The following is a 110,031-nucleotide window of genomic DNA, read 5'->3' as shown; positions in this document are numbered from 1 at the left end:
ACTGATTGCTTCTTGGTGTGTGGGAAAAAACTCACACACATTTGGTCACAGATGTCTTCTGTGTTGCTTGTTGTTGGTTGAGAGAGTAGAAAAAAAGCTTGAGTGAGTTTTTCCAAAAATAACAACCTACAATACTATAGCAGTGTTTTTAAATATGGGGAATGTGTGAATAAAATATAAAGCATTTCTTTTAGATTTCACTATCATCACCTCCTAGGGTCATCTTAAATTATTTTAATCATAAACCTTGCTGCTTATGCAGTATTAAAAGATTAGGTATGAACTCTGAATGCTTTTAGCTTTTACAACAAAAAAATGTAGAAGTTAAATATGAATAGAACTATCATTCAACAAAATGTTCCGTAATACCTTCAAATTAACAGCAATGATGTGATATACTCATTTAAAAATAACTCTCTATGAGTTGCCTACTATATGTTAGGCCCTGTTCCCATCAAGGGGATGCAATGGCAGAGACAGACAACAAGCAAATAAGGAGTGAAATATACCATGTGTCAGTTGGAGATAAGTGCTATGGGAAAACAGAGCAGGGACTGGGAGAGGGACAAGGCAGTGGTCTGGGGCCAGGCACGGTGGCTCATGCCTATAATCCCAGCACTTTGGGAGGCTGAGGCAGGCAGATTACCTGAGGCCAGGAGTTTGAGACCAGCCTGGCCAACATGGTGAAGCCCCATCTCTACTAAAAATACAAAAATTAGCTGGGTGTGGTGGCACATGCCTATGGTCCCAGCTACTTGGGAGGCTGAAGCAGGAGAATCACTTGAACTCGGGAGGCAGAGGTTGCAGTGAGCCAAGATCACACCACTGCACTCTAGCCTGGGTGACAGAGCAAGACTCCATCTCAAAAAAAAAAAAAAAAAAGTGTGGTCCAGGGCCAGGCCTGTAGTGGCTCACTCCTGTAATCCCATCACTTTAGAAGGCAAGCAGATCATTTAAGGTCAGGAGTTCAAAACCAGCCTGGCCAACATGGTGAAACCTCATCCCTACAAAAAATCCAAAAATTAGCTGGGCATGGTGGCAGACACCTGTAATCCCAGCTACTCGGGAGACTGAGCAGGAGAATCACTTGAACTTTGGAGGCAGAGTTGCAGTGAGCTGAGATTGTGCCATGCTACTGCACTCTAGCACTCTAGCCTGGGCGACAGAGGGAGACTTCTCAAAAAAAAACTGTGTGGTCCTGTAGGTGGCATTCACACAGCAACCTGAAGGAGGCGAAGGAGTGTGGCTGTGGCCATCCGCAGGGAGAGCACGGCAAGGGAGAGCAGGGCAAAATGAAGGCACCCTAAGTTTGGAGTGTGCTTCTGAGTTTGGAGTATACTTGAGGAAACACAAGGAGGCTGATGCGACCAGGGCAGAAGTTCAAATTCTACTCAAAAAATGAAGTAGAATTAGAGCAAGGGCAAAAGCTAACCCAGGTAATGATGTTTGCTGAAACTATCTTGGGATTATCTCCAACAGCTGCCCAAGGCAATGTTACTTCCTATGATATGGCTCTGTTGTCTGGGAAGACACCCAGGGTCCTTGGTCTCCTGTGGAGAAAATTAGCAACATGGACACACATGGAGTGGATTAAGGGGCAGAAAGTTTTATAGGCAAGAAAGAAGAGACTAGCTCCCCTTACAGAGGGAGGAGGGCACATGCAGGGAAAGCAGTGGTTTATGTTGGGAGGCTGGAGGAGGTGGTGTTTAATGATTTGACCAGGTGTGTCATTCAGGTAGCCCATCAAAAAACTGGCCCTCCCACCCCAGCCTTTTATTATGCAAATGTGGCTACCTGGCTGGTTGCCATGACACCTGTACATGTGGCAACAAAGAAAAAGTAGCAGGAACCACCATATTGGGTGGACCTGGCTCTTAGCCATCTGTATTTGCATATCAATACTTGCAGGTCTAGTTTTTCAGGAGGCTTTTTGTTAAAAGAAATGTTTTGGGGGCTGCTTCTTTATTAAACAAAAAAGCCTTACTGAGGACTCTTACCCTCTCTAGCTGCCTAAAATAGTTTTTAATAACTCCTGTAATGCCTACATACAGAACGTTTTACAGTTCTCCAAGTAGATTGTGTTCTTTTACCCGTCCATGCCATCTCTGTCTACCTAGGCAGACTCCTGTTATACTTCAAGTCAAGCTTAATTATGGCGTTCTCTGGAAAACTGGCCCCCATCCTGATTAGACAAGCATGCCCTCGTAGCACCTTGACATCCTATGCACAACCTATCCGAGTGTCCATTGCACTGCATTCTAGCTGGTGCTTTACTTCTCTACCTTGCCCACCGAACAGCGAGCCTCTTGAGGACAAGAAAGTTTTTTCTTTCTATCTCAGTATACATAGTACTCAAACACTTGTATAGACACAAAAGATAATTAAGAAATATGTATTGAATGAATAAATAGCATTGGCAATCACTCATAATAATGCCAAGTCAGATTTTAGTACCCCTTAGCATCCTTGCACATGATACCTGCTAGCAATCCTGAAGGGTCACTAGATGCCAGGCACTGAACTGAATTAGGCTGTCATTGGTTATTATCCATTATCTTCCAACAAGCCTACAAATTAGATGTTATTATTCCCATCTTTAAATGTAAGAAAAATAAAATTGGACAGGTTAAGTAGCAATATGTCACCATCTAGACCCAGGATTTTAACTTAGATCTCTCTAAACCCCAAACTACTCCAAGCTGTAAGTCAGAAAAATATATATTAGGAACAGCTTATGGTATACTTTAAAAAATTCTTTGATAAATTCTATTAGAGATTTAGAGAAAACCTTTTCACACTGTATTTACATTGCTTGACTTCATTGTGAATTTTCAAGGAAGAATGATTGAAGGATACCTCAATTGTTCAGCCACAGTGAAGAGTTTGGCATAATTTGAAACAAAGAAATACATATAGGAAGCATCTAGAATGGCATGAAATGATGGCAAAGAAGACCATGGACCTATACACATGTTACTAATCAGGAAAACATTCATAAACCAGGGCTTCTGTATTGTTGAATGTTATCCCATTTTTTTATATATGACATAGAACAATATTTACATATGTGTACGCTGAAAATAGATCCAAAGAGTATAAAACAAAATGTTTTGGTTATTTCCGAGTTACAGATTTTTTTTTCTGTTCTTGTCCTCATTTACTAAAGTCTCCACAATTAAAAAAAAAAAGAAATCCATGATGAGCTGGGAGTCATGGTGCACACCTGTAGTCCCAGCTACTCGAGAGGCCGAGGCGAGATGATTACTTGGGCCCAGGAATTTGAGACCAGCCTGGGCAGTAAAGCGAGACTCCATCTTTAAAAACAAAGAAATTACAAAAATAAAAAGATTGTGATAAAAACTTATAATAAGAAAATGAACCTAGTTAAAAGAGAAGCAGAAGATCTAAACAAGCACCTCACCAAAAATGACATACAGATAGCAAATAAGTCACTGAAAAGATGCTCAATATCATACATCATTAAGGAATTGCATATTAAACCAATGAGATACCACTACACATCTATTAGAATAGCTAAAATCCAAAACTCTAACAGCACCAAATACTGACAAATGTGAAGTAACAGCTCTCATTAATTGAAAAGCACAAAATGGTACAGCCACTCTGGAAGATAGTTTGGCAGTTTCTTACAAAACTAAACATACTCTTACCATATAATCCAGCAATTGCACTCCCTGGTATTTACTCAAATTAATTGAAAATGTATGTCCACACAAAAACCTGCACATGGATGTTTATAGCAGCTTTATTCATAATTGCCCAAACCTGGAAGCAACCGAGATGTGACTGGATAAATTGTGGTACCTCAAGACAATGAAATATTATTCAACACTAAGAATAAATAAATTGTGAAGTCATGAAAAGACATGGAGGAAACTTGATGCACATTACTAAGCAAAAGAAGTCAATCAGAAAAGACTACATACTATGTGATTCCAACTACACGATGTTTTGGAAAAGGTGAAACTACAGAGAGAGGAGAAAGATCAGTGATTGGTTGCCAGGGCATAAGGGGAGGGAGGGATAAACAGGTGAAGCACAGGGCATTTTTAGGGCAAGGAAACTGTTCTGTATGATGCTGTAATGACAGATACATGTCATTGTATATTTGTCCAAACCTGTAGAATGTACAACACCAAGAGGAAACCCTAACGTGAACTATGGACTTTGGGTGATAATGGTGTGTCAATGTAGGCTCATCAGTTCCAACAAATGTGCTACTCTAGTGGGGAATGCTGATGGTGGGGGAGGCTTTTCAGCGAAGGAATATACAGGACTCTCTGTAGTTTGCACTCAATTTTACTGTGGACCTAAAATGCTCTTTAAATAAATTCTATTAATTGTTTTTTAAGACCATGATGAAGAAGTCTGGTAGTTAAAATCTTGCAGAATGCAATCCAAGAATTCCTATGCTTGCTGTATTCCTTACCATTCTGGGAACAGAAATATTCATGATAATAATGTGCAGGTGACAGCAACTTTAAGAGATGCAGGAGAGTATGCTTCAGGATTTCAGTATTTGGAAAGGACAAATAAGTAATCATTTCAGAGAAAAAGATTTAGAAAACTACCTCATCTGACTTCAGACTTCAGTGTAAACCATGAATCTTAACAAATCAGCTGGCTAGGCTGGATGGAGAGCAAAGATCTATAGACATTTCCATTATTTCTGTAAACCAAAAAGTATCTGAGACAGGTCTCAATCAATTTAGAAGTTTATTTTGCCAAGGTTAAGGACACGTGCCCTGGAAGCAGGTTTGTGCCTTTCTTCAAAGATGATTTTGAAGGCTTCAATATTTAAAGGGGAAAGGGTGGATTTGGGGAAAGAGGAAGAAATTTTTTAAAAGGTATGGGTAGGTAAAAGACAAATGGTTTCATTATTTTGAGTCTTTGATCAGCCTTTCACCAAATACACAATTTACATGTGAAAGAAGGGTAGAGGAATAGTCACTTATGCCTTTGTCTATCTAGATCAGTGAAACTGCATTTTTACACCAGAGAAAGCAACCAGATATGCATTTGTCATTTGCCTCAGGTGAGTGGAAGGATGACTTAAGGTTCTATCCCTTGTGAAGATAGCCTTTGTGTTCTAGCCTTCATACCTGGGAAGATAAGCTATCAATTTACATTGTCAGGGTGAAATTCAACAGAACCATTTTAGGATAAAGATCTTGGGGCTGACAAGGAATTACTGAGCCAGTTATGAGGGAGGTGTGTAGCTTTTTGAAAATCTTTGAAGCTATCTTGTTTAGGAATAAAATGGGAGGCAGGTTTGTCTGACACAGTTACCAGCTTGACTTTTCCCTTTAGCTAAGTGATTTTGGAGTTCCAAGATTTATTTTCAATTTATCAGTTCATAAGATCACCAAAAATGTTCTATTTAACATCAGAATGAAGATAGGGAATAAGAGCACAGAGTTACAAGAAAGAATTCCACACATCCTTAAATTTGGATGGTTCTCAAAAGCGTTCTCTATAAGACCACATGATCATAGTATTCCTATTAGAAAGCTTTGAGCAGAGAACACAATGCAAAGAACTCTGTATTGCTTACATTTTGAGAAACTTACATCATTTGAATTATTTGGAAACCTCACTATGAATACCACTCCTTTGTTTTGGTTTCATCTGTCAAAGAATGCCTACAGATGCTAATTTCTTGGGCAACTTTAAAAAATTAGGTCAACTAGGAGACAATACGTAACTTTTAAGTAGGCTAGTAATAATTTTAAAACATAAACTATATAAAACCTAAAATATTCTGCATTTTGCCATTAATGGCAAAGACCGAAATTACTTTTGCACCAACCTAGTATTTATTTACTCATTTATGCATTCAGTAAACACATTGTATTTTTTTTTTTTTTTTTTTTTTTTTAAGGGCCAGGCACTATTAGGTAAGGAGAATTCTCTAAACAATAAAACTATTTTTTCTCTGAAGAAACTTCTGGTCAAATAAGAGATAAATACAGGAAATGGAAGGCAGTTATTTGTTCATTATATACTGATTTAAGGCTTACAGTATTTCAAGCTCCGTGCTGAGCACTGAAGGTACAAAGAGGCTCTGGATCATTATCACCAGATGGAACAAATGCTTTTCATACTAAAATATATTTTCGGTCAAGTCAAAGTAAAATTTCTGTAACTTCCTCAAAGAATCTTCTCAACCTACCCTCTCCTATGGTAGTCTTGGAGTAATGCTCAAATTGGAATTGCTTTTTAAGTTGTTAAAATTATTATAAGCCTTGGGCTTATTTATACTGCCTATCTTAAGTAGAAAACAACATCTTGGCCAGGCACAGTGGCTCACACCTGTAATCCCAGCACTTTGGGAGACTGAGGTGAGTGGCTGACTTGAGGCCAGGAGTTTGAGACCAGCCTAACTAACATGATGAAACCCCATCTTTACAAAAAATACAAAAATTTGCTGGGTATGGTGCCACACACCTGGCCTGTAGTCCCAGCTACTTGGAAGGCTGAGGCATGAGAATTGCCTTGTGCTCTGGAGGTGGAGGTTGCAGTGAGCTGAGATCATGCCACTGCATTCCACTCTGGGCCACAGAGCAAAACTCTGTCTCAGAAAAACACACACACACACCCCAAAAATCTTATGTGTGATAAATACTAATGAGTGCAATTTTTAAATTCTCAATGTTAGTAACAATACAGTGCTTTCCAGATTACAGTGCATTTTCACAGACATTATTTCATTTGGTACTCATAACCTTGGAAGGAAGGTGTTATTTATTTTCATCACTTGCCAAAGTATTAAGTAAGCCCAGTAAGGCTGAGGAACTTGCCTATGGTCTTTTAGCTAATCTTGGTTTAGAGAGCCAGATCTCTAAACCAAGTCTCACATAGATATCACAGTGACATTACAAAATCCTCTATATAGTATTAATATCTTGTTTTCCCAGTCTTGATAGAGATATTATTATTCATTGGCAGCTTAATTTAAAATATTTATATTATAATAATTCCTTAAATATGAAAGAGATAAATATGACAAAACACATATAAGAAGTATTATCGACTTCCCTGGAAATTGCCATTGCCTATAACCACATGTAAGGCCCAGATCCATGACATATTGTATGCTACAGAGTCACAGAACTCAAAATTTCTTAGGCATCAGTCGGCTTTGCAGTGAAAGCAGTCCTTGAACTGATATAATTTTATAATTTCTTTTAGTTAATTTCACTAACCAGTATGGGCAACCCAGGAAAGTAATGCCATCTAGCAGTAAAATCAGGGCAGATGTGATATACCTGCAATAAATGACAAAATTGTAGAATAATTATTCAGCCGTAAAAAGGAAGGCAATAGTGACACATGCTACAATGTGGATGAACCTTGAAAACACTGTGATAAGCGAAAGAAGCCAGACAGAAAAAGTTACATATGATTCCATTTACATGAAATATCCAGAATAGATAAATCCATTGCAACAGAAAGCAGACTGGCACTTGCCAGGGGCTGGGTGAAGGGGGAATGGGGAGTCAATACTAAAGGACATGTTTTATTTTGGGTGACAAAATGTTTTGGAAGTAGATGCTTCAAATGCACTAGATGTTGTACAAGATTGTGAATGTACTAGATGCCACTGAATTGTTTGCTTTAGGTACAATAAATCTGTAGGCACATCACTTTGTAATATCTATATTTACACAAAACATAAAATAAACCATATTTGTCCTGCCATGTGTTAACTAAGGCAATGTTCTAGGCACTACAAAAAACAAAAAAACAAAAGATGAAGCTGTGAAAGTAGTTTCTGTTTGTAAAAGACTGAATGGTGAAGAGTCGTAATGTAAATAATAATACTAGAAGATAGAATGTGGTAAGCGGCACAAGGGAGATAAAAGATAATTACTCTGGTCGGCAGGTGGTCACGCAGGAAAGACTCCAGGAGAAGTGGATTCTGATCTGGAGCTTGATGGTAACGGACACACTGTATGGAGAACCTCAGCTTAAATTTACATGTCCAGGCATCAAGCCCAACAAACACAACAGTGTGCATCTCTCTGATGCCTGTTCTAGCAGTGAGATACAGGCACCAATATTCTGAGAGGCAGCACTCACCTCGAGGGCGCTAGGCAAATCTCTGCAAGTGAATTCCCACCATGCTGCTTTGACTGAGAGCTAGGGGTAATCTGTGGAGTCTTTCCATGCAGAAGAATTCAAAATAAATTGTATACGGTGAAGCATAACTCCCCACTCTTTAAGTGTAAGCTGTACATAGTGACTTCTCTCCAGAGAGCACGGTATGGAAAAAAAAGAAAAAATTGAAACTTTACAGTGGAGGAACTTGATAAATACTAACTCTGCCAGGTGGCCAAGGTCAACATCATTAGTGATAAGTCAGCTTGATAGTTTGTATCCTTGACAAGTGATAAGAATGTCATTTCTGTGGTCTTCCTCCATGAAATTGATAATTCCCACTTAATCATGAGAAAACATTAGACAAATCCCAACTGAAGGACATTCTACTAAATGCTTGCCTAGTACTCCTCAAAACTGTCAAAGTCATCAAAAACAAGAAAAGTCTGAGAAACTGTCACAGCCAAGAGGTGTCTAAGAAGACATGACAATCAAATGTACTATGGTTTCCTGGATGAGATTCTGGAACAGAAAGAGGACATTAGGTAAAACTTAAGGAAATTTGAAAAAAGGATGAACTTTAGTTAACAATAATGTATTAATATTGTTTCATTAATTGCAACAAATCTACCATGCTAACTTAAGATGGTTGGGGGAACTGGTGCAGCTTTTTGGGACTCTTCTATCGTCACATTTCTTTTCTAAATCTAAAACTGCTCTAAAATAAAAATCATTTCAAGATATATATAAACACAAAATAAAAGCATAGATTTGTGTTAAATTTCATGCATTTAAAGAAATATAATTAGCATAAAGAACACCTAAGCCCATCTTAATTTCTTGGCATATGAAGCCACTTTGTATTCACATCCTAACCCTTTGTCCTCTCATAACCTATCTTGAACTTCATGTTCATTAATCCTATGTATGTTGTATATTTCTAATATGTAGGTATGTATCCATAACCAATTGATAAAGTATTAACATTACATATTTCCATGAATATCTAGAAGCACAAGTGAATAGAAAAAAATGGAAACATATTTGTTGCACTGGCATCAGTGCTTACTTCAGGGAAGATGGACAGTAGAATAAGAGTGAAGTGGAACTCTCATTTGACATCTTATTATTGATCTGTTTCAAGGATATTGCATTAATTTTATAACTTTTAAATTGGCAAGACATAAATATAAAGAAATATGGTTTGGTCACATCATCCTTCTGCTCCAAAAACCTTTTACAAGTTTTCTTCACTTCACACAGTGCCCTGCAGCCAGAAGCTCTCGTTTAATGTTTATGCATGCTGCAATTTTATGAGCACTTACCTTTAACATTCTTTTCCGTCCATTAATCCAGTAGCTCTCAACCCTGATTGCGTATTACAATCACTTGGGGAGATGAAAAAAAAAACCCCATACTGATGACCTGGCTTCTCTCTCAAAAAATTAATTGGAATCTCTGCAGGCAGGGTCAAGAGATCTGCATTTTCAGAAGTCCCTCAAGTATCTTCTCTCCTCTTTAATGGCCATATCACAGGCCAAAAATTTAAGCAGGCTTAACTTACCACTTGACGGAAGCCATCTGGATGGTTCTTGGTCTCATCAGCAAAATAAGTATCCTGTGTTGTGAGAAAACTACTAATTGCCAAATGGGAAAAAAGTGCTTGAAAAATTAAACAATGTTTATTTTTGTAGCAAATACAATCTTGTAGATAGAATGTGTCTAGGTAAAATATTTATCAAGCCCTTTATATTGTCATAAGTGCTTAATAGGCTCTCAAGAAATATCTTTTGGGTGAATGGATGAATAAATAAGTAAGCAAAAAATTTACCAGTGAGCCCAAATAAGCCAAGGAAAGTCTAACTGAAGGAAACATCATCTGTTCAAGATTTACTGAGTATCTACTATGTTCCAGGCCCTGTGCTAAATCCTAGAATTTTTGAGTTTCCACTAAGACACACATTTTTTGGTCTTTAATAGCTGAAGGGAAGGAGAGAAATACTGGCAACATGCATTTTGCCTGCAAACATTCCCTTATTCTTCTAATCTTTTTTTATGAGGAAAATGAATTATCACAGTACGGGGATATGCACCAATGCTGTCTCTAAAGAGTGAGAAAACGACACAAACATCCCAAGGAGAGGACAGAATAGCTGAAAGAGGGTAGGAAGCTGGAAGACAATGTCAGGAAGCAGAATCCTAATATCTGACCTCCGGCCTAGGGTTAGATATTTGGCAGCTTACACTCACTCTCCTTAACAGCTGTACATGTCTTTGGAGTCATTAATTCTAAATTAGCATTCCAAGCTTTCTGTGTGCTCCACTAAGACCCAAGCAAAAGTGGATAAATTATATTTAAGTCCCCTGAAGCTTCAAATCAGCAACACTTTAAGAAAATTCAAATAGACACTTTTGTCATTAATACACAGCGCCAGTGTGCTCCTGCCATCTGTTTTAAATTACAAGTGCTACAATGGCTATGTATTCTTAAATAAATATTTGAACCAGCTGCCAGGATGGTTTTATTAATAGCACATTTTTAAAGCATATAGTTTCAAATTTGATATGTAGCAGAAGTATGAAGATTTTCCAAAAGGCTAGAAAGCCTTTTTAAAGCAGAATGAAATGTGAAGGTCAATTATAGGACTGTTTTGTTTCTTTACTAAAACCAGAAAACTTTTCCCTTTTTAATTATGCCAGTTGACTTTTTTAGTTAGTGTATGTTACGAATCATCATCTTAACCTTGACTTGATTTTAACACAAAAATGTGGTGTGGTCATAGGATTAGAATGTTCTTTATAGTCCCATCCTTTTGTTCATTAAAATGCCAACTTTCACTTTTGAGAGAAGTATTCTCTGTCTTCTACCCTATTTCCCATATCATTATCTTCAGGAAAGCAACAATTATTGAAAATAAAGTAATGGAGGATGGAGGAAACAAAAAAAAGATAAATAACCACTAAGCAGTGTTGACTTTCTGAAAGCAGAATATGCACCCCAAATCCTTAACAAATAGCTCTGTTCTATGGATCATATGAGTAGCTAGCCATTAGAAGAGCCAGCTGTGACTTAAAAGAACTCGGAATCCTGGCTCAAGTGATGCGATTGGCTCATCTTAAAATCGAGGGATTTTTGTGTGCCCTATGTTGACTCTTTGTTTAAGTATAACAAACAAGTGTTAAGAGGTCTTAATTGCAGGAAATAGTACAAGTAATAAAAGCTTACTTTGAATAGAGTTCTAATTATAATATGTTTATTAATGGATAAGGCAGAAATAGCAACCTATGAACACATATTGCAGCTAAGTCTATAAAACAGTGATGTAGACAGAGCTGTATGTATGTATCTTTCTGGTGAAACAATTTATAAAGTTTAAGCTTTCAAAACCTTGTACTTTCAGAATATAGTGTGTACAGAGCTTTAAAAAGTGGACTTTAAAAATGTATATTTCCACTTCATTATCAACTCATTTAGTAGAGAAGAAACATGTCTCTAGTTCTGGATAAATAAAATGACCCTAAGGAGAAAAATTTTAGCAATTACATGGTATAAGCTGAGGAAGATATATTTTAATAATATTTTGTAGAATACAGTACAGGTTTTCCAAAGTAATATGGTTTTAGTATATAGATATATCCTGATATTCATCTAAGATACTTGTGCATTTATAGAGTTTTATAAAGAAGTCTAAATATCTAGATGAATAAGTGATTTTGTAGTCATCTGGGAATTTTGACATTTCAAAGCCTGAAGAATTTAAAATAGCCCCTCTCCTATTTTCAATTCATGGCAAGCACTACTAATTTTTAAAAAGAAATAATGATTTTCTATTACTTTTAATTTGAAATTTGGGAGAAATGTAAAAACATTTCTTAAGATAATGAGAGGGACTTGGATTCTGCCAACCAGAGATAGAACTGAGGACTAAACACAAAGCTGAGCTCATGAGAACTGATTAAGACGTAGCTGTTGAATTTAGTAGGCCTTTCATGGAATGGAGATTAACAAACAGGGTTTAGCTTAATTTCTGTCAGGAAGACCTTTATAAACATGTTTTCTACCTGTTAGAACAGGGGTCCCCAACCCCTGGGCTGTGGACCAGTACCTGGCTGTGGCGGGTTAGGAACTGGGCCCCACAGCAGGAGGTGAGCAGCAGGCGAGGGAGCGTTACCACTTGAGCTCTGCCTCCTGTCAGATCAGCAGTGGCATTAGATTCTTATAGGAGCGCAAACCCTATTATGAACTGCACACGTGAAGGATCTAGGTTGCACGCTCCTTATGAGACTCTCTAATGTATCATGATCTGAGGTGGAACAGTTTCATCCCGACACCATCTTTCCTCACCATCTACCCCATCTGTGGAATGTCTCCCACGAAACTGGTCTCTGGTGTGAAAAAGTTGGGGACTACTTTGAAACTGTGTTTTTGGTCACGGATCTTCGTTGCTGTTGTTGTTGGAGATAATCTGGAGACTCCTAGATGAAGAAGGGCCACATGATTGCAAGATATGATTGCTGGTTCCTCATAGCCCAAAATAATTATGCCACGACACTGCCTCTGCCATTCAGCATTCACTATAATGGTCTATTTGGAAGAAATGGAAACATTTTCTTTGCAAATTGTCCTTAAAATTTCCACTGTGGGCCAGGTGCAGTGGGTCATGCCTATTATCCCATCATTTTGGGAGACTAAGGCAGAAGGACTGCTTGAGGCCAGGAGTTGAAGACTGGGCAACACACTGATAGCCTCATCTCTACAAAAAATAAAAATAAAAAAATTAGCCAGGTGTGGTGGCATGTCTGTAGTCCCTGCTACTTAGGAGGCTGAAGCAGGAGGATTGTTTGGGTCCAGGAGTTTGAGGCTGCAGTAAGCTGTAATTGCACTACTGCACTCCATCCAACCTGGACAACAAAGTGAGATTTGTCTCAAAAAAAGAGTCTACCATGGTTGCTGGACACTTCAAAAATGCAGCCCATAGCATGTGCTTGTAGTCCCAGCTAGTTCAAGCCAGGAGTTCAAACTTGAAGCCCCAGGAGTTCAAGCCAGCCTGGGCAACAAAGCAAGATCTTATCTCTAGAAAAAATAACAATGCAAAATGTTTATTTGAGCAACCAGAGATAATAGCAGCAGTAAATTCAAGCTGATGTTATAAAGATGTCCTTTGTCATTTCTATACTTGGAGGGAGGAAAGTGTCTCACCTGAAATGAACTCCAGACAATCACAGAGAAACTGCCCCATTAATAGATTATTTCTTTCCTGCAAACTAAACTCAGCACACTGCCTTCCTCACCTGAAAGGAAGTACAGGATATTAGAAAAATGTGGGAACAGAACAGAAACTGAAAACTAGACTGCAAAAGTGTGCTGGCAAAAATCAGTTTCAACATAATGTAAGGGACACATTTGCCTCTATTGTTTTAAGGAGCTTCAGTTATCATGCTGTACACATGGTTGAATAACACGTACATGGTGCAATCATTTTGAACCTAGAGACAGCAGTTGGGCTGGTTTAGTCAATGGTTGATCAGCACATAGTGCTGCTTTCTGCTAATTGGGCACAGCCTGCCAAAGAATCAAGAAGGGTTATTTGAAGTGTGGCTATATTTTTAATGCTATTAGTGATATATTCTTTAAGACAGGCATGGGTCTTCACAATAGACTCAAGTATTTCTTCCTAGACAAATTTTAAGTGTTTAAGGATCATTTGGAGAGGTTTATTTAAAAATGCATTTGGGGCCCCATTGTAAGAGATGGATTCAGTGAGTCAGGGCAAAGGCTCCCTAAGAGACATTTTAAACAAACACTCCAGTTTATTCTAAGGCAGGTGGGCCTCAACTACACTTTAAGACATCCTTTATTAGAAGTATCTCTCTGAATAAATGCCACTTGAATCTGAGATGCTAGTGTTAAGCAATCATGCTGGGCTAAATTATTAAGAAAATAGGATTCTATTTAAAAAGGAAAGCTATATTTACTTACACCATTTCCAGGGATTAAAAAAAATTGAACAGGAATAAAAATAACTCAACTCTTCTTAAAATCACCTTTAAGGATAGCAATGATTTAGGAGACAGGTTCCTCATAATATGTTAAAATGAGGCTAATGTGATAGGTCATTAAAGAAAATTAATTAGTTCTTGAAAGCAGGTTTACTTGCTGAAACTAAAAATTGTATTACCCTTAAATTATTATTATTATTATTTTGAGACAGAGTCTCACTTTTATTATTATTATTATTATTATTACTTTTAGACAGAGTCTCACTCTGTCCCCCAGGCTGGAGTACAATGGTGCAGTCTTGGCTCACTTCAACCTCCACCTCCCAAGTTCAAGCGAGTCTCGTGCCTCAGCTTCCCAAGCAACTGGGATTATAGGCACACACCACCACCCCCAGTAATTTTTGTATTTTTAGTAGAGACAGGGGTTTCACCATGTTGGCTAGGCTGGTCTCGAACTCCTGACCTCAGGTGATCTACCCGCCTCAGCCTCTCAGAGTGCTGGGATTACAGGCGTGAGCCAGTGCACTGGGCCTACCCTTAAACATTTTAAATCTGATGAGAGATACTTACTAAAAACCAGATACCGTAATTTCTATATATCCTTCTCTTAACATTTGATAATTGAAAAATAAGGAAAAAGTCACATCAAAATGAACTTGTTAAATGAAAGATACAAATATTCAAAAGTAACGTTAGAGCTAAGAAATACAAGTTGTTGAATAAAACAGAAAATATTTATTTCAAATTATAATAGAAAAAATTGATATAGTAATCAATAATAATTCTAGTTTTCAAAAATAATTTTGAAGGCTGAGGCAAGAGGATTGCCCAAGACCAGCCTGGGCAACATTATGAGGCCCTGTCTCTAGAAGAATAAAAACAACTAGCCAGGCATGATGGTGTGCACCTATAGACCCAGCTACCCAGGAGGCTGAAGTGGGAGGATCACTTGAGCCGCGGCCTTCTAGGCTGCAGTGAGCTATGATTGCACCACTACACTCCAGCCCATCTCTAAAAATAGTATCAATAATAATTTTGGCATGGGTCTTCATAATAGACTCAAGTGTTTCTTTCTAGACAAGATGGAATATATATTATTTTATCCACATAGAAGTTTAGCAATAAGGTTTTGTTTGTTGTGTAAGTACTCCCATATGTATAAGTCTAGCATCGATGTTTGCACAGAGGTAGAGTGTAGTGAAAGTATGATGAAGGAAAGAAAACAAATGGCCAAGTGGAAGAATTTTGTTTTGTTTTTTTGAGGTAAAGTCTCTCTCTGTCACCCAAGCTGGAGTGTAGTGGCACGATTTTGGCTCACTGCAACATCCGCCTTCCAAGTTTAAGTGATTCTCCTGCCTCAGACTCCAGAGTAGCTGGGATTAGAGGTGTGAGCCACCACACCCAGCTAATTTTTTGTATTGACAAGTTTTCCCCATATTGGCTAGGCTGGTCTCCAACTCTTTTTTTTTTCCTTTTTTCTTTTTTGGGGGATGGGATTTCTTCATGTTGATCAGGCTGGTCTCAAACTCCCGACCTCAGGTGATCTGCCCATCTCAGCCTCTCAAAGTGCTGGGATTACAGGCATGAGCCACTACACCCAGCTAAAGAATATTAACATAAACTGAATAGCAGTAGGAGGAAGGCACTTGAGCTAGGACTTCAGACCAGCCAATGTGAAATTTTAAGCCTGGGTATGTACAAATTTCAATAATATGACTGATAAGGGTGATAGATACACATTCAGACATTGCCTCTAAACCCAATCCCTTTTGGAAAATGGAATCAAATCTCTGGACCATTTAGTCCCCCCAAAAAGCCTTGATTTTTCCCAGAAAGCCACTTTAGGATTCTTGAAGATTTGTTCGTGGCATGTTCTTGGCATGTTCCTTTGCCTCTTCTAGCTTCAGTCTTTTCTTCTGTAAAATGAAGATAAGAATCCCAACTTTATTCATCATCTGAGTGGATTAATGGAGATTAAGTACACAGAGTGCCAAGCACATGAAGGACTTAATCCATCAGAGCTGTCATTATTGTTGTGGATTCTTTTTCCTGGAAACATCTTTTATTCCCACATGGTAGCTTTGTAAAGGGCAGAGTCAATGCCCAGTTCTTAGACTCGCAGAAGCTCTGGGTTGGGAAGGATATTAAAGGTCACCTCTGGTCCAAGCCTTACCTCTCCATCCAGTGCCATGTCAGAACTTGTGATAGTTCAATGCAGGTTAATGCATTTGATTTGGCACCTTCCTTACCGATATTCTCCAAATAGTTGTTCAACATTTATTTAGAAATTTAAAAATTAGAATGATAGCAAAAAGTGTAATTTTCACTTCTCATACTTGGTAGGTTTTTGTGGGAGTGGCCTTTAACCTATTTTGTAACTTACTCCTTAGTGATTAAAATGAACTTCTCCTTAACTGAAATTCAAGACTCAGTTAATGCTTCCAAAGTCTCTTCTGCAGGACTGGATCAATGAATAAAAACTGACACTAAAACATAAGTAGCGATTATTCAATAATTAATACTAATGAATTACTAAATCTCTACATCTTAAAGTTTAAATACCAGTATATTTAGAATTTGTTTGGCTTCCAAAAACTATGCATGGCACGTGTTTTATTTTAAAAATTCAAATGCCAATGCGATATACCCTTTTTAAAGTGTTAATTCCTAATTTCTAAGTGTGACTGTATCTTCATATAATCTCTCTCTATGGCCATTAAAACAGGTTATTCCATAGATGAAATGGTCCTTAACATTTTATGGACAGAGATTTCTAAAGCTTGATTTTGTTGAGATAATCTTCATAGTTAATTAAGGACCACAGAAGACTGCCATGAGCAGCTGAGCTCAGACGTAGACTGTAGGAACACAAAGTCTAAAGGACATGAATAATTGTGTAACTAACTAAATGTTCAGGGCAGAGCTAACAAAACTCAGTTGTTCTGGGCAACCATACCATTTTCTCTACAGTTACTGAAAGTTGTGTGGGTGGGATCTATGGATAATTGCCCCACTTCTCCATTTCATTTTGCCTGTCTAAACATTGCATAAATAACTACTCGATAATTCGATGTTGATGTTGGCACATGAACAGACAGACAGAAAAGCGACTGCTCGTTTTAAAATTTATAAAGCCAATGTAAATAGCAATCAAATATCAAAGGAGAATGCCTAAAAATGTTCCTGTTTAAAATTCACAATAATGTTTAATTCACCTAATTTCAACCCACACACTTACGGAGCTTAATTCAAAAATACTTGGCCGGGCGCGGTGGCTCACGCCTATAATCCCAGCACTTTGGGAGGCCAAGGCGGGTGGATCACGAGGTCAAGAAATTGAGACCATCCTGGTCAACATGGTGAAACCTCGTCTCTACTAAAAATACAAAAATTAGCTGGGCATGGTGGCGCGCGCCTGTAGTCCCAGCTACTCGGGAGGCTGAGGCAGGAGAATGGCTTGAACCCAGGAGGCGGAGGTTGCGGTGAGCCGAGATCGCGCCATTGCACTCCAGCCTGGGTAACAAGAGCGAAACTCCGTTTCAAAAACAAAACAAAAAAATACTTTTGGTCTATATTTAAAATAATGTGACATTTGACAAACTATTCAAATATTAGGTTTAAAAATATACTCTTCCTAAATTATAATTTTAATACAAACTCTAGATCCACAACTTGTAGAATTAACTGTCTCTTCCTCAGTAAGCCATAAACACATACACATCCAAATATGCACATAGAATATGAATGCTAGGAAACAGTCTGAATATATCACGAAAGAAATATTTCATACATCAGGATAAATAAGCTTGAGTGGCTAGTGAAAAATAATTAAAGTTTAGCTTGTCTTTAAAATTTTACATATCTTTTCAAGATATACAAGAAGAAATACATCACCTACCTCTCTATGGAATGTGGTTAAACAGACATAATTTATAGCTGTGTCATGGCAGCCAAATGGCATAAATTCTTTAGATGCTGAACGTGGCTAAAATAGCAACAGCAAATTTCATGAACAAAGCAAAGTGGAAGAGCAAAGAAAAGAAAAATCTAATACGAAAAAGGTCTAATTCTTTCTGGTTGCCTTATAGCCCAAGAGAAAATGTAAAACTCTTCTTAAGCTCTAATTGCAAAAAGTTAAAAAAGAAAATCTATTTGTTAAAAAAAGTAGGCAAATGGTACTGAGGATACTTGAATTTATGACACAGTGCCCTCACTATTAACCACACCAACCATGGGCCACATGCATTTGACTAAATGTACTTGGTGGTTGATTCTAAAAATATCATAATTCAAGAAGTGTACAAGGAAAAATATTAGTGGAAAAGCAAAAGCAACAGGTGGAATATTTTACAAAATTGAAATGATACCACACAGATTAAAAAAAACCCACATCCAATTACCATATATAATTTCACTTTTTTGCTATATTCCAATGATTCTTTTCAGTCTTCTAACTTGGATTGCTTTTTATATGTTTCTTTTTTATATATTTTAAATTCTGGGGTACATGTGCAGAACGTGCAGGTTTGTTACATAGGTATACACATGCCATGGTGGTTGACTGCATCCATCACCCCGTCATCTACATTAGGTATTTCTCCTAATGCTATCACTCCCCCAGTGCCCCCAACAAAAGGCCCTGGTGTGTGACGTTCCCCTCCCTGTGTCCATGTGTTTTCATTGTTCAACACCCACTTATGAGTGAGAACATACAGTGTTTGGTTTTCTGTGCTTGTGTCAGTTTCCTAAGAATGACGGTTTCCAGTTTTATTCGTGTCCTTGCAAAAAAAATGAACTCATCCTTTTTTATGGCTGCATAGTATTCTATGGTGTATATGTGCCATATTTTCTTTATCCAATCTATCATTGATGGTCATTTGATTTGGTTCCAAGACTTTGCTGTTGGGAACAGTGCTGCAATAAACATACTTGTGCACGTGTCTTTATAATAGAGTGATTTATAATCCTTTGGGTATATCTCATTATATCCAACAATGAGATCACTTGGTCAAATGGTATTTCTGTTCCTAGATTCTTGAGGAATCACCACACTGTCTTCCACAATGGTTGAACTAATTTACACTCCCACCAACAGTGTAAATGCGTTCCTATTTCTCCACATCCTTTCCAGTATCTGTTGTCTCCTGATTTTTTAATGATGGTCATTCAAACTGGTGTGAGATGGTATCTCAATGTGGTTTTGATTTGCATTTCTCTAACAACCAGTGATGATGAACTTTTCTTCAAATGTTTGTTGGCTGCATAAATGTCTTCTTTTGAGAAGTGTCTGTTCATATCTTTTGCCCACTTTTTGATGGGGTTGTTTCTTTCTTGTAAATTTGTTTAAGTTTTTTGTAGATTCTGGATATTAGCCCTTTGTCAGATGGGTAGATTGGAAAAGTTTTTTCCCATTCTGTTGATTGCCAGTTCACGCTAATGATAGTTTCTTTTGCTGTGCAGAAGCTCTTTAAATTAATAAGATCCAATTTGTCTATTTTGGCTTTTGTTGCTATTGCTTTTGGTGTTTTAGTCATGAAGTCCTTGCCTATGCCTATGTCCTGAATGGTATTGTCTAGGTTTTCTTCTAGGGTTTTTATGGTGTTACGACTTATGTTTAAATCTTTAATCCATCTGGAGTTAATTTTTGTATAAGGTGTAAGGAAGGAATCCAGTTTCAGCTTTCTGCATATGGCTAGCCAGTTTTCCCAACACCATTTATTAAATAGGCAATCCTTTCCCCATTGCTTGTACTGCAGCATGGAGACCACCTGCTCACACTCTTCTCCTGGAGAGGGAGCGAGCCCCCAAATGCTCTACACTGTGTCTCCAGGCCTCCCCTCTGCCCGTCTTCCCTATCGAGTTCCTCCTACAACTCCACTTAATGGGGATCCTGGCTCCCTTCCCCAAAACCACCCTCAGTTTCCCAGGCCTTCTTTACTCTAGCAGGACCTGGGGGGCTTTTCCCACCAAGGCTTCCTGACCCAGTTCCTTCTGGGGGCAGTAACAGCCCCTGTTTCCTCCCAAGGGGCAATGACCCCTCTCCAGCCCCACCTCCTCCACCTGCTATCAGCCTCAATGTTCCCTCATACAACTAGGGAGCTGGCCTCAGATCCAGCCTGGTGCCCTCTGATCTGTGCTCTCCTCTAGCCCCTCATGCTTCCTCCTTACCATCTTCAGACCCTCCTCTCTTCCACTGTAGTGATGCCTTAACACCCCCTCCCCTGCCCCTGAGCAATAATCTCCCTGCCTACCCTGGTCCTGTCACTCAGCTACCACTGTCTTCAGCCACTATGCACCTGCACCTGGTATTGGGGCCCCTGAGAGGGGCCCCCATGGTGGAGGGGCCTGGGGCACCCTGCTTCCTTGCTAGCAGCCTACTCTCTGCAGCAGCCAAGGCACAGCATCCCCCACTACACCCTCCCAGCACTTTACAGGACCAAAGGCCCTGTAACCAGACACCCTCAGCTTCCCACTCCTCATCACTTGATCCCTCTCAGCGTAGTCCCCATAGACCCCCCAGACAGAGCCGTCCTTGGGTCCCTGCTCCTGTCCCCCAACCCTTTTCTCTCCCAGAGCCATCTCAACAATTCTCCCTTTTGTGCTGTCCCTCCTGGGAATCCCCACCCCTGGCCCTTCCCATTCTGATGGGAGCTTTAACCTTTCAGGGTCAGATGCACACCTATGCACACCTTCCTCCTCCCCCAACCCTCTCCTCAGGGAGTCTTCCCCAGCCCAGACACCCCATCCAGCCCTCCCTGCCTGGGACCACCAGTGGCAGTTTCAGCAGTGTGCCAAGTGCCCCTGCCTCACCAGCTGCCTCCAAAGCCCTGGTAGGCCCCAGCCCTGTGCTTCAAAGCCTATCAGCAGGGCTAGGTATGGGGGCAGGCCCAGCCTGCCATCTGCCTACCCTGGCTGGTGGAGAGGCTTTCCCCTTTCCCCAGCCCTGAGCAGGGCCTGGTGCTGAGTGGCCTTTGTGGGGTGGTGGTATATGGCCCTCTCCCCACCAGGTGCTAAGGGGAAGAGCCCCTTCCCTAGGTCTTTTATTTAAGTTATTTTTGCACAAATGACTCTTTTATACTTAATTAAACTTCATTGCTTCCCTTCTTAAAGCCAACAGGCTCAGTTTACAAACCTGTGAGCTACTGTTGGCTGCTGCCCTCCTCTCCAGTGAAAGGTACAAAGCAATATGCACATGCATCCTCCCCTGCCCCTCCAACAGCCCTCTGCCTCTGGCTCAGGTTGCTCAAAGCACAGATCCCCTCTTACCCGTGTCCTCAGGTTTGAAACAGCCTAATTTCAAGTTGTAGCCAGGTTTCCCCATTTCCTCTGGGATATAAAAAGCGGGTAAGAGAAGACCACCCTCTGGGCATCTCCTCTACACATTACACTGCCCCTTCTCCCCCCATCAAAATGCTCAGACGATGTAATGATGCAACTGAGGATTATGCAACGTGGTCCAACAAGAGCGGCCAACATGACCAGCTGTCCAGGGTCTGCCTCCTGCCTTTTCTTTTGTAAAGGCAAGACCCTTGGGAGTTTTAATTCTGTTTTGTACTTGTCTTGTGGGGCCTCCACTGCTTTTCTATGGGAGACACTCTTAATCTAACAGATGAGAATATTTTGAAACTCAGGAAACCATGCTATAAATAGATGTGCTGTTATCCAAGCTTTGTTGTTCCATTTATAGAGCACAGGCAGAGTAAACTTAGCATAATTCTTAAGGGCCATAGGATTTTCGGAATGGTTAATAAGCATTGGCTTCAACCTCAAGTCACCAGCTGCATTAGCCTCTAACAGGAGAGTCTGCCTGTCCTTTGAAGTTTTGAACCCACACATTGACTTCTCATCTCTAGCTAGGAAAGTCCTACGTGGGTTTTTCTTCTAATAGAAGGCTGTCTTGTCTATGTTGGAAATCTGTTGTTCAGTGTAACCACTTCCATCAATGATCTTTGCTATATTTCCTGGATAACTTACTGCTTCACCTTGTACTTTTATGTTATGGAGAAACTTCTGCTCTTAAACCTCATGAAGCAACCTCTGCTAGCTTCCAACTTTTCTTCTGCAGTTTTCTCACATCTCTCAGACTTCAGAGAACCAAAGAGAATTAGAGCCTTGCTTTGGATTAGGCTTTGGCTCAAGGGAATGTTGTGGCTGGTTTGATCTTCTATCCAGACCTAAAACTTTATATCAGCCATAGGCTGTTTTGCTTTCTTATGATTTGTGTGTTCACTGGAATAGTACTTTTTAAATTTCCTTCAAGAACTATTCCTTTGTATTCACAACTTAGCTAACTGGAACAAGAGGCCTAGATTTTGGCCTATCAGCTTTCCACATGCCTTCCTCACAAAGCTTCATCATTTCTAGTTTCTATTAAGTGAGAGATGTATGATTTTTCCTTTCACTTGGACACTTAGAGGCCATTACAGGGTTTGTAAGTGGGCTAATTTCAACATTGTTGTGTCTCAGGGAATAAGGAGGCCTGAGGAGAGGGAGAGAGAGAGGGGAACTGCTGGTCAGTGGAACAGTAAAAGCACAACACATTCTGATTAAGTTCAGTGTCTGACATTTGTGGCACCACAAAACCATCACTGATCACAGATCACCATAAGAGTTATAATAATAGGTAAAAAGTTTGAAATATTGTAAGAATTATCAAAATGTGACAAAGAGACGTGAAAGGAGCACAAATTGGGAAAATGGCACCAATAGGTTGTTCAAGGCAGAGTTGTCACAACCTTCAGTCTGTAGAAAACACAGTATCAGCAAAGCACAATAAAACAGCATATGGCTGTAATTAACATACCATTCAATTAATCTATTCAAAGTGTACAATTCAATGACTTTTAGTTGAATTATGCAACCATTATCACAATCAATTTTAGTATATTTTTATCACCACAAGAGAAACCTCATACATATTAGCAGTACTCCTCAATTCTGCCAAATTCTCAGCCCGAGGAGACCACTAACCTACTTTCTGTCTCTATAGACTTGCCTATTCTGGACATCTGATATAAATGGAATCATATAATACATAGTCTTTTATGACTAGCTTCTTTCACTTAGCATAATGCTTTCAAGGTTCATTTGTGTTATAATTCCTTTTATGGCCAAATATTATTTAATTGTATAGAAGCACACATTTTATTTATACATTCATCAGTTAGGGAAATTTAATTTTTTAGTTATTATGAGTAATGTTACTAAGAATATGCTTGAACAAGTCATATGTGCATGTATATCTCCATTTCCTTTGGGTATACACATATCTGAGAGTGGAATTGGTAGATCATATGGTAATTCTGTATCTAACTTTTTGAAGAACTGACAGACTGTTTTCCAAAGGGACTGTATTGTTTTGAAATCCCAAAAAGTAATGTTCAAAGGTTCCCATTTCTCCACATTCTTGTCACCACTTATTATCTATTTTTTTAATTATACCTATGCTAATGGGTATGAAGTGGTATCTTATTGGGGTTTTGATTTGTATTTCCCTAATGACTAATGATGTTGAGCATTTTTTTCATTTTTGAGGTATAATTGACAAATAAGAATTGAGTAAACAAGATATGCAACATGACGTTTTGATATAGGTATACATCATGAAATGATTACCATCAACTAATTAACGTCTCTCTCACCTCACCTAGTTACCTTTTATTATGTGTGGTGAGAACACTTAATATCTTACTCTGCTAAGCACGGCGGCTCACACCTGTAATCCTTGCACTTTGGGAGGCTGAGGCGGGTGGATCACCTGAAGTTAGGAGTTCGAGACCAGCCTGGCCAACATGGCAAAACTCCTTCTCTACTAAAAAATAGAAAATTAGCTGGGCAAAGTGGCAGGTGCTTGTAGTCCCAGCTACTCAGGAGGCTGAGGCAGGAGAATCGCTTGCGCCCAGAAGGTGGAAGTTGCAGTGAGCCGAGATTGCACCACTGCATTCCAGCCTGAGTGACGGTGGAAGACCCGAGTCTCAAAACAACAACAACAACAAACTACTCTCTGAGCAGATTTCAAGTATACAATACAGTATTCAGAACTGTAGTCACCATACAGGACAGCAGATCTCCACAAACTTTTCCGTACTGCAAAACCAGAACTTTGTACCCTTTAGCTAGTATCTGCCCATTTCCTTCACCCCGCAACTTTGTAAGCATCTTTTCATGTGCTTATTGGCCTTTGTAAGCCTTATTTGGAGAAATGGCTATTCAGGTCCTTTGACCATTTTTAAATTGTACTATTTGCCTTTTTATAATTAGGTTGTAAGAATATTTATAGATCATAGATACAAAACCCTTATTGAATATGTGATATGTTAACATTTTCTCTCATTCTGTAGTTTGTGTTTTCACTTTCTATGGTATACTTTGAAACATAAAGTTTTTAACTTTGTGATAAAGCCCATTTTACCTGATTTCTTCTTTTGTCACTTGTATTTTTGGTATCATGACGAAGAAAACTTTGCCTAAACTATGGTCATGAAAATTAACTACATTTTACTACTTTTCTAAGAGTTTTATAGTTTTTATTTTTACATTTATATCTATAATCCATTTTGAATTAATTTCTGTGTATTGTATGAGTAAGGGGTCCAACTTTATTCTTTTGAATGTCAATATCTAGTCATGCTAGCACTATTTGTTGCAAAACTATTCTTTCTCTATTAAACTGTTTTGGTGCACTTGTTGAAAAAACCAATTGGCCATAAATGTAAACATTTATTTCAGGACTCTCCATTCTATTCCATTGCTCTCAATGTCTATTTTTATGCCGGTATCACACTGTCTTGATTACTGCAGTTTTGCCGTAAGTTTTTAAATCAAGAAATACGAGTCTTTCAACTTTGGTTTTTTTGGTCAAGATTGTTTTAGCTATTCTGTGTCCCTTGAGTATCTATATGAATTTTAGGATCACCTTGTCAACTTCTGAAAAAAAAAAAAAAGCTATTTTAGGTTTTTTTAACCTAGAGAAATTGCTTTGGCTTTCTATGTCTCAGTTCCCTCAACTATAAAGAAGGAATAATACCATCTGTTTGCCTAGTTCATAGGGATATTCTGAAGATAAAGTAGCTAGTAAATGAGAAGTTTTAAAAATTAATTGTACTGAATACTTTTTTTAATAACTTATAGATGTTGCATGAAAAGAAAATGATTTCTCACACATGCAAATAAAATTAACATTTGGATAAGCCAAAAAAGTAAAACAGTGCTAGATTACTGAGGCAATGTGAATGGCTCTTCTCTCTGGGGGTTGCCTATGGCTGATTCTTACTGAGCAAGAAGGCCAGGCACAATCCTCAGCTCTAAGAATTTCATTATCATTTAACCCTCATAATGCCAGGAAGGAAGAACTAATTTTATCCCCATTTTACAGATGACCTAACTCAATCTTTCAGGGGTTAGGGACTCACTCAAAATTACACAGCTTGCTTAAAAGATGATCAGGCCTCAACTAGAGCAGGCTCATTACAGAGCTTTTGCTAACTCCCTCAACAGCATTACCTTCTGAAAGACTAAGATAATTTTATTTTTAACCTGACAAATTCATTCTAATTCTCAATATTAGAATGCAAATCTCAGGACTAGAAAGATCTTAAAGGCTTTCTATGCATAATAAGATGAGTTAGGATTTTTTACCTATAAGACTGGCAAAGATGAAAAGGATTGATAATACCAAGTGTAGGTGAGTGTGCAGGAAAATTGGCACTATTAAAAATCATTTGCAATGTGTACACTCATATTTTTTGGAATGACCATTTGGCAGTAACAATAAAAAATAAAACATAAAAATAGACAGACCTGAATTAGTTAACATTTGACATATTTCTGGGTATGGCATGATATTGAAAATAGGGGAATGAAAGTCTGTCTGTGACAGCCAACACTTATTTGGTGCTTTTCAACATCTTACATATACGAACTGATTTAATCCATGTAACAACGTAAAAAAAGTTTTTTTGCATTTTATAGGTGAGGGAAGTGAAATACAATTAGCCCTCCATATCTGTGGGTTCCACTTCCATAGGTTTAACCAAACCCAGATAAAAAATATTTGAAAAAAACACAAAAAACCAAAAAAACAGATGGTTGCATTTGTAATGAACATGTACAGACTTTTTCTTGTCATTATTCCCTAAATACAGTATAATAACTATTTACACATTTACATTGTATTACATATTATAAGTAATTTAGAGATTATTTAAAGTATATGGGAGGAAGTGCACAGGTTATATGCAAATACTATTTATTTTATATAAGAGATTTGAGCATCCATGGATTTTGGTATCTAAGGGATTTCCTGGAATCAATGCTCAACAGATACTGAGGGAATGACTGCATACAGAAGTTAACAAACTTGCCTAAACTCACACAGTGGGTGGCTTCAGAGTGTTTTCTCTTAACCACTATATCTTACTGCCCTGAATGCTAAATGTCTATCTTTCTCCCGCCACTCTAGAATGCTGCAGTCAAGGTTATACCTTCCAGAGAGGAGATGGGAGCCTTCTCTAAAGAATCTGACTAAACCCAGAGGAAAAAAAACCCAAAAGAACTCTCAGCAGCATTTCTCCAAAGAAAAGACTGAGCCAGATCACCTTACAGTGAAGCCCCACCAACAAACTCAAGCTCTTGCAGAGAGATTATAATCAGTTTTTTGTTGCTTCATCCTATGTATGAGCTCACAGTTGAGGATTACAAGACATCATCTTCCGAGAAATGAAACATAGGCTACAATAAATAAATAAATAATATCAGTGCAAAAAGTGCTATTGAGGCCGGGTGCGGTGGCTCAGACCTCTAATCCTAGCACTTTGGTTGGGAGGCTGAGGTGGAATTCGAGGCCAGCCTTGAAAAAACAGCAAAATCCCATCTTTACAAGAAAGAAAAAAATTAGCCTGGCATGGTGGTAAGCACCTATAGTCCCAGCTACTCTGGAGGTTGAGCCTGGGCAACGGAGTGAAATCCTGTTTCAAGAAAAAAAAAAAAGCGATTAGAAATAAAAGCATGATAGTTGAAGAATAATAGTAACACCTCAAAAAAAGTGGTAAGATAAAGTTGAAACGGAACAAACATGATGAAGGATAAAAAATAAAATGAAAAGGACATAAAAATTAGGAGCCAGTATGGAAAATCCAAAACCCAAAAACTGGTAGATCTTGATAGAAAGAGAGGAGATGAAATTATCAAAGAAATAAAAAAATTCTTGGAGATGAAAGATTGAAACGATCCATCATGTGACTAGCATAGTGGACAAAAATACATTTACCCTCAACATTTTAAATACTTTAACCCACTCACTTCTCAGCTGTATGGTCTCTAAAAAGAAGTCTATTGTAATTCTGATCATTGGAAAACCAATAAATAAAGTTTTATTCCTCTTTGTGGCTTACTTCAAGATTTTTTCTTGTTTCGATTTTCTGTAGTTTGAGTATACTACGCCGAGTTGTAGATTTTGGGGGGCTATTTATGCCGTTTAGTGTTCTCTGAACTTCTTGGATCTGTGGTTTGGTGTCTGTTACTAATTTTTGAAATTCTCAGACATTATTATTTAAAATATGTCTTCTACTCCATTCTCTTGTCTCCTTCTGGAATTCCAATTATGTATACTTCACACTTTTAAAAATCATCCCATAGTTTTGGATATTCTGCCCTGTCCTTATTATTCTTTTCTCTTTTTGAATTTAACCTTGGGAAAATTTTATTGACACATCTCCAAGTTTACTGATTTTTTTCCTTAGCCATGTCTGGTCTACTGATGAGTTCATTCAAGAATACTCTTCATTTTGTTAGTGTTTTTAATATCTAGCATGTCATGTTGGTCTTACTAGTTTTCATGCCTCTGCTTATATTACCCATCTGTTGGTGCATATTGTCTCCCTTTTCCATTAGCACCCTAAATATATTAATCATTGTTGTTTCAAATGTTCTGACTTGTCAATTCCAAAATGTATGTCAAATCTGATGCTTGCTTCACCTCTTCAGGCTCTGTTTTTTCTTGTCTGTCAATGGGTCTTGTAATTTTTGTTGAAAGCTAGATATAATATTCCAGATATTAGAAACTGAGGTAAAAGGACCTTTAATGTGAAGTATTACGTTACTTGGCTAGGAGTTGGCTGAGTTTATGTTGCTGTAGCTGTAGGTACCAGAGGCTTCAAATTCCTCTTGTGTCCTTGTTTTTGATTCCATTATCTTTGGGTTTTCCTAATGACATTAAAAAAAAAATAGCATCTGTACCTTGCAGCTCTTTCAGCTTTAGTTCACTGTTATTATGCGGGAATTGATGTGGTGGTAAGGTATGGGGGAAAGCAGCATTCTATACTCTTCTGATTACATTTCAATCTTTTCTTGGACCTGTGTCCCTGGGCTGTGATCGTTCCAAGTATTTCTTAGCATTTCCTCCACGCTTCTTATGAGACAGGAAGGATAGAGAGGGTTAAAGTTAGGTAATTGCCCTTCCCCCAAAGTGAGACCGGGCACATTTCAAGAGTAAACCTTTCCTTTTTTCCTGCCAGAGACTTGAGAGTTTTTTATTTTGTTATGTTTTGTGTCTTCCATGAGAATGTTGTGATATTCCTCAACATATAACCCACAAGAGTAGAGACCCTCACCTGACTGTATCCCCTAACGAGTTCCTCATTCACACGAGTCCACACTCAGCCTCAAGCAACTTGTCAGAATGACCATTTAAGTGTTCCTACCAGTTTATGGATGGTAGATAAGCTGATCTCAGCTGTCATTTTTTTTGTTAATTTCCTGTCTTTTCAGATTTCAGGGTGGTAGAAATTGCCCACAATTTTCTGACGGGCCAAAGAGAAGTTACTGATTTTCAGTTTGTTCTGCCTTTTCCTTGTTGTAGGAATGTAAATGATGAATTCCCAGCTCTTTCCATGCTGGAATTGAGAACACAAGTTGAAAAATTTCTAAAAGCTTCCAGAAAAGAGAGGGGAGAAATAGTCACATAAAAGGATCAGGAACAGGAATGGCATCAGGCCTGCTTACAGCAACACTGGAAGTCAAATATGGCAACTACTATTGCCAAAATGATAGAGCCATGCCTTCATAATTCTGAAGAAAAATGGTATCTAACATAAAATTCTGTAGTCTGCCAAATTATCATCTGGGCATGAGAATAGAATAAAAATATCTTTAGAAATTTTTAGATATGCAAATACACAAAAATTCTTATCTCCATCACCTTGCCTTTGGGAAACATTATGTTCAAAATGATCAAATAAGAAAAAAGAAAACTTGGGTGCTTCTGTCTTTCATAGTCTTGTGCAAGTATTTGAGTTTCAAAACAATATGCATGTAAAATGTTGATTTTTCTTTTTTTGAGACAAAGTTTCACTCTTGTTGCCCAGGCTGGAGTGCAGTGGTGCCTCTCAAGTTCAAGCAATTCTCCTGCCTCAGCCTCCCGAGTAGCTGGGATTACAGGCATCCGTCACCAGGCCTGGGGTAATTTTGTATTTTTATTAGAGACGGGATTTCTCCATGTTGGTCAGGCTGGTCTCTTAACTCCCAACAAGTGATCCTCCTGCCTTGGCCTCCCAAAGTGCTGGGAGTACAGGTGTGAGCCACCATGACTGGCCTCTAAAACGTTGAATTAAAAAAAAAATACTTAAAAAGAAGACGAACCTTTCTTATGGACTGGTTGAAAACTGTTTAGTGAGAACATTAACTGAAATCACCTAAATTAATTCTAGCTTGGAATGTTTATTTACTTGATAGAATAATAAAAAAAAGAGGCAAAGACTTATAATACAAATTTTCTTTTTATTTTTGTATTGCAAGTGATGAATACTTGTAAACTAGCCTTTTGACGTTGACTTTCAAAGGCTCTACATAAATGATTACACTGAAGAGACACCTTTTGGAATGTGAAATAATTGAGCTCATCACAGGAATAGGTGTTTGTGGCTGGGTTTTTTAAAATCCCAGAGGTCAATACATCACAGACAGATTAAAAAAGTATTAAATTTCAAAGTTGTGCTGTGGAAACTATTAAATGACTCTGGTCATGACAGAATTATTAACAATAAAGATTCAAGTAAACAGTTTAAATAATATTGTTTTATTAAATGAGCAAGGAAAAATGGTGCATTACTAAATCAATATATTATTTTTTATAATTTTATTTTAAATACATATTACCTAAATTAAATATTCCAAGAAAGAGAAAATCAGCTATCAAAATGTTTCCCAAAAACATCTTTCATTTTCATTGAGGAGATGGCAAGAATGAAAGCAAGGTGAACTCATCATTCCTTAAAAGCTGAGGCCATGACTTAATCATACTTGCATTCCACGACCATCTGACTGAGGAATTCTCTCCTCCCTCTCTATCCGATCAGCCTGTTTCTTTCCTTCATAGCACTTATCACTCCCTGATATTTTCTTGTTTATTTATTGGTTTATATGCTTAAAGTTTATCTGCATCAACCAAATGTGAGCCTAATGTAAGCAGAGCTCCTACAGTCTTGTTCACATTGGAATACATCCTCAGTGTTACCCAATGCCTCTCAGATTATTGATATTTAGTAAAAATTAATCAGCTGAGCAAAAGAATGAGCAGCTGGTAGACCTAATAACAATGTGCACTAATTAAATATTTTTTTTTTTTTTTTACAAATGTGGGGTCATCTTCTGATCACTGGGAAGAAAATTGCTTTCTAACAATTTTTATGAGTGATAGTTTACGATGCTCCTGGTCTTGAAACCTGAATAGACTCATGGTGGAGTTGTAGCTATTAGTAGCCTGGGTCTTCTGAGAAAATCTCAAATATTTTTATAACCATCCTAGTTACAGTGAAAGCATGGTTCACCCTGCAGCTACTGCATGAGATCTGGCACAATAGGCAATACACGGAATGTTAGATATTCAAAAGCACATAACTTATTTACTCACGTCAACAGGGCATTTTGCTTTATCACTTTGAAGCCAGGTTATTTCTGGTTTTACTTTCCTTGAAATTCTTTGATGGCTCCACAGTGACTATGGCAAAGTCTACAATGTTAGCATGGAAGACAAATCCTTCCAGAGTTGGCTGGCTTCTTTCTCACTCCCTGGTTTCTCTCTCATGAACCAAGCTCTTGCTGTAGCAAAGAGCTTCCAGTCCCTGAATAAGCCAGGTGGTTTCTTCCCTCAGCGCTTCTGCTCACCCAGCAACCTCTGCTTGGAAAGCCCACCCTCCTCTCCACTTAGTGGTTAAGACTCCACAAAACCTTCTCTAGCACCTTCTGAGGACAAATGACCAACCCCTCTTCTGGGTAAAGCCCACTACCCTCACTGACAGACTTCCTATAGGATCTGGCTCTAAGGTTACTCTGAACACTGCATCTCCCACCACTCTTTCTATTTTTTACTCCATTCACTGGCCTCTTTACAGTTCCTTAAATCCCCATTTTCATTTGATAGGAGGAAAAAATATTCCCTCAGACATTTACACAATGTGTTCTCTCCTGCATTCAGCTCTCTGCTCAAAGGTCACTTCCTAGGACAGACTGTCTTTGACCACCCCAAGAAATGCCTCCCTTCCTCATTTTTCTAACTAGAACTACCTCATCTCTAGCCTTTACCCTAACTTAATTTTTCTTTGTAGTACTGATCTAACATTATGTATTTAGTATCTGTCTTCCCTTCTAGAATATTAGCTCTGTAATGGTGGATCTTTGTTTTGTTTATTGCTGTGAATGTGAATGAATGACTGACTGAGTGGCACTTGTGGTACTTGATGACACATGTTGGCTTGAGATTTTGCTGTCTTCCTCTGCAGGGGTTGTATCCTATGTCTCTTAGTCTCCATTTCCTTCCTGGCACAGAGTAACTTTTTAATATTCCTTCTATGACCAAACGACATCAAGTATAAATTACCTCTAACAATTGTTCCCAACAGAGAGACTCTGAATCCATGTATACTGCATAAGGTGAAGAACAAAGCTATATTTCCACAATCCCTTTATCTAAAACTCAAGACCAGATGTGTTTCAAAATTCAGAATCATGTGTTACTTAACACCCCTGTCAGAGTCAGTATCTTGTTTTCAAACACATGAAGAGCTTTGCAACAAAAAATGTGAAGAGCCCTACTACATGTGATAAATAATGTTCAAGTTAGCTTTTGCTGCCAAGTGAGTTGTCAAGATAGATTTCCTATTGTGGGATTTTGGAAGTGTGGACAAGTAGCTGGGGATACGTATTACCATATGGAGATTGCTGAAATATCTCTATACTAACATGGGTTTCCCATAATCCAGAAGGTTAAGAATTACTGATTTAATACATTAGTTTAAAAAATCCATTTTTTCATTATAGCTAACATTAATGAAGCATTTACTTTGTGTCAACCTTTATGCTGAGCTCTTTAAATATGTATGTAAAACTATTATTTGTCCCATTTTATAGGTCAGGAAACTGTTTAGAAAGAGGTTTAGCATCTTTGCACAGGTAACTAAGCTGGACCAAGAGTGAAACTGCCTCACAATAAAAAGCCATGCTGTTACTTCATATTGCACAAGGTAAAAATTCTTTAGTTTTCCCAGTTTCTTTGTGATGCTGAGTCTTAAGAAAAGTCTCTGTAATTCAAGTGAATGTGAAAATCCTCAGGCTACAAGTTCTCTTTTGTAAAAAACAGGCTGGCTGTATGTAGTCAACATTTAACTGATATTTGTATAATGGAATAATATATTTTCTCAGCTACACCAATATTTGTAATGTTTGTAAAGAGAGATTAAGTGATTTCAGATAATTTAAAATATATACAGTCACACTAACTTGCCCTGATTTCCTTTGTAGAACCATGATCTGCAGAACCAAGGTCTGCTGTTCCCTGATAGATGAGAATAGGAATAGTAGAAGAGGCCATCAAAAGGCACTAATTATAAATAATATGTAGATTTTTAATTTACCTTTGTCAAGAACACTTTAGCTGCCTGAATTTTTTAAAGCCAGACAGAAGTTGATAAAATGTATTTGTGATGACCAAATTTTGAAATTCCTTTGGAATTACCAAATAAAGCAGTGATAGTTGGCATTAAGAAGTCACTTGTATAGAAACAATAAAGCTATATTTAAAAAGTCTTTGCATAGGGCTACAGTTTCACCTGAAGACACAGTGTTTTGGACCATTCCACACTCATGGGAAAGCCTCAAATTTTGAAATGTAGAGTAGCAAAAACACAACACACAGTCATTTCATGGTACAAAGCAGATACTATAAACATGAGAATTAAGAAATGAAAATAACATATACACTAAAAACATCACAACAGAAACAGGCTTTATTTTAACCAGACAAGTGAATTCTTCAATTAGCATCAACTTCTTCAAGACTTGAAGTTATGGAAATTAAAGACGGTGCTCAGAAGGCAGAGAAAGGAAGATTCATCATGGAGTAATTGTACTGTTTTTCAAAAATCCCTTTCAACAATAAGCTCAATACACAAGATCACTGGGTCTCATGCATTCCAATATTTGTACGTGACCCTCATTTGAAAGTTACCCATCAGTCTTAATGCAATCTTTCAAAAAGAAAAAATATATAGATCAATATAAATTATTTTTAATTTTAGAAACTGAGATTGAAATACAATTTTTAGTTTAAAATATTAAAAATGAAAAAAACTTTAACATTATTAAAGATGTCTTGCTACAAAGTTCCTAGGTATATTACATGTACAAAACAAATAGATATTACTACCTGACACCTCAACCCATGACTTACCCTAAATCTCCTGTTATGAACAGTTAATCTACTGGGAGGCTTTCCCCAATAAGTTTCAAACTTCTTGCACAAAGATTTGCTGCCATTCATATTCTGTGCATGAATGAGGACATTTCATCGTAGACTATTTCAACTTAATATAACCTAGATAAAAGAAATCCAATGAAACACTACATTTATAAGGGATAAGACAAACTTGCATATAATTTGCAACTTTTGCCAGACTCATTAAATTCATTAACACATTCAGTCTTCTCTTCACAGGCATTTCGAGAGCTTTAGATCTTGTGCTTAACTTTGTATTGAGCTGGTCAGCACCTTGATTGATATGAACAATTATGTCTAAAAAAGGTTACAGGTAGGGGGAGGGAGATCATCCAAGGACAGAAACAGAAGGAAGGACTCTCTTTTTTCATAAGACAACTAAAACAGAAAAACAAGACAAAAAAGCATAAACAAACAAATAACAAAAGTGTTCACAGTAAAACATGCCAGATTTGTAGTTTCATTTGAAACCAACAGCAAATCATGAAACGTCATGAAAAATATGAGACAAGATAAAATCTCCTAGAGTAATTACTAAATGAAGTTAAAATCATCACACTGATCAGTAAACCCCAGAAGAAAAATGAACAGCGCTTACATATCAGGTCCTTCTTAAACATCATACAACTTTTCAAAGTCAATGCATACAATTGGTAGGTTTGGCCACACTGCACCATTTTTTTAAAAAAATACAGTATACAGAAAAAAACCTTTTATATTCCCCCATTTTGAATCATTAGCTCAAAACCTAAGAGTAAAAGATCATCTGGAAGGATTTTAAATTATTTACAAATCCAGCAGGTTCATCTGCCATAATGGCTTGGCTTCCGTCCCAAAGCGACTTTCACCTTCTACAGCAGCAATTTTTTAGTTTTCTGTCCTCTTGGGAGGCTTTTTCCTCCACTGCTCGTCTCTACTTGTCATCAGTCATTTTGAAGAGTTCCAACAGTGCCCCAACAGCTCCAAAATAACCCTATGAAAACAATAAAAAACAATCATCTCTGAACCTTTGCCACATACCTATTATTTTTAATAATCCTAGGAATGCCACTAATGTAGATAAAAGATAAATTTAAAACCTAAATTGTGTGTCATTAAAAATGGCAGAATGATAATAATAACAACAACTATAATTTATTGGACACCTACTTATATATTAAATAAATTCACATATGGAAGAGCTTAGAACTGTGTTTGGCATATGTGTGCTAAGTGTGTGCTGGGGGGTTGTTAGTATTATAACTATTTCATCTTCATCTTTATCATGGTAAAATTCTGATTATTATTTCACATATGGGAAAGTAATAAAGTAAATTACCCATGCAGGGTTATAGGACTTACACCAGGGCTCAACACCAAATCTATCTGACTTCAAAGCTATATTTCATGGGAGAAAACCCTAAGCTTCCCTCAGTAGCTTTTGCAAAGGTACTTAAATTAGCCCAAGCCTCACTTTGCCCATCTGTCAAATAAAAGCCCATATATCTATGACAATGAAAGGAATTAAAAAGTATAAATTTTTAGAGAACTATGTCTTAGTTTGTTCAGGCTGCTATATATAACAAAGTACCATAAACTGGATGGCTTATAAACAATAGAAATTTGTTTCTCACAGTTCTAGAGGCTGGGAAGTCTAAGATCAAGGTGTCTGATGAGGACCTATTCCTCATAGATGGTTGTCTTCCCATTGCAATCTCACATGGCTGGATTATGTGGCGGAAGGGGCAAGGGAGCTCTCTTAGACCTTTTTTTTTAAGAATGCTAATCCCATTCATAAAGGCTCAGCCCTCATGACCTAATCACCTCCCAAAGGCCACCTCTCAATACCATCACCTTGTAGATTAGGATTTCAACATACAAATTTGAAGTTGGTTGGGGCATAAATAATCAGTCCACAGCAATCTGCTTCCAAAAAGCAGGAGACTCCATTCTTCTGGCACTTGCTGGACTCAGTAGTTAGGACTGCAGCAGTAGGTGTTAGTATAGGCAGGATGTGGACGGATCTTTGCTGCTGCTGCTGTCAATTCACATTTATTGAGGCCCCACTAATGCTAGAAGGTGTTCTAAGCACTTTATATGGATTTACTCATTTACCCTTCACAATAACTCTATGAGACAAATAGGATAATTGCTCATTTTACAAATGCTAAAACAGAGATGGAGAGATAGAGCCATTGTCTAAGATTTCACAGTCAGAAAAAGGCACTTAACTACCTGGCTAGATGACTTCTCTTAAGAGATGTTCAGTAACATTAGTTGAGTGAATGAGAAATTGAGTGAGGGCTCCTAAGGCCAGGGCAGGTGACCAGAAAGCCACCATATCAGTGCTTCTCAAAAGTGCTCTCTTCATAGTATTCTCTACTAAGGCATGTGTAAGCCAGAGTGACCTTAAGAATGTAGAGAATTTTCTAAGGAACACATTATGAGGGTTATAAGAATACTCCGTTTTCACTGGCCATAGAGATTGAGATATGATACAGAGTAGCAAACCAAAGCGAGTCCACAAAGGCTTAGGATATTACAGGGTGATACAGGTGACTACATTTTTACCTATAGAAGTGGGTTTCCCCAAAATGTTGGATTTTATTTCTTATCTTACCACCAACTAACTTCCCATGTGATGTTATAGAAAGAAGACTTTCTATCCCTGACAGTTTCCAGGCTTTGTTGTCTGCATTAGGCCAAGAAGATCTGGATGATGGTTACCAGATAAGACACAGATAAATGCCAGATAAAATAACTGGGCATCCTGTATTTTTTATTGCTAAAAATGGCAACTCTATCTGGACTAGAACAGGAGTTTTCTTTTTCCTTTTTAATTATTATTTTTTTAAGACTGAGATGCTTTTTTCTTTTTCAAACAAAACCTTACATGGAAACTCCATAAATAATCAGATACTCTGGCTGTTGGGGGTGGGGAGTGGAGGTTCTGGGACCTCATTCCCCCTCATTCAATGCCTAAAGCCTGATTTAAAAACAGTAGCTATTCATTACAATTGAAATTGACGATACTAGCTCTCTCAATGTTTTTCTGCTGGAATATACACAAGAGATTAGATACCTTAAAAGTGATAGCTCATTATAGCACTGCAGCACTGATTTTAAAGGAGGTGACAGAGGAGGTGGAAGAGAGAAGGGCCCCCACTTTTTAGTTCATATTACGGTAGAAACTCCACATAAGGGACTCTGAATTTACTGACACTCTCCATTTCCTTTGTAAACAGGTTCACTAATAGTCAGGTACACTGACCTCTCAAGGCCAATAGGCTATTCTTAGTAGCCCAAGTACTACCGTTCTCACCAGTTGAGCTGCTTACTTGCCAAGAGTCAGCTGTGTTTATTCTTAAATTTGTTTATGACAGGTTGACTGTTAATGTAATAATATAGTTTAATTATACACCACCTAAAGCAATAAAAAGAGCACAAATTGATGGTCAGTTCTATGAAAATTCAGTTAAATTCTTGAGAAATATTGAAAAAGGTAGTCAGAAATCATTGCTGTCTGTTTAGGTGGATGTCACAACGTAAAAGATAGAGAAAAAAACCTAAGAATTGTGCAACTAACTTGCTTCATAAGTATCTTTAACTTCTTAATCCACTTTAAAGAAACAAACTGGAAATCAAAGGAGGTGCATGATATTGTAGATTATGAAGGAAAGATAACTACAGGACTCCAACTGGCAGAAACCATGCTCAAAAATAGGCGTTGGTCTCATATCAAAAGATTGGCAAGTAAATGCACGTTTACACATTTTATGGTAAAATAAAATGTTTAAAGAAAGGTATTTTTAAATGATTACTCATTTTATCTGACTTTAAAACTGTTAAAAAACATTATTATAAATTGACAACCTATAACCGTATATATTTATGGGGTACAAAGTGAGGTTATGGTTTATGAATACAATGTGAAATAATTAAAGAGAGATAATTAATATGCATATCACTTGAAATACTTAGATTTTTTGGTGAGAACATTTGAAATTTATAATTTTGAAATGTATGTTCCCATTTCCCTTACCCCCCAGACTCTGTAACCACCATTCGACTCTCTGCTTCTATGAGTTTGATTGTTTTAGATTCCACAAATAAGTTAGAATATGTGGTATTTGTCTTTCTGTGCCTGGCTTATTTCACTTAGCATTACGTTTTCCAATTTCATCCATGTTGTTGCAAATTACATAATTTCTTTTTAAGTGTTGAATGGTATTCCATTGTGTATATGTACCACACTAAAAAATCCATTCATCTGATCGACGCTTAGGATGACTCCATAACCTGGTTATTGTGACTGGTGCTGCAATAAACATGGGAGTGCAGACATCCCTGATTTTAAATCTTTTGGGTAAATCCTCAGACACGGGACTGCTGGATCATATGGTAATTTTATTTTTAGTTTTTTTTTGAAACCATATGCAGCTTTCTATAATGGCTGTCCAAAAATTTCATTTCCAGTGACTTTAAAAAATAAATAAATAAACCAACTACCCATCCTGGTTGTTGGATGAGAAGGCTTCCATTTTATATACACTTTTTTCTTATCCTTTGTGTAAATGCAAGTGTAAATGGCAACTTTTCTATGTGACTAATTTAAAAAACTAAGAGACCTGCTGATATGTTAGACAACCCAAAATATACTCCACATACGACAATAAGTCTATGCAAGCTCAACCTACCTCATGTTCCAAAAACAGAGCTTTTAGTTGTCCTTTGGACCAAAAATCCATGGCATATGCTAGCAGTTTCATGGAGACCATATTGATTCTGAGAAAATTTCCAACAAACACAACTCTGTCTATATTCTGGAAAAAAATGTTAAAGGAAACAATTGAATCATGGCATAAAAATAGCATTTGGCAAAGACCCACAGTTCTGTATGTCACTGTACGGAACCTTGAAGAGTGAATTTTCCTTGTTGTTTTTTTTTTTTTTTTTTTGGTGCAATTATTTCAACATTGCCAAAATGAAGTTTAACCAACCTTATAGTGCATTCTACAAGAAAAAGAGGCTAAGATTTTAGTTGGGCAGGGCAGAAACTAATATTGGACTTATTTGCAGGTGTTACGTCAGACTGCCTTAGGTTTGCTATGAAATTAAGCTCCCAAAACTCACACATATGTAAAATTTTAACTAGAGTTCAAGTTCAGCTAAGTTTTCATATGCAATACCTCAATCCCCCAACTCCTAAGTATAAAAGACTCTTATAACCAACTCACAAATAAAATGGCTATGGTATGTTATTCATCTAATGAATAATGCTCAGTTTGCTCTGTGCTGGACACTAGAAATACAAGAAAGAAAGAATACTCAGTCTCTGCCCTCAGGATATATATGGTGGTATATCCTGTTTGGTTAACACATAAGTTAAAATATGGTAACAAAAAATACTTTTTTTTTTTTGTCATCATGGATGTGGCTTTGCATTCTGTACACACACTAATGAACATTCCTCTCCTATCCTGTTTATGCAGACACGCTTCAAATCCCATAAGTTTCCAGCTCCAGTGTACTCGTTATACTTCCCACTCCCCCAGATATTCTTAAGCTCGAACCTGAGCTCAGCCTGTCTACCAAGCAGAGGCTGCTCACCTCTCACTCACTTACTCACTCACTCATTCACTCACAGAGCCAGTTGCTATGGTCACTCATATCAAAGGTAAGAGAGTCTTTGAAGATGGTATTATTTTCTGCTTAGTCTATCAAGAGTAATCAGGATTTGGTACCATCACCTTTTAACTGCCTCAAGTTTTAACAATGAATGTTCATGAACCCATTAGCTACTGAAAATTTTCTGTGGGTAGAGGAGGAGTGGAAGTACATTTAATACATTTTCATATAAAAAAAAACCTAGTGACAAATCCCCCAAACTAAGAGGTGGCAAGTAACACTCTAAGAAACTCAGACTAAAGATAAATTTAATTAAATTTAAAAGTTTTGTCCTTTTTCCCAAAACAAGAGAGACCAAGGGAGGATTTGCTCAAAGCTCAGTTCTGCATTACCCTACTAAAAAGTCAGAAGGAGTAGAAGTGGCATTAAAACTGGAAGAGCATTCCATGTTTCAGATAAATTCCAGGTGGATCAAAGATGTTAAAAAAAGGGAGGGAAGGGAATGAAAGGGAAGGGAAGGGAAGGAGGAAGTGAAGGGGGAAAGGGGGAGGGAGGGGGGAGGGAAAGGGGAGGGAAGGAGAAAGGGAAAGGAAAGGAAAAGGGAAAGGAAAGGAAGGAGAGATTAGTGAAAACCATGAAGAATTGGAAAAAAATGTTGAAGTTAAAAATGCATAATAAAGGAAATCATTTCAAAATAATTGCTATATTTACTTTAAAAAGTTAAATTTATTCAGGGGGAAAATATCATCACAAACAAATCCAAATGGGAAGCAACAAGGAGAAAATATTTTCAGTACATATCTCATAAAATGGATTTGTTACCTAATTAATAAAGAGTCCTTATAAATCAATAGAAAAGACCAGCAACCCAATAGAGTAATGAGTAAATAATATTAACAGCTAATATAAAAATAAAGTATAATTTTTAACCTATTACATTGAAAAAAATCAAACAGAAAGTTTCTTTGTGGAGAAACTTGTACCCTTATAAACATGCTTGGTGGGAATATAAATTAGAACCACCTTTATGGAGGGAACTTTATATCTGTAAATATTAAAGTCAACATAGCCTATGACTCAGCAAGTTACCTTCTAGGAATTTGTCCTATAGATATACTCACATGTGGGCAAAATGATATGTGTGTATATATGTGTGTGTATATACTATACACAAATATACTGTGAATTTTTAAATAATAGTAAAAGAATGGAAAAACCTAAATATCATTAGGAAATTGAACAAATCAGTAACAGCATATCTATATGTTAAGATGCTAAATGGCCATTAAAAATGAAGTGATTTAAAATATACCGATACGAACAATTTAAAGATGCATTATGTCTAAAAGCAAAAGGCAGTATTTTTAGAGGTGCTTATTAAAATATATAGGGTAGGCCAATATGGTAAAATCCCATCTCTATTAAAAATACAAAAATTAGCCGGGTGTGGTGGGAGGCACCTGTAATCCCAGCTACTCGGGAGGCTAAGGCAGGAGAATCTCTTGAACCCAGGAGGTGGAGATTGCGGTGAGCCCAGGGAGCACCACTGCACTCCAGCTTAGGGGACAAGAGACAGACTTTGTCTCAAAAATAAATAAATAAATAAAATAAAATATATAGGGTAGATTGATATAACATCTGGGATTCGCTTTCTAGTATTTTAGCAAAGAAGAGGGAAGATGGAGAAGAGAGGACCAGAGGGAGGAGGAAGAAAATAGAGAAAGATAAAGCATGCATTCTGAAGCCTTTATGATTGCAGAATCTGCACTGATGGATAAATGGAGGTCCTTTATACTGTTCTCTTTCCTTTACATAGGTTGATGAATTTTCTTCCTTTTTTTTTTTTTTTAATAGAGACGGAGTTTCACCATGTTGGCCAAACTGGTCTGGAACTCCTGACCTCAGGTCATCCATCCGCCTTGGCCTCCCAAAGTGCTGGGATTACAGGCGTGAGCCACCACGCCCAGCCTATGAATTTTCTTAATAAAAAGCTGGTAAACAAAGCAAGATGTAGATAGTATATAGAGAGTGAATTGTATAGCATATAATTATATCTCAACAAAGCTGTCATTTTGCAAAAAGAATGTTATATAGAACTTGCTACTTTGTAAAGATAAATGTATCCTACATTACATACAAAATAAACAAAAGATATATTGTAGTACATACAATAAAAATAAAAAAAATAAAAATAACCTGAAACCAATGGCAGCCTCTAGTGAGGTTAACACTGAGAGACAGAAGTGGAAACGGTAACTTACTTCCTTGTGTATCCTTCTAATGTCTTAGAAGTCTGTATTATGTGTTTGTATCATCTATTCAAAAATATGAATCGGAAAATTTAAAGTTGATGGAGAAGCATTCCATAGCATCTCAAGAATCATGGCAAAATGTTAGATTTGGTAAATGTGGTGTCCCTCAATGAAATGGCTGAAATCACAGGTTCTCAAATAAGTGACTCCAGAGAGCAAAGCAAGGACTGAGGGACTTGGTGGCTGCTCTCATGAGGAAACACAACACTGCCAGTTGCTGGTGCGTCCACTGGTGCACTGACTGGACACCCTCTGATGGAGCCTTGGCCCCAAGGTAACTAGTGATTCCCTTCACTCATTCAGCCCCACGGAAACATAAAATAGTTGCTCAAACCAGTGTATAACATGGCTACATTTTCAATTCAGCACTTTTGCTATACTCCACCAATCAATAACATTGAAATTCAAATCAAAAGTGAAAAATAAAGTCAGTCACTCTCTCCCAAAGGGATTCTAATACCTGTGAAAAGACTTGCTGACTCACTCCAGCCAAAGGTGCAAGAAGCCAGCTCTGTGGAAAGCAGGGGAAAGGGCATGTATTGCTGTGTAGGGCAGGGGATGTTACCAGCTGACCTTTGAGAGCCCATGAGTACAGCCAACTACACACATATTGGTCTTAGGGTTTGTTTTGCTACTTGGAAAAACACCCTTTAAAAGTTAATGTCAAGAAATAAACTCTGTTATGTTGAGTCCCATGACTCAAGTGGACTTTGAAAAAACATCTCCGGAATGCTTTTTTCTCTGAGTATCAGCCTCCCATTTAAACTCCGTCTGAACTGAGGGCTTCCAAAAAGGTATGTCCCTGATCTATAAGCCAGTAACATACTCTGTTCAGTGTTATGCAAGGAGAGTGAGTTTTTTGTCACCCCAGAACTCAGAGGCAGGGCTAGCACCCATCTATCGTAAAAACTGCCTCATATACTGACATTCCAATATTCAACTGGGAGAGGGCTCAAGGGGGTTTCTGAGTACCTATTTTATTTATTGATCTGAGTGATGGCTATGCAGGGGTATGTGTGTGTAAATTAAATTGTAAGCTTATAATGTGAGCCTTCTTCTATATGTATGTCATATCTCTGTTAAAAGTTACATTTATAAAAACTCCATTACAGATCTACTGTGGTTCTTTAATATACTCCTATGACCTATTCCATGCCCTTACTCCTCTTTCTTGTCTTTCTAATACACCTCAGTGTGAAGAGTTCTACTTTACACACCTTCTATTTTAGAAAAGTTTCAATGTTTTCCAACGGAACCTTGCAATGCTTCAAAACATGTTAACAAAACTTTGTCTGTCACCAGCTACACCCCTTCTTGTGCCTGGGGCTCTGGCTGGCCTTGGCTGTAGCAAGCTCTCTGTGCTTTGATAGCCCTGTACAATGCTGCTTGAACTCCATGCCACAAGGCAACACTGTAAAGAAGCTGAAAGCAGAGAGAATATCGAATATTGCAAGTCGAGCATTTTACCTGCAGTTATGTGCAAGGATGCTCAGAACTTTTCCTCACATTTCAGTGGGCACATGGCAACAATGATGGTTAGAGAGACTACGACATGGGTTGTAATTGTTTCATGTTTTCACAGTTGGATGGTTTATCATTTGTTATCCAGTGCCTTCTTAAAAATAAAACACATATTCCCTCCCTCCCCCAACACACACCCCTCCTGTTCTGTAAGGTGTGACTAGTAAAGGGAAGCTTTCCTAAGGACATGTAGTTGTGTTAGAGTCAAGAGGCATTGCACTGCCAAGATGATGTGTATGAATGACGCACGGCTTTCCCCAGGTTGAGTAAGTTCTTACCTCATTCAACGCACACATCCGAGCAATGGAGCCAATGTTGTTGGTGATGGTGACCAATGTGGCCCGGGCGAGGTCTTCCTTGCTGATGGAATCTCGCTTTTCTTTACTCATCATGTTGCCAAAGCTATGTTGGAAATATTAGCGAGAGTGTTCAAAATCAGCCTCGGGCAGGGCCCATCCTTCCACCAAAGTATTGTGGAAGGCTTTATGAGTAACTGTTCAAACTCAAGTGATCTGATTTTGCAACCATGGTTTATAAGCAGACAGGATTGCAGTATGCATGGCTGACTGCCCTTTTCTTAATAGGGACAAAGTAGCATGTCCATTGATGGGGGAAAAAAATTTAATGCCTCTAGATATCTGGACAAGAATGGAACAGGTGAAACTATTGCAGTTTTCTAGAACCTTCTTTCAAAGTTGCCTTATTTTAAGAACAAGCATCAAGAGCTAAACATCTCAGTGCTTCAAGGGCAGGAGATCAAATCTGAGCTCTGATACAATAGGTATTTGCACCAGGCTGGTGGATTGACATTTTAAAACATAACTTAGTGAATGGCCAGGGTGGAGAGGCTGCCTTGTGTTTAATCAGTACTGCTCCTAGCTACTTAATCTCTACCTTGATGCTACAGCAGATCCTTGAAGGCCAAATCGTTCATAGTCTCCTCCGTAAATGTCCTTCACCAGCTTATCAACATTGGTGCTGTCGCCTTTAGCTGCCATTTCCAGAGCTTCTTCAAAGGTCTCACAACCAGTCAGCAAGCAACATAGGCCTAGGAATGTTCCACCTCCAAGACTGAAGGAACAATAAGGTTTATTTTTAAATTTTACTTTAAGATATGCCCATCCAAGTCCCCAACTATGTCAAGACTATTAATATGGGTGAATAAAAACAGACGAACAAAGGGGCACTTGAATTAAAGTGCTAGGGTACAGCAGAGCTTTAGGGTAGACTGGATATGAAAAGAGGGCAGAGACTAAAAATAAACATCAAGGAAAATTTGCCCCTAAATTTGAGAACAAAACCAAAGAAAGACTCTCACTGATTTCTGTTGTGAGACCTTCAACTAGCCACTAACCTGAGAGCTTTGTTCAGCCTTCCCACCTATGAAATGGGGCCAAATCATGATCTCTTCTATTTGGGTGGTCTGAAAGCAGCAAATAACCAAGAAATAACTCCTATTAAAAAACCATATGCAGCTGAATATAAATACCTAGAAAAAGAATTCGTGTGTACATAAAGCATGGTTCACAGCTATGAAGCCAAACCCTCTGATGACAAAACTGACCCACGATTGTGCCAGGAGTGGTCAGCCTTAAAAGCTGTCTTTTGCCTGACCTTGCCTCTCTATCAGAGATAATCTCATTTAACCTCCTTGAATATTTCTAGAAGGGAACCACGGATATGATACTGAATTTTTTTCTAGCAGACTCTTCAGAAGGTTTTTAATATATCACTTACCACTCAATAGTAAAAAACAGTAACAAAGGTCATAAAGTGGTTCCAATGGTTGGGCTACATTTAAAAAGCTTTCACTAGTTTACAGGGAAAGTTCCTCTAAAATAGCCTAGACGAAATTAGAAAGTAATTACAGGAGCCAAGAATGAACTCAATTGTGTATTAATATCAAAGTTACTTAATGGAAAGAAAAGCAGATTCATAGAAAAGCTAATACCAGTGAACTCCCAGCAGGAAAATAAGCATTCATTCCTAGTTAATAGACCTAGGTTTTCCTCTTTCTTTACCATGGAGAACAGTAAATGAAGAAGAGCTACTCACATCCATCTGTTCTGAAGCCCCAAAGAGCTACTAGCTTTGGAAATTCAAGTTGTGTTTGAGCACTGGCTTTTACTTCTAAGAATAAAATCAATTTGGGATTAAGGTTATGTTTAATACTGTCAATAACGGTTAACAAGAAGGTACAAAACTGTAGATAGGTACATAGTTCTTGAAGATGCATCTAAAGCAAAACTGGCTGGGTGTGGTGACTCACACCTGTATTCCAGCACTTTTGGAGGCTGAGATGGGTGAATTACTTGAGGTCAGGAGTTCGAGACCAGTCTGGCCAACATGGTGAAACTCTGTCTCTATTAAAAATACAAAAATTAGCCAGGTGTGGTGGCCCACACCTGTAGTCCCAGCTACTGGGGAAACTGAGGAAGGAGAATACTTGAACCCAGGAGGTGGAGATCACAGTGAGCTGGGATAGCGCCACTGCACTCCAGCCTGGGTGACACAGCGAGACTCTGTCTCAAAAAATAAAATAAAATAAAATAACAAAGTGAAACTATGTGTAATATTCTTAAATTGTCATTTGTATAAAAGTATACTTGGCCAAAAAAAAAAAAAAAGAAAGAAAAGTATATTCGAGGCCAGGTATGGTGGCTCACGCCTGTCATCCCAACACATTGGGAGGCCAAGGCGGGTGGATCACCTGAGGTCAGGAGTTCGAGACCAGCCTGGCCAACATGCCAAAACCCCGTATCTACTAAAAATACAAAAATTAGTCAGGTGTGGTGGTGCACACCTGTAATCCCAGTTACTTAGGAGGCTGAGGTGAGGGGATCACCTGAACCCTGGTGGAGGTCGTAGTGAGCCAAGATTGCACCACTGTACTCTAGCCTGGGTGACAGAACTGGACTCCATCTTAAAAAAATACATATGTGTGTGTGTGTGTGCGCGTGTATATATATGTATACACACACATACATAACATACATACATATATACATATATATATGATTGAAATTATAGATTTTCATGGAAAATTATGTACTTAGGCACCACCAGTAGCAGCTACCTAAACAGTAGGTGTAATTCCATGAGTAAAAGAAGAGCTCCATGTACCTTATTACCTTTACAAGTTAGTCACAGTAGAAACTTTGGATTTCCTCTAAGAAAATGTATCTTTATTTACATTTGATGCAGCATGTCATTCTACATTGCTGGTTTCAGCCTACCTACAAAGCTAGTGTGGGACCATGTTTTGGTTTGTGTGCTATTTGGATTTGTCTTTTTTCTCCTCATGTATTTTTAGAAAGACATCTTTGCCCCTATTTCTAGCTTCTAAATATCTTTATCTCCACTAATAACCTTTCTTTGGACATTAAGGATTTGTATTAATCAAGGCATTCAACAACCCACTCCAAAGGTAGGCAACTGAAGACACTGGCTGACTTAGAAAGAAGGTAACCCATTGGCTGATGTGTTGGTATAAATGAAAAAGAGCAAGTGCATCATGTATGACTGGAAAATGACAGACGACTCCATATAAAGAATTGGAGCAAATGAGGTAAAGCGAGCATGCATTTGCACAGCAAGTGCACTGCAGATAGGAGGAAAGAATGCACGGTCGCAGAAGAGCCAAATGTCTCCCAGCACTTTATTAATATCCTCAACCTGCTAATCATTATTTAATTAAGTGAGTCCTTGCTCACAATCAGATACATCTGTTTCAGTAGGCATACAGCAAAACCCTCAGCATATCAGAGACAAAAACAATGCAAGAAAAAGTTGTAGAGTATTATCATCATTTAAAAATAAAACAAAACAAAGAAACAACATCCTAGTGGGGGATTTTAAGAAACAGTAGAAGAAACCTTCAATTTAGTGCTCATGCCCTTAAAACAGATTCCAAAGTGATGAGATGAGATGTACTGCTACTTTCACCGAAGTTTCAAAATTAGTTGCATTCCTCTTTTAACAGACTATACAGTCTAATGTCACCTGTCAAATACTATTTTTTCCATTGACTTCTATAATAAAATTGTAGTTGTATCACTAGGAAAAAAATGTTGCTACCAAATCTGGGATGCAACAAAATTATATATAATACTGAAATACACCATTTGAAACCATGTTTAAAAGAAAACTGACATCCTGTGTGGCTTCTTAAAAATAAACATCTTTAATGTTTAATGGGAAAATCAGGTATAAGACAATAATAAAAAACCTGGGGTGTCAGCTACCAGTTCACACTAGGAGTAGCAAAACTTAAAGCTAAGCCATTTGTTTAGAACAGTGGTTCCCGAAGTGTGTTTTACACACTCATACTAACTGTAGTTACTAACTTCACTGCTAACCGTAATTGTTTATGTCAGAGGTTTTCTAACTTGAATCAAAAGAAGCCTTTGGCAAAACAACTCTGGATCAGGATCACAGCACCACAGACTTGATGTTTCAGTTCCCCCCACGGCTCCCCACGGCCCCGTCTCGTGGTAGCCCCTGAAAGGGTTCTCTATTAACCTGCAGGCTTCGGTAGCACCTTTCCAAAACTATTGATTGAAGAGACAGTTTATAGGGAAGCCTGAACATGCAGACAGAATTTGTTGATGACTGGAGAATACTGGACATTAATGGGCATTTACTGATATTTACAGACATCATTAAACACGTAATAGAAGCCAAACACCGCAGTTAGCTTCCTCGCAGCTATTTAAGATGACCCAGATCTGTGGAGCCTCCAAGTTTAAGAACGTGTACCTGTGATGTAATTCATGAAATTATTAACTGTTAATCAATAAAACTGTAAATATCTCTAATTGTGAACAACGTATAGCTTGTTACCTTGGGACTAACTTTACCAATTCAATTACTCCTTCTGGGAGGAAGTCTGTAGTTTCTTTAAAATTATATATTTATCAAATCACTCTCTAATGTAAACCACCTCAGCTGAAACATTTATGTCTCTGATAGTCCTGACAGTCCTCATGAGGCCATGGAGTCAGTTTTGTTAATTGTGTGAGCAAGCAAGCTTCTATATTTTCAGTGAGAAAATGTATACTTGGTAACAATTAACTTACATAACAAAGCCTATACTCTGGACACAAGTAGGCTTCAGTAAGAATATGTGTGTATGTGCGTGTGTGTGTGTGTGCACGCATGCGTGCGTGCATGCATACCAGAGTTTCTCAGCAGCAGCATTACTGACATTTGGGGCTTGATAATTTTCTGTTGCCTTATGTACTACAGGATTTTAGCATCATCTTTGACGTCTACCCACTAGATGCCAGTAGCATTCCATCTCCAGTTGTAACAACCAAAGAGAAAAAGATGTCAAACATGTCCTGGGGGGGACTGTGAAATCTTCTCCCTCCCCAGTGGAGAACCACTCATTTATCACAAGTCATGGAAATGCACTGCAAAAGCAATACTCTTCTCCTAATGGGTGAGTAGTCCTGCAGAGTTTCAGTACTGGAAAGTCTGTAGAAGCAATCTAAGAAACAACCCCCTTCATGGCAGAAATGAGAACACTGAGACCCAGAGAAGTGACATGATATCTGCATCTGTATCAAAAACACTGGTTTCAACATCAAGTCCCAAAGCACATTCTACAAGGCACCAGCTGTTTCTTTAAAAATTGGTTCTATGGTTCCACATGTTGGAGAAATGCTTCATACCAAATCCTCCTCCGAAAATTAAGGAAAACCTGTTTAGTTTTGTTTACACTGGGATGTCTCAGAGAGATCTGACCTCAGATGCTTTTCTCATGTTGAATCCCCATTAACATGAAGCTGAGCCCCTTGGCTCTTACATGGGCCTTGAGGTGCATGCACTAAAAAACAAGGCTCTGTGCCCCACTGTGGCCACAGGGCTGTTTCCCTGTCTACTCCACTCCAAAATTCCCTAGGACGTATGCTGACTCTGCCAGTTTTCAGGTGGAGCATTTGCCTGAGGGTAAAAAAGCATTCTTTGTAGACCTAGTTTAGTTGGCTGATTTGAATGGTGTATTATTTCAAGCAAGTCTTTCTGAGCTAGCATCAAGGAGGGTCCAAAAGAAGGTTTCTTCTGAAGTTGCCTCTGATCATCCCAAGTATCCTTCCATCTGAATTCTACTGACCCTGCCAATCATTTGGCACTTAATGTACCCCCATGTTGGCAAATTTCTGGTGTGTGCAATCCTTCTTCCTTCAACCTGACCAAAGTTTCTATCAAGGCAAGGACTGTGTTTTATTAACATTTATATAAATCACCCACATACCACTTTAACACACCATTTGATAAATTCTTTTTGGTTGGTCAAGGAAGCCAAGATACTTCTTTTAAAAATGTATTCAATATAAATAACCTTTTACTATAAACTTGTCATCAAGAAAGAAGTCTGGGTTTAAGCACAAGTGGAAACATGTTTACCTGGTCCCTGTAACTCTTTTATAGTTGTCCTTGGAGTACACAGCTAGAATGCTGACACCTGAGCCCATGTTAACCAGCAACATAGGGTATGGGTTATCAAGGCAGTACGGCTTTTTTTGACACAATTCAGGATTTGTGGGATTTTCAAAATAGTAACATTCTGGCTTGCCGTTGAAGCCAACAGAGTCGACATAAAGCAGGCCCTGAATCAGACAGTCCAGTTCGTCCAGTTTATGCAGCTGCAGGTCAGCAATCTAAAACAAAACAACAACAAAAAAACCTTGTGAGATAGGCGACCACGTCGGGGAAGCCCCTGAGGTTTTAGTTGTATTTAAGATGGTATCATTCACATTAAAAGCATGTAGACACCCTTAAAACAAGTTGTAAAATCTTGCATATAATCAGCCACTGCACTGGAAAAGTAGCCTTGGCTAGATGTCACACCTGCCCACAGTACATGCTAAAGGACAAGAGCTTGCCTGGTTGCTTGAAATGCACCCATCAGCATATGTCATGGGTTGAATGGTGGTCCCTGAAAGATGGCACTATGTCCTAATTCTCAGCACTTGTGAATGTGACTTTATTTGGAAAAAGAATCTTTGCAGGTCTAATTAAGTATCTTGAGATGAAGTGACCATCCTGGATTACTGGGGTGGGCCCTGAGTCCAATGGCAAGCGTACAAACACATAGGAGAGATGTAAAAGATGCAGAGGAGAAGGCCACGTGAAGACAAAGGCAGACACTGGAGTGCTGCACTACAGGCCAATGAATGCTGACAGCCACCAGAAGCTGGAAGGGGTAAGGAATGGCATCTCCCCAAGAGCCTCTGAAGGAATTACAGTCCTGCCAATGCTTTGAATTTGAACTTCTGGCATCAAGAACTACGAGCAAATAAATTTATGTTGTTTGAACCATTAAGTTTGTGGTAATTTATTACAGCAGCCACAGGAATCAAATATGGGATGCTGCCAAGAAAGAGGTGCTCCCACAGGGTAAGCAGACTGAGAATATTCAGAAAGCAACAAAAATGCTATACTTCCTTGGTAAAGCATGAAGTCCCAAGGGACTGGGAACTGGGGTGAATCACTGTTGAGCCCACAAAGCCCAACTACCCTTTTCCCAGGCTTGGGCTCTAGAGTTAAGAGCTGGCTTTGAATTCTAGATCTAAAATTTACTTAACTAAAGGATTTGAGACAAGTTACTTCTCAAACCTCAGTGCCCTCATGTGTAAAACGGGGACGATAATAATAACACTCATTGCGCAGTGTTGCTGTGAAGATTACCTAATAATATATGTAAAGTGCTTACATAAGTCTTGACGAATACAAAAGGTTCAAAAAATGTTGGCCCTTTTCTTAATGTCTGGGGCAGTCCCAGAGTGTCCTATTATGTTCCTGAGGCAAAAACGTACAGGAGCAAAAAAGTAAAGGGGAACGAGCTGGCTGAGGGCTAGGCTTAGGGTCTAGTAGCCATTTTGCATTCTCAAAAGTTTAATTTATGATCTTCAAACGTATTGCTACTGGCCTAGAGGTCTGGATTCCCGATCGTTTTCCATGGACAAAGGAAAGAAAGAAAAAAAAAAAACTAACACCAACATGAAACTGAACAAATGAAGATAATTTAAAAGATCCAATATAAATTTTTAAAAACTCTTTAAAAATATAATAGCAACTATTCACTGTTTACTACATGCCAAACCCTTGTACCAGATTATTTAATTCTCCCTAAAACCCAAAAAGTAGGTACTATCAACCATATTCTACAGTTAAGATTCAGAGAACTTAAATAACTCTCTAGGTGACACAACTAGCAAATATCTCCCAATGACTTGCTGTACTTCTGGTGTCTTCACTGTCATCATGGGTACTGCTTCTGGAGTCTGGAAAGAGCCTACACAAGTACTAGACAGATATTTTGTCAAAAAGATATTATCTTCATTATAAAAGTTAAGAGTTAAAACAAGCTGGGGTGTGGTGGTTCACACCTGTAATCCCAGCATTTTGGGGGGGCCAAGGTGAGAGGATCACTTAAACCACAGATTTTGAGGCCAATCTGGGCAATACAGGGAGACCTCATCTCTATCAAAAAAAAAAAAAAAAAAAAATTAACCAGGCATGGGGTACACGCCGACGGTCCTAGCTGCTTGGGAGGCTGAAGTGGGAGGATCACTTGGGCTTGGGAGGTCAAGGCTGGAGTGAGCCCTGATCGTGCCACTGTACTCCAGCCTGGGCAACACATTGAGATTCTGTCTAAACAAACAAGAAAAAGAGCTAAAACAAAATTTTTGACTTCATGACACTCATTTGAATTTCCTATTTAACAAAATCCTCCGTTTCTATACCTGTAGAACAGAATTAGTTAGAAGAGGTTACCAACCAGATAATGGAAATATTTTTGATTATTCTTGAAATAAACATTCTAAATGACCCATGGTGGCAAGTAAATCTACCTCATAAATGGTTCTAAACATTTCTTTTTTTACCAAGTGAAACTTCTGGATGAGATGTATGTAATTATACATGTTTTAAAAAGGAAAATTACAGGTATAAAACCATCTGGAGACCTGAAAGACTATAGCAGGGCATAGCAGTGCCCTGTCCTCCCTGATTCCTCCCTGATTCCACAGCCTTCCATTGCACTTACAGCACAGGTCACATTCTGGCTTGTTTTCTAGGTCTGCTGCCCCTTAGTACTATGCTCAAAGGCCTGCATATAATAATTGCTTAATAAACATTTATTACATGGAACAGGGAAAGTTATCTCCTGGATCACCCTAACTGAAAAGCAGTAATTTCATCAGCCAGTCTTGGAATCATAGGTTAACCTGCTTAAAAATTAATCAGAGGTTCATCAACAATATTGACAGCCAATTCCAGAGCCAACATCACAAACACAAAATCTGTCCTGCTGAACCTCCTGAAACTACTAGGGAAAAAGAAAAACCTGTCAAGGCAAATAATCCAAGCACGTACCACTTTGATCTGAAAAGAAACATCACCATTTCACCTTTTCCTTAAAAATCATTTTCTAATAAAGTGCTGGCAGCAAACAAACGTGTCTTCTATACATTTCATGAAGGACAGATATCTCTGAAGCTTGAGGTCATGCATTCCCAGAAAGGAAAACAAAGATAGGCGTCATTTTCACTGAGACCTACGGAGACCTCCCTCAAAAGTCTTCACCATCTGGGAAAAATGACAGGCTCCCAAGTGCAGGCAGTGAGTCATACTGCTACTTGGATTTTCAAACAGGCCATTTGAAATTTAGCTTTGCAGTCCATTAGTACAACTGAATTAACTTTGTGGAAAGCTTAAAACAGTATGTTGAGATTTCAGCTGGTGAGAAACGCTCTTTCTCGGGGCTTCGTTTTCCTTACATCAGGGGCCACAGACTCAGATGCCTAAAGGAGTGAGACCCTGTCGGAAGGGAAGGGAAGGGGAAAGGAAAGAGGAAAAAAAGAGAAGACAAGAAAAGAAAGAGATGGTTCTTAAACACATGCATGCTCAGGATACAATTAAGAGGGACTCTTACGAGCTACAGCTCAATCTTTCAAAAATAACTCAATAGCTAACTAAAGAAATGTGGTAAAAACTATCCCAAGAGGTTCCACATTTACTCCCTGGGAGCATTCTATGGATCTACCCAGGATCAGCTACATCTCACCTATAGTTGAGAAATGAGTCACTAAATTGTATTTAGGAAATAAGTAAAATACTTATCTGTATGATACTTTACACTTCCAAGGTGCTTTTGATGACACTGGCTCCATAAATCAAATTGGAAGTGACAGAAAAGGTTATCTTACTAAACCAAGAACAATTTGCATATAAAATGGTTGATTCTGAATTACAAATTACACTCTGGGTTCCTTTCTTTTCACAAAGGAGACCTAATACAGACCTGAGAGAAATGAATTTCAAACTTCCCCTGTGACTGAGAAATATAACAAAACCTCAAAGATAGTTTTTTCCTCCCTCCATCAAATGATGAAAGGGACCATCTATGAATGGTCAAAAGTCTCAAGCCAGAACGAAGTTGAGAATGATAGTGTCTATCAAATCTTATGCTCCATGGCCAGGCATGGTGGCTCACGCCTTTAATCCCAGCACTTTGGGAGGCTGAAACAGGCAGATCACTTGAGGTCAGGAGTTCAAGACAAGCCTGGCCAACATAGTGAGACTCCCGTTTCTACTAAAAATACAAAAATTAGCCGGGCGTGGTCATGGTGTGCCTGTAATTCCAGCTACTTGGGAGGCTGAGGTAGGAGAATCACTTGAACCCAGAAGGTAGATGTTACAATGGGTCGAGATCGTACCACTGCACTCCAGCCTGGGCAACAGAGCGAAACTCCGTCTCAAAAAAAAATTTGTTTACACTATACTGTAGTCTAACAAGTGTGCAACAGCATTATGTCTTAAAAAAAAATGTACATGCCTGAATTTTAAAATATTGCTAAAAATGCTGATCATATGAGTCTTCAGATTAGTAATTTTTTGCTGGTGGAGGGTCTTGCCTCAATGTTAAGAGCTGTTGACTAATCAAAGCAGGGTTTGCTGTGGGTTGGGGTGGTTGTGGAAAGTTCTTAAAATAAGAAAAAAATTAAGTTTGCTGCATTGGTTGACTCTTCTTTTCAAAAAAGATATCTCCATAGCATGGGATTCTGTTTGATGGCATTTTACCCACTGTAGAACTTCTTTCAAAATTGAAGTCCATCCTCTCAAACCCTGCCACTGCTTTATCAACTAAGTTTATGAAATATTCTAAATCCTTTGTTGTCATTTCAACGTTTCAGGAGATTTCATTTCAAGAAACCATTTTCTTTGCTCATGCAACTCTTCATTCATTCAAGTTTTATCATGAGATTGTAGCAATTCGGTCATATCTTCAGGCTCCACTTCTAATTCTAGTTCTCTTGCTAGTTCTGTCATATCTGCGGTTACTTTCTTCACTGACATCTTGAACTCTGTCCCTGAGGCTGAAATTCATTTCTTCCAAACTCCATGCTATTTTATTTCCCACCTTGAATCTCAAATGTTCTTAATGGCATCTAGAATAATAAATCCTTTCCAGAGGTTTTTAATTGACTTTGCCCATATCCATCAAAGGAATCATTATCTATGGCAGCTATAGCCTATGAAAATTGTTTCTTAAAAAAAAGTATTTCTTAAATAATAAAACTTGAACCTTGAAATTATTCCTTGATTTATGGGCTGCAGAATGGATTTTGTATTAATAGGCATGAAAACAATCTCCTTTTACATCTCCATTAGAACTCGTGGGTGACTGCATTGTCAACAAGCAGTAAAATTTTGAAAAGAATTTTTTTTCTGAGCAGTAGGTCTAAATAGTGGGCTTAAATATTCAGTAAACCATGCTATAAACAGACGTACTATCACCCGTACCTTATTGTTACATTCATAAAGCACAGGCAGAGTAGATTTAGCATAATTCTTAAGGGTCCTAGGATTTTCAGAATGGTCAATAAGCATTGGCTTCAACTTCAAGTCACCAGCTGCACTTAACAAGAGAGTTACCCTGTCCCTTTAAGCTTTGAAGCCAGACAATGACTTCTCTTCTCTGCTATGAAAGTCCTAGGTGGCCTGTTCTTCCAAAACAATATGAGGCTGCTTCATCTATACTGGAAACCTGTTTAATGCAGTCACCTTCATCAATGATTTTAACTGTATTTCCTGACTGACTTGCTGCAGCTTCTACATTGCACTTAGTATTTTACCTTGCACTTTTATGTTATGGACATAGCTTCTTTCCTTAAACCTCACAAACCAACAACCTCTGCTACCTTCCCACTTTTCTTTTCATGTTTTTTTAAAGACAGGGTATCACTCTGTCACCCAGGCTGGAGTGCAGGGGCACAATCATAGCTCACTGCAACCTCTGACTCCTGGGCTCAAGTGATCCTCCTATCTCAGCCTCCTTAGTTCCTGGGACTACAGGGGTGCACCACCACATTTGGCTAATTTTTGTATTTTGTGTAGAGATGGGGTTTCGCTATGTTGCCCAGGCTGGTCTCGAATTTCTGGGTTCAAGAGATCCACCCACCTTAGCCTCCTAAATTGATGGGATTACAGGCATGAGCCACAGGACCCCGCCTACCTTCAACTTTTCCTCTGCACCTTCCTCACCTCTCTCAGACTCTAGAGAATTGAAGAGTTGGGGCTTTGCTCTGAATTAGACTTTGGCTTAGGGGAATGTTGCGGCTGGTTTGACCTTTAATCCAGATGACTGAAAGTCTATCAGCCATAAATCTGTTTTTCTTTTTTATTATTTGTGTGTTCACTGGAGTAGCACTTTAAATTTCCTTCAAGAACTTTTCATTTGCATTCATAACTTGGCTATTTGGCACAAGAGGCTTAGGCTTTGGTCTGTCTCAGTTTTCAGCATGCCTTTTTCACTAAGCATAATGATTTCTAGCTTTTGATTTAATGTGTGGGACATGGGACTCTTCCTTCAACTTGGATATTTAGAGGCCAATTAGGGCAATAGTAGGACTATTAATTGGCTTAATTTCAATATTACTGTGTCTCAAGGAATTAGGGAGGCCTGAGGTAGGGAGAGAGATAGGGGGACAACCAGTCAGTGGAGGAATCAGAACACACATAACATTTATCAATTAAGTTTGCCATCTTGTATGCGCATAATGTGGTGCCCCAAAACAATTACAATAGTGGCATCACAGATCCCTGATCACACAGATCACCGTAACAGATGCAATAATAATTAAAAAGTTTGAAATACAGCAAGAATTACCTAAATGTGGCATAGACGAATGTGAATACATGCCATTGGAAAAATGGTGCCACTAGACTTGTTTGTGCAGGGTTGCCATAAACCTTCAATTTATTAAAAAAAAAATGCAGTATTTGTGAAATACAAAAAATGAAGCGTATTAAAGCAAAGGGCAATACAACAAGGTATGCCTATGTTGCAATGAATATGGGCAGAATGGATGACTTTTTAAAAATAAATTTTCTGATGTCAAAAATACCTTGCATTCTTGAGAATACAGCTGAAGTTAGGATGTGTAGTTGTGAATAAAAATACTAGAATCAGTACATAAAATATTCTGCTTGGTTATTTAAAGCAAAATCTACAGAATAGAGACACTGGGAATAAACACAAAATTCACTGAAAGCTACAGAGCCTTGGTGAACAGACATACAGAGTTCTCCATCTTGAAAGCCACTTTTTAAATAGTGGGAATTCCTCACTGGCTTATCAACATCTTAGTCTATGTGAAGTTAGGCTAAGTTTTTCTTTTGTGTTCCATTTTGATAAATCATTGATTTTGAAGACTAATTTTTGCCAGTCATAAATTTGGTTTTGACAGTGATCCTAAAATGTTAAAAAAAAAAAAAAAAAAGAAAGGAAATAAGGAGGGGAGAATGGTGGAAAGAAAAAAAGAAGGAAAGAAAAAGGAGGAACAAAGTGCAGGTCTGTTCAATTGACAATATTCTACACAGGGTCTAATGATTGTCTCATGGTTTATTGTTCTTTCTTATACAATTTAAATCACACAAATGGATTTTTCAAACTCTTACCTGGAAAGTTATGTTATACCAAAAACAGTGATTTTATACAATAATAGGACTTTATAGATGTATAGATGCACTGCTGTATGATTTGTCAAACTGTTTAATATATACAGTAGTAAATACTGATGCTTTACAATTAAGTTAGCATCTTTGATTTTCTAGTCTAGAAATGAGAACAGCTTAGATTATTAGGACACTAAGGGCCTTAGCACTCACCACTCCATCTGCCTAACACATTCGTTCTTTGCATGATTTGCTGTCTTTCTTCTTCAGGTCTCTGCTCCAACATTACCTAGTCACACAAAGACCCTGCCAGCACTCTCTATCTTCTTTGTCCTGCTTTCCCACCTCCATTCATAGCAATTATCACCATCTGACATATTCTATGTTCACTTTTTTTTTCTTCTTCAAGACAGAGTCTCACTCTGTTGCCCAGGCTGGAGTGCAATGGCACGATCTTGGCTCACTGCAATCTCGGCCTCCCTGGTTCAAGTGATTCTCGTGCCTCAGCCTCCTGAGTAGCTTGGATTACAGGCATGTGCCATCACACCTGACTGATTTTTGTATTTTTAGTAGAGACAGGGTTACACTACGTTGGCCAGGCTGGTTTCAAATTCCTGGCCTCAAGCAACCCACCCGCCTCAGTCTCCCAAAGTGCTTGGATTATAAGCGTGAGTCGCTGCACTCGGCTTTATATTCACTTTTTAATTTGATTATTGACTGTCTTCCTCCACTAGAATACAAGCTCATGGTGAGCAGGGGCTTTATTGTGTTCATCACAGTACTAGGCACGTTAAAGTGCACAAAAAAAGTATTTGTCGAGTGAGTGAATGAATGCTTAGGAAGCAGGATGATAATATCTATTCATCCTCATAAACTTTGGAAAGATTCAGGCACATCACTGACACAATGTCAAATGGGCTATAGGAGGAGATCTATCTTTTTCAATTCTGTCTTAACTTTGACTGAGATTCAGCCTGGATACAGAAGGCAGTCCACAGACTCTTCTTTCACAGATGGATGCCCAACCCGGTCAGGCTGTTTAGCAAATGCTATAGATTTGCTCCCTGCTCCAGTCTATTATTTAGGCTCCAACAGCCTGTCCACAGGAGGAGAGGCTTCTTTATCTTGATAGTAATGAGATGTGACTTTTCTCAGCTTAGAACCTTGAGAAATACACCTGCTCATGGCCAACACATATTAAGCAACTTTATCCCAGGGCATATATTACCCCAGGGGAGAGATGGAGGCATTGACAGAGGTTACATAAATCCTCTGGGTCACCTTGGTTCACTTCAGATAGGGTGTTCTTGAGGGACCTGAGGAGCTCAGAGCAATGAGAGTGGATCAGCATTTCCTTCTGAATCAGAATTGAGTCCAAGCCCCAGCTCTTACCTAGGTGGTACTGCTGGAAGCTTTTGATCTTCTCTGGCAGCTTTAGTTTCTTATCTATGTAGCACAAGAATCTATACTTTCTCAACTCCAGAGGTCACTGTCACTTCTGAAGTCCTAGAGACCTTCTTTCATCTCTCATCTTACTCTCATCTCTCTGCAGATGACAAAATGAGGTCCAGAGGAGGGACAGGTCTTGCCCAGTCCCCAGCTGATGAAATGTAGAAACAGGACTAGAATGCAGGTTCAATGCTTTTTCCATTATAGACTTAAACTTAGTTCTCAAGCCCATGGATCTCAAACTTCTCATTTTCAAAACTCTTTGATCATCATAAACCCTTCTGGTGAGATAAAGATCCCATGGGTCATTTAAGTAAGCGGCAAGTCAAACTCTACTGCTGGGTAGTAGGAGGGGACATAGAAGAAAAAAAAACCAAACCTGAAGATAATTATTTTCACTTAGGATACTATTCTAGGACTCTGTTGCCAGCTTTTTTTTTTTTTTTTAAAGACAGTTTCACCATGTTGGCCAGGCTGACCTCAGGTGATCCACCCACCTCCGCCTCCCAAAGTGCTGGGATTACAGGCGTGAGCCACTACGCCTCACCTGTTGCCAGCTCTTATAGAAACTTACTATAATCAGTGAGGTAAATGGGGCTACTTTTGATGGCACAAGAAAAATGTGCATTTATAGCTTTATTAAAAACCATGAATGTGCACTGATTCATTAATGTATTCATTAATGACAGACTTTATATCAAGACTGGATTACATTAGTTCTGCACAAAATGCCGGTAATTTGTATTACAGGCTTTGAGAATATGTATTTTATGACTTACCTCACTATATGTTCAACTTTGTAGTAAGACTAGTCCTAAAATCTTCCAACCCTTCCTTCTTCTGTGTTCAATCACTTTTGCTTATCTGGGTCCCTTTCCTTTCCAAGATATAGCCACATCTGTTGTTTCATTTTCTTCTCACTTTATTATATTAAAAAAGACTACACAGTACAGAGATTATTGTATTGACTATAGAAAATGAAGAAATTGGAATGCACAGATGTTAAAGGAATGCTAAATAAGGAGGAACGTTGGACTGCATGTTACTTATTCATATCTCCCATTTAGCTTCAGTTGTTAAATCTAAATGAGCAACGCACAGTTGGTATATACTGCCAGTCAGGAGCATTATCCCTATTATATAGAACTACACTCCCTAAAATGTATTCATTAATGAAGGAATTTACTGTTAAATAATATTAAATATTTCATTTTTATTTGTGAGCAAAACTTCTGAATGGCATTCATATGCTGAAAAAAGACATGAGAGCAAATCAGTAGACAGAAGTAATCATCTTTGGTAGGATTCATAGAAAGCCTTCCCATGGATCTCTGTATATGCATGAAATTGGCATCACGTTATATAGTAAGAATCTGTGGACAATTCTAACTGCAATACTTCAGAAGGGATTTTAGCATCTTCTCTTTAGCGTATTACACAGCAGTAATTGTAAAAGAAATGACAATGATAACTATATTGAGCACTTAAGAAGTGCCAGGTACATATTATCTCATTTAATCCAACATGTAACAACCCTATGAGGTAGGAGCTGATTTTATTCTCATATAGGTGAGAAAACCGAGGCACAGAGAGGTGACATAAGCTTGTCCAAAGTCCCAAGGCTAGTTGTCTGGTTCTTAGGTATGAGTAGCCATGATTATGGACATGTGAGAGATTTTGCTGTTTTAACAAAGACAAACCTGACCTACCATTCTGAAGTCCTCTTCGAACTTGAAAGCTCCGCCTCCTGTGGCACAGAGGGTGGTGTGAAGGCTAGAGAAGTTCTTCTCACTGCCCATCTGAATGAACCTGTGCATGGCACAGCTGGGAAAGCGGATGAAGTGCAGGTTCCCTTTGCGCCCACACATGGTCAGGTTTTTCAGTTCCAGGTGGACGTCTCGGATCCCGGTTTTCCCATAAGCAGTATTAGAAGTCAAATATTTCCGGATGCTCTTCAGGTTCTCCACTTCCTCTTGCTCCTCTTCGGCTGTAATATCCTTTGGTTCGAAGTAGACCAATTTAACCAGTGTTCCACCGATGTCCATGCCAAACCATGGGAATGCTAAAGGACAGAAAGAAAAGAGTGCTGCTGAGTGCTATGTGTGCACAGAAGTGTTCAGTTTTTGAATACTAAATAAGCAAATGCAGTGGTGGCATATCTACCTGTGCATTTGACATTCAGTTTATTTGAATTCAACTATATGTGCCTAAAAGGAGGCACACACACAGAAAATTTCACAACTGAAAGAGTGCCCATGGCTCTGCTCACACGCCACTGCACTCCACTCAGAATTGAGTGAGATGAGAAATAGGATTCTGCAGTTCCCTAAACCAGTCTCAATTCCCACATGCTTCCTAGGGCCCGAGTATCTCAAGCTGAGTGTTATTCTAATATTTAAAGATAGATATGTATTTTTGCATACATCCTGGCTCCCAATTGCTATTTTATCAGAGTCTTTACCAAAGAAACTGATCTGCTTCAATCCTAAAGGAAAAACTGACCATGCCTGGGTGTACTGAGAGATGGTATGTTGGTCTCTAACATAGGGTGCTTTTCAATGATTGAATTTTTGCTTTATGAATGGACTTTATAAGATGCAATTCTACTGTTTTAAGCTATACAATACATAGAAAGGGGAAAGAGAGAGGAAGTAGACTATGAGAGATGATGAGCAGATATGAAATTCTAAAAAGAACAACTCATGTTATATCTGATTTCTTTCTGCATTAAACAGAGACATCCTCTATCCCAAATAGCCTCCCCAGAAATTCTCAACCTGGCTGCCTTTTAGAATCAGCTGGGAAGCTTTTAATGCTCAACTTCTGGCCTCCTCTTGCACACAACCTGTTTAATCCAGGCATGAATATTTTTTAAAAGTTCCCTAGTGGTTCCAATCTGCAGGCTTGGGAACTACTAAACCAGAGGAACCAAGGCCAGGTCTGAAACACAAAGGCCTGCCTCTAGGTGAATGTATACTTAATGTGCTTGTGATGGTTATCTATAACAAAATGAATTTCCAGTGTGAGGATTTTTATTGTTATAAAAGCTCTTTATTTATTTATTTTTTTTGAGACAGTCTCGCTCTGTTGCTAGGCACCAGGCTGGAGTGCAGTGGCTGATTTCATCTCACTGCAACCTCTGCCTCCCGGGTTCAAGCAATTCTCCTGCCTCAGCCTCCCGAGTAGCTGGGACTACAGGTGCATGCCACCATGCCCAGCTAATTTTTGTATTTTAGTAGACACAGGGTTTCACTATGTCGGCCAGGATGGTCTTGATCTCTTGACCTTGTAATCTACCCGCCTCCCTCGGCCTCCCAAAGTGCTGTGATTACAGGCATGAGCCACTGCACCCAGCCAAAAGCTCTTTATTGTTAAGAGCTGACATGAACAGAGGTGAGCTACCTAAATAGTCTGACATTATATAGAGACAGCCTGGATAGTTAATGCCATACTGTCAAATACTCTGTGATGAACACAGAGCAAACCCAAATGGAAACCAAAGGTTGGAGTCTTCCTTTTTATTTCCCTTACAGAATCCATCGGCAAACCTGAAACTGTAATATTAAAACTGAGTTTAGGCCAGGCGTGGTGGCTCACACCTGTAATCCCAGCACTTTGGGAGGCCAAGGTGGGCAGATCACGAGATCAAGAGATAGAGACTATCCTGGCCAACATGGTGAAATCCAGCCCCACTAAAAATACAAAAAAAAAAAAAAAAAAAAAAAAATTAGCTGGGTGTGGTGGCTTGCACCTGTAGTCTCAGTTGCTCGGGAGGCTGAGGCAGGAGAATTGCTTGAACCTGGGAGGTGGAGTTTGCAGTGAGCTGAGATTGTACCACTGCTCTCCAGCCTGGCAACAAAGAAAGTCTCTGAAAACAAACAAACTAAACAAAAACAAACAAACAAAAAACCTTTGAGTTTAAAGACTCAGGTGCAAAAATGTCTTCCTTCCAAGTTTCTTTTATTTCAGCCATAGAAAACATCCATATGAACCCTTGTCAAATTGTCCACATTGCCAGAAACATCAGTGGTTCCTAAAGAAGGTCTTCTTTTCTAGGCACTCCTACTAGTACTTAGATTTCAATTCAGGAGGGCTGAGGGAGGAGTGCCTAGCAGGAAACCATTTCTGTAAACAAAATCTTCCCTCCTGTGCCTCATTATTGTTATTTTGGTTATGATCCAAGATAGCTGTTTCTCACTTGTTGAGCAGGAACTCTAGCATTATAGAAAAAAAAAAAAAAAAAATCAGGGCCCTCAAAAGATTAAGAGCAACAAATTTCACTGAAAAGACCAAGTTAACAAATGTCCTGTTATCTTTGCATAAGTTTACAAAGCACATTCTGCAACCAGTATAGTTTGGGAAGCTGGCTTGTCCTAGCAGGAGATAAAAAACTGGAAACTGGTCATCCCCATTTGCTGATTCAGCTCACAGATGAAGTTTGTTGGTTCATTCTCTAAAACTCACTGTCAGCATGGGCCAGAGTGTAGGAGCAGCTTTTTTTAATAGGTAAAGCCCCAGATTGGGATTCGGAACATCTGCTTCCCTGAAGCAGCAGACAGTAAGTAGCTCACTGTTACTCCTTCCACCTCTTTGGATTTTAATTTCCTTATCTGTAAAAGGAATGGGTTGCATTAAAATGATCTCCAATTTCTTCCCTGCTATCAACTTTCCATGAATTCCTTAAGAAATACAAAAGAGGGCCAGGTGCGGTGGCTCATGCCTGTAATCCCAGCACTTTGGGAGGCTGAGGTGGGCGAATCACAAGGTCAGGAGTTGGAGACCAGCCTGGGCAACATGGTGAAACTCAATCTCTGCTAAAATACAAAAAAAATTTGCTGGGCATGGCAGTGTGTGCCTGTAGTCCCGGCTACTTGGGAGGCTGAGGCAGGAGAATCACTTGAACCCGAGGCGGAGGTTGCAGTGAGCCAAGATCACGCCACTGCACTCCAGCCAGGGCGACAGAGTGAGATTCTGTCTTGAAAAAAACAATACAAAAGAAAAATTGCAAGTACCCCATCATAAAATCTGACCAGTCTTTTTCAGTGGCGTTTTAAACTCCCTGGAAATATACTATGGCATGTTAACAAGTGCCTCAGCTATGCAACCAGTGCTGCAGCTGCAATCCATTCTCATCAGACCAGGGAAGATGCCTACACTGGAGAGGATGGAGAAAGGGTATTTTGGAACATTGCTTGGAAATATTTTGAGAACATCTATTAAAATTAAAAGTACACATGCATTTTTAACTCAGCAAAGCCCTCTCCTAGGCCATAAAAAAAAGCACAAGTATTCAAGGATAGGCATAAGAATGTTCCCCGCAGCATCCTTTACAGTGCCCAAATTAAAAAACAAAAACAAAAGTAAGGCAAATGGGAAACAAGATGAGTGCCCTTTAACAGGGAAATTGTTCAATAAAATGTATGACTTCCAAACTGTAGAATATTAGGCAGCTATTAAAAAGAGAGTGAGGCCAGGTGTGGTGGCTAACGCCTGTAATCCCAGCACTTTTGGAAGCCAAAGCAGGCAGATCACTTGAGTCCAGGAGTTCGAGACCTGCCTGGGCAACGTGATGAAACCCCATCTCTACCAAAATACAAAAATTAGCCAGCCAGGAGGGATGGAGGCAGCAAACCACCTTGCCATATATGTACCTATGCAACAGTCCTGCATGATCTGCACATGTACCCCAGAACCTAAAGTACAATTAAAAAAAAAAAATTAGCCAGGCATGGTGGTGCATGCCTGTAGTCCCAGCTACTTGGGAGGCTGAGGTGGGAGGACTGCATGATCTGGGTGACAGGTTACAGCGAGCTGAGATTACACCACTGCACTTCAGCCTGGGTGACAGAGTGAGACCCTCATCTCAAAAAAAAAAAAGGAAAAATAAAAAAGAGAGAGTGAAATCTATTCCAGCAGGCTAGAAATATTTCCCCAATCTTCTGTTAATAAGAAAAGCAAGAGGTGCCTAGAAGTCTAAATAACTTTTTAAGCCTATTTGGTTTAGGGAGAGGAAGGGAGGAAGGAAAGAAGGGAGAAGAGAAGGAAGGTAGGAAGCACAATTTCTAATATGTTGATGATTATATGAGCCTGCTGAAAGGGACAGAAGGCCCCCAGTTGTTAATATTCATAGGAGTGGCAGAATGAGCAGGTTGTATAGGTGGTGGCTAGAGATCCAGGAATGGGGATGGAGAAAATTCCATACCTAAAGCTTAAAGCTTTCAGTACATGGAGAAAAAAAAATTAGAATTCTGCAGTAATGGAAAACAGGAGATACATCAGCACAAGAACTGAACAAGCTGTGTAAACCCCAGAAAACAATCTAGTTCTGTACCAGAAATGCAGAATTTACTCAGTTACAGATACTATCAGACTTCTGAAAGGAAGAGCCCTCACATAACCTTTTATGTGGTTGGATGTTGGTAAATACAGGTAACTGAAAAGAGGTCTCACCTTTAAAAACACTGTAGGTGACACCTGAACATTTTATAATTTATTCAGAACCCTGTTTCCTTCTTCCTGCTTCATCTACTGCTCATTTTGAAGCTATTTCAAAGTTTTTCTTGGCAACTCAACAAAACAATTGGAAAAAGTGTAGAGTTCTGAAATTTCAGGTAAATGTATCAGTAGTTTGGGTTAAGGTAAGAGAGATAAGAATTATCTCGTTTCTGGGGTTTTGCCATGTTGCCCAAGCTGGTCTTGAACTCCTGGACTCAAGTGATCCACCCACTTCGGCCTCCCAAAGGAACTACGGTATTAATTTAAGTGGCAATAGAAATTGTTTTTCTTTACCTATGCTTATTTCTTACTTTCATGAAAAATCTAATGCTCTTCTAGTTACATTTATTGCTTTTTCAGGACACTGTCATATATTAAATGTACAATTTTATGCATCTTCCTGATATCAAGATCTGCCTAAACCTAAGCTTTCCGTGCACAAGCTGTGGATAGAGACAGAAGGGGAAGGAAGAACATCCTAGTGCAGCTATAATCCATGACTCATGTTTTCTTTAATCCAGGATACCCAGATGCTTTGATCAGTTTAGCTGAACTACTAGTAAGAGCTTAATCTGTGTTTGCCAAAGGAGTGATGTTGGTTTCAGATATAGGAAGTTCGTATTCACCCTTTACTCCTCCTTAAACCAGATGTCATTTTTAAAAATTTCTAGAGTATTCATCGACAACATACAGCAGGAAACCAGGTTCAAACTTCACAAGAAGGCTTTTAAAAACAAACTGATCCACTCATTCAAAATGGTTTTCACTACGGTGAGGTGGGTATAAGCCAGAAACTGATGTTCATAAAACAAAGTGCTACAGATAAAAAGGCTGTACATCTACCTTGGATCAACATATTTTAAAGAATAAAAGGAACTAATTGCTAGAGAAATTTCTGTATATGTGCATGAGGAGACATACACAAAAATGTTCACTGCAGCGATTTGTAATAATAAAAATGGTAACAATCTAGATGTTCATCAATATGTAAAGAAAATATGCTATATTTATATGATGGAATACTACATAGTTATAAGAATCAATTATATTTACATGCCTCAAAAGGAGAGCTGTTTGCCTGCAGTCCCAGCTTCTCAAGCAGCTGAGGCAGGAGGATCTCTTGAACCCAGGAGTTCAAGGTTGTAGTGTACTATGACTATACCTATGAATAGCGCCACTGCACCCTGGCATGGGCAGCATAGCGAAAATCCATCCCTTACAAAAAAAAAAAAAAGTATCTTACTGGTTAGGAACTCAAAAACAATGTTGAAGGAAAACTTATTTAGTGGTAGACAAAGTTGATAGATACATTGTTATTTCCAGGCCAGGGCATTTAATTTCAGGCATGAGACCCTCCAGAGTTTTCCCTCTGCTACAGTGATGGGAAGCATTCCAGACAGTGGCTGATCTGTCAGCATAGGTCCTGAAGTGAGGACACAGCTAACCCACAATGAACATTGAGCATGAGCACAAAATAAACCTTTGTGTTTTTAAACCACTGAGATTTGGATGTTGTCTGTTACTGCAAAAGAACCTGGCCTATTTCAACTGATCAAGTGGAGTGCTGCTTTAACAACAACAACAACAAAATGTGGCAGTGGCTTACAAGCCAGGCAGCAGGGAGTGAGGAAATGGATTCTGGAGACTGGCAGAGTATTTGGTAAAACGATCATGTATGATAACTTAGAAGGTAGATACTACACCAAAAGAATCAACATATCTAGTCAAAGAGTTTGAAAGTCTAACGTAGTATGTACAGATTACTATTGGCTGCATTTAAAAAGGTGTAATAAAAAAAGAGAGAGAGAGATGAGCTCATAATTGACTGGTTTACAGATGAAAGAAAAGGAAATAGAGTCCATTAAGTTGCACTTGTATGGCTGAAAAAGCAGCTGCTTCTTTCCCAACAGATAGAATGGCTACCACACCCACTGTTAACACTCTGAAAGGGTTAAGATGTCTCCAATAAAGATTTAGTTGGCCGGGCGCGGTGGCTCACGCCTGTAATCCCAGCACTTTGGGAGGCCAAGGCGGGTGGATCACGAGGTCAAGAGATTGAGACCATCCTCGTCAACATGGTGAAACCCCGTCTCTACTAAAAATACAAAAAATTAGCTGGGCATGGTGGCGTGTGCCTGTAATCCCAGCTACTCAGGAGGCTGAGGCAGGAGAATTGCCTGAACCCAGGAGGCGGAGATCGCGCCACTGCACTCCAGCCTGGGTAACAAGAGCAAAACTCCGCCTCAAAAAAAAAAAAAAAAAAAGATTTAGTTGACGTTGTGGCTTCTTGGTTAATTCCTTCAATTAAAATAGCTTAAGGAAAAACATGCTAAACTTGTAGCTCTCTCAACAAAGCCATTAAGTCAATAAATAAAGGCAAGAAAGCAAAAACTCAAAGGCATAAGCAAATACAAGTATGCCTAGAAGGAACTGAGGGCTTGGCTCTTGGCATATAGAAATAAAATTGGAATAAAATAGATGAGAAACTAATTTTCTTTTGAAAAATAATTGTACTGCCAGAGAAACTGCTATCTTACACCTAAAACAGCTGGGAAAACTGTTCAAGACCTAAAAAAACCTCTGGAGCCCCCAACTCTCTAAAGCCAGGATGCAGCCGAGAAGGCTGCTCAGCCTCTAACACGGACATATTATTCTTCAGTGTTCATTTTAGATGCAATCAAAGAGTCTACTGGGGGAAAAAAGATAACTCCCAAGGGGTGGAGTCAAGGGCTGAAGAGAACAATGGACTGGGAAGGCCCTTCCAGGGAGAAGTATCAGGACCCTTAAAGGACCCTTCTCCACCTGCAAGGCAGGGGCCCAGAGGAAATTCAGAATTGCTTCAGCATTTTAGAATGACTTAGCACCAGTGACTGCTGGGTATCTTCCATTCACCCACTTTCTGAATGGTAATGTAGGATTGAGTTTTCCTATCTTTGTTTCACAATTAAATACTAATATACAATGTGAAGAGCAGATAATTTGCCACTTTTAGTTTGGAAGTCTTTAGATCAAGAGAAACCACATCCAGAGTTGATGTAGAAATGACTTTATATCATCCCCTGAGTAAGAGCCTAAATTAGGCATCATCCAGATACTGTGCTGGGTGAGACTTTGGGGCAGTCTCCTTTGGGGAAGGAATGAATGTATTTTGCCTGTAAGAGGGAGAGTGAGACAAATATCTGGTAACCAGAAGAGCAAACTGTGTCACTAGTGCAGCTGGCCAAATATTTCTGGTATCCTCCTTCCAGGCCCATGGGGTCAGAATGCAACTCTTGGCCATTTTATATGTGAGCTGGGCAATGTTCCTAACCTAGCTGGTAAGTTGTGAATGGAAATGACGTATGTCACCTTCAGGCAAGAGTACTTCTGGCTAATGTGACACCCTTCCAGATTCTTTGTTACCTTAACCAGCAAAATTTAAGACAAATGCTCTACGTCTGGGTCTCAAAGATGAGTTAGAATGGAGCTTCTAGCCACCTCTCAATGAAGTTGTGCTGTAAGACGTAAACTTTTGTTGTTTTAAGCCACAGGGATTCAAGGATTATTTGTTACTGCAGAATAACCTTGCCTATACTGACTAATATATCACTACGTCAGAATCTTTGGCTATTTTTAAAGCTGAAAAAACTCCCTCTCTGGCAGAACTAGATATAGAAACTGTCATTATCACAGATAAACATGTGGTGGCTGAGTGTTAATAAAAAGGTATATAGGTCCTGTTATATTTATTTCTGTCTAAATATTTCTCAAAATACAAACCAAGATTGTCAATCTGGTAGTAGTTAAAACTGTGAAGTAAATCTGCATTCCAAATACTGTGGCAAAACCATTTTAAAACTTTATTGGTAGTTGATGTTTTAAAACAAAGCCTATTTCTTGAAGGCTTTTTTTTCAGAATTCTAGAATAGTCCCTGGGGGTCATATATGCTTCCTGCAGTAGCTATCAAGGGAACTCCAAATAATCTAAATGAGCAAAGACATGAGGTGAAAAAAATCAAAAAGATTTCCTATCAATCGGCTGGGTGCAGTGGCTCACGCCTCTAATCCCAGCACTTTGGGAGGCTGAGGTTGGCGGATCACCTGAGGTCAGGAGTTTGAGACCAGCCTGGCCAACGTGGTGAAACTCCACCTCCTAAAAAAAAAAGATTTCCTATCAGTCGAGGGAACAATTTTAAAAAGCTAAGGGAGCTTGGCATGAGAAAATCGACCTCCTCTTGGTTTCACAGTATAAACTGAAAGTGAAATCTGAGTTTCTCTATAACCAGCTGCAGAGCTTTAAAAAGTATTCCTAGTGAGGCACAAGTGTTCCCAGTGAGTGTTCCTGGTGACGCACAAGTGTTCCTGGCAAGTGTTCCTGGTGAGATTCCGTAATGCCAATGTCTTCCTGAATGTAAATCAGGCAACTGAGGGCTCAAGATGAGCTTCTGTGGGCATGGATGTGACTCAGTAGCCAGTTGCTGCCATAGAGAGCAACAATTCTCTCAAGGTTCCACCAAGTTGGAGTTAGGTGTAATTACTGTGAATAGGGAGCAGCAGGACTGAAATTTCTTTTTCCAATATTTGTAAAGATTTGTTAAGCAAACCAACAGGGGGAAAAAGATGTTTAAGGACCATGTAATCAATAGAAAAAACGCTTTAAAGCACTTCAAAGATATTTTACACTAAATGAATATTAATTATGTTCAAGTTGCCTAAGGACGTCCACAAGTTAAAAAAAATTCCTTGTTAAATCCAAATGTGTAATAAATTATCTCTTTAAAAATGTCCTATCTCTGAGGACTAACCTTCCTTTTATTATGTGCAAATTGGTTGATAGCATAACATAATTCTTTGATAATATATTCACAGAAACACTTAATGTTAAGAGGTAGAAGGAACCTTAGGTTGAGTCCAACATCCTGTTTACAAATAAGAAAACTGAGACTTAAAAAGATCAAAGAGTTGTCCAAGGTTAGTCACAACAGGTATCTGAGCCCATTTTCAGTTTCATGAACCAATAAATCCCCATTTTGGTAGGCTGGTCTGAGGTTAGGTGTCTGTTGCTTACAACTGAGAATGTCCCAACAGTCGGTGTGGGCAAGTTTCTTACTTGAGCCATTTACTACTCTTATTTTTACCTTTAGGGGAATAGGGTCTCACTCTGTTGCCCAGGCTGGAGTGCTGTGGTGCGATCTTGGCTCACTGCAACCTCAACCTCCTGTGTTCAAGCAATTCTCCTGTCTCAGCCTCCTTAGTAGCTGGGATTACAGGAGTGTTCTACCATGCTCGGCCAATTTTTGCAGTTTTAGTCGAGATGGGATTTTGCCATGTTGGCCAGGCTGGTCTTAAATCCTGACCTGAAGTGATCCACCTGCCTTGCCCTCCCGAAGTGCTGGGATTACAGGCAAGAGCTGCTGCGCCCAGCCCATTTACTAGTCTTTAAACGGAGGTAGATTAACCTATCGCTAAAGTCCTGTCTAGTTCTCACATTCTATCATCCTAAATATACATACACAATGACCTCCAAAACCATACTTTTAATAGCATGAAACACAGAATTGAAAACCTAATAACTATTTAAGGACCTTGAAGAAAGTAGTGAATGTAAAATTTAATAGACGTGTTTCCCTAATGCTAAAGAAACCCATAATTATTGCACATAGAGCAATCTGTTGAACATTACTCTTTGCAAAGAAATTTGAGTCATGGTTTCTTTCAAATTAATGCATACCAGATTTCCTTAAATGAATTTTAGTTATAAGGTGATTACGCAGTGTTGGCAGAGTACAAGCTCATATACTACCACTGAGAATGTAAACTGGTATAATCTTTCTACGGGTTTATTTGGAAACATATATTAAAAAGTTCCAGATTCCTATACCCTTTGATACATTGGTTGTATTTTACCCTAAAAGAAATTATGTGCGCATCCAAAAATTTAGCTCTAAAAAATATTGAAAATGTTTGAAGTTGTATTTATAATAAGAAAATTAACTTATTGTCCAACAACAGAGGACTGATTAAACAAATAATTATTCATTAGCACAAAGGATAGCACAAAATCACTTTGTAGGACACCATTTAATGATGTGAGACAAATGTTAATTATCACTAAGTGAAACAGGCAGGGATTAAATGGTATATTTCATGTGGTTATAATTTTGTCTAAAAATTAAATGCCTATTTGGACACACACACAAAGAGTAGAAACTTTAGGCCAAAATGTTAATAGCTGGATCACGGATTTGGGTGATGGTTTTTTTCTTCTTCTGGCTTTTCTGACACTTTCCCATTTTTTTTTTTATAATCAACACACTTGAACTTCATAATCAGAGTTATTTTTAAATTCTTAGTTAAAAACTTCTCTGTTTTCAAAAGAAAACAAAATTATTTTAACTTTGCTTCAGTGAACAGATAGCAGATCTGTGGTCCTGCCCAGAGAAAATAGTATGGCTTCATTCCCTAACTCAACAGTTCTCTTCTCATACAACACCCTACCCATATCAAAACAATTATCAAAATCCACTGAACGCAAGCATCATGGCAGATGTAAGCCCAACTCCCAAGAGCAAAGTTGTTCAACCTGTTAGATGCTTGCTACCATGAGGTTTCCCTCAGGGTGGAAAGAGGCTGATTCACTCACCTGCACAATGCCAGGGCAAAAACTATAGTTAAACTTGGCAATTGAAAATACACTGAAGAGGACACACGTATGTTTGTGGGATGGAATCGCTGTGGGAAAGTGTACTGTCACAACCTCGTGTAACAATAATCTTTCTTCTACTGGCACAGCCCCAGATTCCTGTCAGCTTTCTCCTCTCACCCAGGCAAGGGCTGATCATATTCTAATATTTGAGAGGGAAAAAGAGAACAGCAAGAATTCCTTTCAGAACTTCCAAGGCATGTAGAAGTATAATCCTCAGCCACATAGAGACTCAAGTCTGGATTTCATCACCACTGCTGCTCAGGGTTAACCCATCTGTTAGGCTCAAGAGACCTGCAATATGTTTAGGCACCCATGAAAATAGTTTAATTTTAAAATCAGAAGAAAATATATGAACTTTTAGGTCAAGGAAAAGATAATTTACTATATAATATTAATACATTCATCTTTATACCAACAATAATAAAATATAATTTTTATTTATTTTTTATGGAGTAAGGGGCCCATAAATGCAAAAGTGCCTGGGCCCATAAAAGGTATCCTCTACATTTTGCTCCACACTCATCTTCAGGTTAAAACTGACATGATGCCATACCACCATCCACTTTGCATTTGCAATTTGAACCTGGTCTCTGTGACTTGTTTACAATCCCATTTCCATAAAGCAACTTTAAATTTAGTATGTAGTGCAACTAAATTTTAAAGTCGAAGTTTTAATTATACATATATATTTTTTAAATGACTGGCCACATTTAACCACATGGTTTCTCAAATTTGCCTAATCCTAAAAATCACCTAAGGCATTTGTTAAAAATATAGACTCCCAGGACATCACCTAGAGATTCTGATTCAGTGGGATAGGAGTCACATCCCAGAAAATGATTTCAACAAGGTGCCCCTGTAATTCTCACTAGTCAAGTTCAGAACTACTATTTTAGTTGAATCAAAATGAACACTGTAAAGAGTTGGACTACGTTTCTTTGTTTGTTTTTTTGAGATGGGGTCTTGCTCTGTTGCCCAGGCTGGAGTGCAGTGGTGTGGTCACAGCTTACTGCAGCCTCGACTTCCCATGCTAAAGTGATCCTCCCACCTCAGCATCGTGAGTAGTAGGACTACAGTTGTGCACTACCACTTCCAGGTAATTTAAAAATTTTTTGGTAGAGTGGGGTTTTGCCATGTCGCCCAGGCAGCTCTTGAACTCCTGGGCTCAAGTGATTCTCCCTCCCAAGGCTCCCAAAGTGCTGGAATTACAAGTGTGAGCCACTGTGCCCAGCTTGGGCTATGTTTTAAAAGTGAGAAATTGGAGTTTGAAGGAATGGCTCTTGCTTGAAACTATGAGGGCAGAACTCTGAGGCAGACAGCTGAGGACAAGGCATAGCCACCAACTGGCAGGTGTTCCCATTCCCAGACACATCTAATTGCTTGTTAATGAAATTATTTATGGACAATTTATAACATGAGTGCCATAGGTAATTTTCAAATTTTAAATACAGCTTTTGAAGTACTAGGTATTAGCCAGCCATGACTAAACCCCATGGCTGTGGTTTAGAAACATTCCACATATAATTAAATTTTCTAGATGGGCTCCTCTCTCCCCCTGACTGCCATCTTAAAAGTAAGCATGCATTTCTCCATAAAGAGGTTAGCTCTGGCAACAGCACTCATGTATTTAGGTCACGCAGACAGACATTCTTTGATTTGCAACCCACGTGGCTGACCTTGACACAGACAACCAGTGAAATTAGAACAACAAATAGAAACACCAACATTAAAGCTATGTTGCTTTTATTTTTTTTTTTTTAGGTTAAGATTTAAAAAAAAAAAAAGCTCTTGCAGGGGCAAAGGAAGCCATGTCCTTAGGTGCCATTCTGGTAGCACCACTAAGTGTATTCTTAGCGTGGATCTGGGCCAGGAGGAAGCAGGGATAAGATGAAACTAGAGATGAGGAGACCCAAAAATGTTCAAATCCATGAGGTTAATAAAAATTGTTTTCCTTAAGTCCCTGAGTAAATCAGTGAGTGTGGTTTCTTTCCCAAGGTCCTGAAACTTCTTGATGCCACCCTTACAAGAAAATCAGAGAGAAAGAGGAGCGTCACTCTGAGGATCCGTGAGCTCATCTCCCCTTCATGCCTACAGTCAAGCTGTGTATTCAGGTGTTAAGGAAAGAAAATGGTAGGCAGATGAAATTTGTTTCCCATTCCACAGTTATGTTCTCAGGCTGTCCAGAGGAGGTAGGAAAATACATTTACAGACAGCTGTAGTCATCACTCCTATTTCTCACCAAGAAGCTGCCAGTTCTGCCCAATCTAGAGGCAATAGAAGATGAATGTCAGCTTTCTGTGCTGTCCTCAGCTTTAATTATGCCACTTTCTTCAACAGAAATACAGCCCCTGGACAAAAAAGAAGACTCCACTGTTTTGACCATGCAGGTGTGCCATGGGACATGACCACCACGCATCTATGTGGCTATCTCCAATGTCATCATTTGCAGCAACCAGAGCTGAGCACAGCATCCACCCAGGAATGGCTCCTTCAACCTCCTAATGCCCAGCACTAAGGCTCAAGATGGTAATCTTATTACCTGCTTAAACAAATCCCCATTTAAACCACCAAGAGGTTTAGCTTTCTGTCTTGACAAGCCACCAGAGCATGCTTGCATACTCTAGGGATACTATTAACAATTTAATACCAGAGCGTGGTTAACTAAAGAGGCTTCAGGGAGAACAGCATTGCTGGGTGGCACAACCAGGCAGAAAGAAGTCTTCCAGAGATGGGCTTTGTCATTTATTTCTTGACTATGAACAAAAGTCTGGCAAATCTTTGAAGTTGAGCTGGGGGACAGGGGACTGACAAAAGGTATGCCAGCTGCTCACATGGCAATGCACGCTAAAATAAGCACCTACTTTAAATAATCTGAGACCAACTACAGTCACGCCTTCATACATGTGGCTTCACTCGAGGATTCAACCAACTGCAGATTGAAAACATTTTTTTTAAAAAATCCACAAAGTTCTAAAAAGCAAAACTTAAATTTGCCACGCTCTGGTGCTATAAAGAATCCATGTGAATAAAGTGATGTGTAGGCATTGTATTAGGTATTAAATCATCTAGAGATGATTTGAAGTATATGGGATGATGTGCATAGATTACATGCAAATACTACGCCATTTTATACAAGGGACTTGAACATCTGAGGATTTTAGTACCCATGGGGGTCCTGGAACAAATACAGCGGATACTGAGGAAAAATCATCCAGGCTTATTCATTCACTGATTGAACAGATATTTATTTTGTTCCTAGACAGTGTGAGGCACTCTGCTAAACAGAGTCAGGATATGGCAATGAGCCAGCCCCCTTGGCACTTACATTCTAGTCCACAAAAACTGGTCATTAATTAAGATCAGCCTGGAAAGAAGGAGTACAAACTCTGTTGTGAGTGAAATCCACATTGTCCTAAAATCAGACATGATTTAATTAAAACAATCCTTTAATATTTACTAACAGTAGCTCTATGTAGGGCACCCTCCTAAGCACAGTAACTATCACAAAGTCAAGTCTGACATTCTCTAGCCATCCAAGAAACTTACAGTTTCACTAGATATGAGACTAAAACTTACATAAAGTTTAAAATAATAAGGTGTTAGAGTTGGAGGATATAAGATCTCTGGCCCACAACAGGCAAATGAAAAGATGCTCAACATCATTGGCTATTAGGGAAATGCACATCAAAACCACAATGAGATACCACTTAAACCCCACTAAGATGGTCATAATTCTTTTAAAATTGAAAATAAAAAGTATTATGAGGATGTGGAGAAATAGGAATCCTCATAAACCACTAGAGGGAATGCTAAATAGTACGGTCACTTTGGAAAACTGGCAGTTCTGCAAAAGGTTAAACATAGAGTTACTATATGACCTAGCAATTCCAGTACTAGGTATATATACCCAAGAGAAATGAAAACTTACATCCACACAAAAACCTTACATGAATGTTCATAGCCAAATATTCACAATAGCCAAAAAGCAGTAAAAACCCAAATATTCATTAACTGATGAACATAAATAAATAATGTGATGAATCCACCCAATGAAATATTATCTGGCAACAAAAAGGGATAAAATACTGATACATACTACAACATGGATAAATCCTGAAAACACTATGCTAAGTAAAAGCTGCCAATCAGAAAAGATCATCTGTGATATGATTTCACTTATTTGAACTGTCCAGAATAAGCAAATCTCTAGAGACAGAAAATAGATTAGTTGCCTAGGGTTGGGGATTATAGGGGAAAAAGGGGAGTGACTGCTAATACTTTTCTGGAAGAGGATGAAATATTCTAAAGTTAATTGTGATAGTTGCACATCTCTATGAATACACTAAAAACCACAGAATTGCATATTCTAAATGGATGAATCGTATGGCGTATGTGAATTATATCTTAATTTTCTCATTTCAAGATAAATTTTTAAAATATAAATGCCAATTATACCAGTTCTTGAAGATAATCTTTCTAAAATGTACAACCCACTTCCCCATATTCTTAAACAAAACAGACTGAATGAAATTTGAGGTCTTCTTGATGATTCACAGTCAAATGAGAATCAACTATTTTGCCCACTATACACTGATATCCTCAGGAATCATATAAATTTGTGCTTCCCAGGCACAAGTATGTGCAAACCATAGCAATGGTTTGAATCTTCTTTTGTCTCTATTATATTTTTCTGTGTCTAAAGCTGTTAATTACTCACTGCTGTCAGTGTTACTGCAATATATATATCCAGAACCCGCTGTGTCTGAATGCAGAGAAACCAGAAAAGCAAGTCTGTTAAAACTGTATGTACGATTATTTGCCAATTTAAAAAATAAAATTAAAAGAGTACATAGATTCTGAGGGAGAGCACAGGAAGTACTCTCAAGTGTAAGATGCATGAGCATCTCTGACTTTATTACTTCCCAGCACTGATTTTGGTTGTTCAGAAGTGTTTGCTTCCTTCCAGCTCTCAGCTGCCTTTGGGGTTATCATTGGCATGCTGCCAGAATTTATAGGCATTGTAGTTAGAAGTAAATTTTTTTTTACTATAACAATTTTTATCAAAGACACAGCTAGATGTAACATCTGATTGAGAAAAGGAATTGAAACTTTATAAAATATAAATATGAACTTTCAAAATACTTTATTTGCCTGGGGCTAGTTTGGGGCATAGTATTGTTCCATATCACTAAGAGTGAGATTTTTCAAATTCTTTAGTGTTGGAACTTTTAAAAGTTCCATCTTAACTCTGAACTCCACATATGAAAGAGATCAAGGCATCGTATTTGCATTGTCTCATTTTACAAATCATGTCACATCTAATGTAAAGTTAATTAATGAGAACAATGATGCTTGATCAACATAAAGGCTAGAAACTGTCATAGATGATAACTGCAGTTTCATGAATTTCACCCATTTATTTCTGTATTTTATTTGGATTACATAATTTGAAGAAAAGTTTGATTCAGAGAGAGCAGCTGCAAATTGTAACTGTTCTTTTGAACAGCTTCCCTTGCAATCTCAGGGATTTCTTGAATCAAAACTGATTCAGTAGCTTGAAAAGATTTACTGAAAATGTTTCACAAGAAGCTGAATACTAAAAATATCTAACAATGCCTCACTTTGGTTGCAACGCATATAAAAATCAAACAAAAAATATCCAAACCTTTTAATTAGTGCTAAAACTCTAAGACAGCATTACCTGGACTTGACAGGTTACCCATTTACTTGTTACATAATTGACCTAAGCCAGGGTAACAGGGTTTGCCAAGAAAATATGTCTAAGCCTTGACTAAAATTTAATGGAGTCTGGTACATGTGTGCTGAAGTGGTATATTACCTCGTGCAATCTTATGTGTACAGATATATACAGGTCAAATTTTGAGACTTTAGAGCTACAAACTTGCCAATCCATGATTTATTTATAAGAATTCAGAAGAAGTTTATTCCAATGTCTCTAAAAAATGAGTTAACCCAGCAACAGCAGCAGCAGCAGCAGCAGCATTACATCAATAAACATTTAGGCCATACTATGCGTTAGGCACTGTGCTGGCAGCTGTCCATGCATTATTTAAATTTAGTTCTCATAACCCAATGAAGTTGGCACTATTCCTATTTACAGATTACAAAACTGAGGCTCAGAGAACTCCCCCAAATATTAGGTGATCTCTAATGTGCTTTTAAATTATAGCTTTTCAATAGTTAAAAAAAATTTTTTTAGTTTTTGAATTAAACATTTGGACCCTTTAAAAGTTACATGCAAGCAGCTGGCACATCCCTGTACTCTCAGCTACTCAGGAGGCTGAGGTAGGAGGATTGCTTGAGCCCAAGAGTTGGAATTAGCCTGGACAACACAGCAAAATTGCATCTCTAAAAAAACATTTTTTTAAAGTTACATTCTGGATATAGCAGTTGCACAACAAATATCCATGAATGAACAAACCCAAACACTTGTACATCATTACCTAAGACTTTCCTGTATTACAAACCAGTATAAAAGTTGATATTAATGATGTCCCTAAATTATTAGAATATGTTAAATGATATTCCTTTTTCAAAGAAGGCAGCGATGTATAAAATGCATCTGAAGCACATTTTCATAAAGCTGACAAAAGGAAACTATTTCCAGCAGTTTACACAGACAGGAATTCACTTGTATTTAACTAGTTTGATCCCAGGAATGTTCAATAAATTGAATGATACTGATTCAGCATCTTTTTCTTTGCTCTTGTGACTAAATTAAAATACAGAGTCATAGGTCTAAAGATTGCATGAAATTGCAAATTTTAGCAATATCCCTTCTGTAAACCCTTGATTCAATCCTGAATTCAGCAACTCCAGATTCCTAGGCCTGAGGCCAGTCCTGCATCCTAATTGTCTTCAGGAGAGCTAGCTTGCCTGCTCCCACTGGCCCCACCCAAATGGCTTCAGAGGAAAGGAGAAGGGTGGAATTCTTTTAATACTCTTCTTTAGTTCTTAATCTATATCTTTGGCACAGGACTATTTCATTCCAAGAATGAGGTTTCAAATCCCAGACCATGAAGAAATGTTAAAAAAAAGAATCATAAACAAACAATAACAGGTATGGGCAAATGAAAGGATTATCCAGGGGCAACACAAATCAGGTTTTCATTTATCCACCTACAAATGAGATGTAACAATTTTAATTGTGGTTAGACAACTGAATTTATCTAATTGTGCATCATAAAACACTATAGTCTCAATGAATATAATATACTGCTAACTTTTACAGCAAATAACAGATTGTGTGTGTGTGTGTGTTTTTTTTTTAAGAGTTCTTTTCTTTTGGAAATAAAGACAAAAACACTTAATACTGAACTTATATGACTTCTGGGATTTACTTCAATATTATCCAGTTTGGCAGAGAGGAGATTGGTGTGTAATAAATAAAATAAAATTGGACATGATTTGATAATTATAGAAGCTGAGTGATAAGTACCTGGCAGCTCATTATGCTATATTCCCTAGTTTTGTATAATGTTTAAAACGCAGAAAAAGTTTTAAAAATCACAATAGTTTCCAAAATGCTCACTCAGGACAATAAGAGGACATGTAGAGCACAATGACCTTTGGAGTAAAAACCAAATGAGTCTAAACTGGGGAAGTTCCTTTCTTGCCACATAGATCCTGCTTATGGAACCAAATATATCAGATTGCTTTCACTTTTGTTGGGACAAACTTCAATCTGCTCATTCTAACCAGAAACATAAGATGAAAATATTCTGGCAACTTCACCCTGACATTTCAGCAGCAATAAATAAATTATAAATCACCCTAGAAAGGTACAAGGCTCAAATGGGGACAGGTTTATACCTATTTAAAAGAAAAAAATAAATGGTATTCCCCAATCCACAATGAACAAATAACTCAAAATAATTGGTTATTAAAAAACAAAACCAATAACGAATTATGAAATAAGTCCAAATTTATAATTTTCGTATGATTAATACTTTAGTGCATGCATGTCTATATATATCCATTCACATGAAAGCACATGTATTATTTTCTTCTCCTAGCATTGATGGAACAGTTAACACCTGTTTGGTCTACCTGCTGGGTAATCCAGCACTGAGCCCAACTATATTTACAGTAGGAATTTAGATGGGAGAAAGGGAAGAAAATAACGATGTGATTCTAAAGAAATTCTATCCTCATACCAACCATAGTGAGCCCTGAAGTATTTGTAGAACACGTTATTTTCTGAAAATAAGCCTCCCTCATCAAACTTCTCATCTTCTGACATTGTCCTACTTAGCAAAGGACATGTTGACCTTTACTCCCCTTCTCTACCTCAAATGCTTCAATAATTCAACTAGTATTACTGATGCCCGCTGGGACTTTTCTCTGAGTCTCCTCTGTGAACTGTGTCCCAGTCATTGTGTACTGGTAAATGTTTAACAACTGGTTCTCTGAAAATAAAGCCCTGATTTTCAGTGTTTGCCAATTTCCATGATGTACATATATCCATCATGGCCAATTTCAAGCTATCAGCATAAGGATATTGAAATGCAGAGTTGGAAAGTCATGTGTATAAACAACTCCCATAGTCTGTATAAGTTGGCTTTAGCATAACGCTGAAACTCCTGGTTTGCCTAGGATAATGCCAGTTTGTGCCTGTGGTCCTGGCATAATTAATGGTACCCCTACCACTCTTCAAAAGTATTGATGAAACATTATGTGGTCACCCCAAAGAATAAATCATTTTTGGATGCTTTCTCAAAGTAAAAGCCTTCCACAAAAAATGATAAGACTTTCCATAAAAGGTAAGAAGATGTGATTATCTCCTTAGTCAAATGAATACTAACTTCCTAATATGGAACATCCTAAAAACATAACATCCCTTTAATTTTTTTTTTAAATCGAACATAGGTAGTTGGAGGAATGTGAATAGTAAACAGGCTCCACTAATGTTCAGGTTCAGACTCACACAGAGTTTAGTGATTTCTGGAGCTATTATAGCATCTGAGTGAAATCAAGCCACACAGCTGGCTTCAGGTTACACTCTAGCTTAGAGTCACATGCAGAGTCCAAATGAAACCAAATATCACATGCAGAGTCTAGCACAGTGCCTAACTCAAATAAATTAAAAATTTGTTAGGCCCTGTGGGTCCAATGGGAATCATTAAATCTCAGAGTTCAAGGCCACCCAGGTCAATACTTACTTGATGTCCTTTATGACAACCCCAAGAAGCCACTTTCCAATCTTGCTTAAATACTTGTCAGCAACCCTATACAATCTGAATCACATGAGTAGAATCTGGCAGGCATTGGTTCATCAAAGAGGAGAACCCAAAGAAGAATCAAGATAACATAGCTATCTTTATCTCATGTGCTATTACATAGAAGATGAATTAGATATGCTGAATTGTCAAGAACCATAGGGTAGAGGTTATGGGGAGGCAGATTTTGAGTCAGTATAAGGAAGAACATCTAACACCACCACAATAATAATAGCTAACATTTATTGAGTGGAATGTTAGCTTCCAGCTAACATTTTGCTGGAAGCCTTATCATACTGCTAACTCATGTCAGGCTCGAAGTCAACATATCCATTCCTATCTCTTTCGCCTCTGACCATCTACCTAGGGCTATAACAGAGTTGTTTGTCCAGAAGCCCAAGAGGGATTCAAGTAACTGGCTGCTCAGGCTAGCCACAACTCACAGAGGTTCACACAGGTCCAGTCTGTCCTAAGCCTCTATCTGCAGTCCTTGCAGCCTCAGATTCAGTGTAGGATCAAGGCCAAGAATACTAGAAGGTGCATGTGCTGGGGCTGAAGGCAAGCACTGCCTTCAGCAGATGAATGAAAACATTCATCTCATTCACCATATGCCAGAGGAAGATTCTAGAGTCTTGCAAATCATTGCAAGGACATTTTTTCAATTCTCAGAGAATGGGTTAAAAAAAAATGACCCAAGAACTGGATGTAGCTGCTCTGAATTCTGAAGTCTTGTTCAATTCATGCGGCTTTTAAAAAGGAAAAGTACTCACTTTTCTTATTCTTCTCATCTCCTTTGCCTATAACTGCCTCACTCAAGGGCTGAGATATCAAACAGTTAAGATCAAAGGAGGACATTTTCTTTTTAAAAAATAACTATGTCCTGACACAAGATTAGCAATCAAATAAATTCCACAGTCCTCTTATTCACTAAGTTGCCAGCATCACTCTCAGACAGGGTATGCTATACTTGGTCTCAGGAGTGGCAATGAGGCAATCTATGATAATGATGTCAAGACTTGTGACACAGGCCATGTGTCCTGCTTCTAGAAAATCAGAGGGTATCAGGGAAGCTTCCATTGAGGAAGTGATATCAGATCAGGTTGGGGAATACTCTGAAATCCAATCTCCAAAAGATTCCCAGTCAGGGCAAGACGAGTTTGTAGAAATCCTATTATTTCAGAGTTTCAAAAGCCTCTGTAATTAAATAACAGAAATGAAAGTAATATTAAATGTCTATACAGTTGATCATTTAGCAAATATATATATATACACACACACACATATATATATAGAGAGAGAGAGAGATAAAATGTCCTCTATTAGTATAAATAAAGCTAGTATTAATAGTGTCTTAGTTTATTTTGTGCTGCTGTAACAGAACACTAGGTAATTTGTAATGAACAGAAATTTATCTGGCTCACAATTCTAGAGGTTAGTAAGGCCAAGATGGGGGGCTGTGTATGGCAAGGACCTTCTTGCTGCATCATCCTATGATGGAAGCATGAAAGGGCAAAAGAGCACGTGTGCACAAGAGAGCAAGAGAGTGAACTCACAGCCTCAAGCCCTTTTATAATGGCATTAATCATTCGTGGGGATGGAGCCCTCATGATCTAAATGCCTCCCATTAGGCCTCATCTCCCAACACTGTTCCACTGGGGATTTTCAACACATGCTTTATGGGGCACACATTTAAACCACAGCATTCCACCCCGGCTCCCCAAATTCATGTTCTTCTCTCATAAAACATACATTCACTTTGTGCAATAGTCCCAAAAGTCATAGCTTTACAGCATCAGCTCAGAATTTCAAAGTACAGAGTTCATCTGCATTAGATATGGATGAGATTCAAGGCAGGATTCATCTGGAGGCACCCTTCCCTCCAGCTGTAAGCCTGTGAAATCAAACAAGTTATTTACTTCCAAAATACAATGGTAGAATAGGCACAGAATAGACATTCCCATTCCAAAAGAGAGAAATGGCAAGAAGAAAGGGATAGTCTTCAGTCCAAAACCCAATAGGGCAAACAACACTAAATCTTACGGCTCCAGAGTAATCTTCCTTGACTCCATGTCCTACCGTCTGGGCACACTGGAGGGGCAGTTGGGCCCCCAAGGCCTCAGGTAGGCAGGCCTACCCCTACAGCTTTGCTTGGTGCTACCCATGCAGCAGCTCTCATGGTTTGGAGTCAGGCATCTGTGGCTCTTCAGACTGGTGTTTCATGCTGATAGTTCCACAGTTCTGGGGTGTTGGTGTGACCCCACTCCTTAGGCTTTAGTAGGCATTGCTCTAGGAGACTTTCTGCGGTAGCTCCGACCCCAAAGTTATGCTGCTTATTGCCCTAGTAGGGGCTCTCTGGTGGCTCCACCCCTGCAGCAGGTCTCTGCCTGGGCCCTGAGGCTGTCTATGACATCATTTGAAATCTAGCTGGAGAAAGCCATGCCTCCACACAATTCCATTTTTTTTTTTTTTTTTGAGATGGAGTCTCACTCTGTTGCCCAGGCTGGAGTACAGTAGTGTGATCTCAGCTCACTGCAAACTCCGCCTCCCAGGTTCAAGAGATTCTCCTGCCTCAGCCTCCTGAGTAGCTGGGACTACAGGCAAATGCCACCACGCCTGGCTAACTTTTTGTGTTTTTTAGTAAAGACGGGGTTTCACCATGTTGCAGGATGGTCTCAATCTCATGACCTTGTGATCCGCGCGCCATGGCCTCCCAAAGTGTTGGGATTACAGGTGTGAGCCACCGCACCTGGCCTGCTTCCACAATTCTTATACTCTGCGTGCCTGTAGACTTAACACCACATGGATGCCACAAGATTTGCTGTTTGCACATTCCAAAGCTGTGGCCTGAGCTACAACAGAGCACCCTTGAGCCACCCTTCTTGCTTGCCCTTAGGTTGAGCGAGAAGCACTGTATTGAAATGTGGAAAGCAGAGACTTCAGGCAGCCCTGAGCAGTGAACCCCCAAGATCCAGAGGGTACACTAGGTCTCTCCTTTGATATATAGTCACACATCACTTAATGACAGGGATATTTTCAGAGGAAAGTGTCATTAGGCAATGTTGTCATTGTGTAAATAGCATACAGTGTACTTACACAACCCTAGATGGTATAGCCTACTACAGATCTAGGCTATATGGTAAACCCTATTGCTCCTAAGCTGTAAACCTGTACAACATGTTACTGTGATGAGTATTGTAGGCAGTTGTAACACAATAGTTAGTATTTATGTATCTAAACATACTAAAACATAGAAAAGGTAGAGTAAATATACAGTATAAAAGACAAAAAATGGTATACCTGTACAGAGCACATACAGGAGCTTCCAGGACTGAAAGTCGCTCCGGTGATCGAGTGAGTGGTGAATAAATGTGAAGGCCTAGGACATCACTATATACACTGTAGACTTTACAAGCATTGCTCACTTAGGCTACACTACATTTATAAAAGAAATTTATTTCTTCAGTAACCAATTATACTTAGCTTACTATAACTTTTTTACTTTATAAACTTTCTAATTTTTAAAAGTTTTTGACTCTTTTGTAATAACACTTGGCTTAAAACACAAACACATTGTCGAGGTGTACAAAAATATTTTCTTTCTTTATATCTTCATTCTATAAGCTTTTTTCTATTTTTTAAATTTTTTATTTTTTTACTTTTTAAACTTATTTGTTAAAAATGACACATATGCACACATTAACCTAGGTCCACATAGAGTCAAGGTCATCAATATCCCTATCTTCCACCTCCACACCTTGTCCCAATAGAAGGTATTATATATTATACACAACTGTAAATGCTCTCTTTTCTTTTCTTTTTTTTTTTGAGACGGAGTTTTGCTCGTTACCCAGGCTGGAGTGCAATGGCGCAATCTTGGCTCACCGCAACCTCTGCCTCCTGGGTTCAGGTAATTCTCCTGCCTCAGCCTCCTGAGTAGCTGGGATTACAGGCACACGCCCCATGCCCAGCTAATTTTTTGTATTTTTAGTAGAGACGGGGTTTCACCATGTTGACCAGGATGGTCTCGATTTCTTGACCTCGTGATCCACCCGCCTCGGCCTCCCAAAGTGCTGGGATTACAGGCGTGAGCCACCACACCTGGCCTATATTTTTTCTTGAGACAGAGTCTTGCTCTGTCACCGGGCTGGAATACAAAGGTGCGATCTCAGCTCATTGCAACCTCCACCTCCCAGGTTCAAGCGATTTTCCTGTCTCAGTCTCCCGAGTAGCTAGGACTACAGGTACCCACCACTACGCCCTGCTAATTTTTGTATTTTTAGTAGAGACAGGGTTTCACCACGTTGGTCAGGATGGTTTTGATCCCTGACCTTGTGATCCACTGCCTTGGCCTCCCAAAGTACTGGATTACAGGTGTGAGCCACTGCACTTGGCCACATGCTTTATTTTTAGATGACTGGCAGCCAGTAGGTTTATACCATCATCATCAAAAACAGATGAGTAACGCATTGAGTTATGATGTTGCAATAGTTATGATATTACTAGGCAGTAGGAATTTTCTGCTCCTTTATAATCTTATAGGACTATGTTTGTATATGTGGTCCTTCCTTGGTGAAAAGGTCTATATGTGGGGCATAACTGTATTTCCTTCTCCCAGGTCATGGCACTCTGTGCCTGTGATGGGAGGGACAGCACCAGTAATTTCCAAAATGCCTCCAGAGTCATTCTTCCATTGTCCTGATGAACAGCCCCTGGCTTCCTTCTATCTCTACTAATCAATCTCTTTATCAACTGGTTGCTTGCCCACACCCTTGGTCTTCTCTCCTGAAAATGTTCTTTCATTCTCTACCACACTGCCAGGATGAGAATCCTTCAAATCCCTAAATTCTGTTTCCTTTTTAATTATAAATTTTAATGTCAAATAATTTCTCTCTTATTTTCCTGTATGCAGTTAAAAGAAGCCTTGCAGCTCCTTTAATATTTTGCTTAGAAATTTCTTCCATCAAAGATTGTAGTTATTGCTCTTATATTATGCCTTCCATAAAGCCCTAGGGTATAGACACAATTCAGCCAAATTCTTTGCCACTTCATAACAAGGCTGGTCTTTTCTCCAGTTTCCAATACCTTACTCCTCTTTTCCATCCGAGCTCTCATCAGAATTGCCTTTATTGTCCTTATTTCTACCAACATTCTCATCACAATCATGTAAGTAATCTCCAAACAGATTTAGACTTTTACTACAGCGCTCTTCCTCTTCTCAGGCTTCACCAGAACCACATTTAATGCTCTGTTCATAGCAATACAGGCTTTTCATAGTCTGCTTCCCCAAATTCTTCCAGCCTCCACCTGTTACCCAGTTCCAAAACCGCTTTCACATTTTCAGGTATTTGTTATAGCAACAGCCCCATTTCTCAGTACCAGTTTTCTGTCTTAGTCCAGTTTGTGTTGCTATAACAGAATATCTGTGACTGGGTAATTTATAATGAACAGAAATGTATTGGCTTACAGTTCTGGAGGCTGGGAAATCCAAGATCGAGGGGCTCCATCTGGTGAGGGCCTTCTTGCTGCATCATCCCATGGCAGAAGTGCAAAAGAGTATGCTTGAGAAAGAGCAAGACATTGAACTTGCAGCCTCAAGTCCTTTTACAACTGGCATCAAGCCATACACGAGGGTAGAGCCCTTGAGACCTAAACATCCTCCATTAATCCCCACCTCCTAACACTTGCATTGGAGATTACATTTCCAACACATGGGTTCTGGGGGACACATTCAAACCATGGTAAATAGTAAGGTATCTTTTACTACACAGGTACTAGGGTCCAGGCACGGTACTGCACTTTACATACATTTTCCACATTTGGTTCTCACTGGAACTGATAAGATGGACACCATCATCTCTATTCAACAGTGAGCCTTGATGAAGTAAGAATCTCACCTAAGGCTTCATTGCTAGTAAGTAGGAAATGAGGATCTGAATCCAGGTCTGGTGGCAACAAAGCTCTTTCCACTACAGAACCCTACCCATAATTGCTTCATGGAATCCACTAGGGCCCTGCCCAGCAGAGTCAAAATCTGAACTCAAATAGTTTTACCCTGAGTCCTGAGCCCTCAGTTTCCTCATTTGTAGAAAGAAGATAATGATGGTACCCACCTCACAGTCTGCTGGGAGTATTTGATGAGATAATCCATGTATCTAATTCAGTGCCTAGCACATAGTAAGTGCTCCTTAATGTTGGCTACTGTTACCTCCACAGACACATGGATGAGCGTTTTTCCAAAAGTGTACAGATTACATACACCCATCTTTTCCAAAAGCTTTACAGAACACATTGCCTTTCCCCAAGATAAATAATAGGCTTATTTTGGTGGAAAACAAAGCCAGCTGGCAAGGAAGATAGACTTGGGTTACAATTTTGGCCATGTCATTCACTGATTATAGGTCTTTGGAGAGGTTGCTTTACTCCTTTGATCCTCTCTTTCCCCATCTTTAAAATGGAGAGTAGGAGTGGGAATTGCATGCTTTTGTAAAAGCACATGCAGAATGACACAGACACAGAGATGTCACTCAATAATAGCTGCTTTCATTACTCGGTAAGTCAAAGCTACTGTCAATGACTTTTTCCACCTTCTTTTCTAACTGTAGAGAAATCTGTTAGAGGTTCAGGTCATTATTTTGAGGTAACTCTCTCTAAAAATAGTATTTCTTTGCCCTTTGAATCATCTGCTACTCTCAAATACACTCTCAAGGAGAGAAATACACACACACACACACACACACACGACTACCCAACTGTAAGCATTTAAAAGGTGTCATAAATTAAGTAATGAGATACCAAGCTTGACAGCTGCACTATCTAGAGAAAAGGTCTACTTAGAAATTCTGTACGCCACAGTGGGTACACTAAATACCTGTCATCCCAAGATCCCAAGATGAATACTGGCTTATCTATTAAAGCTAAAGCACATGTAATTAAATACATTAGAAGTCAAACCCTTATTAATTTTCATGATAATTTGTTCATACTTAACATATACACACACAAAATATTAAAATGCAGGCTATCACACACACACAAACAACCTGTCAGTTAAAACCAATATTCCTTTGTTTCCCTACTTACACCGTCTCCAAAACCATGATGGGTTTTGTTTTAGTAACTTGTTAAATGTCTCACATGTCAAGAATCAACAACACTATTTCTGTCTTTGGTCACCATGCCAAATAAAATATGCTTTGCATTATATTCATGTTGAAATTCACTTACTGTCTTTTGGAGGAAAAACAGTGTTCGTATGTTTAATAGAATCCTGATCCTTAACCAGTTAGACACTGGACACTTGGGCCTTAAATTATTAATCATCAATTCAAATGTGTATTGTACAATTCATAGCTTACTTGACAAACTTGGGAATCTGACCATGCCCTAGAAGGTAGCAATGCTAGAGTGTGCCCCTGCTTTCCATTTCAGTCTTTTGTTTTTGAATTTGCAATGTTTCTCATCCATCTAGAAGTATTGATTATGTTAAAATTAATTGTTAAAAATACTGTATGCATCCATAATCTATGCAGATACAACCAGACAATTTTTCTTCTTTATCTTTTTACACTGGTTTTTCTAATTAGCCCGATTCAAGGGTAATGTAATGTCCAAGTGCCAAAGCTAAGCATCCCAATATTTAGAAAATTAAAGCCTTATACTTTCACAACGATGGCTAAAACTGGTAACAGATTGGGGTTTTTTCAGTCTGTCCCAACCTGTACACTACGTGCAAAATGAACTCTCACTCATTTTCTGCTATCTGGATGATATGAAAAGTCAGAACCACCAACTAGAAGACTGACTGCATGCAACTCAATATTCCTGCCTGTTGCCACACAATGCGATGGAATAGGGTAGCACATGAGCCCTTCAGATGATACTCACATGTTTGCCTTTCTGCAGTGTAGTGTTCAGTGACTCAATTATTTCCTTTGCATTCTTCTCTCTTCACTAGTGTTATGGCTTTTCTAAAATAGTGTCCTTAGTGTCTAAAATATCTAGATTTTCAAGACAACAACTATATACTACTTTGTGTCATTTATGTTCTTCCTCTAAAAAGTATACATTCACCAATATGACTGAAAATAACTTTAGGGAGGAAGAGGTATGTACAAAGTTGTTGCTGCCACACTCTGCTTTCTAATACAGCAAAAAACTCCAAGTTCTAATCAAGACTACAATATTTGAATTAGTGATTCAAAGTTTGTGTTTGTGTGTATGTGCTTTGTGATATAAAGACCCTGAGTGTAGTCTACTGCTGCAAGAGATAGATTAAATAAATTTTGGAATATCTACATAAGGGAATATCAGAAATATAATACAACCATTAAGAATGATGTTTAGATGCTATAAGAAAATGCTTATACCAAAATTTTTAATAAAAAAGTTATCAAAATCTTAGTATGATCCAAAATTACCATTAAAATACGGCACATTTTAAACAGTTGTTTTCTCTAAGTGGTGGGATCACAGGTACTTTTTCCTATTTTATTCCTATATATTTTTGTGCTATCCAATATTTTTAGCTATATTCAGGGGGAAAAAGGATAAGAAAAGGAAGGAAGAAAAAAAGGAAAAGAAAAGAAAAAGAAAGAATTGTGGGATAGGAATAGTATTATAGCGGATCAAATATAACTCTTTGGTCTTTCTTATTCTAGGCCTGTATTTGTTTGTTTGTTTATTCATTTAGAGACAGGGTCTTGCTCTGTGGCCCAGGCTGGAGTGCAGTGTGCAATCATGGCTCACTGCAGCCTTAACCCTGAGAGTTCAAGCAATCCTCCTGCCTCAGCCTCTTGAGTGGCTGGTACCACAGGCATATGCCATCATGCCCAGCTAAACTTTTTTACTCTTAGTTTTTGTAGAGATGTGGTCTCCCGATGTTGCTCAGTCTGATCTTGGAACTTCTGGGCTCAAGAGATCCTCCTGCCTTGGCCTCCCAAAGTGCTAGGATTACAGGCATGAGCCACTGCATCTGGCCTGTATTTTTTTTTAAACGAAGAAAGTCAGCCTGAGGTTGTATGTGCCAGCTCAATTGCCTTGTCCTATGGATTAACGGTGGACAATGTTTAGTGTGTCGGTGATGAAGACAGCTGCTATTTATGAATAAGTGCTATGTACCAAACAGGATTATTTATATATATTATCTCATTTAATCCTCATATCAACTGCACAAAGTAGTAAGATTATCTCCATTTTATTGATGTGAAACTGAAACATAAAGGTAAAGTAACTGACTAAGATCATCCAGCTGGGATTCAAGCCCTTGAGTGAGCACACCATTTACAACACATTAGCATTCACAGCATCTTAGAACTATCATTAGTTTCAAAATATTTGGTAAATGAGGTGAACTTATGAGGTACTACTTAAGTGTGCATCAAAGAATCGGCGCACCAAGGCCAAGGAGCAGACCAAAGGAATCTCCCTATTGATACCTTATGGAAATGCCACTGAAGGACTTTTGTCAGTCTGTTGTGGAGGTAGAAATGGCTTCCTCAATGAGACCGTGATGGGGTTACTTGTACCTTTTTTCTGTGACATCAGTCATATATCCTTGTACCCAAGGTGCAAGGCATATGAGAAAAAAATGTATCGTCTATAATCAGACATTTAATTTAATCTGCGAGACAAGTAACACTTACAACACACGTGATAAAATCAGCACAAGGCAAAAAAAATCCATTCATAATTAAATGTTAAGTCAACGGCAGAGCAGATAATTAGTGTCATCTAGTAAGAAGAACTGTCAGCTCTGAAGTGTCATAGAATTCTGAAGGTACAGGAAACAGCACTTGGAGATCACCTAACCTAGCTCCAGCAGTTCAAGATGTGACCTAGTGACTTGGTTAAGATCATACTGCTGCTATGTAGCAGAGGTGGGTAAAGTGTCTAAGGAAGCCTGATATTAAGTAGATAATCTAAGAAAAGCCTTCCAAGGATGAGTAGAGTGAGATGACAGCACTTCAGATGAAAACAGTGGACAATATTCTCCTTCCCTGGTTTAGCAAAATTACCCTGCCACTGAACTGATTTTTAGATTGCAGGATGATGAATAGTCTCTGCACTGAGAGGTCAGATTAAAATGTTTTAAATAAACTAAAAATACTGATCTGTTTTATTTCAACCATCATTTTCAAACGAAGTATTTTTAATGTGTATTGCCCTTTACCTACATTATTACAAAATAGAAACATATCTATTCACAGATGCATTCGAGGTGCCTTTACAAGTGTTAATACTGGCTGTCTTCTCACGCCTATAATCCCAGCACTTTGGGAGGCCGAGACAGGTGGATCACGAGGTCAAGAGATCGAGACCATCCTGGTCAACATGGTGAAACCCTGTCTCTACTAAAAATACAAAAAATTAGCTGGGCATGGTGGCGCGTGCCTGTAGTCCCAGCTACTCAGGAGGCTGAGGCAAGAGAATTGCTTGAACCCAGGAGACGGAGGTTGCGGTGAGCCGAGATCGCGCCATTGCACTCCAGCCTGGTTAACAAGAGCGAAACTCCGTCTCAAAAAAAAAAAAAAATACTGGCTGTCTTAACACACATGTGGTTTGGACAGAGGCCAAATTGTTATAACTGACAAGGAGGAAATAATTATTTGTCCAGCTTGATGTTTCACCACTGGGACACTTTCAAGTTTACATTCAAAGCCACCCAACTTCTCTTTGCAAAAATTGCTCATGTAAAATCTGTCAGTCATCAGCAAATAGGAATAAGCTTAGAGTATGTAAATACTCATAGAGTACCTAAATATTCCTCTTATAGTACCTGATTCCTCTTAGAGTAACCAAATATCAACTGATTAGGCAATATTCTTTTTATAAAGATATGTGAATGTCAACAGGCAAGGCAAAAAGATATTAAGTTAAACCACTTTAACTATGAAATTTTGGTAGTGAAAAGGCCAGATATGACTCCTTGGAACAGTAAAATTTATTTCAGAAATGGCTGTTCAAATCTGAGGGAAGAAAACATGGCAAATAGTGTAAATCCAATTTTGATGAACCGCTTTTTCCATGGGTTTGCAAGCCCAAGTTAAGGCTCAGATTAGTTTTTCTGTCTTCAAGATATTCTTAGAGGGTGTATTTTCAATTCCTCAGAAGTTATTTCAAGAGGTGTTATAGCCTCAATTAAACATAGAAGATTAAGCTAGAAGCTCCCTTCCATTATATTTTAGCTATTTTCATTGCAAACTCTAGTACAATCTGTTAATATACATCAGAGAAATAACTGAAATGTAGCTTCAAAACAAGTAAAACAGGCTTATAAATCACAGGTAACCAATATTAAGTCCTAACTTTTAAAATATTAATACTAATGAAAGTTATTTTCTAACAAGCATCAAAAACAAAAGCAAATAAAAATTCAAGTGCTAGGTTACAACCTTACACCTTACAACCATAGCCAAATCTGCTGTTTGGCTTCAAAGTTCCACACAAAATCTTAACATTTCAGACCTACAAAATACAAGTATCAGAGTCACAAACAGTCATATCGAAGTGGTTTCCAAAGTCTTAGAAACCTTAATCCAATGCAGAAAGGCTAAAAGTCAAAAAGACACAGAAAGAGAAACAGGAAGACATGAAGGTGCTATTTGCCAATCATCAAACTTTTACAGAAATCCAAAACCTACTTAACAATTTCCCTATATCAAACAACATAACCTCTATGTAAAAGGTGAGTGTTCAAATGCAGTCATTTATTAGCATTCATTCTACTTACTTTGCTTTTTGCCATTTATAAGCTTCATTAAATGCACCCACAAAGAAGTAACCAGTTGAATGAGGTTCAGTTTAGAAAAACCAGCTGTAAACTCGACCTACAAATTTACATCCCACAATGTCCTGCGGGGAAGGTACACTTTGCAAATTACCATTATATATACAAGCTTTAGATTGTGAAATAATGCACTTCGGCTTTCTGTACATGACAATTACAAACCTTCAACTCAACCTCCTCCCTCCTTGAAAAAAAAAAAATCCATCTCCAATCCTCATTGGTCCACATAGTTCCGGCCCACATGGCATCAGTGGGTGTGTCCCTCTCAAAAAACCCTTTCATTGGCTGTGAAAAAACAGCGTCTAATAGGCAGTGATTTTGGGGGGTTGTTAAACTCCACGCCTCCAGACTTGCGCTCTCCAGTAGACCCGAGACGCTGCCGGCTACTCCGTGATTCAAATGGCTGGCAGTCCCAGCAGGACGCGCTCAGAGGAGAGAGAGGGGCTGAGAAAGGAGAGAGCACGCTCGGCTATGCCGCGCGCTTTATCCTGACTCCAGGATCCCAGCAAATGTTCACACACATGTATTTTCCCAGCCACCAATTAGAAGGGCGGACAGGGCGTTCGCTATTATAGATCCTTCACCTAGGGACCCGCTCAAGCTCTGTGTCCAATCCGCCCATTCTACGGACAGGAGCGAGCAAAAGGGCAAGCTCAGGCAACGACCTTAAGTGCTCGATGCCCCCTGGGAAAAAAAGCAGTTCAGGGAACCCCCTCTGTGCAGTCTTCGGCCGCAGGCGCTGGGGCGCACGGGGCGTGCTGTGGCGCTTGCCCCAGCCGCTCCCAGTCCCGGGCCCCACACGCTGCGCCTGCCTAGCACCCGCGCTCCCCTCCCAGAGGAACTTACGCGGCCTGTTCTTTCTCCCCGAGTCCATCCTCCTCCGCAGCCGGCATTTCTTGGCCGGGGAGTCGTGCTGAGGGAGCAGTGGCTGCGGCTGGAGCTCGGGCAGGAGCGGGAGGCGCGGGGGCGCCGCGTCGCTGCCGCCCACGGGACCCCGGCTGCAGACGAGCGGCGGCTGGATTGGCGGTGGGTGGAAGCCGTTGTGCATCAGCCCGTTCACAGCGGCGGCGCTGGTGCCCACCGGGGCCCCTGGGGAGTACGGGGCCGAGCGCTCTGGCTGCCCACCGCGGTCGCCCATGCCGGGGGCTGGCGGGGCTGCGTGCAGGCCCCGGCTCAGGCGGCCTCGCTGGAGGTCATTCTCAGGCGTCTTTATTTCCCCGGATCCTCCCTGCGGCTTCCGATTCAGCAGCCGCAGAGTCGGCGCCTGGGGATGGCGAACCCGGCGCTCCTCCCCTCCTCCCTCGGACTCCCCCACCTTCTTCGCGCCCTGCCCCCCGCGCGCCGGCCCCACGGCGCCGGCCTGGAGCACGCCAGCCCCGGGCGCGGATAGGGGATCCCCGCACACCCTCAGCTGGGGCTCCCTCCACCCGCCTTTCCCCGACCCCCGGGCCGCGCGACTTCAAATGCGGCTTCCTCGCCTCCCAGACTAGTCCCCTCCACTGAGCATGCCCAGTCCTGCCCGCCACCGCCACCGCCACCGCCACCGCCACCGCCACCGACGAGTTTCAACATGGGGAATGAAGTTCTCTGGGCTTGCGGAGAGATGGGCGGGTTGGGCTTTGTATGGCGGAGCAAAACCGAGAGGGGACTGGGAGAGACAGCGAGTAGGAGCGAACCGCTTCAGGAGGAATGCGGGAGGAAGACAAATATTTAGAGATTTCAGGTTTGCTAATCCTGTCCCCAGTCGGCAAGATACCTTTGCAAGGTCATTCACGTTGCCCTCCCCGCTTTGTGAGTGTGTGCTTGCGCGCGCGTGTGTGTGTGCGTGTGCGTGTGCGTTAGGTTAAGTGACCAAACTACTCAGAGGCCTGAGAGGAGGGAGAAGAACAATTATTTATAGAAAAGTAGGCAGACTTGGGGAGGTAGGGGAGTGAAATTTCTTTGCTGGCGCGCACACACACACACACACACAAACACCATGTGGTCTCCTGGAGTTGTCTTTTGCAGGAAGGAAACCTAGGAATATAGTGTAAGGACAGTGAAGGACAAAACTGTAAGCAGTATTAATCGGTGCTGAAAGAGACCAAGTAAACAGGAGCAATTCCATGCTATAAAAAGCACTTTCCTCACTCAGAAAGGACTGCAAAAGACAATGTCATGTTATTTATAGAGTAAGGAGTTGCCTCTTTTTTAAGAAGGGAAGGCGGCATCACATGGTGATCAACACTATGAGCTTTGGAGTTAGCACTGGGTTCAAATTCCAACTCAGCCACTTAGCAAACCCAGAGAACGTTATTGCTCAAGGTAACACTTGGCAATAGGAGACAGGACTGTCCACGTTCAGAGTGCAGGACTAATTTGAGTGGTGAGTATCTTCCCAAAGTTATGCAATCTCTTGAGGCCTCACTTTCCTTTCCATAACAGGGGGGCTGTTGTGAGAAAATCTAAAAGTATCTGGTAACCTGCACACAGTAAATGCTCAGAAAGGCAATTAGTATCCTTATTACACTGTTATGATTAGCAGTTCACCCTTTGTTTTGATGGAGGGGAACAAACCATGCTTACAGCCATACTTACTGTGTGATTTATTTTGTGATATTCTCCATGATTTGTACATAATCTACAGAGGAGTCAGAGCCTGGCAAGTGCTGGCTGGCTACTGGGTTGCTGGGCCTCTCGGCTTCAGTGCATTCAGCAGCATCCAGGGCTTGCATCTGGCAATTCCTTCCAGCAGAGTCTTACCTAGAATCAGAGCTTGAGAACCATGGGGCCACTGAAGCACTCTGGTCCCATCCACTCTTGCACACTTTTTTCACATCAGGAAACTGAGCTGCAGACAGATGACTGAGGTTATTAAGAGCAAAGGTAGAACTAAACCCTAAATCTCAACTCTCCTGGCTTCCCTAACCTTACCATGCTATTTAAAGACAGAGAAAAAAACCCAGGTGATCTGGCCCCTGCCTACCTTTCCTGCCTTCAGGGGCTCCCCGTGCTGCCTTCAATTCCTTAAACATCATTCTGCTGTTTCCGTTGCCTGCGGTTCTCTTCCCGAAGATCTCTTTTGTCTGCTAGACTGCAACTCGCCCCTTAGATCTCCTCTTCAACTTCTCATATTTAGAGAAATTTTCCCTGACCCTTAAGGCTACATTAGGTCTCCCTGCCATACCCTCTTACTACTCCTTGTACTCCCTTTATGACTCTTTATCAGTTTGTAACTATACAATGCATCTGTTCCCTCATTTGTAAGTTGAGAATAATAATAGGACATCTTTGAGTTGTTAGAATGATGAAATGAATAACAGATGTGTAAAATTAAACAATTAAAACTTCAAGCTGTTGAAATTTTAGTTTATTGTGAGACTTCAGAGAAATGTGGTTCTGCAGCTACAGCTTCTGCTTTTTAAAATTATTATCGCGGCCGGGAGCGGTGGCTCACGCCTGTAATCCCAGCACTTTGGGAAGCCGAGGCAGGTGGATCACGAGGTCAAGAGATCGAGACCATCCTGGTCAACATGGTGAAACCCCGTCTCTACTAAAAATACAAAAAATTAGCTGGGCACGGTGGTACGTGCCTGTAATCCCAGCTACTCAGGAGGCTGAGGCAGGAGAATTGCCTGAACCCAGGAGGCGGAGGTTGCGGTGAGCCGAGATCGCGCCATTGCACTCCAGCCTGGGTAACAAAAAAAAAAATTATTATCGCTCCTTCCCCCAGGCTGGAATACAGTGGCATAATCATAGGTCACTGTAGACTCAAACTCCTGCACTCAAGCTATCCTCCCACCTTGGCCTCCCAAAGTATTGGAATTATAGGCATGAGCCACCATGCCCAGCCTTGCCTTTTTTCCTTGTAAATAATTAGGAAGACCGAGCAGGGCCAGAGATACGAATCCCTCGGATCATTGCCTCTCCTCACAGAGTAACAATTTGCCTTGGAATGCAGCAGTCTATAACCAATCAAATCACTGTGGCATATACACTGGCCTTGTATGGAAAATGTAATTCTACTGGAATGTCTCCATTTCTGCCTGTATAAGTGAAATCTTAACTTCTCCACTTTGGAGCACTGATCCCACTCATTTGGAGTTAGGGTTTCCAGGTGTCTATCCTCAAGCTTTGCACCAAACTTCATACTTAATCATATTCTCTAAATCTCATTATTTAAGGTTAATGTATGTAAAGTGTCCAGCACACTGTAAGTGCTAGAAAAAGTTAGACATTATTATTATTTGATTGCCCATCTCACCCCACTGCACTGTAAGCTTCTTTAAGGCAGATGACTTGTTCATCACTCAATCCCTAGGAAGATCTTGGTAATTATTTGTGACTGGATAAATGACTTATATCAAGCTTGTCTAGCCCGTGGCCCACAGACTGCATGTAGCTCAGGGCAACTTTGAATATGGCCCAACACAAATTCATAAACATTACGAGATTTTTTTTGTGACTTTTTTTTTAAGCTCATTAGCTATCATTAGTGTTAGTGTGTTTTATGTGTGGCCCAAGACAATTCTTCCCATGTGGCCCATGGAAGCCAAAAGATTGGATACCCCTGACTTAGATGATATTTCAAATAGAGTCCCCCTCACTTTCTACTATAAATTTGCTAAAAATTCACCAGCCACTCCTAAATATTCAAATATATCATTTTCAAATTCCCGCATAATTGAGCTGAGTGGCTTAGGAAGCAACTTACATCGGAGATGCAAATAGAAGCTTTAGCATTGCAGTATCTCCAAGGACATTTTTTCCAGCTCAATTCCCAGGCCTAGTGAGGAAGGCTTGAGCCAGGTGGCTCAGACCCAGGCAGAGCAAAAGTACTGGTACTGGGACAGAACGTCCTTCACCTGCTTCCTTTTTCCTACCCTTGTCAGGCTGGTGCTTGGATCAGTTACACCCAGTGTGTGGTAGGGAAGAAGCCAGGTGGCATCTCACAGGTTTATTCAGGGGTGTGTGTAGGAGGTGTAACTTTGAGGCGTAAGCTGTCATGTGCTCCAGGAGGGGCATGCAACAAATGTTTGGAAGAAAGTGAGGGAGAAGGGAACCCACAAACCAGTGCACTTCCTTGGGTCTTATTTATTAATCATTTATTGTGTGTACTATGTTGTAGGCACTAAAACAGATGCTGGGAATACAAAGATAAAGCAGATGGCTTCATTGCCTTCAAAAGGCTTACAATTCAGTAGAGAAAGAAAAGTCAAAGATTCTCCAGCATCAGTGTTATGTAAGAATAACCTAGGAAATTTTTCCTTTTTAACTTTGTATTACAACTAACATACATACAGAAAAGTATGCATATCTTATAAAGTTCAAGGTATTTTGCAAAAAATGAACACCTGTTACTTCAATGTTACACTCGATGTTAACATCAATGTTACACTACTCCCAGTGTAACTGGCATCCCAGGAAATTTTGTAAGCACAGATTCTGGGCCCAGGTCCATAGAGTGATTCATCAACAGGTGATGATGATGATAATGATGATAATAAGAAATATTTTTAAAATTTAAAAAATAGGTTTTTCAAAAACAGGGGATATGATGCAGATGATCATCGTGGTTTGGAGAAGCAATGAAGGAAGCAAAGTATGCCATCTATGCTGCAGGAGGTAACTCCAAAAGACTGCAGAGAGTAAGCAATGACAGAGTTAGGGGAGGGAGATTGTCAGGGAATGGTGCTGAGGTGGAAGCTAAAAGAGGGTTCAGGGAGGAAATGACCCTTAAACTGAATTTTCAATAATATTGTCCTTTTTTCAGGTGAATAGGGAGGGAAGGTTTAAAAGAATCCACCCAGAACTGAAGGAGCCAAGACTCTGTGGGTGCATTTGAAACAACCTGGCATTTTTGGGAAACTGCCAGGGCTTCTGTAAGGCTGAAGAGCAGCCTGAGAAGGAAGGTGAGCAATAATGGCTGAAAAGTTTATGTAACCCACCAACAGGCTCATTTTACCTGCTGCCCAGATGCAGCCGATTTATCAAGACAGGGGAATTGCAAAAGAGAAAGAGTTTAATTCACTCAGAGCCAGCTGAACAGGAGACTGGGGTTTTATTACTCAAATCAGTCTCCCTGAAAATTGAGAGGCTAGGGTTTTTCAATGATAGTTTGGCAATCCAGGGAATGGAGTGCTGCTGAGTGGTTTGGGATGCAATCATGGGAGTGTGGAAAATGGTCCTCCTGCATGTGTGCTGAGTCTGCCTCTGGGAGAGGCCACAGGATGGGTTGACAGGTCCAGGTGGAGCCACTGGTTGTCAAAAATGCAAAACCCTGAAAAGACATCTCAAAAGGCTAATCTTAGGTTCTACAATAGTGATGTTATCTGTAGGAATATTTGTGAAAGTTGTAAATCTTGTGACTTCTGGAATAATAACTGGTAATCATTTATGTCTACACTTTAGCAGAATTCAGGCTCCTCTTATCTGCCTAACCTGCAAAGACAGTTTAGTTTTGGGGAAGGGCTACTATCATTTAAACTATAAACTAAATGTCTCCTAAAGTTAGCTTGGCCCAAGCCCAGGAATGATTAAATGCAGTTTGGAGGGTAAAGGCAAGATGGCTGTTGGTTAGATCAGATCTCTTTCACTGTCTTAATTTTCTCACTGTTGTAATTTGCAAAGGTGGTTTCAATTGAATGGGATCCAAATCTCAAATGGCTTTCTATTCCATAGGAAAGAGTTTGGACTTTACCTGAGGGCCGTAGGAAACTATTGAAGAGTTTTAGGCAGCGTAAAAATTTCTAGATTTGCACTGTGGGAGGATCCTCAGCAGCAGCCTGGAAAAGAGATTGGGGAAGAAGATTCCTAGTCAGGGAGACCAAGAAGACTATAGGAAAGAACCAGGTAAGAAGTGATAAGGGACTGAGTAAAGAACAGAGCAGTTGGAGGGCCGGGCGTGGTGGCTCAAGCCTGTAATCCCAGCACTTTGGGAGGCCGAGGCGGTTGGATCACGAGGTCAAGAGATCGAGACCATCCTAGTCAACATGGTGAAACCCCATCTCTACTAAAAATACAAAAAATTAGCTGGGCATGGTGGCGCATGCCTGTAATCCCAGCTACTCAGGAGGCTGAGGCAGGAGAATTGCCTGAACCCAGGAGGCGGAGGTTGCGGTGAGCCGAGATCGCGCCATTGCACTCCAGCCTGGGTAACAAGAGCAAAACTCCGTCTCAAAAAAAAAAAAAAGAACACAGCAGTTGGAATAAGAGCACTGGGTGGATTTAAGAATTATTTAAGGATAGAATCTATAGGACTTGGTCAGTGGGAGGGTAAGGGAGAGGGTATGGCTGGGCTGTTTCTGTGTTTCCAGGTTGGGCAGCTGGGCATGTAGTTTCAACATGCAGATTTAAGCAGGTCCCCATTCCATCCTGGGCTGCATCACTCCTAGGCTGGGTCGGTGCCTCTCTGGTGTAAATCACTCTGCCTATCTCAGCCTAATGCTACACTTAGCACGTTTCATTGCAATTTTTTTGGCAGAAGGTTCCTCAAGGATCTGCAAACAAGAAACCAAATCCCCCCTCTCCCCCCAGCATGAGGTGTTCTTTTTGACCAGCTCTGTGGGTGTTTTAAATTAAAAAGCAAGTAGGATTAAATACCTGACCCCTGAAGCACTTCTGATAGGTCTCAGCTTCACAAACAAGAAGTAGGGAATCTTTGAATCGCCAGGACTCAACACAGTACTGGACACAGAATGGGAGCTGAAAAAGTGTGTGTGGAATCAATGAAGGATGCAATTTCCCTCCATTGTAGAGGTGAAGAAGCTGAGGCTGCAGAGTAGAAGAGCACACAATAGGGATTGTCTTCAAAGTAGGTTCCTAGTTCCTGGCTCAGAGGTCCCGGTTTGTGTTGACCAGAGATAGTAAAACTCCCTAGGGAAGTGGGCCCAGACTCAGGAGAGCAGTTCTGATTGGCCTAAGTTTGTGATTGACTTAGGAGCTGTCTGGCCAGTGAAATATGAGGGAAAGCCTGGGGGATTCTGGGAAAGGTTTTGTAAACCAAAAAGTATCTGAGACAAGTCTCAATCAATTTTAGATTATTTTGTCAAGGTTAAGGACCATTGCCCATGACACAGCCTTGGGAGGACCTCCCAAGGCTGTCATGGGCAATGGTCCTTAGGGGTTGGGGTACAGCTTTGTTTTATACATTTTAGTGAATCAGAAGTTACAAAGACATAAATCAATACATGCAAGGTATACATTGGTTTGGCCCAGAAAGTGGAACATCTAGAAGCAGGAGCTTCTCTAGCAGGTCATAAGTGGATTCAAAGATTTTTTTTCTTTTTTGAGACAGTGTCTTGCTCTGTGGCCAGGCTGGAGTGCAATGGTGTGATCTCGGCTCACCACAACCTCCAACTCCTTGATTCAAACGACTCTCCTGCCTCAGCCTCCCAAGTAGCTGCAATTACAGGTGCAGGCCACCATGCCCAGCTAATTTTTGTATTTTTAGTGGAGACAGGATTTCACCATGTTGGCTAGGATGGTCTCGATCCCTGACCTCATGATCCACCCGCCTTGGCCTCCCAAAGTGCTGGGATTACAGGCGTGAGCTACCGCATCCCACCCAAAAATTTTCTGATTGGCAGTTTGTTGAGAGAGTTAAGCTCTGTCTTAAGAGTTGATGTCTGCTTAAGTTAAGGTAAAGGGATACATTGTGGAAGCCAGGGTTCTTGTCATGTACATGAAGCCTCCAGGCTTCAGAGAGAATAGGTGTGAATGTCTCTTATTGGACCTTAAAAACAGACTCTCTGGAAAACACCTAATAAGGGAATCTTTACAGAACATAAATTTTTCCCCCACAGGTGACAGCTCTGCAGGGCCATTTCAAAATATGTAAAGAAATATATTTTGGGGTAAAATAATTTGATTTCCTTCAGGGCCCACTAGCTGTCATGTAATGTTATACCAGAGTCAGATTGGAATCTGTTATCTTATTGCTACAAAGAGTCTGTCTTGTCAGTATTAAGATCCCTGTTTTAATGTCAGTGCTGGTCAGTTGTGTCTAAACTCAAAAGAAAGGCGGGTATAATGAGGCATGTTTCACCCCCTCCTTCCCATCATGGCCTGAACTAGTTTTTCAGGTGTTTCTTTTGAATCCCCTTGCCCAAGGGAGGTCCATTCAGTCAGCTGAGGGGCTTAGAATTTTATTTTTGGTTTATAGTTTTTTCTCGATTAAAGAAGGAAGTCTGCAATGTGGGTTTGTAACCTAGTTTTAAAAAACTTTAATTAGACTTATAATTTATTGTTATTTTCTGAAGACACACTGATAAAACCTCTCTACCATGGTATCACTGTATGTTTTCACTGTAGAAATTCTAATTATTTGCTAAAGTGAAAATAAAGTCAAACATGCCCAAGTCTTTATCTGCTTAAACACATTAGCTATGGTGTAAGCATGGAAAAAAGGCACATGTCAAAACATAGTTTTAAAAGAATTATTAGAATGTTGACTACCAGAATAATATTGACCCAGGATGGACTTCTTTTTCTCTTTTTTCATTTTTGCTTTTTTTGTTGTTGGTGTTTATAACTTCCCCAGAGATTCACCATGGGGTTACCTCATACAAAAGACTACCCATCAGGTACAGATTCTCATCACTGTACTTTCTGTAGCTGCCCCAGGCAGTCAGAGGTTACCAAAAACAAAAAGTACTTTGGTGAGTAGTGTTATAGTGAGATTCTGATAACTCATTCATCAGAGCCTCTTGCTTAGTTAGGTACCAAGATAAGTACCAGAGTTACAATCTTGAGCGAAAGCAAAGTCCCTGCCCTCATCCACATTACAAAAAAGATAGGACTTAAGCACACCCTCACCAAAAAAGCAAAGACATTACTGCATACTTCAAAATGCATAAAATATAAGACCCCTAGTACCATGAGAGTACATACCAGGCTGACCTGGCCTAGATATAAGTTTTGGCAGAGGAAGTGGTATTTAAACTGAGTTCTGAATGTGAATAGAAGTTAACTAAGGTTGGAGTGGATGTAGAAGAGGTATTCACGGTATCATAAATATTGTAGGTAATTCATAAATACTTGTTGATTGAAGGAATGAGTTGAACCTGTCTCCCTCAGTGGGGCAAATCATAAGGAAAATGATTCACTGGAACAAACCTTTGGAGAAGGTTTAGGCCAGTTTGTCTAGCCATCAGTCTTTCATAATAATTTGTTACAGACCACAGGCTCTCTGTGTAATAAAAATTAACATAGGGCCAAGCAGATTTCTCAGACAAGGCTTTTATCTTGGGGTCTGTGCTTGAGTGCAAGGGAGACAACAGAGGCAGAAGGACCCTCTGAAAAGGAGCTGGTAGGGATTTTTTGTGAGACAGGTGCTGGAATTGACAATAGGGTTAAGATATGCAGGCTGGGCTGGGCAAAGCATGTGAGGGGTAGGGTATGCATGTCAGCATATCTGGTTGCCATGGTTTTCCTGAGTAATGGGCCAACTGGTTGTCTGGCAGCAGCAAAAAGGCTATAAATCAAATTTTCAGCATTTCTTCCACGGTAGGACACTCTGCAACCTTGGTTTGATTTTGGATCCCCTAAAGCCAGTTTCTGAAATTCTGTAAGTAAAAGATATGGCTAAACATTATGAGAGCAAGAAGAATGGCTATATTCTTTGTATGACTAAAGCCTTGGGGTTAGCAGATATAGCATCCGCGAGGTAGTGGTGTGGGTTTTATGGTCAGTGGGAATGTATGAAAGAATGCTCTAACGGGGGCAAGCTGAAGCCAAGCCCTTGTGCTTTCTCATATTGACCACATGAGAGTAATCCCTTTCTCTTTACTATTCCTTCTCTCCCGTGATGGAGTACTTTCTTTAAATACATACCCAAGATAATCTTGTTGTCTATTTTTTGTTTTGTTTTATTTTGGTCAACAAAGAGGGAAAAATACAGCATCAGCAGCTGCCACTACTGATAATAACTGTGTGTGCAAGAGTGAAAAGCACCCCACATGAATAAACTTCCTGTCAGTCACTAATAGTTTTTGAGCACCTACTAATTATGATATGGAGGGGGATGGAGCATGGATGCCTAGAAATTCGATAGGCTGTAATCAGAATGACCCCAAGTATTGGGCATAATTTCAGGAATGGAGCTGAGTTCAGCAAAATTATAATAGTCATATTATCTAACATGTATTAAGTCCTCATGTGCCATATACTGTACTAAGCACACTATAAATATCATCTTTTTATAATCATCACAATATCTATGTGAATTGGGTAATATTATTATCCTTGTATTCTGGATTAGGGAACTGGAGCTTAGAGAGGCTCATTAGCTTATTCAGGTTCACACAGTGGATAATAGTGTCATTGACATTTGAACACAGGTCTGGATGGCTCCAAAACTTACTGTTCTATAAAACAAAATATATTTGGTCTTTGTCCCAATTCCTGTCAGAGATCCTAAAACATTCAAAATTTCCTGGAGTGTGGGGGAAAAAAGAGAGTGTTTTGTTATTCATAATGGTCCCTTTTGATCATACCTAAGGAGTATTTCCTTAGAGCACTGCAAGAATGAACTAATATATACATAAAGCAGGGCATGGATGGGCAACTACCCTCCCAGCACCTTTATATATTCAGCAATCTTGGAGTTCATCAAATTGCATTATTTGAGAGTTTCAGAGAACTTAATCTCTAGCCTCCCACTCCTTTCCTGGAGGTTGGTGGGTGAGGCTGAAATTTCCAACCCTTTAATTATTTAATCACTTGGTTTTTCTGATGTCTGGCCCTATCCTGAGTCTATCACAGAGGGTATGTCCTCTCATACACAACACCACATAGAACACTCCTGTGACTAATATATGTGGGGAGTTGTCCCCACTCACCAAGCAGTTCTCCAATGGACACCAACTGGGTGTCCTACAATTCAGTTCTTACACTAGTTACCTGGAGATAACATCAGATCCTATAGATTAAGGGCTCAGGCCCACAAGATTGCCCCCCACTTCAAATGCCAATCACAAGTCCCAGGTTATGACTTGTACTTCTGGCCAACCAGCTACAAATTAAGGTTCTCATGGTTCCCTCCTCAGGTCTAATTGCTAGGATGGCTTTCAAAACTCAGGAAAGGACTTTACTTATACTTACCAGTCATTTTAAAGGATATTATAAAGAATACAGATGAACAGCCAGATGAAGAGATATACTGGGCAATGTATGTGGGAAGGAAAACAAAGCTCCCATGACCTCTCCAGGTTTACTACCCTCTAGACATCTCTACATGTTCAGCAACCTGGAAGCTCACCAAACCCCCTAGATCAGGGATTTGTCTGGAGGCTTCATTATGTAGATATGGTCAATTAACTCAATCTCCAGCCCTCCCCAAAGGATGGGGGGTGAGGTGGAAACTTAAAAGCTTCTAATTATGGCTTATTCTTCCTGGTGACCAGTCCCCATCCAGGAGTCCACCAAGACTTGCCACATTAAAACAAAAGACAATCCTATCATCTGGGAAATTCCAAGGGATTAAGAGCTCTGTGTCAAGAACTGGGAGAAGAAACCAAATATACATTTCTTATTATATCATGATATCTCAACACTTTAACTTGTTTTAGCATAAAATGAATTACTATAAGAAATTTGGTGAGTAAAAATTGCTGGAAAAGCTAAAGGAACAGCCATTACTTGCTTGGGTCCCAGTAATGACTCTCTTGGGTAGTATTCTTTCCACAATAGAATCATCTTACTAAGGGAGTAGCTACTTGTGTTACATTCATAAAACAAGAACAGGGAGTCACTGCTCCTTTTGCTGGCTTCAGGACTGACCATCTCAGGTTGAATCTACACATGCAAAAACAAGCCCCATATTCTGCCTCTCCAAGTCCATGACATTAAGGACAGGACACTGAGACCTCTGCTGCCACTGCACTGCCTGCCAGTCAAAACAGAAGTGCAGCCTCTTCCTCAATCAGGCCTTCCAGATGTTGCCCAAATGCATCTGCTTGGCAGAGCTAACCCATGTACAGGACCAAATCTGTGAGGAAATCTGGGAAAAGACTTTAACTTTCGCATTTCTAGCATGCAATAGGGCATATTGAGATGGTTGAAATGGAGTTGAGTGAATCCATGTATTTACCAGTCACAAATCTCAATAAAGATTTTGATAATTAGGTAGCAAGGTTTGTTGAGACTTTTCTGCAACCTAGGAACTTCCCAGCCCAGGCAAACTGAGACAGTCAGTTACCTATGCCATAGTGAAGCTTGAATCCCCCTATGAATTTCCCTAGAGAGACTGAAATTGAAAGCAGAACTAATCAAGTAATAACAACAGTTATAACTTCTATTTCTGAAGTCACTCAGAGATAGGCTTGAATCCAGCTCCTTCTCTTAGTAGCTGTGACCTTGATTAAGTTGATTTATCTCATAGCCAGTTTCTTCTTCTCTCCAGCATTATCCAATAGTACTCTGTGATGGGGGAAATGCATTGTATCTACACTGTGCAATGTGATAGTCACTAGCCACACATAGCTTTCAAGTACTTGAAATATGGCTAATGAGAATAATAAACTGGATTTTTTATTTTTTATTTTAATTACATTTAAATTTAAATAGTAAGTAAATAATGGATACTATATTGGATTGTGGACAGTCACACATACAATAGGAATAAAATGGTATCTACCTCATTTATTAATTTGACATATATTTATTATTTTTTTGAGCACCTGCAAATGTTGTGCTAGGGAAAATATGAAGCTTACAACCAAGTGAGGGAGTCAGACCCTTAACAAATACAGTAACTACAGTTTATGATAAAGTAGTATAAAGGAAATAAACAGGATAGTGTTCTGCAGAATAATAGGGGGTGCATTCGCCCAGGCTGGAGTGCAATGGTGCGATCTTGGCTCCCTGCAACCTCTGCCTCTTGGGTTCAAGTGATTCTCCTGCCTCAGCCTCCTGAGTAACTGGGATTACAGGTGCCCACCACCACACCTGGCTAATTTTTTGTATCTTTAGTAGAGATGGGGTTTCGCCATGTTGGCCAGGCTGGTCTCGAACTCCTTACCTCGTGTTCTACCCACCTAGGCCTCCAAAAGTGCTGGGACTACAGGTGTGAGCCACCGTGGGGGGCCAAGATAATTTTTTAAAAGCCTGATTGGTTACCGCTAGAGGATGCTAATGAATCAATTCACTATTTTGAAAACTGGTAAACTAAGGGAAAATATCAAGTATTAATCTTTCTTTTATTGTTTGTACCTATTGGGTAACTTAAAAATAGAATGGGAAAGTTTCTCTTTATAAAAGTATTCCAGCTAACAAATGAAGAAGGAGTAATAGACTTAAAACATTATCATTTTATAACATAAGGAATTAATAGATTTAGACATTAATCATCAAAAGCTGTTAATGTAACAAAAAGAGAGACAACCACTCATTAAAGCAGAAGCGGGAGAGCAGAGGGGTAAAGCCCACTTTTTATTTGACTTTGTATTATGCAGGATTTCAAATATAAAAAATAGAATAGTATAGAGAGCTCCCTCTATCCTCATTATTATGAAGGAAAATCTAGATATTCTATCTTCTATCATTGTTTTCCAAAGTGTTTTACTATGTATTCTAAAAGATAAAGCTTTCCCTTTTTCAACATAACCACATTACTATTATCACACAAAAAATAGCAATTCCTGGCCAGGCGCAGTGGCTCATGTCTCTAATGCCAGCTCTCTGAGAGGCCGAGGTGTGTGGATCACCTGAAGTCAGGAGTTTGAGACCAGTCTGACCAACATGGTGAAACCCCAGCTCTACTAAAAATACAAAAATTACCTGGACATGGTGGTGCATGCCGGTAGTTCCAGCTACTTGGGAGGCTGAGGCAGGAGAATCACTTGAACCCAGGAAGTTGCAGTGAGCAGAGACAGGTGCCACTGCACTCCGGCCTAGGTGACAGAACGAGATTCCATCTCAAAAAAAAAAAAAAGGCAATCCTTAATGTCATCAAATTTCCAATTATTCCATAATAATTCAAATTTCCAATTATTCAATAAAAGCAACTTTTTTTTTTTTTTTTTTTTTTTTGAGACGGAGTTTCACTCTTGTTACCCAGGCTGGAGTGCAATGGCGCGATCTCGGCTCACCGCAACCTCCGCCTCCTGGGTTCAGGCAATTCTCCTGCCTCAGCCTCCTGAGTAGCTGGGATTACAGGCACGCGCCACCATGCCCAGCTAATTTTTTGTATTTTTAGTAGAGACGGGGTTTCACCATGTTGACCAGGATGGTCTCGATTTCTTGACCTCGTGATCCACCCGCCTCGGCATCCCAAAGTGCTGGGATTACAGGCGTGAGCCACCACGCCCAGCCCAGTAATATTTTTTTTACAGTTTAAAGTATCCAAACACTTGCAAATAAGATACTTACAGTTGACATGTCCTTGAATTTCCCTTTGGGAAAATATTCATGATCTAATATTAACTGATGAAAGCACCCTAATCATGTTTGTACCATTATCACTACAAACCAAGCAAACATATTCAAAGATGAGGTGATGAAGGGACAAAAAATAATCAAAATAGTTTGATTCTTAGGATATTAAGATTATAGATGAAAATCTTCATGACTCTTATGACTTTGAAAACTAGTATTAGCAAATTAGAATGAAATATCGTGTTTGAAATTTTGCCTTTGTTTTAGATTTTCTTTAATTCTTTAACTTTTTAAATTAACAGCTTAATGGAGGTATAATCCATGTAACATATAATTCACATATTTAAATGGTATAATTCAATGGTTTATATTTACAGAGTTTTGCAACCATCACCACAATCAATTTTAGAACATTTTCGTTACCCTCAAAAGAAATTCCACATCTATTAGCAGTCATTCATCATTATTTCCTACCCTCAATGTGAGGCAAACACTACTTAATGTCTCTGTAGATTTGCCTCCTAGAGACCTTTCATAAAAATAGAGACATACAATGTATGGTCTTTTGGGACTACCTTCTTTTACTTAACATATGTTTTCAAGGCTCATCCATGCTGTAGCAGACATTGGTACTTCATTCCTTTCATGGCTGAAATATATTCCACTGCATGGATATACACTTTATTTATCCATTTATCAGTTGATGGTTATTTGGGTTGTTTCCACTTTGGGGCTACCATACATAATGCTGCTAAGAATATTTATGTACAAGTTTTTGGGAAGGTATGTTTTAATTACTCTTGGGTATATATTGACTCTTAAAGTATAAAAATGCAAAAGTGCATGAGGAAATTTGGGAGGGCCATTGATATATTCCATATCATGATGTGGTAGTAGTTATATATCTGTATACGTTTGTCAAAACTCATTGAGCTATACACTTATATTAACACATTAATTGTATCTCAGTAAAACTGACCCCCAAAATAAATGATAGAATGGTAGGGAGACAGATTTAAAGGCATGTTAATATGCATAATGTTTCAGCACTATGATTTAATGCTTTTCCATATACCAATTATTCTCACATATATTATTACCTCCTTGAAACAACTAACCAACCAAACACTGTGATCATTCCAGTAACCCAGTAAGATAAGTAAGAAGGTATTATGTTCATAAGGAAAATAAACGTACTAAGACTGGTTTGCCCAATGTCATAGAGCTGCCAAATAGCAGAGGCAGAATTTCTCCCACCTTGCACCTTTGTAGCTTTCAAATGCCTAATCAAATTTGCTTACTAAGATTAAGGGACAAAGGAGCTACTTCTGTATAGATTTTATATTTGGACAGCAGAATAAAGAAGTTTCCCCACATGCTGGCTCTTCCATGACCTAGAAAAAAAATGAAAAAAAGTGATACACACTAAATCTCCAAACTAGAACAGGACCTCTAAAATGCAAGAAAATTGTAATATAATCGACTTTTAATTGTAATGTTCTTTTAAGTTGCTCTAACACTTGAGTTTTGATATTACTTAATAGAATGTCTTTCTATCTTTACCAGTTTCTGCTGATCCTAAGCTGATGTATGCTCAGACCCTTTGCCCACTCATTGTACCCTGCTCTGTAAGGGAGAAGGGCTGACTCCTGCAGGCTGTGTTTCTCAGGGTCCAGTGCCAGCTGTCTTCTAGTTGGCTTTAGCCACTGAGATTCATTAGTGGAAGAATAGCA

The 110,031-nt window shown here is 39.3% G+C and overlaps 1 protein-coding gene and 1 pseudogene across 2 annotated transcripts; one reads left to right on the top strand and one right to left on the bottom strand.

Moving 5' to 3' along the window:
• Nucleotides 1-19,809: 19,809 nt before the first annotated feature.
• LOC135273904 (methyl-CpG-binding domain protein 6-like) lies at nucleotides 19,810-21,135 on the top strand (annotated as a pseudogene).
• Nucleotides 21,136-33,380: 12,245 nt separating this feature from the next.
• Nucleotides 33,381-94,432, bottom strand: PANK1 (pantothenate kinase 1). Of its 2 annotated transcripts, none has more exons than XM_012454750.3 (7): nucleotides 93,791-94,432; nucleotides 60,450-60,802; nucleotides 49,735-49,988; nucleotides 44,221-44,397; nucleotides 43,605-43,728; nucleotides 38,563-38,688; nucleotides 33,381-34,859 (listed from the first exon to the last, which is right to left on the bottom strand). In XM_012454750.3, exons 1-7 carry the CDS (start codon nucleotides 94,080-94,082, stop codon nucleotides 34,800-34,802), a joined length of 1,386 nt encoding a protein of 461 aa, XP_012310173.2. In that variant the 5' UTR covers nucleotides 94,083-94,432; the 3' UTR covers nucleotides 33,381-34,799. The 2 variants fall into 2 exon arrangements, with proteins under 2 accessions (XP_012310173.2, XP_012310172.1); XM_012454749.2 differs by lacking the exon at nucleotides 93,791-94,432 and adding an exon at nucleotides 92,888-93,111.
• Nucleotides 94,433-110,031: the final 15,599 nt, after the last annotated feature.

This window comes from Aotus nancymaae, unplaced genomic scaffold (assembly GCF_030222135.1).
Source record: "Aotus nancymaae isolate 86718 unplaced genomic scaffold, 86718_ANA_hifiasm-v0.15.2.pri h1tg000010l, whole genome shotgun sequence".
In the NCBI taxonomy this organism is placed as follows: Eukaryota; Metazoa; Chordata; class Mammalia; order Primates; family Aotidae; genus Aotus; species Aotus nancymaae.
Note: the sequence above shows the minus strand (reverse complement) of the source record. Positions and strands in the feature narration are given on the sequence as shown.

Excerpts from the sequence above, each read along its gene's own strand:
- PANK1 (XM_012454750.3), bottom strand. The coding sequence starts at position 94,082 with ATGGGCGACCGCGGTGGGCAGCCAGAGCGCTCGGCCCCGTACTCCCCA. Across the intron at positions 60,803-93,790 it reads GGGGAGAAAGAACAGGCCGC|CATTCCCATGGTTTGGCATG; the intron begins GTAAGTTCCTCT and ends TCTGTCCTTTAG. Across the intron at positions 34,860-38,562 it reads CTCTGTTTTTGGAACATGAG|GGTTATTTTGGAGCTGTTGG; the intron begins GTAGGTTGAGCT and ends TTGTTTTCATAG.